At 39.7% G+C, this 123,918-nt stretch overlaps 5 protein-coding genes across 5 annotated transcripts; 3 read left to right on the top strand and 2 right to left on the bottom strand.

Moving 5' to 3' along the window:
- Positions 1-24,567: 24,567 nt before the first annotated feature.
- QDPR (quinoid dihydropteridine reductase) lies at positions 24,568-35,457 on the bottom strand. Its single transcript, XM_059818002.1, has 7 exons — positions 35,371-35,457; positions 35,020-35,112; positions 33,266-33,362; positions 31,430-31,570; positions 28,928-29,036; positions 27,415-27,498; positions 24,568-25,398 (listed from the first exon to the last, which is right to left on the bottom strand). The coding sequence occupies exons 1-7, from the start codon at positions 35,455-35,457 to the stop codon at positions 25,293-25,295; spliced, it is 717 nt and encodes a 238-aa protein (XP_059673985.1). The 3' UTR covers positions 24,568-25,292.
- Positions 35,458-36,791: 1,334 nt separating this feature from the next.
- Positions 36,792-42,378, top strand: CLRN2 (clarin 2). Its single transcript, XM_009819640.2, has 3 exons — positions 36,792-37,044; positions 41,493-41,672; positions 42,113-42,378. The coding sequence occupies exons 1-3, from the start codon at positions 36,792-36,794 to the stop codon at positions 42,376-42,378; spliced, it is 699 nt and encodes a 232-aa protein (XP_009817942.2).
- A 3,418-nt stretch (positions 42,379-45,796) lies between these two features.
- Positions 45,797-62,496, top strand: LAP3 (leucine aminopeptidase 3). The gene is made up of 13 exons (XM_059817917.1): positions 45,797-45,919; positions 46,624-46,739; positions 47,069-47,123; positions 48,960-49,065; positions 50,211-50,370; positions 53,785-53,946; positions 54,988-55,146; positions 55,910-56,034; positions 57,422-57,510; positions 59,161-59,263; positions 61,032-61,111; positions 61,765-61,877; positions 61,987-62,496. The coding sequence occupies exons 1-13, from the start codon at positions 45,797-45,799 to the stop codon at positions 62,180-62,182; spliced, it is 1,587 nt and encodes a 528-aa protein (XP_059673900.1). The 3' UTR covers positions 62,183-62,496.
- Positions 62,497-63,362: 866 nt separating this feature from the next.
- On the top strand, positions 63,363-65,704 carry MED28 (mediator complex subunit 28). The gene is made up of 4 exons (XM_059817984.1): positions 63,363-63,524; positions 63,622-63,688; positions 64,813-64,925; positions 65,387-65,704. The coding sequence occupies exons 1-4, from the start codon at positions 63,363-63,365 to the stop codon at positions 65,582-65,584; spliced, it is 540 nt and encodes a 179-aa protein (XP_059673967.1). The 3' UTR covers positions 65,585-65,704.
- Positions 65,705-67,934: 2,230 nt separating this feature from the next.
- FAM184B (family with sequence similarity 184 member B) lies at positions 67,935-116,914 on the bottom strand. The gene is made up of 11 exons (XM_059818168.1): positions 116,780-116,914; positions 96,542-97,303; positions 88,964-89,074; positions 82,867-83,079; positions 81,456-81,609; positions 79,353-79,465; positions 78,742-78,926; positions 70,768-70,885; positions 70,473-70,577; positions 69,532-69,737; positions 67,935-68,025 (listed from the first exon to the last, which is right to left on the bottom strand). Exons 1-11 carry the CDS (start codon positions 116,912-116,914, stop codon positions 67,935-67,937), a joined length of 2,193 nt encoding a protein of 730 aa, XP_059674151.1.
- Between the last annotated feature and the right edge of the window lie 7,004 nt (positions 116,915-123,918).

A 123,918-nucleotide genomic window follows, 5' to 3' on the forward strand; every position in this document is an offset into this window, starting at 1 on the left:
CTAAGACCCCTGCATTAAAAAGGTTATGATTCAACATTTATAAAACGCAAGTTAGTGATAAAAAATTCGGTGAAACAATTAGATTTGACATTGTCAGGAATACTTTTAGTACATCCTAAACAAAGATCACAAAGTGTAACGTTTGTTACAGATGGACTTCGCCATACATCGTAGGTGCTAGCAGCTGCTATAATCATGGCAAGAATATATACAGAAAAAACTATAACGTAAGAAAAAAGCTACCATTTTAGCATAGCTAAAGCTACATGGGTAACTTTAAGAGAGAAATTAATTGTTCCAGGTGCACTCCTAACACTTTGCACAACTGATTTTCAAATACAAAACAGTACATCACATGGCTGGACAACAAATGAATAAAAAGGAGAGCATCATAATCTACAAACCCTTCATATAAGTAATAATCAAACAAATATAACAGCATCTTGGACTGAAACATATGAGATTTATGCATAAGATTCCCATTAATACTACTGGAAATTTGCTACAGTAAAGCTTTTAAGCAGTAATGGTAGAATAATATTCTGTAATAAACTACATCAGGCGATGTAATTTAATTTTGGAGTCTAAAATAGTTGCATTTCTATTCATTGCCTTCTTATGTTAACAAAAAAAGTTTAAGGAACTGAAAAAAATTAGTCTAAAAATGTAAACTGATGAATTTTACAACTTTCAAGTAATTTGTTACTCTCAGTATGACACACAAAAATAGCATTATCAGATAGTTAAAGAACTTTGTGAAGTTTTAATTAGCTTGACAATTTGCAGCAGCTTCTCAGCTAATACCATAGTATATACCTCACTACTTCCCACTTCCCTGTAAGTTGCCTAGGTTTCACTAACATCAGACAAGAGCCCAAACTGTAGGCTGCCTTTTGCAACCAATTATGAATTGCTGTGGCAGGTTATGTAATCTGAACAAAGGACCTTGGCAGCTTCTTAATTCTCCACTGTTTCTGATAACACACTCAAGGCAAGTGAAAGTCAATTCCCCAGCGCCATGTTACCTATGCTGTGTTACTCCAGTGCACATCTGTAGGAATCCCGTAGGTTGGTGAAGCTATTCGAGGCAGAGCCCACGGGGTCATGGGGCAATTCACAGTTCTCAGACCTACTATTCCAGGCTTTCTTCTGACATTTCTATTTTACTTCAGCTCAATTCATCTTCACGTTTGGAGGTTTTTCCTCCACAGTTACAGCAGCTAACAATTTTAAATGTTAAAAGAGGAAAGGAAAAATTAGGAAAGTCAGTGGTATATCATAAGGTTATTCAGCTGCTGTGGGAATGTGGGAGAAGAGTGGAGGTGATGGCTAGTTTGCAAACAAAGCCCAGTTTCTTCTGTGCATTTGCCACTAACATTTCTGTCACCTTCTGGTTCAAGCAGCCAACTTCAAACACTACCTATTGGAGGTATTTGAAGCAATGTAGCACAAGGTTATTCCAGTCTGAATCTGAACGGCAAAGAAACGTTGAGTTTCAGTGAGTGTATTGATTGTCATGCTCCTTGTTTCCTGAGAAGCAGCTGAACCATACCTCCACCATTGCTACAAAAGAAGCATGTAAAGCTGGAGCCAGTACATAAAATTACTCTGTGGAACTGAGTAAGCATTTACTGAGTAGCCCTCCTCTGTATCGTGGACAGCAGTTCTTGTAACTGTTGTGTTATTCACAAGATAGAGCATCAACAATGATTTAAAATACTCTTGTCCTGCACTCTGGCATATGGACCATCTCAATTTGACCAGCATCACCTTCTGTGGGCCATGTTTGGAACTAGATCAGGAAACTGATGCAGCCTGAATGAAATGGAACAAACAAACGAGATGTTAATGCTAGATCAGACCCAGAAAGTCTCCTTTTGTCATTGCCATATCTATAGCAAAGGTATGTGTTGCATAGAAGCAAGTCATAAGGAAGGGAAATATCTTCTGTTGGAACTGGTGCCAAATTTTTGTAACATGAAATCATGGCCTCTCTGATGTATACAAACAGATCATTTCAGACCTTGTTAAAGCATCACTACACAGAACACAGCCTAAATATAAGCCTGTACTCATTCAAATTCAATAGGGCTTAATTCAGTAGTTTAAGCATCTGCTTGAATATGTATTTTATTTGAAAGCCTGACAAAGCAGCTGTAAATAACTACAGTATGTGAAAATACCTGTAAAAGAAGTTTCACAATATCAGACTTAACTTTCAAAACTCTTCAAAAAAGCATCCTTCTCTCAGTTTTCCCAATTTTCTTTAAATATATATATATTCTATGTATTTTATATGTAAGAAAGGTATTTTGAAACTTTGTTGTTCTTCAATTTTTTTTTCCTTTTTTTCTAAAAACTTTCTTCCAATATAGACAACCCACAGAAATGAGTAAATTCACGTAGTTTCTGAGCTAACTTCTCCCCAGGTTAGACGCCGCTTGAGCTTTGCTGCTGTATATTCACTGCTCATTACAGTAGCCATCTAAACATTGTTTTATAGTCCCTTGAAACATTTGTCTAGTTCTCATGAAAACACGTAAGATTAAGCTTCACCTTGTGTGGATATAAAAAATGAAGCTTATCCTTTTATTATTAATCTTATTATCTCTAAAAATGGCTTTAGAAGCTATTGTGCAAATATCTTAAAATAACTTCATGTAGCACATTTTAATCCTGGTTTAACACACCCTTTTACCAAGGAAAAGAAATCCTATTAATGATTCTGGTAACTTTGTGAGATACAGAAATAGGTGTTGTTGTCAGTCGAATCCTTCTCCTTTTCCACTTAAGACCTAAACCAGAATTAAGATCCTGGGCAAATCTCTGATGCAGTAATCCAGTGACACACCAAGCACTTCTGTGAAACATGTTACCTTACAACATTAATTTTACATTTGCTGTGTTAAGCTATCATAGCCTTTTTGAGCATTGATGCCATGTTTGCACCCCAAGTGTCAGTGCATTACAGGTAACCCATAGTTAAAACAATTTCATTTACTATTTAGTCTGTAAAGCATAAAAGCTTTATGGCTACCAACTGCACAATTCTGTGCACATTTATTCTACAGAATTATAATCTTAAAGTTTAAATACTTTGCCTGATTTTGACCTAATGGTTTCATTTTCAGTCAGGTCTTATTAAAATAACAGGAAAAATATTGGCAAATTTCTGTATTTTAGCACTTTATTTTAATTAAGTTCTATCACTTAGAGAAATTATTATAATTCACCATAAATCTAAAAATATAAAAAATATTCATGATACATTGTGTATTTTTCACAAAATTTGAAAGAAAGTTTTAAGATCACATTTCCATTTCTCAAAATGTTTTCATCACATTCTTCGTTTGTAACATAAATTACCTAGAAATGAAAACATAGTTACTTCTTAGCAGGAATAAAAGAGGTCAAGTCACTCTCTTTTACATGCAAACAAACAAACAAAAAAATGCAGATCAAAATAAAATTCTCTCATCTACAGTTCATATGGACAACAAGTAATTTTGTTGTTGTTTTTCACAAGGTATTTTTCCCTGCCTCCCTCTCATGAAATGGGGAGATCATTACTTCTACAGTCAGCAGCTGAAACCAGTTAGTCTGACTTCAGATGTTACTGATCACATCCCTTCCTGCTCAGTAAACCCCGAAGTACCAAAGATAGATCACTTTTCCTTTCTTACTAGAAATTAACAAAGCAGTCAGACCAAAACATTATTCCTAATACAAACACACAATATTACTAACATATACACCTCTGTGAGTATTTTGATCCAAAGTTCATGGCCCTATAAAGAAGACAAGACAGAGCATAGAAGCAGTAATGAAAGCTACGTACTACTTCGACCTATATGACTTTGCACATTCAAATTACAATACCATGGATTTAAGCAGTCATTTCTCACAGCATCACAGAATTACAAAACAATACCAATCCTCACTGTAGTTTAATTTAAAAGAAGCATGAAAAAGACATTTAGGAAATGTCTGTTCTCCTGACAAGATCAAGACTACATATCGGAAAAAGCAGTCTTGCTTCTCTGAAATGGTTAAACACTAAACAACTGCTAATCTGTAGACTTCATAGCACACTAATTCCACCAGCTCTCAGAGTGCAATGTAAGTCTGATATAAGAACAGCCATCGGAACTGTAGGATCTGGGATCATTCTGGGCTAACTGTGTAAAGAAAGGACAATAAGCAAGAAAGAGAAGAAAGCAAGAATGACTCTAATAAATAATTTTCTGAAGGTATTGACTATTCAGTGCATTGCCATCATGAATCAAACCCATCTATCATATGGTCACTCTGCAGCTTTCTACAAAGCTGAGGAATTGCATCTTTTGCCTTCCAGTTTATTTAAGGCAGAATGCTTCCGTGGATCCAAGCTTGACATTGATTTCTCAGCCGCCTATGTGATATGGAAAGCCACTTCAGCTACAATATTGTAAAATTATTTTTGTCACATGGTATTTTACAAAATTCTCATGGAAGAACATGTGAGAGCTCTTTAAAATGCAAGATTCACCAAGGGGGAAACAGCGGTTAGCTCTGCAAAGGAAAAAATGTCACATGGCTGAACACATTCTCTCATTATTCCCAGAAGCTAAAGAAGTAGCAAGAGGCAGAAAACTGACAATAATTATATTGCCTAGAAACTGACAGCATACATAAATCTACTGTATTAAGCCTTTATTCATTGATTTACTCTCCAAAGCTCATTTCAGCATTAGCCCAGAAGTAACACTGTGCAAGACACTGCTCTTCAGTTTAAGGAAAATTTGGGTAAATTCTTCTTCCATGTACTGTGATAATTAAAGTTTTGTATGGTTGCTCTCTCTATCCTGTGGCAACCTGAATTGCCATGATTTTTGACTGCAATTTTCTTCCTTAGTAGATTGACAGTAATACATGAAACAGAAAGCAGGCGTGCTTAAAGGAAGAGTAATTCAGCCTTTGTTGAAATTGTTGTATGTACAGCATAAGACTGCAGTGATGGCAGCTATTCAGTCCTGAACGTCTGTTTATGTCAAATCACAAGAGCATAGTGCAAGCAATCTAGACCCAGCAGGAATCTTTTACTGAACTAATTTTGGCATTACACTGAAAAATCATCAATCAGAGGTATATCTAAGAGGAAAAAATAAAGATTGGTGATGCTACAGAAAAACTAGTACAGTACTGCTAGCACAGTACTGTCAGACTAGCACACACGTGTTCATGTAATTACCTCAAAGGCCAGCAAATTTAAAAATTAACTTCCCTTTATTTAGGTACCAGACCCAGCTTGCACTATTACTGTTCCTTCAGAGACTTATTGTAGCACATTGCTGTTGGGTCCCCAGACTGAAGTGAAGAGCAGACTGGCCCAAGCAGCAGCCAAAGGAAAAAACAAGTTTAAAACTTCCCATGTTTATTAAATCAGCATTGCTATTCTACTGCCATTTATTGCTTAGAGGTGCCTGGCAGTCTTAGTCGCTTAAGTAAACATTATAACTTTGGTATAAACAGATTACAAATGCAATTAAAAGTCTGGAAATATGTTCTATCAAATTAACTTATTACCTATGATGATCCTTTATTTCTCAGATTTTTGTGCATGTTGGCATGCATTTACTTTGTTTTTAATATGGTACTGTATCACTTAATGACATTTCAAAGCCAGAAGGAGTATTAAGAATTGTAACACTTCCATAGCTACACCTACTGGATATTGTATATTAACAAGTAAAATGTGTCATTTTTGGAGTGACAAGATGAATGTCTATTGATCATTTTTATCCTGTAAGTTTCAGGTATATAGTCTCCTTGAATTGATGATAACAGGTTTGCATATTGCTCATTGAACAGGATTTTAGTGTTATTTGGCCTCACAGTCAAGCTGAAGAAAAAAAAAAAGAGTAGTTTTAGTATCACGTATTTTCATAATTTCTACAATGTAACATAGAATAACATATACTGGAGGTTTTTTATGGAGAATGTAAAAATCAGACCTTGGGAATCACAGAAAAGAATTGTGTCCAGCATCTTTCAGAATCTCTGTTCTCCATGGTTCTTGAACTTCAGGTTCCAGACCCCATATATCTATCTACTCATCCTGCTCAGGGAGACAACTTGCTTTCTTTTGCTTTCAGGGAAATTACCTAAGTATGTACATGGTAAACCTACCAGCCCGGTAAAGCAGGCTTTTTGCTTTCCTAAGGGGCAGAACAGATATAAATCACACATTCATTCAGCAAATCTAGAGTCCCAAAGTAGAGGTGAAAGGAAAGAGACTTGAGGGACTCAAAGACAGCAGCCAAGCAGGGGATATTGCTGATGCCATCTCCAGGTCAATCCATCCATCCCTCCTGCAGCCCGCTCCCAAGCTGTCCCCTAGCAAGAGGGCCAGAAGGCATAGCATGTGCTAGGTATACACTGTCCTAATGGCTTGTGTGGGAGACAAAGCAGTTTGAAAGCAATGCCTTTTATAACCTACTGCCTAGCCAGCCCAAATACTGCAGCACAGGCACCATTACTCTTTCGTGGCTTTGGTGGAATAAAACATGCAGAGTTCTTTTGCCAGGATAGCTACTCCTACGCAAAGAGCTTTGGTCTGTATGTATTAAGGGTGTAATTGTTCTGCTGCTCAAACCTTTCTGGATGACTTTGGGTAACTCCCGTTAAAGGGGTAAAGGATTATTTCTGCAGGATAGAAGAGAGTCTGTAGCAAGGACACAGTCATCAAGTCCCTTACAAGTTCCCATTTGAAGTACTGCATATCCCTGATTTAAGAAATTTTCCAAAATTTGAATAAATAAAGAGCAAGCAAAACTTTGCATTCAGGATGGTCTTCACCTAAAATTAGCATCTGCATTGCCCACACAGCAGCCTAGCTACAGAAAACAGATGTGTAATAGTTCCTTGAGAAATATACTGTATCTACAGCTTACATTTTTATATTTCTAGAGAAAGCTCTGAAAAAGAGAATTTCAACATCAAAGACTTTCTGTCTTTGACTCCATGACAGGAGTACTGCACTCATTTTTCTCCTCCCTATACATACAGCTTGTACTATGCAAGAACAAATAGATATTTCTACAGAGACATGGTTTTTCCTTTTTCCAGGAAGGAAGGAAGCAAAAGAACCAAACACACAACAAACAAACACATGAACAACCTGAGAAAAAATAGAGCAAACCAGCTTTGGTATTCCCTACTCTCTCTATTTGGATTTTTTACTATTATTATTCTAAATTCTCAGAGGAACTAGTATGGCCAACATACCTAAATATCCAAATATGTTAAATCTCAGATTATGACCCAAGAACCTTCTGAGAAGGAAAAGGATTACACCATTTAATAACAAGGAAGAGGGAGTCACAATAGCATAGCCTCTATTAAACTCCAATCTACCCTATGAAACAGTTAAAAAAAATCTTTGCTATGGCACCAATTAAACTAACTTTTATAGCTCTACTGTTTCAATGTTTTCTAATATGCTAGCAATTAAATATTTGGTTGCGCATTAGTTGCACAATGCCCGCAGGTTGTGAGGAATAAGAAAGTATCTTAAATATTTTGCTTTACTTTTATTAAAATGTTATCCTGATTAAATATTTTCAGGAAATTATTGTCTCCTTATCATACATGGAAGACTTTTTAAATTAAATTTTTAGGGGACAAGATTATTTTGGGTTGTGTATGTCCAGCCTACCAGCAAAGCTAGTTAAAACTCCTGCTTTCTAATCCCATAAAAGACAGTGTCTCCACACAGTCCTTAGCAATTTACAGCTCTTGCTCTGTAAGTACAAAAATATTGTTTATGTCTAAATGAAAAGTAAAGAAGAATCATGACTAGGTGAAGAAAGAGAACCCCCTGGTGCCCCTCACTTATTCTGTGACCATGTGATAGACAGGCACAGCCTTGTTCAGATTCTAAACAGCCTCCTTCTATTGTTGGCTGAATGGTGCCTTTTAAGCCTGGCTAAAATCCCTGTCTTCCTATGCCGATGTTTTTTGAAATTTAGTATAAAACAATGCTGTCCATACATAAGCTTCCATGTATCTACCACAAGAAAGGCAAAAAACATTCCTTTCTTAAGCAAATTGAAGGAACATTCATAAGCCTAGGGGGAAAAAATTATTGTGGCATAATGTGGATAAATCCTTTTTGTCTGGGGAGATTCTACAAGAGGTTTTACTCCATTAATCCCTCTTAGTAGAAAAAGCAACCCCCCAATATCCACTCTCATCCATTCTTTCCTCCCTTCTCCTTTCGCAGAGTTCCTTAGTCCTAACTCTTTGCATAGTCAAAAAGAAAACACAAGTCAATGAGAAGACAAATGATTTTGGAATCAGTGAAATAAAAGCCCTGTGTCATGAAGCTCTACAGCAATGATCTGCAATCTTTGCCGGATTATGGCTGAACAGCAAAGCGAAGTATATAAATTCATTGAATATAAGGAACCCGCTACTAACCTTACTGATCTAGCTACCACTTGGACAACATCAGTAATGTTGGTAATGGTGGAAAAGGTTCATATAAACACTGTCAGGAGTATAAAGTAATAAAAAGGAATGCATAGAGTTGGAACACAAGATGATGTATCTTCAAGACAGAGACAGAGATTGTATAGCATTTTGCTGCTGGGTGAATATAAGAAAACTAATACTTTTATCTACTGTGACTAAATGACTTTCTTAAGTTGTCTGTAATTTGGCACAATATATTTATTATGCAAACAAAAATGTTTATTCAGTATTTTTGTTCTCATGTTTTATACTTAGCAGATTGTAAATGCACATTATCTTAATATTTCATGCAATCTTTGGACTGTCAACTTTCAGATAAAGTGTATTTTTTAAAGAAAATGTAGACCGGAAAAGCATTTGGATCCTATGTCAATATATTAATCACTATCACTGTCTTCCTCCTATGCCATGCAGAGGGGAAACCGCATCCTAAAGATGATTAATCTTTTGAAATAAAGAAGAAAAGCAATTTATAATTTTTTTCTCAACTATTTCAGAATCGGTAATTAGCTCAAAAGACAAGTTTCAGCACTTCTTGGTAAAACAGATGGGAATTTTTCCATCTATGTTTCTTATAGAAAAACAAATTCATTTTAGTCACAATTAAATTCCTCATTAACTGTTTGAGGTTTTTACTGCATTTTCCCTATTCTCCTTTTTTTTTAAAAAGGAAGAAAAAGGCATGCAGCAACATTCGTCAGACTTACTTTCTTTTTTTTTTTTCTTTTTTTTTATACACACTTACACACCAAAAGCAGTAGTTAGAAGTAAAGGAAGAGGACAGGTTTTTACCTATCTGAAAGAACAGCTTTTGAAAGCTGTTTGATACAGTTTAATGTAATATACATAAAAATAATTTCTATTTTCTCTAATTTCACAAAATGCACTTCTAATCTATTTACTTCTTTAAGTTAGCTTGAATCTCCTCACTACAGACTTAGTTATAAGAAAAAAAATGAAAATTTCATTACATTAGTGCAAAAATAATCTAGATTGGCTAGTAATTTTGCCTTATATCAAGCCTTTCAGACATTGCAAAGCATTAAATTACTTTTTTTTTAAAATGAGCTTTTAAAAAACATCTGATTCTAGTCATGGCTTTTCTTCCTCTCTTTCTTAAAATAGGCAGTGTTGTAATTCCTCTGAAGAGACAACTTGTTTTGGTAGATCAAGTTAACTACTGAATATAATTGAATAAAGGAGATGTCCAAACCAGAACATCCACTGCTCCTCCATCGTGCATTTGAGATAAACAGTCAAATCTCCACAATAAAACTTGAAACTTTTTATGTCAATTTGTGTGCATGGATTCATCTCCCTTTTGAAATCTTTCAGTGCTCCTGGGACTCTGCCATTATGTTGAAATTATTTAGAGAATGCCTGTTTATATGAATATTGGTGTTTTTATTTTTGTAACGATAGCAGAATCACCCTGACTAAAGGTTCTGTTAAAGTCTTTGTCAAAGACTTCTGTCTCAGGCTTGGACTTCTAAGACACCTTTGAAGAAAGCTTCTTTCTTTGGCTCTGTCTAACTTACAGATAATCAGTGAACCTTCAGTCATGAATTACTGCTTTGAAATACAGTATATTCCTCCTAGGTTGTATAAATAAAGTTCCCACTTAACACTTAACTCAGCATCTCTGATCCTGCTTTGTTTGCTTCCCCACATACTTATACTGCCACATGATATATAAATTAATGTCTTGGGGCTTTTTAACTGATGCCTACAGGGTGACGTTTAGGTGGATCTGATCATTAGCAGGTTAGATCTGTAGTTTCCTTATGCTGCATGGTAGCATACTAGAACACACACAAAATGAAAGCTCATTTGAGTCATCCATAACTGAACAAGTAACAAGGCAATGAAAAGTTTGAGTTTCCCACAAAGTGATAATATCCAAGTAGGATTTAACTTCTCTGAATCATTTCAAGAAGATCTAGAATCAAAACTGTGTCCATGCAAACATTACAAAGTACACCTAGAAGAAAAAATATAGGGTGGATGGAATAGTGAAGCCCTGCAGGTCTCTAAGAAACAAAGTCCAAGATGAACCTCTATCCATCACTAGTCCCATCCTTTCCCACCAAGCAGTTTTAGAAAAGATTAGTCTGGAGCAACGTAGGGAGTTACTGTTATACACTATGAAAAGAAATCGGGGCTGGCTGATCATTAAACTGAAGAGCTATTGGTGGTGCCTTGTGCACTCCTCTAATTCACTGCATCCTCAGACTCACTCATCTTGTCTTCACACTAGCACTCATTCTATTCACCTGCAGAGACAATGAGCAAGATTTTCAGACCTTTAAGTAAATATAAAGGCCATTTGGAACTCTGGTTTTGTCACTTCAGCAATTTCATTTCCATCCATATGCTTTAGGGATCTCAGTTTGAGAGGGAATAAAGGCTTAGAGGGCTGGGCTAGAGGGCAATTTTAGCCTCACAGAACAGGCTATAATTTACATTTATCTGTGTCTGACAAGGCTATGTATGACAGGGGCAAGGAAATGTTGCTGTCTGTCTCTCAGGCTATTGATAATAGGAGTGATGGTTAAAGAATTACTAACGAAGTAACACAGCAGCTCCCAGCCTTAAGGACTAGATGCAGAGAACTTAGACACACTTCACCTGTGATCTAATCATCTGAAGTGAAATGGTTCTCTTCATGACTGTAAGCCATCATTTGTAACACCAGAAACAGCAGATCTATTTTGTGGAGAAATGCAAGAAGATCTGCTAAATAATGGATTTTCTAACTAGTGCAGCTTTTATTTTCTTCTTTTTTTCTGAATCCCATCCCCTGCCCTCAGAAAAACATCCAGTTCAACCAGTAATACAGAGGACAAGACATGCTAGCCAAATACAACACAACTGTTTACTCCACGGGCACAGCAGACACGCTGCTACAATCAGATACTGCATGACCAGCAATAACATACTGCAGCAAGAGAAATAACATCATAGAAATGTCTCACTCAGTCAACCTGATCAGTTTGACTGATTAGTCTACAAGATTCAGTGGTCAACAAGTTCTCCCATGGAGATATTCAATACAACAGCTGTCTGTGCTCCCAACTCTTAAGTGTCTGCCCACACACCAGTGACATAAGGGCACTCCCCACCAGTCTTGGGTGTACAGCAGGTTTTCTTCGAAAAGAGAAAAACAGTACTGATTTCACATCAGATGTGATGTTACATCACATCAGTGTTTCAGTTACATCACATCAGTGTTTCAGTTTCCCTCTCCTCAGCAGACAGAGCCAGAAACACGTTTCTGTGCTGCTGATTCCCCCTCCCTGCACAGCTCTGCCTGCCACCCCACAAGGCAAGAACAGAGCCACGAGAAGGAAGCAATTGAAGGGGACAGCATTGAAGAGGCACACCTGAAAGCCACTGTTCACAGGGTTCATGCCGACGTGCTCGAGGGGAGTCAGCAAGGAGCACCTCAAACAGTTTAAAGACTGAAAAGACTTAAATTAAAAAAATACCTGTTTTTCAAGGACTGGGGCTGGTTCATAGGCTGTGACTCCCGCCTTACCTCAAAGTCAATCTCTGCTTGTTTGAGCTGACCGTTTACAGGCAATGGAGATATTGTGCTCCCCTTTATGTGGCATGTATTTTGAACCTGTGTTTCATATCTGCACTTTTTTTTTTCCTCCAGAGGAAGGGAAAAAAAGAGAGCCATTCCTAACAAACAGTTCGCAATTACAGAAATGGGTGGTGGAGTGGGAATTCCCCATTTTCAAGTTACAATCTGAATAAAAAATTCAGTGCTGCCAATTAATTTTTTTTGCTTCTTTTTACTCTATATGTGTGTCTAACATACTACATATTAATGGAAATACTGGCTTTTTAGTCGTTACTCCAGCCAGCTACAAATCATGTGGCTGACAGTTAAATGGCCAATCTGAAGATCCTGTCTGACGTTGCTGTGGCTTTGGTATGCCCCGGGATGTAGGTCATTGTTAGTGCACAGTCTTTCCCTATACTTTGCTCCCATGATGCATTTAGATGATGGTGCGTTAATGAGACATTCTTTCAAAATAGAAGTCAAGAGATGCAAAATCTGTTTCCCACATAAATGATTTTTAATCTGTAATTTCCATGACTCTTGACATCTGCATCAAATGAATATATCTTCTTGTTTTATCCTCAAGAGAAAGGCAGATTGTCGCTATCTATCTCCACTGCCAGCACTCACCATCTTTAAACAGCCTTATTCCTGGTTTCCAGAGGTGCAAAAGAGACCCCTGAAGAGCAGACCATTGTGGGGTTTTTGTATAAGAAACACTGGAATGAAGAAAGCTCCTAGGATTAGGAGCAAGCCTTGCCCGTCATGTCACACATGGTCACATCATGCAATACTTTTAATGAGCTCCATCTTGAAGATATTTTGCACTTCTCTAATCCCACTGAGAAGGCTGTTGCAAAACCTCGTAGATCTAATGACCAGAGCCTTACTCTAATTTCTAGGTTGAACCTATGTCAGTTTAGTAGCAAGACGTAAAAACACAAAAAATGCAAGAATTAGCATATTACACCAAAACCAAAGTCCATCTGTCTTGGCATCCTGTTTCCAACAGTGGGCAGTATAGGACATTTTGGGGAAGAATTTAAGAATCAAGTACTAGAAGAGCAAGGAAGAGCTATACTAACTGTGACAGAAACAGGCACACTAACTTGAAACACTCATTGCCAACTCTAACTGAAATGAAAATTAACTGAATAAGCGTATTTTCTTTGGTCCTATTCCTTTCTGACCAGTCTAAGCCTCTAAGAGGGATTTTAGGAAAGAAGATTACAGGTGCATTATTAATTTTTGTAACTGTTTCTAAGTAGAGTAAATAGCTCAGGCTGAACCTTGACCTATGATGCCTGTACTCTTGCCATATCAGGGTTAATTTAAAACTAGGCTGTATTCCAGTCTGAAAAATCCAGCTGGATTGGGTGACAGCGAAGGTCACTAAACCATATTCAGGGTTAGGACCTATAGGGACTTCAGGACTTTGTATAGGTAGAAGTATACCTTTTTAAAGATGTTTCAGTTTGTCATGCCTAAAGTTAGTGCCACTGGCTAAAAAGAATCATAGATGTGACACTAACACTGCTAGAATCTGTTTTGAAACTTGTAAGATCAACTTTCTCCATCTTACACTAGTTCATTTGACAAGAAACATCTGGTTGGCCAAAATTTTATAAGTGAAATGTTTAGTTTTCCAACACTGATTTTTCAATGAATGGAAGGCAACTTGGCTTTCGAATAACGATTCCAAACCACTAAACATACAGGGCTCTGGATATGATAAGATCAATTGTGGTGAGTAGCAACAAACCGAACATTTTGTAGTTTCATTTTCACTGCACTTGCTATGAAACATTTCACAACTTCAGGTTATTAAGCTAGCAGCAGTGGAGAACGTTCCTCTGAGGGCACTAACAACTCAAAATGCCAGTTTCATCACCAATGCAAGCACTGAAGCATTGATAGCTACATTCAGAGTCTTTCCCCATGTGATATTTCATACTGATTATGACAAGTTATCTGAGTGTCTTCTGAAAAGTGGCAATAACTGAAGGGAGGCTGAACTTCATCTCTTACACTCCTTAAAATAAAAGAGGGATGCAGAGAAGCAGAGATAACTGGGCAACAGTAGGACACATAATGGGGAGGCTGCTATTATTAAAATAAGACTGGATATAACCAAGAACATAGACGGTGGTAGAAGGCTGTGCTGGAAAATTGTAGAGGTGGATTTGTCTTCCAGCTCCAGAATGATCCTACACTTTATCTTCCATTTTCCACATCCCTCCCCACTAGCCAATTAACTTTTTAGGTCATGGTGCCCCAATCTTGGTCATTATCTTCTCTTTCTCACCCACTCCTTCCACGAGGTCCTCCTTATACCTCTAGTTTCCCCACAGAAATTGTAACTGCTTGGGGTAACAGAAGATGCTGACAGTGAAAAGAACCACATTTTTAATTTCTGCAGTGATGTTACTGGTGTTCCACTTCCTGGTACAAGCAGAAGGATGTAGAGTTCAAACCCATTTGTTTCACCTGGGTTCAATGAGACCACATTATATGTTTTAATCCAAATCGCAACTTATGCCGCCAGTAAGTGCCTGATAGTCTTTTAAAATTCATTTTGTATGGTTGGAGAAGCTTCCCATCAAAATGGTGGACTGTTCTGCTCACATATAAAACACAGATATGTGTGTCTAACATATTACATATTAATGGAAATTTATTACGCAGTGACAGGAGATATCCTTGTTTGTTCAGGAAAAACAAATCAGAGGTTAAAATGTTATCTTTTCTGATTGGAACAGGTACATTGTTTCTATCACCTGGCTGATAATTTCCACTGTATTGGAGATTGACCCAGTTAGGGTTTTTTTTTCATGACTGCATAAATAACACGTGGAGTCTTGGTTCCCTCAACCCGGAAAGATGCAAGCAAGAGAAGAAAATACCTTGTTAATATTCATGCCTGCTTTGGCTAATTCTTAACTCAAAATTCACCTCTCTCAAGCCTTTTTTCCCCTCTTGGTCATAAACCCATGATTTGCATCTTTACCTAGAATGTTGATCTTTCTGTATGGTGTTGATACCCTCACACCAAAACCTGCCACTTAATGATAGTACAACTCTAGGTTTGCTCTGTTACTCAACAAGAAAACAGGGGCATTGCACAGCTCCACTTTTTGCTATATACTGGTGTTCTGCGCTCGTATTTTTAGCTTCAATTTGAAGACTTAGCCCCCTTTTCCTCATGTCCATGTTTGCTCTTCTCATTTCACTCATGCATTTTATCCCAGTCTTCAGTATCACCATCACCTTCCAGTACTGCTCCTATTTGTTCTCCATTAGAATAAAATGCACTCTAAAGCTCTAGCATGAGTTCACCCACACCAGAGACCCTCTCTTGTTAACAGTTCCACTTTGCTCAGCAATCCAAAGCAACCTATAATCACAGTGGCTGGAATCATGCCTCACATAAAGTGTGTTTGACTGAGATCTCAAAAAATTAACAGGACAAAGAATAGTAAGTTTAACAATGAGTAAGTGGAACAAAACCACTTAAGATCAATCCTTCTTTTTTCCTGCTGAGCTTCAAAATTACCCTGTAAATGTCACCTTCAGTGAAAAATCATTATAGGAAAAAAACCCCTAAACATTGAGAATTTTCCTAATCATGACATGTTTAGCTGCATTCAGAGTCTCTGCATGAAATCCACAGAATACAGCCGTGCACAAAGCAATTGCTCTGTTTTTGTCTGTTCTCTGTTGACTATAGTTCAGGTAAAATTAATGCATTAAATGATGGAATGTAACTCAAATTTGCTACAGCTTTTAGAAAGCCTTATTCCTGAAGGTGCTTACCCAAGTAATTTTGTTGTAGCAGCTGTAACTAACAGCAGATGCACCTAGTATCTCTTTCTGAATAGAAAGCATTGACTTAAACCACTTAACAACTGGGAAACCAGAAGTTAGAAAACCAGGAGGTGTATCCCCTTACCTGAATCCAGTGTTTTTGGCAAGTTTATAAGAGTGGGAGGGTTAAGGAGAAGATGTTAATTTGAAAATTCTGCCCACGCTGGAGATGAATAGTGGGTACTTTAAGAGTGGCAATTCCTGTTTTCTTCCAATTTTAAACTATTTCAAAATGTATCAGACCCTCACGAAAGAATTAACTATTACCTTACCTGAAAATTCAACTCTTACTCTCTTAAAGATAATTTTATCCACCCCTGCTTCTTTGAATGTACCTATTTATTTAACCCTGGTGACCAGCTGCTACAGAAGCCGTGTACCTGGGTACGCCGCAGTGCCGCCCGGGAGCCTGCACGCCCTGCCTGCGGCCCTGTGCTGGCTGCACCCAGCGCCCGGTGAGCAGCCTATGGCGAAAGCCGGTACACTGTCCCCATCCCTTCAAACAGCATTTTATACCACCTGATGACTACAAGGGCGAACGCGGCTTTGTTCTTCCTAATGAACACCAAGGAAAAAATGTGTTAAGTGAATACACGACTGCATGCCAGCTAAACGGCTCTTACATCATTAATAACACATCCTTCCCCCACCCCTCCATGTATCTTCCACATGATTGTCACGCTTTTTTCCACAGCATTCAAGATGTTTGTATGCTAAGCATGACTTACGCTCTTTTTCTCTACCAGCACAATGAAGACAAAACCCCTCCACAGCAGGAACATGGTGTGTGCCTGCAGTAACATCAGACAAGTCTTTCAACCCGCCCCATGGCAAGGCAGCAAAAGCCCCACGCAAACTTACCTTTTTTATTCCCTTTTCTTCCCAAGCTGGTCTTTTCTGACCCTTGCCCACGATATTTTTCCCTGCTTACCCTCATAACGGGTGCCAGGGAGCTGTGAGTCGCAGGGGCTGCCCTGTGCCCTGTGACTGAGGAAGTCAGGAACCGCCCGGGACCAGTCAGAACCGGTTCTGTCCAGCTCAGACACCTGTGGGGACGAAGCCGTGGTGCACCAAAACCACAGCAGGTCGGGGAAGCACAGGGTGACGTGGCTGGAACTTATCTAAGAAAGACACCGGTAGCAGCATGGGGAGGCTTTCGGGGAGGGTGCCACGGTCCCCTCAGGGACGTCCCACGCCAGGGCAGGGGCACGGAGGAACAGAGCAATAGGAAAACCAGTAGGCAAAGTGGAGCAGAAACCCATTAGGCACGCAGTACCTCAACCTCCTACACTGCCTGACACCTCTCTGAGGAAATTTGGGCTGAGAGACTGTAATCCACAGGAAAAGAAGGGAAGCTGAGACTGGGGAGGGGAGAGGATACACGTTTTTACACGTCTGTGTAGCCTCGTATTGCTAATAGTGTCATTTCCCTACATGCTAGCTGTACAGATGGTGTCAAGGTTTGCAGGGTAACACTTTGGTGTAAGATAGGCCTAAATTTACAAACAGGAAGTTGGGGGGGGTTTGTAAGGAGAAAGAAAATTTGTTATTCACAAAAATTAGTCGAGTTAAAGCTATCTATCAGGTAATGTGGATAAAGTGGGTCATTAACACCTGCTGGATTACAGACTGCTTTCATTTGATTAGTGCAATACTGGATGCATAAGGCACTTATTTTAGCCATACATAGCCCTGCTGACCGGGATAGTACACACTGATTTTGATAACTAGCAGCTGGCATTTTAAGAGTCTGGTCGTTCTTTACATGGAGGACGGAGAAAAATTTGGGAGTCTGAGCATATGAGAAGGATCTCAATAATTTGGAAAAAATACCTTCTTCGGGGTCAAAACGACTCTTTTATTCTAGGTGATGTTTGTGTATGGGCTTAAATAAAAAAGCTCACCGTCACGCTGACTCGCGTAGATCCAGAATCTAATATGGGTCCTGTTTGTATTATTTCCTCAGCTCTGTGTCACTAAGATGTACGGCTACATTGGTAGAAAGAGTAATTGTTTTGTTCAAAATTAAAAGCTGCATTGTATTTTTGAATTCCAGCTGTGATAGTCATGAAAAATTAATGCCCGCTGTGCTGGATAGAAACTACCACTACCTACTACCAGATACACAGGTATGCGATGTCCAAATTAGCTGGCTGAGGTAATCGTTGGCATAGTACTTCTTTTGCAAATCACCGAATGTGACCAGTAGCCAAGCAATATGATTTTGGCTTGTGGTGTCACAATTTTACATTAATTTCAGTGAGATCAATGACAAAAGAGGTATTTTGAGCTTCTCTTATTGCACTCACAGCGAGATAATTGTATTTCATTCATATGTTCTGATTTTTATCAGTAGATCTCAAAGCACTTTAAAATGGTCTCTCATATATTTGGGATATGAGACATGGATGCAGAGATGTATTCAAAGTCTTCCAGCAGACCAGTAGCCAAAGCAGGAACAGAAACCAGGGGCTCCAGTCTTAAGGTTTTTCTATACTTTTCATTTGTAAGAATGCCCTAATACATACTTAATAACAGTATTTAGGAAGAAGTTCATACAAGAAAAATACTGTGATTAGTGGTGTAGTTTCTATCTACAGGAGGCACTGGATAATGAATATTAAACTATAGAAATGACAGTCACATGGCTTGCTACTTCTTGTTCCCTCCTAAATAACACTTTTTTTTAACATTATCTATTCCTTCATTTCACAGGCAAAGGAGTTAAAACCTCCACATTCAAAACCCCACAGTAATTAATTTTTATGTCTCCAAATTCCATCTCTTTGATAGTACTAGTCTGGTCTGAATAGATGCTGGTTATTTTGGTTGGGATAGGAAATTCTTATAATCCTTATGTGCAGTACAGAGGTTGGATAATCTGTTTCTCTTCCTGTTGTGTCCAAGCCCTTAAAGCTGTGTGATAGAATATTGGTTGACAATCCACTTGCTGATAACATGTCAACAGTAATGCTACACCCTGCTGTGCGGGTCCCTTCACAGCCTTGGCTTCTTTTTTTGTTGGTTTTTTTTTGTGTGTGGTGGTGGTGTTTGTTGTTTTTTGTTTCGTTTGAAAGAGGTGGAACGGTTTCTGGAAGTGGTGTATGTAATAGGCTGCATGTGGTTGGTGTAGGAAAGGCCAGAAAGCTTGGACTGTGGGCAGTAAAGCAAGAAAGGAGAATGAGCCCCTCAGCAGAAGCTGTGGCACAATTAAAATCCTCGCTGCCAAAAAGAACACAGTTACATATTCCTAGCAGCAGGGAAATCTCCCCAATGTATTGGAAGTCTCTGCCCTCTACTGGCATTCCTGAAGATCAGCCTCAACTCCGCTGTGGGAGTCTGTGTTCATATCCCCAAGGAGTCTTCCCAAACAGTGTTGAGACTGGCCGTATTTATCAAGCAAATACTTTAGAACATGGTGTTTCAGGAAGTGCAAGAATGACAGTGTCTGACAGGGATCTAAATCTCAAGTGACATTTGCTATTGACTTCTGCAATGCTTTTCAGATGTCTGCCTACTTCTCACCTTGTTCAACACTACAAGGGTTAGTCTGAAGCATCTCCGCATGCTATTACAGTCCCCATCTGTTTTCTTCCAGTGAGCCAATACAAGAAAGAAGAAACAAGAAAATAAATGTAACTTTTTGTTCTGGTGGTGGTTTTCATTCCACTATAAAAAAAATCACGCTTGTTTAGCATAATGAATTATTTCAACAAAAGGTCTCAAAGTGCAATTTTGGGTTAATGTAGAACTGCAACTGCTGAATGACTCAGCTACCATCGTATTTGGAAACCGTCCCCCATTGTATTTACAGTGCATCTCTTTTCCTTGGGTGCAGAGCATCATTTTAAACCTTCATTTTGTGGCAACTGTTACTAGCTAATTGGTAGAAAACTAATTTTCCCATTGAAATACAACCTTGAAAAACTAATTAAACCTGTTGGTAAAATACGTGAATTTCACTTCACAGTGCAATCAGAAAACATTTCAGACTCAGTTCTGCAGTGAACTAAAGGTTCTGCAAAGCACCAGGACCATGCATGGATCCGGCTTCATAGGATGGTGGCCTCAGCCTCAACAGCAGCTCATGTTCTCACCCACTTACGCCTGTGTACTAGGTTTGTGTGGCCAGGTTTTGGTAGCAGGGGGGCTACAGGTGTGACTTCTGTGAGAAGCTGCTAGAAGCTTCCCCTGTGTCCAACAGAGCCAATGCCAGCCGGCTCCAAGAAGCTCCTGCCGCTGGCCAAGGCCGAGCCCATCAGCAACGGTGGTAGCGCCTCTGGGATAACATATTCAAGAAGGGGGGAAAAAACTGCTGTGCAGCAGCAGCCAGAGGAGAGGATTGAGAATATGTGAGAGAAACAACTCTGCAGACACCAAGGTCAGTGAAGAAGGAGGGGGAGGAGAGGCTCCAGGCGCCAGAGCAGAGATTCCCCTGCAGCCCGTGGTGAAGACCATGGTGAGGCAGGCTGTGCCCCTGCAGCCCATGGAGGTCCACGGTGGAGCAGATATCCACCTGCAGCCCATGGAGGACCCCACGCTGGAGTAGGTGGATGCCTGAAGGAGGCTGTGACCCCATGGGAAGCCCACGCTGGAGCAGGCTCCTGGCAGGACCTGTGGACCTGTGGAGAGAGGAGCCCATGCTGGAGCAGGTTTGCTGGCAGGACTTGTCACCCTGCGAGGGACCCACGCTGGAGCAGTCTGTCCTGAAGGACTGCACCCTGTGGAAGGGACCCATGCTGGAGCAGTTCATGAAGAACTGTAGCCCATGGGAAGGACTCACGTTGGAGAAGTTTGTGGAGGAGTATCTCCCATGGGAGGGATGCCATGCTGGAGCAGGGGAAGAGTGTGAGGAGTCCTCCCCCTGAGGAGGAGGGAGCAGGAGAGACAATGTGTGATGCACTGACCGCAACCCCCACTCCCTGTCCCCTTGCACCGCTGTGGGGGGAGGAGGTAGAGAATTCAGGAGTGAAGTTGAGCCTGGGAAGAAGGGAGGGGTGGGGGGAAGGTGTTTTAAGATTTAGTTTTTATTTTCATTATCCTACTCTGATTTGACTGGCAATAAATTAAACTAATTTCCCCAAGTCGAGTCTGTTCTGCCCATGACGGTAAGGTAATCGGTGAGTGATCTCCCTGTCCTTACCTCGACCCAGGAGCCTTTTGTTACATTTTCTCTCCCCTGTCCAGCTGAGGAGGGGGGAGTGACAGAGTGGCTTTGGTGGGCACCTGGCGTCCAGCCAGAGTCAACCCACAACAGCCTGAAATGTCAAAACCAGCTTCTTGCCCAGTATTGGGAGGTCTTTGGATTTGTAGTGATACTACCAGTATTCTTCTGTACAAGTCTCTTTTATATTTAGTTATGCTTTATTAAAATCTACTTTTTCTAAATCTGTAAGAGAAAAAAATATTAATCCAAAACAGACCTGTCCCTGCTGCCATGGCATTCTGGCAAAGACATACTTTGTCTCTGCACGTTTGTATCTGATGCTATGGGTAACAGCCGCCCCACTCTGGGGTAATTGCGCCTACACGTGTATGGATGTACCACAAAATTGCATCTTTTCAAAGACACGTTGGCTCAGGTCTGGAAACATCCCTTTTCTAAGAACAAGGGGTAGACTGCTACTTCTGTAAAAACGAGAATGCTGAGCACAAATGAGTTAGAGCCTAAGAGCAGGACTGATCTGCGCAGAACGATTTGTGTTTTATTTCTACCCAGACCTCACTGACCTCTTTCTTTAGTAAACAGCAGTACGCATCTTCTAAAGAAGGTTGCATAGAAAACTGCCTTACTAAATTGGATCTATGCATGTGAATTTTTTAATATGACACCAGTTGTACAGTCCTAAATGAAAAAATCGTAAATTCAGCTGCTTATATATATTAAGAAATTAATAAATATTGCATTCCTTAAATTAAAGGAGGATAAACTTTCTTCTGCAGTATTACATTGATGTTGATGGTGCCACATAAATAGTAAAATATGCTGAACAATTTGGGGGTTCTCAACAACACTGGAGTGGAAATTCATCAGGTATTGCATTTCTGCAAGAAGCACTAAGCTGTCCCTGCCCATGGCACAGGGGGTGGACTAGATGATCTTCAAAGGTCCCTTCCAACCCAAACCATCCTGTGATTCTGTGAAAATCTTCACAACAGACCTCGAGCCTCCAGTTGTGTGTGTGTTTAGCATGGATTAACTCCCTGCAGTTCCCACAGACTACATCTCTCCTTCTCATTGCAGCACCAACAGCTCTCTGAGCCTCCTGAAGGAGCCAGGCAACCCAGATGTTTGCAGTGTCAGGGTGGCTTTTTTTCCTAGACAATTACTTAACTGGAATAAAGTTTGTAGAGACCTGGGATGAAACTGGTCATGTAAAGCCTCTTTCCCATTAAATTCCCCAGGTTAAATCCCTCACCTCTAGCAGCAAGCTTGACATACACTTGCCAACACCTTCATTCTCACTCTCAAGCTTCAATAATGCCATTTTCATCTTTCCACTCATACCTGCAACTGATAATAATCCAGTCAACAGTCTCCCATTCGCAATTATGTTTTAGCACTATTCACTGTTTCAGTCAGCATATTTCACCACTCTTACATTGCTGCAGTCAACATATTATTTTTCCCAATAGCTGTATCACTTCTTATCCACTAGGCACCAGTACAAGTTGAAGGAGGTCACACTGGGGTAGACACCTTTTATGGAATGGAGAAATTGCTCATGTTTTCTACCATTCTTCCCCCTTCAAGCAAGAGTGGAAGAAGGAAAGCTCAGGTGAGGACAATGTTCCTGTCACTATGTTTGCATGCCATTCAGCATGGATTTCTTCCATCTCATGCATTTATACAGCTGCTCTGTCTTACAATAACCATAGCCTTTTGTTTAATTAGCTGGGTGAAAGCAGCAGTCAGGATAGGCACAGCAGACCCCTGTGAGGCGTTGAACCGGCACTGGAGCTAGAGCTGGACACGTACAGCAGCACAGAGTGATTGGTGGCACTGCTTCATGTTCAGCACTGTCCTAACACAGCTGTTCTGCTTCTAGACCTGTGCAATACGATGTGAAGGGAGACAACTAGCCAGGTTAGGTCTCCACAAGCTTAGCAACCCTCTCCTTAGCATACTGTAGACACCTCCCCCGTTTTCAAGGCCCTATCTCTAGTTTACAGTGGCAGAGCATACCTGAAGCATCTAGGTCAGAACCACAGATTTGCCTCAGGTTTTCCTAGCAGGACCATCAGGTCTTTCTACTGAAGGAGGAGGAATCAATCTAACTTCCGAAATGCACTTATTGCACCTCATTGTCTTTTTCTGACCTTTCGTTCTCTACCAAAATTTAAATCTAGTTTTTCTCTTTCCTCCTGTATAATCTCAGGGTTGGTTAGTCACAACCTTCAACTTAATTCCACGTGACCAACGACCAGCCATTTGCCTTTTTCACCAGGTTATTAATAACAACATTAAGGTCCAGGTACATGTGCATAATTGATAAAAGATGCCTGAAAAGCCCCTGTAGCCCTTAGCAAGTAAGATTCTCTGCTCGTCTTAGTCCCATTTGCTGTGTTACCATCTTCTGCCAGAGCAAGTTCTGCAAAAATATCCCTGAGCCATACAGCCTGCTAGGCCCTTGGCCCTGTGCTCTTACACAGCTGTAGAAATGCATTTCTGGAAGCCCAGCTGTGCTCCCTTCACCATTCAAGAGTTTGATCTGCTCTCCAGGGACCTTCCAAGATACAATTCAATAGATGTTTGCAAAAAGACACAACACAGCAACTTGAAAGCAACTTGGAAATACAGCTAGTTTGGCAAAGGGAAGCCTTCAAATCATGTAAGCTTGTAGCACGATAGCTCCTCCCTTTTCCAGAATAATCAAGTAATACCTTAGTGTTTCATTCCTTATCACTGCCTTGCAGTTTTTGTCTGTACTCTTAGCCTGTAGAAATTGCTGGTCAAATGGTATGGCTGCGAATCTTCCATTTAAAATCAAAAGCAGCTTCATGAATTAACAGTTCATGACTGGCTTGACAGGACATAAAAATTCTCCTCTACACCTTTGCATCCAGCAGAGCAGAACAAGTAAAGGGACAGTCACACCAAAAAAGGCCAATCATGCAGCCATATGACCATGTTAAGTGACATGGGTACACATGAGCTTTTCCTAGTGGGAAGAGGGGAATGGTTTCCCCAATTCATGGTGGTAAATCCTTCCCCAAACACAATCCTGAAGTTAATAAAAAAGTGGTAGAGAGAATGTACATACAACTTCGCATGTTCAATTGTTCTCAAGGTGTTCCAAAAAAACCTGACAGTACTGGTTCCATGTAAGCCTATGCTCAGAACAGGCAATACTTTCACTCTGCAACCAAACTATATTTCCAGGTAATGTAGCTGGATTAAAGAAAACATTTGCTCCAGCTGAAGGCCTGCCTCTAGGCATCGCAAGTAGCTCTTCTGCATCTCTCCCACAGAAATATATTTTACACAGCATGATCAGAAGGAAATAAGCAAAAAATGAAGCCCTTTGCCGTAACTGAACTGTGAATTCAGTTAAACTGATTAAAACATTATCCAGATACTCTGATTACAGTGATGGAGACAGACCAGTACATAAACCAATATACGTTTATTTAGCACAAAAAGTTCCATATTCAAATAGAAGTGTGCGTATGCTTTTTCTAGTACTTCTTTTCAGCACTTTGCTTTTTCAGAAAGCAAAGAACCATCATGACTAACACAAAGACATACTAATCATTTGGCAGAACAACTGTTTTATCCTACAACTGCAGGCCCGATAGCAGCTTATAAACTGTAAGGCAAATTAGGAACTACTTCTTGAGTGAGTAATCTCTGTACAGTTCCATTAACTCAAACATTGACTGGAACATTCACAAAAAAAACATTACAAGACTAGGACATTATATATGACTGGAACGTTTCCTATAATTACAGCCAACATAATATGCAGGGCAGGGTTACATTCTCAGACAGAAAAAGACAGACAGACTACTGAAAGACTCACAGTAAGTTGCCAGAAACACTTACTGAGAAAAAAATCCAACCATTATGTATGTGATTGTATAACATAATTGAGCACAACTCCCACTTCAGAGAAAACAGGTAAGTCGACATATAATGCTCAGAATTAGGACATCTACAGACTTTAAAGCCCGCAAATGCTGGTAGCTCACAACTGACAGAACAGAAATATTACTTGAAATCTGGTTCCATTAATGGCATAACTACAATCACTGGATAGAGAAGACCATCCAAATTATACTGGCAGACAGATTTTCCATAGCTGCTCCTTTGCTGAAGTTTCACCATCTTAAGTGACCGACATCAAAGGTGTGCTGCAACTAGTTCAGTCTTCCCTCCTGTAGTTATCACCTGGATTAGACTCCCTGAGTTTGGTCGATTCATTCCTGTTACCCAGTCAAAAAAGGTTCTGTTTTAAAATAAATGAATAAAACAGGGTGAGGAGGAGGAAACCTACTATACCTACTATCCACTACCTACTATCAGGTATATTGACAGGAAGCATAAGATAAAGCCTATTACTTTTCCGTCTTTTCCCATTGCCCTCTCCAGTGACTTCTATGTATGTTGTAAACTAGCAATGCAGTCACTGGATTCAGACTCTCAGAGCTGGACAGAGGCCCAGAGAAATCCACAGGGCTTTACAGTGCACACACAGGATTTTCAGAACATCTCAAAGGAAAAGGTCAGGAGCTTAAAATGTCAAAGTGGCAAGCCAAAGCGTCAAGTTTTTTCCCCAAGTTAAAAAAAAAATTTTGAAAATGGGAAGGAAAGGCTACTTAAGTTGCCTTTATAGTATGTATCAGAAACACGATTTATGGCTAAAATAGAGTTGCTAAACCCATTACTCTGCCAACAGGCCATTATAACACTTAGATATTTAACTGTGAAAGTGGTCTCGGCAGAAGCACAGAAAGCCTTAAGACATCCAAAATAGCACTGAGTAAGATGGACTCCTTCTAGGTAGCACACCAGAACACTTCTTATCAAGATGTAATATAAATTCCTTACTCAAAAATATAATCTAGAAAATGCAGCATATTTCTCAGCTCCATCAACCCTTCCAATATTGCAGACATAGCAGGATGCTCCAACATGGCAGTTGCTATCTGACACAACGGCTTCCAGGGCACAAAATTCAAGTGCCATACAGGAAAAGATTTTGTACATCCTTACCAAGATGCAGATGTTACCAACACTTAACAACACTGGATGTTTTTCTTCCACAGCCAGTGAGATTTTCAGTTTTCAAAGCTGGATTTGAAGTTCAGGGAATTAGAACCCAAGAAACAAAACAAGTCAATCAACCTAATTCTCCCATAAGGACAAAAATACTTAGAAGTTAAAATTTAAAAAAATGAATTTGTAAAACCACAACATCTGGATAAGCAGTCTCTGGAGCACAATAAATTAAAGGGGTTTTTTGAACATTTTTAGGCCAACTAAATTCAATTGATGGGGCCCTTTTAAAGAGCCACATCCAACAGCTGCATCAGCTTCTCGCAACAAAAAACATTTCCAACTCTGACATCCAATTTAGAAAAAATAAATCACAAAACAAAGGAAATGTAGTGTCAGAGCTGAACTACTCTCTGAACCATTAGCAATAGGTAAATGCAATTTCAGTGTCAGTTCCAAAAGACTCTAAAAACATGTAAAAGTAAAGCCCTTTACAACGTATGAATACACAGATTCATCTTGTTTTTTTCTCAGAGACAAGACAGTTGTGTCCTTATTTTCTTTCTTTTGACAGCTCACCCTCAGCAGAATCTTTGCTACTCCCCATCATATTGCAGAAAGCAGTACTTATGCTGCACCTTCTCTAACTGAGAGGAATGAGAAACAGTAAGCCTTATAATCTCAGCCTGCTGTTAAATAAGCTACAGTTGAAGTTTCAGCATTTTGCAACATCATTCAGGACAAGCCTTTGTGGATGATGGTAAGCAAAATATTCAACTAAATTTTTCTAAACAAGAGCAGGAATTTTGCCAGCTGAGAGAAGTGAACTAACACACCATAGACTGGGCAGTAAAGAGTGTTTAAAAGAAAAAAAATCCCCACCAAAGTTTACATGCCTATTTGCAGTTTACCTTTAAGCCAGACTACTGACTCCTGCATCTGCTGTTTGCAATTTAATTTGTCTACAGGGTTTAAGAGATTCTCTGGCTTCCAACTGCTTAAGGCTATGTCCCTTGTCGGAATAACTGGTGTAGAGATGCTGAAGTTGATGGAGTTGGGCTAATTTTCTCCAGTTAAGAAGCCTGTGCAATAAACCCAATGTGATTTAGAAACATACACAATGAGGTGATGACAGAGGAAAAAAACCACCCAAATCCAAAGACAGCTATTTAGAAAGAACATGCAATAAGATGCAGCAGCAAGAGGGAACAGTGAGGAATTGCTTAGTTATCACATGGATACTCACTCAGCAATGAATTCTAAGGGTGTCCAGGAGCTGAAATCTGCATCAGGCATTGACTTCCTATTTGCTGGTGTATCTAAGGTAACCCTGTGATTAAAAAAAATAAGCCTTTTATTTATACAACATGTTTCTGATGAGCACCACCTGCTTCTATTCATTGCTGTTAACATATGCTTGAATTTTATACCACGTGGTATGGATTTCCCTTGCATCCTCTACATGCGTTAACAGCACATAGCCATCAGTTTCAACGTATATCAAAGGCTCCAAGCTATAACCCCTCACCTTCCTGGCTCGCTGATGACATCCAGCCCATTAGGGCAATCACTTAGCCCACAGCTCCCTTGCAGTCTCTCTCATGCAGCCAGGGAATGGCAGTAATATGCTTGTTCACATGTACTACACAGCACACATGCACTACATCCATGCTTTCAAATAGCCTCACACCTGCTGCAAATGCAGAGATTAAGTGCACAAGCATAGGAAGTTTTGACTTTGATGCTACTTATTTACACTACACACAATGATATGAAGGGGGTGAACTTGTCACAACTCCCTCACTGAGATGCTGTTGACAATCCAAGGTATAATTACTCTCTCAACAATTCACTGAAGAACAGAGTTTTGCGTGAGAACTATGTCAGTGCAGAATGCCCAGAAGCCCAGTGATCTTGGTGTCTGCCTGTCTGTAAAGCTCTGTAGAAGGTGGTGTCAATTATCCAAACACTTTTAATGCCGTTGCTCTCTGACCTGAAGAAGTGCACGTAAGACTGTGTATATGAGGAAAACAAAGCAGGGAGAATTCAGGTAGCGTTCCAAAGACTAGAGTGCTGTACTGGGATTAAGTTTTGGATCCTGAACTAGATGTGGATGTGGCAAGAAAAATACTTTTAATTTTTGCAGCAGAATTAATAAATTTACACAGTGAAGACCTACTAGGCCATCCACTTTTACTAGCTTTCCTCTTCAAAATGAAAGCTGTGACTGGCAAATACAAGCTAAACCTTTTCGTTTCACAGATCCTCAAAGTGACCTAATTTTACAGATCAAGCATAGATATGCAGCACCTTATGAAGAAGCATCTTTGCATCTTTAACCAAGTCAAAACTCATCAAGTAATGCTTTGCTTTACTATTATCACACAGCTAAATCTAAAACTGAGCTGAATAGCTCACCTCATTTTCGAAGTTGTTTATACTAAAAAAAAATAAAAAAAAGAAATCACATGCTAATGCATGGCTACAGTTAAACTGGTTAAAAGCAAATCAAATTTTAATCCTAACATCCACTACTGTTTTGCAAAGGAAAAGAAAATAATTTAATCATTTTTAGGGTGACTTGCATATCATTTTGTTCATACATTCAAGATGCCTTCTTTCTCTGTGAAACTGCAAGTAGGTCTGAGAAGCTGTTTATGCACTGTAAACAGGACATTGCAAGCATATCCATGTGACTCTAGGTTACAGCAGTAATTAAATAAAACAACACAGGCAGAGGCAACTATGAGGCAACTTACGGTAAAACAGCAACAGCAGCAGAACCAGACGGCAAGCCACTACTGGCACCAGCTAAACTCTGACAAAGCTGATGCACTGCTCCTTTGGCCATGCCATAACCAATCATCCCTAACAATTAAAAACAGGCAAATTAGAGCACAATCAAACCAGCTCTCAATATCATCAGTACTATGACAGAAACTCAGATTGTTTGATGAATATTAAGACCACTTACCACAGCCAGAACAGAATCAGACTTTTAAAACATATCAAAACATACATATTAAAAAAGAAAGAACAAAAAGCTGTTACTAGACATCCAGGAACTATCACAGAAGTCAGTTTACTCAGCACTATAGAAATAAACAGCTTACTGAGTTATGTACATTTAGTTAATGAACCCAAATGTACCCCGAAGGATGGGACCTACAGGGCTAACTTTACAAATCTAATAGAGTAAGGGTGAAGATGCTCATAGCATTTAATAAGGCAATCATCCATTAATTTTAATCATATGACTAAGGTATTTGCAGGTTTGGACCCAAACAGATACAGCTCACTTCTCTCCAGAACTGTAATTCACTTGGTCAGCAACACAAGTCTGACAGGCCCTTTGGAGAAAACTACAAAAAAAAAACCCCTCATGGCAGAAAATTACTAACTGACCCGCAGGTAAAGCAAACCTCTTCCTAAACACTGTTGCTTTCTAGGCAGACAGTACTTAGCAGTGTAAGAGCAACAGGAATGAGAGCATAAGGCACACTGGTCAGGTACAAGATCCGGACAATCAGGGTGCTATAGGTCCGACATGTCTCATGGCATGTATCTGCCAAGCAGTCTAGACACAGATTAAGCACATAGGAAAACAGAGATGTATTTTGTCTACTACAACTGGATGCCTTTCTACCCATCTACATAACTACACAACCCCTTTCCAATGTTCCTGAGGAAGTATTTTGTATCAAAGTTACACTGGTAATTTTGCATTGTAGAAGCATTTCCATTATATTCAATTAGACATAGTATAACATCCACTTTTATTGGGAGGAATCATGGGCAGCAGTAGCTAACTTATTTTACTGTTATGACAAAAATATTTGCATCTCTATCATATTCCCCTCTTGTCTAAACCAAACATTCCAAGTCTTCTTAAACCTTTTCATGCTTCTACATTTCTTAGCCACTGTCAGACTGTTTCTGTAACTTTTTATATAAGTTTTCAGTATTCTTCAATTTGCATTGTGTGAGTCAACATTTTCACATAAGAAAAAAAAAAAATTCACACTAAGAGCAAACAAGAAAAAGATGATTCCTTGCATTACAGCTGGTAGTAACTAGCCTAACAAGTCATATTTGCAAAAGTTGGGTAACCACTCTTTCCCAATTCTTCCTGATGTTAATAAGTTGCATATGTTTGCCCAAAGCACTGCTGTGTTTTTTAGAAAAATCCAGTCTCATTGAAACCAGCTAGTTCAAAACATGAAAGCAAATCACTTTGATTCCTGGGTTGTGGTCCCTTACCTCCCAAAACCACCCAAACAAAAACCGTAACAGTTTGCCAGAGTTCACATTTTTTCATTTGTATATGGTCAGTCAGTAGTACACAGTAAATTATTCATCTGCTTAGTCTCATAAAATAAGCCTTTTATCCTCAGACTATGCCAGATGCAGCTGTAAACATAGAAGATAAATCATTATCTAGAAAATATAGCATATTTTTCCTGAACAGTTTTAGACGCAGCTTGCAGGAATAGTCATAAATTTTATAATATGTTTTAAAACTTCTGTATCTATGTCTCATCAAAATACTGTTGAGGTCACACTAATAAAAGGTTGGGAAATAAGAGTATTTGTCTCAAAGACTTTCCTCTCCCTGCCTGTGGGCTTGTGTGTGAGTGTTTTGTTTTTTTTTTTTTTTTTTACTTTTATATTGCTCCCAGATTTCTTCCTCCATGCAGACCAACTTGGCGAGGAGCAAGACGAAAAAATTAAATAAAGTTTGTATTAAATAGCTAGTGGAAGGCAAAGCTGAAGGTCAACAAGCTTATCTGTCTGAAGCAAAGGTAGACTGGAATCAGAACATGAACAGGATAAGCACATTTAACAGAATCAGCTGAGTCATCACCAACCAAAAAATTGGGTAATTAAGGACTCTGCCTTTCGGAACACAAATAGGAGATTTAACTTTATTTAAGCACTGTACTTACAGCTTGCTGTGTGCTTCTATTCTTCCATATTTTCCAAACATTTTTCACTGTATGATGTATTAGCCAATTACATTTCACCAATGCATGTCAGATACTATGTAAATAGTGATTCTATCTGTTTGCACTGCAGCTTCAAGAGACTCAGTATTGCTACCTGTAAAATTACGCTTTGCTTAAGTGTTTCAGCAGCAATTTTCCATTTGTACTAGACATCAAGAAATTAGGGAGTCAAGCTGTTGCTTCACAAAGAATGCTCAGACTAACAGACAGCTGTAAGTGCCGATGTCCCAGCAGTTATCATGCATTGCATTTTACCTGGGGTTCCACATAAAGCAGCTTGAGCTCCTGTCAAAGTCAAGAGGCCGCCTTCTTTCAGATGTTTTGTGGCTAGGTGGCTGGAAATAGTGGATGTCCAAACGCTCTGCTTCCACATCAGATCACAGTTTTTGTATAAAGCTGATTAGGAAGAGAATTAGTAATGTTAACTAAATGAGAGAAGACTTCTAACTCTAATTTCCTTACTGTCACGCAGAGTGTGACAGCACCATGCAACAGGACTATGAAAACATGCTTTCTACCATTTTCTACTTCCACACTGGGTAAAATATCAGTTTGTGTCTTTTGTATCTCCCTTCTCTTTGGGATCTGAGTCCCAGCTCCACAACATATATTCCAGGCAATTATTTGCTTTCTCACTACCAGAGATAAAAAAAAAATAAACAAACACAAGATAGTTCTATCAGCTCTCCATTAATGGTTCAAAGATTTCCAAGTTCTTAAAACTCCTGTAGGGGTGGCTTCGATCTGTGTCAAGGATCTCAAAACTCTCACATTAGCCTCATCTCACCTTGTAGTAGCATGATCTGTCTCTTTCCGTAACTTCCTCACTGGCTGCAAAGGAGCTACGCTCCATTAGTATGCAGATAGAAGACTCCAAGAGATAAAGGAGTTGAACAAAAAAAAAAAAAAATTTCTTATCACCAGATTACTTCCTAAACCAAGAAACAATCTGTCTGTCTGACAGTAGTATGCTGGTATGGAATACTGAAGATGAATGCATCTGCACTGTATTAAGCGTCCATTCCAGTGCCCCTACATACTGGAGTGCAACCTCTGGCAAGGCAGCCTACCAGGGGAGGTACACCAGTAACTTCAAATGAAAGCAAAATCTGAACTTTCATCATTGGTTTTATTATCAGTATCTGCATGGGAAGAGAAGAAAAACAATAACTAGCCACATCAAAGATTTTAGTATTCAGAAAGAACCATTTCCATAACACAATATGGAATATGCATAAGTAACTGTGACATAAGCCGACCACCTATCCCAAAACATCCTGCTACCCCAACGATAACATCACTATAAATTATTATGATAAATTACCTTATTTAAAATACGGTGTACACCAATAACAATCTAATACAATGCAACTGTGGTGTAAGTGTGTATGCCTTTCTATATTGTCTCTCTTTAAAAATAAATCTTTGCCTGTAATGTCCAAACTGGAAGTGGGGAAGAAAAAGACATGTTTTACCAGATTTACTCCAGACAAAAAACAAGGTTTGGGGTTTTTTTTCCTTGTATCTCTACACTAGTGGGTAAAGTATAAAATTTCATTCTGAATATTACATGGTTAAAAGTTTTTTAAAACTGAAGGCTTTTTTCTGTAGCATGATCTCAGGTCATTAGACAGCTCCTTCCAATACTGTATTGCACCATAATGGCTCAGAGAACTGCAGGAGGCAACGGAGGTTTTATGCATAAAGCAATGAATTAGGCAACAACATCTATGTTTCTACCCAGCCACTGTCTTTTGTAACTTGCCTGACACAGGTAACCTTGGCAAAAGTTAGTTCATAGATAATAATGCTGAGCCCCTTGATAAACTGCATCAAGATTTTTCTGATTAAAATTGATGCATCAAAAAGTATTACTGAGAATACCAAGCACTGTGCAAATTTGACAGACAGCAAAAATTCAGAGAAGCACTGAGAAGCACCGTGACTGAGCTATTTTGTACTTCTACGCTCATGTCCTCTTCTGGACTCAGGAAGAAAGATGATCTCAAATATCTTTATTACCATGATTTTTAAGGATTCCTCTTAGATTTCATTCATGTGTTCACTAGCATTCATGGACCAAAGGCTTACATTTAGCTTTGGCGCTGCCTCCAGCCCATCCTCCTGCTACACACAAGATTGCATCCACCTTTTCTTCACCAAGAAGTTTTCCAACCTCTGTTGTCACCTTCAATACATAGAGCAAAAACATATTGAAACCACTGGACTAATAAGGTAAAGGGTAAGTATCAAGACTGCCTTAAAGTTACTTTTTTCCAGTTATGTAACTGAGTAACACAACACATAGTACTTTAAACAGCTACAGAAAATTAACATGTATGATCTATGAACTCAGAATAAAATAATTGTGTTGAAAGATAGCTATAGATGAAAGTCAGACCGTACAGTGCATGACGTCACTGGAAATAACTGATTCGAGCAGGACCGAAAGGTCTGACCCTTACCTATATCATTAACAAAAACTTTTATTTGCGACTTACTTTTTGACAGGTTCTTCTCTGGGTATGGTGCTGTTTAATACGGGAAATGAAACTCCAGGTCTGACCAGGACTGGTGTCACTTTTGATGATAGTGCAATAAATGAACAACTAAAGATTAGCCTTCTTATTGCTTCTATCTAGACCACAACCATCTGTTTGATACTTGCTGCTAAATTTGAGTTTGTATACTTTTAGATATCCAGTATCTTTTTCAAATATAAGACTTCACAGTTGGTAATGAATTTGTTGGTTATGAATTTTCTCAGCTAAAGCAAAAAGCAAACAATCCATCTCTCAACAAAAGAAGAAAATCCACTGGTTTTCACAAAGGCTCAGGATTGAAAAATACGTTGCAAACATTCTATATTACTCTTGAAAAGCCTTAAGAGTTGTGTAGATATAAAGAAAACATCGGCTAGTGATTCGGTTTGTCAATAAGAGAAATGGGTTCAAAAGTTAAAATTAAAAAAGAAAAAATAAATCTTCTCTCTCGAGAACAAAGCAAAACAGCTTTTAGGCTAGCTTTGATTCTCCCATGCTCACCTTTGTGGAAACCAGCGCATTCTTCAGGGATCCCATCAGGGCTTAGGGTTTGCATGCTTTGAATGTACCATCTACTTACACACAACACATTTAAGAGCTAGGGTATTAGAAAGAAGCGTTGCATTTTAAGATGTCCGAATCCATCTTACTTATACTCATCTGATTCAGTCCACGACTTTTCAAGTCACCAACTGCCTTACGTGCTGAACCTCCAAAATCAAGCTTTTTCTGCGTATTCAGACTCGATATTAGGAAAAATTTCTTAACTAAGAGAGTGGTAACACAATGGAATAGACTGCCCAGGGAGGTGGTGGAGTCACCCTCCCTGGAGATATTCAAGGAGTGTGTGGACGTGGCATTGTGGGATGTGACTTGATGGGCATGGTGCTGTGTGGTGTGGTGGTTTTTCTTTTTTGTAATGGTTGGACTTGATGATCTTACAGGTCTTTTCCAACCTTAGTGATTCTGTGATTTCACGCACGCATGCAGTTAAAAGGAAATTACAAACACGTAAAAAGAAGCGACGAGCCGAAGCTAGGATCTTCGGGTTCACGGTGCGGCAGCAGGACCGCCACCGGCCGGGCTCCTTAGCCCCACAGCGGCGGCTTCTTGCCTGGAGCCCGACCCATCCCCACAGGCGCCTTCCTCGCTGCTGCTACTACAGCAGCGGGCAACGGGCGAATGGAGGGAACCAGGAAGGGAGAGAGGCCGGATGCACCGCTCTCACAGCCTCCCCGGGCAGCGGCCGCCCCGCGGGGACGGGCGGCGAGTGTGCCCGCCCCGCACCCGACGCTGACCCACCTGCTCGGCCTGCTCGGGGAAGGAGTCGGTCGCCCCCACCACCACGTTGGCACTGGCGTCCTCGTTCTCCGCCAGGTCGATGCTGGCCACCCACTGCCGCGGCGAGAGGAACGGCGCGTTAGCGGCCCGCTCTCCCAAACGCCTGACGCTGCCCCGCGGCTCGAGCGCTCGCCCGGCGGCCGGCTGCCCTCGTGGGAGCGCCGTCCCGGCGGGGCAGCGGCGCTCCCCTCGGCGGGGCTCCCCTCGGCGGGGCTCCCCTCGGCGGGGCTCCCCTCGGCGGGGCTCCCCTCGGCGGGGCTCCCCGCCTCCCACCCCCCGGCCCGGCCCGGCCCGGCCCGGCCCGGCGCTTACCCAGTTCCTGGACTTGAAGTACCGCACGCACTGGGACCCCAGCGCCCCTCTGCCCCCGTACACCAGCACCCTGCCCGCCGTAGCCATGCCCGCTGCCCGCCCGTCCCGGTCTAGCTCCTGCTCTGGCTGTGGCCTCGCCGGCCGGCCAGGCAGCCCCACCTGCGCATGCGGGCCACCCCCCGCAAGGGGCGGGCTCGGGGCGGCAGCGGCCGGCCATAGGCGGCGGGGGACGGCCCGTTGTGCTGCTGCCTTTCCCGGGGGCCGTGCTAGAGCCGGGAGGAGGAGAAATCCCGGTGCCTCGGCCGAGCTCCAGCCTGCCCCCGAGGGCTCAGGCGGTGCCGCCGCCAGACTTTTACCTGAGGAAATCCCCCACCCGCAGCTCCCCCGGGCCCGCAGCGCCAGGGCCGGGCTCGGGGCGAAAGCCGGTGGCGGTCTTGGGCGCGCACCCCCCCAGACCCCCCGCCCCCCCGGGCAAAGGCGGCCCTCCGGCGCCCCTCCCCACCCGGCCTGAGCGCCGGGCTGTGTTACCTGCCGCCCCGGGATACTGCCAGGATTAATTCATCAGCGGTTACAAAGGTCCCTGCAGGTCTTGAGTAGCAGTAACCGTAGAAGTGCAGGCAATTACGGCCGGTTTTCTTGACTGCTGCTGGGTCGCACCCGTAGCTTGAATTACGCCGCTTGCTTCACTCCCTGGGCCGCGCCGCGGGCGGGAAGGTGCGGCCGGGCCTCCGCGGGCTGCGAGGAGCTGTGTGCGTCCCGTTTTAATTCGGAAGATTGACACGTGAAGCCTCGGCATCCTGAAGCATCATTTATGTACCTCAGTAAAGAGGCTTAGAGATGGACGGGCACCGCTCCGGGGCGTACGGGCGGTCCGGATAGCTCTGACCGCCCGCAGTGACCTTTAGAGGCAGGGTGGGAGTCGGCGCCGAGAGAAGGCAGCCCAACACGGCTGAGGCGCCAGCAGAATCCTGATGCCAAATTATGTGGTTTAAATGCTTTGTCCCTTGCACACAGCTATTTACACACATTGTTAATAATCTAAAAAAAGGGATTCTACTCCTAATTTTCCTCCCATGCTGTTACAGTAAGGAACTTGATGTCATTTGAGCAGGACAATTAAACCTCTGATGAAACATTAGCCAGGCAATAGATATAGGATTACTTTCTGCAGAAACAAGCATCACCACACTACAGTGTAATGAAGCTGTTACTTGCAACCATTTCAGGATGTTGTCACAGCAAAATATATTTTTAGAATTGATTTTTAACAATACAGATTAATTTCTGGAGCTTCGAAATACAAGGAGATGCATTTTGAAATGCCTGCTATTCATTCGTGGATTTCAGAGCACAAAAAAAACCGGGAAACGTGCCTGACTGCTGCACAGAGGCCTTGGAGATGATTCCTTGAAACTACTACGATGCCTGGCTGTTTTAAAAAGACTTTGTTTGCCTTGGCTTCTCTAATAAGTTTTGTGTCTTTTATCTTGATTGTTGTTGCAATGGGGACCCCGAAGTGGATGACTGGAAAGATCCTTTGCAAAACAGGAGCTGATTTGGTCAATGCCACAGATCCAGAGCTGGTGAAGTTCATTGGAGAAATTTACTATGGACTCTTTCGGGGCGGCAAAATACGCCATTGTGGGTTGGGCGGGCGGCATTCCAAATTCACAAGTAAGTACAATTTTAGTTGACTCTTTAACATCTAGTTCAACTGTAAAAACACTCTATTCTTTTTGTTTACAGAACTTACAGAATGCAAATGATTATTATTAAATTTTTATTTGTGGTTGACTTGTGGTCTTTATGGTTTGGGATCAGAGTGTGAATGTAAAATCTCTATCATTTAAGGCTAGCTTTTATTTTCCAGTTACGTTCTGTAATCCTGGAATCAAGATGGAAAAAAAAATCCCTAGGGCTAGATTGAGGGTATCCTTTTAGTCTTGTGAAGGGAGTGAAAGTCATTTGGAGATGACCCTGTAAATCATACTTTCCCCTTGACTGACTCTTTCCTATGACAAGTGTTGCTCTGCAATCTCTCTGTGCCTCTGTCCTTGCCTTCTCTGTTGAACTCCTCCCTTTTTTTTTTTCCTTTAAGAAGTACAGATTTATTTAGTCGGCCACATTTCTGTATTTCTTCAGCTGTCCTAATGCAGATGTCTGCCACAGCAGATACTCCTAACTTTATTAATATGTTGTAGAAATTTTTACCTTTTTTTCTGGTAACTTTGGAGAGAAAAAATTGCTGACCTCTTAAAAAATGTAGACATTCTTATAAATGTGTTCCTTTTAACTTAAAAGATTTTCTTCAGGTCTCAAAAGCACTTAGATGTTGATCTGTACTTTGGATGATTTCCAGTTTTCACACATCCTGTGCTGTAGTGAAAATGATACTTTGCTTTGAAGATTTTTAGTTCAGTGTGCAGATCCACTGCAACTTAAACCAATACAAGTTGAAGCTGCTGCAGTCTCAGCCTCTCCCTGGCCCACAGTAATGCTGCCCTGCCCCATCCTTTGCAATGGCTCTGGTAGTTGTTGTGGTGAGGCAGTTCAGGAAGTTTTAAGATGGCCAAAAAATTAACCTACAAAAAGAAAAAAATCATTTCCCATAGGATCATGGCTGACTACACAACTGCACAAGCACCAACACAAAACCTTGAAGGAAGGCAGGTTTGTGGGACTTCAGAGGGAATGGAGAAGAGAACCAGAGCAACCTCAACTTAGATCAACATGACCAGTTGTTAAGCTGTGATGAGTTTGGACCAGTTGCTTTTACAATAATGAAGTCTCGCTCAAGTTCTGACTGCGGCTGCAACTTCATGACATGGCCATAGCAGTTGTGCTCAAATGCTTTGTCTAGTGAGTTTGAATGTCTGGCAGACAGGCCATCAGGTCAAAGCTCTTCCAGCTCTGCTCTGCTCCTCTTCAGGGCATTCAGAAATACAGTCCCAGTTCTTTCACCCTATCCTGTCAGAGAGAATGAGGAAAAAAGTGGCCAATCTCCTTTAAATCCCTATACAACTTTTGGGACTTTTTAATAAACTTCCTGATTAATTACTGTGTAACCTGAGAGGAAGGCCCAATGTTCCATTACTCTGGGCTGTGTCGCTATGTATTTGGAGGACATGATCATATACTCCGTAGACAAATTAAGCTCTCACTGAAGCTAGTAAGAATTCTCCCCGTTAGAACTGTAAAATTGGGTCATTAAGTACAGTAAGCACAACCGTGCATTTAGATAAAAAAGTGTCGCAGAGATCTTCCCTTTTAAATATTTTAATAGCTCTGTCGGATTTGATGCTTTCACAATACTGGTTTCAAAATGGTATCATGATAGTACACAAAGCCATTAAATACTTTTGCACAATGGTCAGCAGGACTTCCGGGGGTTCTGGGTCTGACTTGACTTTTTTTGCTTTGAATGTACCCCTTAATCTCCAAGCATTCTGAACTTACTGAGGAACAAGACATGGGAGACTTTCTTGGGGAATGTGTTAGCATAAGTGGATTGCACAGGTAGCACAGAGCAAGACAGAAAACTAGCACCTCATATGCTGCAGTACTGCAGTAGCTCTGACACTTTGGAATTCCAAATCACAGTAATACACGGTTATTAGCACATCGCCTTTCACTGTGTTAACATTCACTAAGGTAGGCTTACAAATGTCACACTCTTTTAACTGGGACAGTGACAGCATGATTCAATTGCCATAATAGGTGTCCAGTGCCATTTTAGAATCCCCAAGGTGTATCAGCTGGCCTCCAGCTGCTGCTTCTGGAGCTGTCCCATACATAGTGTGGTATGTATGTTAGACCCACATGGTTGTTATGGTAGTCCTAAAGCATCTAAATTGGCATCAGATTCTTATGTTTTGACAGCTGCATCAAGCCCTGAGAATGAGCCGGGGAAGACAGGCATTTTGTCTGTGCATAGCAAACACAGCTGAATATGCAGGAACCTCCATGGCAATATCCTTCCTGAGGATTCTTATTTCTGCATACTAAGCCAGGCTCACTGCTCATGTTGATCAGCTAAACTAACAGGCCTATTGTAAAATTAGCTATTTTGTATAAACTTGCATGTTTGACAATCTTTAACGCCCTTGAGAAGGAACTGAGAAAGCTGATGAAGAGGAGCTTCTTGCTCTAGAAGGTCATGAAGGTGAAAAGTTGCCATACAAGTGTGAAGTCAGCAGAAATCAGCAGTAACTGGGGAAAAGACAGTAGGGGGAGATCATGACCACCGACTCAACTGAAGACCGAGCTGACTTACCCCACACACCTTCAAGGGGCATGCGTGCTAATTTAAATGCAACTAGTAGATAAGATAACAAATGTAGTGTTAATCACTAACCAATAAGTGTAAACTTAGGCGGGTTTCTGTTAATCATGTAATGGGATAAATACACTGTAGTTTTTGTATGGAGCAGAGCTAGCTTTGTGAAATATCACCTAGCTCCTGGCTTTGCACAAATCTGTAATAAAGAAATACCTCGACACTGTGTGGATTGGCTTGCACACTGGGTAAAGATCCCTCTTTTTAGGACAACAGTGTCTTTGGGGCTTGGCTGAGAGCCTCAGAAAAAAGGCAAGAGAATCCTTACAAAAACCTAAAAACTCTGCTTGTTTGTCAGAGGGCTAAATTCCGTGTGCCGTGTTGTTACACTGCCAGTTATTTTCCAGTAAGAAAGCACGCTAGTTTCTGGCTTCCCATTTCTCATATGTACTTCTGATTCTCATTTACTGCCCTTCTTTCTTCTTGTTGTCAGAGTCTCTTCTGTAGCTCCCATGTACACCAGGCCCAACTAGAACCCCAGAATGAGCTACTGAAAAGGTAGAACTGTCGAATCATGAGTTTTTGTATGGAATTTGTACAGTGTGAAGTTTTCTACATAACCTACTAGAATTTTGTCATGTCATGATGACCAAATTGTACGTCTGATATTCACTGTGACATCTACCGATTATTGCTGTCTACTTTTTATGTGGCTTGTTTGGATTTTTTTTTTTCAGTTATGCAGCATAGGAAGCAATTTTATAATATAACGTACCTTCTTTTAGCAACTTTTTAGTAATTAGGCAGTTAGTTCTTCAAAACATGTATGAGTGTGCAGTGCTATGATAGCTGAAGGGCTCTTCTTGATCAGCTTGTATTTTAGGTTCTTCTCGATCAGCTTCTCTCTTTCCTGTCAGTCAGCATGTCACCTCCAATTCCCTACTCACATTTCTTCTGATTCTGTTACGAAAGGGCTGTAGGATAAACTGAATACTCAGGTGCCCCACACTTCCCTGCTGCTGGCCAGTCTGGCCCTCCAACGAAGTAACTCCGTCTGTGAAGACAAAATCAAGAAAGTTACTGTTCTTTAGAGACAGGCAAGCGACAGGCTGCTGAGGAAGAGCTCATGCCTACAGCAAAACATGTGAGCACTTTACCTAAAGCCCACCTGACTGCCATACTTTACAAGCTTCCTACAGATGTAACTAAAACACTGCCAGATAAGCAGGAGAGCATATAAGGGGCCATAAACACTAGATGAGAAACCAAGAAGGGAATCTGAAAGTGGAAAGCTGTGGGATTAGGAAGAATGAAATCCAAGTAGCTCTCATTGGAGTCAATATTAAAGAGAGGAAGAGGGAGAAAGACGAATAATATGAGAAAATAAACACGGAAAGGAGTGATACTATTTTAGGCAGCAAGCAGCTCGGCAAGGAAACTGGGACTATCAGACTTCAAAGGGATGAGATAAAAAGCATGGGACAGGAATGGGAAGCTCAAAAAAAGGAGTTTGGGATGGAGAGCAGAGGTGAAGAGAATGCAGCAGACGACACAGCAATAAAGACATTAACACAACTAGATAAATAAAACAGGACTTAAGCCTGAATCCTTATTCACAGACCCTGTGTAAAGGATTATTCCTGTAGTAGAAGATCCCTGGTTTGTGTGGTGTACTGACAAATAAAGCATCATGAACTAAGATTTGTGTAACTACCTGAACTGATCGCCTCTGTAGAAAATAGTCTTGTTTAAGTATAATTTAAGTTTGTAGCACCAGCACAGTGTGATGTTTACTGTTGTCAAGAGAAGATACACACTGAATAGATGATTTTTTTTTTCTTCACAGTTTTCCCACACATGGTGAAAAAGCTGAATACAGGCCTGCACATGATGATTATAATGTTCCTCTGTGTGGCCATTTTCTTTTCTCTGGTCAGTTTTGGATTCTGCATTCTTAATGCAATAAAAGTTCCTTACCGGGCTATTACAGGTCCAGCAGGAGTATGCCTTTGGAATGTCCTTGCAGGTAAAATCATTAACCAGTATTTTCTACCAGTCACATTCATACAAAATGTTAAAAGCAAAAGATCCTTCTCTTGCCTTACTAAATAGCTCCTTGACTTAAATACTTGTGAATACATTGAAGTTAGCAGTGAATTCTCATCTATCAAAACAGAACTGTCAGGTGGCATCTTGGCTTATTGTGTCTAGTCAACTTTTTACAGGAGCTGTGAATGCCAGCCTTTAGGCTCTACATCCCTGATAAAAGGACTTTATTACAAACACTGGTATGATGTTTGGCCATACAATAAAGATTAAGCATTTTGAAGGTGCTTAAGCCATGCCTAAGTCTATCCCTACTCTGTATAATGCTTGCTGTTGTATTCAATAAGCCTTCTGAAGCACAACCAAAATGTCTGTCTTGTTTTGACAACAACGGTGAATACTTCTTTCATTTTGTTGCAGGTGGTTTTATAGTACTTGCAGTTACCAGCTTTATGGCTGCTGTGAAACTTCATCAGCTCACAGAAAGAATTGCCAATTTTCGGGAAAATGTCTTTCAATTCGTTATCTTAGAAGAACAGTTTGAAGACTGTTTTTGGCTTTGTGTGGCAAGTGCCACAGCACATGCAGTAAATTTGCTGCTAATAGCCATTAGTGGGATTAATTTCCCTAAAATTAAGACTAAAACAGAAGAAGCAAATGTTACAGCAGAAGATATCATGTACTAATAAATCTACACAAAATTACTTTGGTCAAGTGAACTGTCATGATAGAAACAGCTTCTTGGCTCTTCAGCTTTTGACTTGGATGGATGATTTTGGTATAAACATGAGCAAAGATGTCAGTCTACAATACCAGCAATTAACATGTGTGGGAAAGCGGGAAAAACAAATGCTACAAATATCATTATTCTCAAAACTGACCAATATCTGCAGTCAATATACGCTGTTCACAGTTTTTAGAAAATTTGCATTTTGAGATATTTTAGAAAACTAAGGTGAAATACGATTTCAGCGAAACCAAGTGTCTTCTTTATTTAGCAAGAAAATTTGTGTATCGCAAATCTTTGATACTATAAGGTTATTTCAAGACAGAAAGAATGGACATTTGCCAGTTACCTTCACAGAATTATCTGGAAAATGTTGAGAGGGCCATGTAAGATATGTTTGATGATGTTATACTGCACTGAAAAAGAAAACTTCATCATCTGTGAGATTAAAGTTAAGGGGAAGCACAGGCTAAGTATGCGTGAAATGTTTTTAAAACAGAAATTATCAAACCCCACAAAGTAAAGAAGTGAGAAAAGTAAGGTTTATGGGATGCTAGTAGACTATGAAAAAAAATTACTAGCTGCAAGATGAAAGTTTCATTGCAGCTTCTGGAAGTAAAGTAAACAGAATGTAAGTAATAGTGCTTTTAGATAACATGGAAAATAATAATCTGACAGATTAATTGTCTTCAGAACCTTGTCAATTCTTATGTCTATCTGAAATCAAATAAATATGATGTATGATGAAACAGTATTAAAATGAATAAAAATGGTTAAATGGATGGAAAAGTTACTTTGTTAGGAAGCACCATAATTTGACAGGCATTCAGCCAGTTCTTGGGTCACGAGTAATGAATATTTCAGAGAAAAGAATATGCCATTAAGCGTGTCATTTTTAGAATTTGACTACTATAGTGAACACATACTAACCTTTTAGCAATGGAACCTATACATAACTGAAGAATGACTTTGGATGAATGAAAGAAGTTACCATGGAAATTAAAGAAATTATTTTGCAGTTGGTTACTCTTCATCAGACCACTAAGTTGTGTAACTCTAGTCTTGTGAACAGCTCTTTGAAAAAAATTGTAACTTTTTTAGAAAAAGAATTAAAAGTGTTTTAAGAACACGTCAGGATATACAAAAATTCCTTACAATCTTGTCCTTAGGTAAGGACAAGATTAAAGATTTGTTGGACTGGATTCCTAGATAGGTCGCAGTAGTTCTGAAAGAACCATTAGAGTACACTGTATAAATAAAGTTAAAGAGGGATAGCTGGGCTGATCAGCTCTTTAATTTCTTGTTTTGAATCTATGCAACAATGAAGCATACTCTGCAGTAACATTCCAAAAGAAGATTTCTCACAGCAGATGTATGAAGTATTATTGTGGGATATTGTAGCTGCATGAGTTGAATGACCAAATAACATTATCACCCAATGACTGTTTTATGACTTGTGAGAAAATAGTATTTTCAGTTCACTTTAGAGTGAACAGAAGTATTACCATGCATGAATTAAACTGAATGGAACAGATACAAGGCTAAACTAACCTTTCAGCTGCACAGGTTGCCTCAGTTTAAGCACTGCTAAGACACACCGATGGCACAATGCATAGAGTATTTGCCCTGGGAAATTTTGTCTGGGAAAAAAAGGTTAAATGCAATCCCACATAGTTAAGATGCACAATTACAAAGCACATCTTAAGGTTAACAATAGGTAAGTCTATCACTTAGACCTTTTCAGCTTTCCCTTGTATATCATAAAATCCTTTCAAAAAACGTGGAACTTGATGTAAGTGTGATCCACTTTATTTACACATTTTCAGTGTAAACATAGCCACATAGTGTATATGATCATATGCATGCTCAACATGTGGAAACGAAGACTTCTTTGGGGGTACGTTTTACTTTGGATGATTTGAAATCCCAAATGAGAACATTTATGAGCAGTATCTGCCCAGAACTTTGAAGCTATTATGGGTCAAATCTTATCTTTCCATGAAATTAAAGACAACTTCATATACCCTGAAAATACCCACTGAATTTGTACATGCAGAATATATAGAAGCTTCATGCAGGATGTAGAGAAGCTATGGAGCCATTCTTCAAAGAACTAAGAAACTATTCATTGTATCTAAGAGCCTCTCCAAAATAAATGAAGCTAGAAACTAATTACCACTTTGATTCTTTAAATAATGTTATAATTTAATGTTAAAAAATGTAATTTTACAATGTAAATCAAAATGGATGCAATTTCCCTCAGTCATTGTCTCTGAGTACTGCTGTCCTTAGTAAGACGTTATTTCTCTCTGTACCACTTAATGGGAAGATTGGTTAGGTGGGAAGTGCAATATACTGTTATAGAATAGGTCCGGCTACCCGCCTTCATCATGTTCTGCTGATGTAACAGTGTAAGTTCAGTTACAGATGTATGGAAAAGCAAACTAGTTCTTATACATAGTGTTGTGTCAGATTCTCACATATAAAAGCTAATTACTTATAATCTATGTTTCACATTTCTGAAAGAAAAAAATAATCCAGATCACTTGACATTAAAATCCAGTGCATGTTCAGTGCCACTGAAACTTTGGCTGTTGATACTGACAATACAGTAAATGTCAGCAAACTCCAAACAGTTCTTTTTCATACAGTGCTTCTGTTAGAGAAGCATATATCTGACATTACACTGATGGCCCAGTATTCTGGTGTGAGTTTTCCTGATAAAATATAACCATAATCATTCTTACTGGTTTTTCATTTTCAATTACCACGTTTTCATTTTTTTTGATTTCACTCTGGGTTTGTTACTGCTGTCTCTTAGATCCTAATCAAGTCTTCCTAGACCGACACGGTGGTATTATACAAGTAAACCACCATCCTACATGGAAAATAATGTGAACTTGCTGTCTTTGCATTTGCAATAAAACTTTTGATTATATTTTCATAAACCATTCACATTTTAATCTTCAATATGCAAATTAAATATATTGTATGCATACCAAGACTGTTTCTTTAAAGTCTATGATAAGCCCACAAGAGAAGTTGTTTTATCCTCAGCTGCACGTGCGAATACTTATCTAGAGCATACCACAAGAGGGCAAAAATCCACCGTGAAACCGCGTGCCCCCCCATTCCTTGCGAGACAAAGCCTCATACACAAGTAAGCAACGAAACACCATCTCACGGTCCTTAAGTCAGTAGCTTGCCTACGGTTCTTGCGCTCCACCCTTCACCTCGTCCCCTCCCCTCGGCTGCGGCGGGCACCGCCCCGCGCGGCGCCGGCTGATGAGGCCGCCAGCGCGCCGGGGTCAGGTGGCGGCACGCCGGCCTGCCTGCCTGCCTGCTTCCCTCCCTGCCTCCCTCCCGGCCTGCCTGCCATGCTGCTGCCGTGGGTGCGGAGGGTGGCTGCGCGCCGCCTCAGCCGGGCTCTCCCCCTGGCCTGCAGCTGCTGGGCGCAGGGGCCCTCGCCGCGGGGCTACAGCCGCGGGGCGGGCGGGAAGGTGAGGGGGCGGCGGGGGGCGCCTACGCCCGCGGCCCCTCTTGCTCGGGGTGAACCGAGGGAGGAGGCGGCGGTGTGGGGCGTCCCGCGGTGGGCGTAGGCTGTGCCATCCTCCTGCTCCGGTCTGCAGCTCATGGCTGAGCCTGCCCGGCGCCCGGCCCCGGGGTTCGGCCTGGGGCTTTAGCTGGCCAACCTGCGGCGTTGGGGTGGGCGCCGTGCCTGTGGCGGGGCTGTGCGGGGGCCGCCGGGAGGCTGCGCCCTGGGGAAGCTCCCTGTCGGCGCAGAGCCGCCCTCCTGCCCCGGCACCTCGCTGCCCTGCCGATGCGCTCGAGTCGCAAGTGGTGCAGCTCCCCGTGTTCCTCCTGGATGCAGCGGGCTGCAGATCTGCATTTGCGGGGAGGGGAAAAAAAACCCCAAACTCATTTGTAGTTAAAATTACAGATTGAAAGAGTTTTTGTCTCTACGTGTTAGGCAAAATGGTTATAACTTTAGTTATGCTGTATCTGGTTTCTTTTTCACACTTAAAAGTAGTTGTAGTAGTTTATCCTGGTTTACCAAAGTGTTGCTTTGTGCATAATGTTAGATAAATACATAAACTGAGATGAATATACACAACAGCAGCAGCGGTTTGAACAGCGTGCTTGTTGTCTTTCAGATGGGTCTCCAAATTTTGTGTTGTTTATGCTAATGTGCATCCTTTTTTAGGGTCTTGTTCTGGGAATCTACTCAAGTGAAAAAGATGAAGGTGCTGCCCAGTTCACTAGTGCAGGAGATGCTTTCGATAGACTTGTGTCTGGAAAGCTGAGAGAACTTCTGTCCATGTAAGTGTGTGATAAGCTTCTGGAATGGATTAAAGTACCTACAAAGAGCAATTTTTTTATCATTATTAGTGTTCGTATGTATACCATTTCTCAGGCTGGTATTTGCTTCCACCAGGCCAAGCAGTTTGGAGGGGAGCTCCTGTGGAAAAACCAAGCACTGAGGAAACAGATGCAAAATGTTCATGGGAACTGTGCTTTTCTGTGAATCGGCACTGAGCCAAGTGTCCCAGTACAGTGTTGAGAACTGTGTGGTTGTGGAGTGAACGTAGTACCGTAAGATTTATCACCAATATGGACTTCTTTATTGAAAGAATCTTTTTGTGTCCTAGATGTGGGCCACCTTTGAAGAAAGGCAAAACACACATATTCCATGGTTTGCATCAGGTATGAACTTCCGATTTTTGTGTGCATGTTGATTAATGTGTGAGGTTTGCCCTTACATTTTATTTCAAGCTGAGTTTGCTGCTGTGCTTGCATAAATGCTCTGCTCTTCTTCCCCCTGCTCAACAAAAGATGTTGTTCTTATTGAAACCTCCTGTTCTGCATGCCTCATGTTCGCATACCCTTTTGCATAGTCCTGTACTCCCTCCACTGTGCTGTAAATGGAGAAGATGTAAACAAGTCTGCTCCAAAGGTGGTGTGCTCTGAATAACTGCTTACTGAATCGGCTGAAGCACAACAATTTTGGATCAGGCTTCTATTGTGCCTCCTGTGTTCAGGAGGAGTGAGTACATGAGTGTCTACTGATACGTGCAAAGACCTTCCAGACGCGACAGCTCTAAGACAAAAGAGTCCCATCGTAGGCTTTAATCGGAGGTTTTAAAGTCACGTGCTTGAAACCTCTGAAAACAAGATGTAGGACTGTTCCTCAAGCAGGACTTGTGTCTGCACAGACATGATCGATCACAAGGGTATGAGACGGGGGTTCATCTGCTTAAAGTTAGGCTTTTGGTGCCATTTGAGAAGGTCTAATACATCTAATGCACCTACACGGAGCTGGCAAATATGGTACGATTTGTGCCTTTTGGGAGTAGTAGCTAGAGGCTAGGCAGACATGTAATGTGCCACTAGGTGTCCCTGTATGAATAACTGAATCTTACATTAGGGCTGTTTAAATAATTTTAAACAAATCAATTTGTAGTGAGCATTGCCTACCATGTATAAATTCCTCTGCGGAGACCCCAGGCAGGTGACATCGGACTCAGTAGAAGGAAAGGCTCTTGGAAATTTCATGGAAGTTGAGTCCACTGAAGGTCCCATTATCCCAGTTCTGCATAAAGAATGAAATGAGTAGCAAACCTCTGCAAGAGAAGGCAGTAGAATTTGGCCTTAGGCACTCTTTTAAGTGTGTAAAATAACATTAACTAAAAAAATGTTAACTTGAATCACTAGTCTCCTGGAAAGTTAACACTAGTTTCGGCATCTTGTGGACTAAAAGACTTAACTATGTTGTAGCAGTCTGAAAGCTGATTGTTAGAATCTGACAGAGCAGCTATTTGTGATGGAAGGGAAAGCCCAAGATTAACTTCATTTTTCTTCAGAGCAATGGGAAATCTGTTCACATATATAACCTTGAGTTTTATACAAATTTGACTTCATTCTTAAAAGGCTCCTTTAATCTTCATTATTTCTTCCTTTTTGCCTTCCACTTGCAGCTTATAAGGCAAGCATTTAGTCTGCTGTGCTACATTGCGTTCCTGAGTTCTGCAGCTGTGTACCTCTGTGCAGCTTTGGTTTGTTAGCTGGCAAATCATGCTAGCGCAGCTCCTGAGCTGAGCTAATAGGCTCAGCCTTTGAAGTGATTTTATTTTCTTGAACATAGTACTGTGCCAAAAAAGGTTACACTTGTCCAGCTCAGTTCTGGCCTTTGCTGCAGCTGGAAAGCTGGATCTGATTTCAAAGGACTTTTAGACTTGCCCTTAGAAGTATCAAGTTTGCTATGTGTTGAGCATAAAGCCCTGTCTGACGCAATACACATAATTAACTGTTAACTGGACAACAGAACACTGGTTGCATACCTGTGGCAAGTGATTGGGAGTGCAAGACAGTGGCACCATACTGGCGCTCTTAATGTAGAAATGTGCATAACGTAGAGAAAGTACTGAATGTATTTTAATACTGTGCTTGGTTTGATTTGGAAAGTAAAGTCTTTTTAACAACTCTCTTCTGTGGCTGTAACAGTGCGGAAAGTGAATTCATTTGTGTGTTGGCTTCATCTAGGACTTTCCAAGTGTGGTTGTAGTTGGCTTGGGCAAGAAGAATGTTGGAGTAAATGACCAAGAAAACTGGAATGAAGGCAAAGAAAATATTCGTGCAGCTGTTGCAGGTTAACTATTTTTTAGATTTTCTTAAGCATTTTGTCTACAAAACTATTGCAGTGGTACAGCGTGTTCTGCTTTTGAAGAGTGAGTCTAGATATGATTCTGTTTTGAAATGCAAAACCTACTGTGTGGTTTGGTAAATGCATTTACTTGTCACTGATATTCATGAAGTTTTTTCTTAGCGAGGAAGGAGTTACAGGGCATGTAAATCAATCTGCAGACAGGTAACTCCAGTTATTTATCGTAGAACAGCCCAGGCTGGAAGGGACCTCCAAAGATCATACCAAATAACTTTCCTAAACAGTGTGATATTGAAAAGGCACTGGTTTAATTATTACTATTTTGAAGCCTGAGAGCATCACTGATTCACTTTATGCTCACGCTGTACTTAAGTATGCATAACTATTTACTTTTGCCACATACTTGTAACTGAGATATTTGTGTTATAAACTGGTACCTTTCACAACATTAGTATGATTCAGTATGTTATCTGTCATAGGCAGAGGAGGCCTATCTTAATCAAGGATGACTGCTGCATCTAAGTGTGTATAAAACAAGAATAAAACCAGTTCTCACTGCAGAGTTTATAATCTGAGACTGGAGGTCAGTCACACATGTATGACAACTGTATGTCCAAAGTGCTAGCCTGTGTTGTCTTAGCAGCTGCCAAAACATTGTTGAATTATTTGGGTACAAAATAGATTTTATGAAATATATGGGGTTTTTTTGTTTATAAAAGTGTGTATAAACTCATTTGGAAGAAAAGGGCAGTCATATACTGAATTACAGCAAATTTCTGATACCTGTAGATAGTCATAATCCCTAGCACTCCAGAACGATAGAGCTTTTCTTTGGTATACTGAGCTTAAAGGAATTAGAACAACTGTGGACTTGCCTTATTATTCTTGTGAAATGTCTTAATCATTACAATTCACCAAGTGATATTTTTAGTCAAAATTTGTCAGTATATGGTCATTAGCATTTTTAATTCTTCTATTGCATGAACTTTTTAACTGATTTACTTATAAACTCAGAATCTATCTTGAGTTAAAATTATTTTTTCCTTGAAATGTCATATTGATCACCTCAGACACCTGTTTAGCTGTTCTGTGCAATACTCAGCCTACTAGTTCTGTACTGTATTTTTCAGTTGGTTGTAGACAGATCCAAGATCTGGAGATCCCTTGTGTTGAAGTAGACCCCTGTGGAGATGCTCAAGCGGCTGCAGAAGGCGCTGTCCTTGGATTGCATGAATACAATGAGCTGAAGCAAAAAAAGAAAACTGTAGTTACTCCTCAGCTTCATGGAAGGTGATGGCAAAAGGAAAGCTTGCCTATTTATTTATCTGTTTATTTATTTATAAAACTGTGTGCATGCTTGTGCATGAGAAAAACACAAAACTGAAAGAATAGGGCTAGTGGCAATATCCCTCTTAACTCCTCCTACTCCTTTGAATTTCCTGAAGTATTTTAAATCGCAAGTATATTTGTAGTGTTTGCTCCATGTGTTTTGTTAGTATGCCGTATTCTGAGGTAAAGGGTAAATAAATGCTACTTCACAGAAAAGAAGGCCCAGGATAAAAATAAAAGTAAAATTACTTGAAGTATAGTTGTGACGTAAAAGGATTTCTGTTGATACTGCGTGCCAAAATTGTGGAGCAGAGGTATTTCAGACTCCTTAAATAATAAATCCTTTTGAGAATCAGGAAATGCTAATTGACACCAGACCATGCCATGATGAATAGGTTTTACATAGTTCATTTGCTATATTTTCTTTCACAGAATATAAGGCAAGAAGAGAAGCTTGGGTGCTTCTGGCCTCTAAATAGACATCACGGTTGCTTGAGAGCAGAAAGTAATATCGGAGCTTTTGGTTCCAAAACAAAGTTTTACTAATCCCCTTTTACTGTATCAGAGTGGACTTTGGAACTCCCATGTAGCATATTCTGTCACCCAGAGAAGAGGTATTTCCCATACGTTCTTTGTACAGGAACAAGTCCTTCCTTATGAGGAAGTTAGTGAAATAAAAGAAAAACCTTTCAATTTAAGCATGTCTTGATAAACTACATGCAACACTCTTTCCATTTTGTAACACAGCACATAGTTTGGGAGCCAATCATAATTATATTAAATATTTCCTGAAAACATAGATGGTCCTATGATCTTTTATAACACCAGAAGTAATTTTTGTATATAATAATTTAGGTTGGAAGGGACCTCTGAAGGTCATCTAGTCCAGCTCCAACTTGATTAGGACTAACCTGGAAGTTACATACAACTGTAAAGCTTGATCAGGCTTTTGTCTACTCCAGTTTTGAATGTCTCCTGAGATGAAAATTCCACAGCCTCACTGGGCCATCTGTTCTAGTGCTTAACCATGCTCATGGTGAATTTTTTTTTTCTTTATGTCCTGTTGCAGTTCCCTTGTTGAATCTTGAGCCCATTGTCTCTTACCCTCTTACTGTGCAGCTCTGATATTTGTCTGTCTTCATCTTCTCTATAAACCCTGTTTAAGGGTTGAGGAAAGACTGCAATTAGATCTTTCCTAAATTTTTCTCCTCTAAGTGAAACAAACCCAATTCTCTTAGCTTCTCCTCATATGCCATGTGCTCCATCTCTGTACCCCTCTTAGGGGCCCTCCTTTGGACTATCTGCAGTTTATCAGTATTTGTTTTGTGTTCAGGAACTCAAAAGTGGGCGTAGCTAGATGCAGCCAAAAGATGTAGCCAGTTGCAGCCTCACAAATGCCAAGGAAGTAAATAATTATTTCCCTTAACACGCTGGCTATGCTGTAATCCAACCCAGTACGTGTCTGGCTTTTGTCACCGCAGCAATGCACTACTTACTCCTGTACAACTTGTCCACCAGGATCCCCAGGTTCTTTTTCTACAACTTTGCTTTCTGTCTAGTCAGTGTCCAGCCTGACTGTTGCATAGAGCTGTTCTGTACCAGGTAGAGGACTTCATGCCAGTCTTTGTTAAAATTCATGGTGTTCCCTTTGGTGCATTCCTCCAGCTTGTCAAGGCCCCTATGAATGGTGGCCCTACTGTCCCCATTTCAGCTGCTCCCTGCAATGTTATGTGGCCCATGAACTTCTGAGGGTACACTTCATTGTCCAAGTTGTTGAAGAAGGTATCAGCCGCAGTATCAACCCTTGAGGAACACCACACATAACTGACAGCCAGATTGTTTAACTGTTGTCTGCTGTCTTCGAAGCCCAGCAGTTCTTCCAGTTTTTTACCCATTTTGTAGTCTAGCCCTCCAGTTCATGTTTTCTCAATTTGTCCGCAAGGATTCTACGTGAAAACCTTGCTAAAGCCAAAATAAATGACATCTGCTATGGTCCTCTGTGCCAACTCTCTCATCATAAAAGTCAGTCAAGATGGTCACTCATGATTTGCCCCAAATAAATCTATAATGACTGTTCCCAGTGACCATCTTGTCCTTCATGTAGCTGGAAGTGGCTTCCAAGGTGACCTTCTCCATAGACTTTTAGGGGATTAGTCTAGGATAAATTGTGTGTAGTTCCCTATATCCTCCTTGCCATTCTTAAATACGAGGATTTGTTCTTTTCCAACAATCAGAGACCACATCCAGTTACCATGACCTTTCAAAGTGCAAGAGACCAGGCTTGCAATGATGTCAGCCAGCTCCCTCAGCGCCCTCAGGTATGCCCTGACTGCTACCAAGGACTTGTGTATATCTATCTTCCTCTGCCATGGGTAGTACCTTTCTTCCCCAAACCCTGTTACTAAGCTCCAAGAACTGGGGAAACTGGAAGCAGACCTTAATAATTATTAAGACTGATGCAAAGCAGGCATTGAGAACTTCAGTCTTCTCTGTGTTCACTAGATTGCCTGCCCCATTTAGCAATTGGACAGCATTATCCCTGACCTTCCTTTTGCTGATGATGTACCTGTTGAAGTCCTCTTGTTGGCTTTCCCACTTCTTGCCAGTTTCAGTGTCAGTGGAGATTTGGCTTCTTAATTCCATCCCTCTGTATCCAGGCAATGTTTCTATATTCCTCCTGGATTCCTTCTTTGCTGTGTTGCTCTCTGAGAGGCAGAATCCAGCTTAACGCCCTGCTTTGTGGTATCTTTTAAAGCAAGTAAGCCTTTCAGTTCTCTCAGGAAAATGAAGTGTTGCAAAATGGTAGTGTTGTAAAGCAACTAGAGAGATATCCCCATTTCCTATGCAGGCAGCTCTTTGAATGTTTGCTCTGTCATTTGTTAGTGAAATGTCTTGAGTGCACTGTGAGATGAGATCCAAATTCCACTCTTATCACATAATCATATTTCAGTGAAGTGAAAAACAGAATTGGAGGCTTTATATGGTAAATAAAAACTTTCAGGGCTGTTATAATTGATGTGATTACAAATTTTGGAAGGGATATTAAACCTTGTGCTTAAGGATTTAAGCCAATCTCTGACTAGTAAGGATTAGGACAAGACCTAATGTATTAGACAGATAATTTTACGTCTGTCTACTCTAGGATTCTTCTAGCTTTCTCTGAAGCATTCAGCACTGACTAGAACCAGAGATGAGCTACTAGACTAGATGCACCTTGGATGTCATCCTAAATTCCTTGTAGTAAGATTACTATGCTGTTCTTAATTGCCCCAAATTAATGATACTGCATTTTCAAACAGGAGAGAACAGATGGATGCTGACAACACCTTTCTTTTGCAAATATTTATGATCTGATTATTGTATGGTGTTGTTTAGTGCTGAAAGTGAAGCCTGGCAAAAAGGTGTTACCTACGCTGAGGGTCAGAACCTTGCTCGGTACCTTATGGAGGCTCCGGCTAATTATGTAACTCCAATCAAATTTGCCGAACATATTGAACAGAAGCTCGGAAGTTTCAGTAATGTGAAGGTCCATGTAAGGTAAATTCCATTTAAATAATTCCTCTATAGGGTAAGATACCTTCCAGGCTATTCAAATCTGCAGTGGGCTCTCATTTTCACTCTGCCACTTCAGATGACAAAAGCAGGGGAAGCGTTTGGCAAGAAGGTATAAGGGGTGCCCAGACTGCAAGCTGCTCTCAGTATTAGAAGGTGAGCTTCTAGTTTGCAGAGTAAGCAAGATACTGTGACACAGTAAAATGATTAACTGTCAATTAGTCATGCAGTCAATTACTGCTTAATTGACACGTGTGCTATGAAAGAATAAGCCTGATGAGGACTCAGTGACTAGAGGGCAAATACTAGGTACCTTTTTTCTAACACCTTCTGTTTTTTTCCCAAGTGGATTTTATACATACCTTTGCTTTTTTGTTTGGATGTGGTAATTAAACATCCTCTGTTTATTGCTGTTATTGTTGGGGCTTTTTTTTTTTAACTTTTAAAAATGTTGAGATGGAGTCGTAAAAGCCCTTGCAATTGAATTTGCACTTGCACAGCTAATGCTTCTTGCCTCGGTGTTTCTAGTTACTGCACCTTGAGCGGAAATGGGCTAACTGGTTATGCAGGTGTTGGAGGCTGTTTTGTTGAAAAGCAAAAGACTGAAGGAAATCAACTTTGCCTGTTGTTAACCATCTTGATGGCAGAAAGCTAAACTGTAACCTCCTGCAATATTGTTGCTCCATATGCCTTCAGAGACTACAGCCTGATGGGCAAATGGAAGTTTAATGTTTCTGATGCAGAAAGTGTAAACTGGTTGTTGTTTGTTTTGTTGTTGGTGATTTCTTGTAAACAGGGCAAACCAAAAACCAAGCAGCCACTTTGAGGCAGTATTGTTCTGTTTCACAAAAAAAAAAGTAATAATGGTTGGATTTAAATGACAGTTTCCAAAATAACTAACTAAAATGGAATTAATAGTTTGTGCACAAGCCTTCAAGAATTGTGATCTTTTTAAAAACAAACAAAATCACCTTAGTCAAAGTGTCCAGTGACAAACAAACAAAAAGTTATATATTTCTATTTCAGACCGGAGTCTTGGATAGCAACACAACAGATGGGAGCATTCCTGAGTGTATCTAGGGGTTCGGCTGAACCTCCCATCTTCTTGGAGATTCACTATTTAGGTGGTGCTAATACAAATGACTCTCCATTGGTATTCGTAGGAAAAGGAGTTACATTTGACAGGTATGTATGCTAGTATTTTAATGACTAAAGGGGGAAAAATGCCTTCCTGCTCTTCATGTTCAATGGGGAGATGCTTTTTCTTTGCTCAGCACATCTTTCAATGCCATTCCGGTGAACTTGCCCTATATAGTAGACTGTGCTGCCTTTTCTGGGGAGTAGACAAGCTTGAGTGATTGGACAAAGTAGGAATTGATATGCCTCTGTCTTGTAAGAGGAAAATGGAAATTCAAGGGAAAAGAAAGCAAAGAACTTGCTATTTTTTCTTTGGCCTGAGCAAACCTCTGGATGAAGAATTCACATGTTTAGAATTGCAGTCTGTCACTGGACATCTAGATCATGCTTAAGGAAAGAGAAAATAGTTCATTCTTTGCAGCAGTTCCTTATCACTGCTTTTCATGTCACACAACTACTGAAGATATTATCCCCGTCCGTATTCTGATTTTACCAAGTGTACTACTTTGTTCTTGTTTTGTGCTTTTTTGCTATTATAAAGATCATTGAGTCAGTCTGCTGCAGATTACTTGGATTTTTATGGCATCTTAATTATGAGGAAATAATTCATGGATGCATTTCATCTGAAATGAAAACCCAGATACCTTGCTTTGAGATACCTTGCTTTGTGTATGCTTGTTAGGGTGTTGCAGGAACATTTGAAAACACATTACTGGTATTGGTGCTAAAACATACTGATGGACAGCATATTATCAATGTATGCAACTTTGAACTCCTACATGTTGGATGAGGTGCGTTCTGTTTATTCCAGTGGTGGCATTTCACTGAAGCCATCTTCGGGTATGGATGCAATGAGAGCAGATATGGGAGGGGCAGCGACTGTCTGTTCAGCCATTGTGACAGCAGCAGCTTTAAATCTACCTCTTAACATCATTGGTGAGCATGTTTGTGTAAGAATCCAAAAATTTTAATTTTAAAAGATTTCTTTTTGACCAAGTAATTTTCTAGTACCAGCAGTGGTAACAGTCTTACAGAAGTGCCATGGACTCTTGCAGACTTACTTGTCTCATTCCCTTGCTCAGCTTCTCTTCCATTTTTACTTGCTTATCAAATATTACTAGCTTTGCTTGAATAAATATTTCAACACTGAATTAAAATTTCAAAGGCATGATCTTTAGATCTTAAGTGAGAAATGATTGTCAATAAGCTTATTTTCAACAATTTTTTCAGAAGTTCTGATCCTTCATTACAAGAAGGAATCTGGATATCTGTAAAAGAAATTAAAATCAAAAAGCAGTTAGCTGAGCTACCTCCATGAGTGTTTGCCACAGATGAACAGGAAGAGGGATTAGCTCTTGTTTTCTTAGGTGAATATCTCAGCAGAAATCTAAAACAAAGAAAACCCCCCAGTCTGCTGATACTATTTTTAAATATGAGCAATGCTTATTTTTTCTGCAGAAATGTTGCACAGCTAAAATGAAATGAGCTGATTCAGGAACCGTGGCAAAACCAGTTGGTAATGACATGTAACCCATTCTAGGATAAGTTTTATGTTTAAGAACCTTGACTTCCAGGGAACTACTATGTTAGTCACTTTTATGCTTCAACCAGTAGAGGGCAGCGAAACACACAGCCTCACGACAGTCCTCTCTTAACAGTATGCGGTGGGAAGGGCGAAATCGGTGGAGCAAAAGTCCCTGTACGTAATTCCACTGAAAAGTGGTGGTCCACAATTCGCTTATTCCTTGTGCCAGGAGAAGGTTTTCCCTAGGAATGGTGGAGTGCCTTTCATCCCATTATCCCACTCATAGTTGGAGTTTTGATGGCTGACCCTCTGTTTTGCTCATGTCTCTTTCCTCTTCTTATGGTTGGAGTTCTATGGTGAGTCCTTGGACCCCTCTTCACATTACATGATGTTTATTTACGATGAGCAGAGCTTGAATAGCTCAGAGTGTTAATTTGAGACGTTTTTAATTTCAGAAAGAAAGAAATCCCTTTACATGTGACTAATTATTCATATATGGAAGACATAAAATGGTATGTGTTGCTCCTCTGATCTCACTTGCCTGGGCATAAAGTAGAAGTAAATCCTAATGGTAAAATGGTGTGAGAGAACGTGGTGGTGCAACATGCAGAGGAATTTTCCTGATTGAAAACTGGACCATGTGTCTTTCAGTAACCAGGAGAATTTGGATTTTGAGCATACATTCAAGATGGGAATAGTATTATTTTCTTAAGAAGGTGTTTGTTTTTTTCCTAAGTGTTTTTTTCTACATCTTTGCTGAGAAAGAAACTAGTAATGCACTTTTCTTTTCTTTCTGAGGTTTGGCACCCCTCTGTGAAAATATGCCCAGTGGTAAGGCAAACAAGCCTGGGGATGTAGTTAGAGCCAAGAATGGAAAAACAATACAGGTATGCATGTGAAACTTTGAATTTTGAATACTTCTAGTGAATTGGTTTAATCAATCAAGTTATATGACTGCAGTCAGAGTACATGTTTAAAAACACCCTTTAAAAAGATAAGCAGTGCAAATGTACTGTTCAAAAATGTAAGAAGCACTGCTCAGAAGCAGCCCCTGGGATTCCTGGGGCTTTGCTGGGAATGGTAACCAGCCTCCTACACCCCACTGGGGCACCTCTCCAGCCTCCAGGCTCTTCTGAGGAGCCAGCAGCACAGAGGCCCAGTTTGCAGAGGATGTTGCAGTCCTGAAAGATGACTTGACCTCAGCTATAGATATGCTTTTGTTTTAGAAACATAACTGTATACCAATACTACCTTATTTCTTTTTTTTTCAGGTTTTTTTCAGTTAGAAATTGCTATCATAGGATTCCTTCAAATATCTAATCTCTTCAATCTGTATTTATATGTTTTATAAATTGCTAGGAAAAACTGAAAAGTATGGCCATTTACCGAACGTAATAGAAAATCTTGTTTTAGCGCAAGAGATTGTTACAATGCTGATAAATATACGTTCTCAGTCAGAATGAATAACGTATTAATTGCTTCCAGCAGGCCCTTCAGGACACTTCCCTGTTATCTGGAGTAAGACATAAGAGTATTAGTTTCCTGCTGACGTAACCAAGGTCTTTACCCTGCCAAGCTGCTCTGTACAATCAGAACTCTGAGTCATAGGGGCTGTTAGTTCAAAGGAGCTTGCCAAATCAGTATCCAAAATACCTCATATTTAATCCAAACTGTTCAATACTCATATAATAGATTAAATGGTACTGAAAGTCATTGTGCTGTAGACCACTGATTTCCTGCAGAAGTCGATAGCTTAATATTTGTCTCTGGATTTCTGTGATTCTGCCACCTTTACCTTGCTGAACCTACCAGTTCCTTGAGGTTCTTCTCCCAAAACTGAGTTCAGTTGCCCTCTGCTTTGAGGGAAAAGACTGGGCACACATTCCCCCGCCAAGGTGAAATTTGCAAGAAAGTGCTAGTAGCTCAGAGCACATAATGCAATTAATCTTGCAGAATTCATCATGAATTTTCCCTGAAAGGGGAAAGGAGCAAAGGGGCTATTTTTTTTTTTGTTTGTTTTGTTTTGTTAGAGGGGAAAAAGTGTCCAGATCCAAAGAGAAAGCAGTATAACAAGGAACTGTTTCCAGGCATGCATCTGTGTTTCTTTGTGGTACCCTCTCCTCCTTTGCGGTTTCCATTGGCCAGAACTCTCTGCTTGCTCAGAAGCAGCCCCTGGGATTCCTGGGGCTTTGCTGGGAATGGTAACCAGCCTCCTACACCCCACTGGGGCACCTCTCCAGCCTCCAGGCTCTTCTGAGGAGCCAGCAGCACAGAGGCCCAGTTTGCAGAGGATGTTGCAGTCCTGAAAGATGACTTGACCTCAGCTATAGATATGCTTTTGTTTTAGAAACATAACTGTATACCAATACTATCTTATTTCTTTTTTTTTCAGTTTGAGTAAATTTTGATTACCTGAAGTTCCTAGGGCCTGTGACAGTACATTTCCAATCTGACAGCTACTTAAGATAATATGTAAGAAGTCAGTGAAAGGGATGTTTTCAGTAGTTAATCTGTTTTTACTAATTTTGCACCTGAAGGTAGACAACACGGATGCAGAAGGAAGACTGCTGTTAGCTGATGCTCTCTGTTATGCCCACAATTTTAATGCAAGGGCTATTGTGAATGCTGCAACATTAACAGGTAAGCAATCTCCCTTCCCTGCTCGTTTTGCAAGTCAGTTCTTTGTTACTGTCATTAATTGGGCTGGTGGGTTAGTTGCACTATGTACATAAAGCCAACCTGTATTCGAAAGCTACTGAGATGATTTTACATGTAGTAGGACAACAGCTAGCACAGTATATGCTCTAACAACTTGTACAGCTGCATCATCTCTAGAACTGGGGAGGGTATTGGCATGCAGGGTAAATGCTTAGCAATGTAGATGAAGTTGGGCTAGCCCAGCTGAGCTGGAACTAGGAAGAGCGGGAAAACCTACACAGACTTCGATGTTTCCGCACAATGTTTCCCAGTGCTTCCATTTCTGACCTAAGCTTTTCCAGTTCCCAGTGCTGTGTGATGTAGAGATACCGGCCTGGTTGTGGAAGAATCCTGCCAGGTCCGTATGGCACTGGCCATGCTGGAGCCGAAATAGCTTCTCTGTGAACGGCTTCTTGAGTGCCTGAGCTCTGATCTACCCAGCACCAGTTCTTCCATTGTGGGACCTCAGGTCTCCATGATTCTAAATAATAGCATAGGAGAGGCATTCAGGTCTTTTCCAACTTTAATGATTCTGTGATTCTGTGTGATTATCATCTTCCCAGAAATTCGTCTGACTGCAGTATCTCTTATTTTATGTTCCGTTTGCATACTTTCAGGCATAATAAAATGTGCTTAATTGTTTCATCTCTGTAATTCTATATGAAGGAGGTTATAATTTTAAATTTAAAACCAGCATTGTGTATGCATCTCATGAACTGCAGTAACAAGCTGTCATGGGTGAAGTGGCTGTAGCTGAAACAAGGGCAAACATGGAAGAGTAGTTCAGACAGGAGCCCACTGTGTTGCTTAATGAATATGCTAAGTAAATAATTATCTTTCTATATATTCTCTACTAGTGCTTTAAATTATGTTCCGTCAGTTTTACCAGTTCAAATGCTGTGGAAAACTTCAATAGACAGAAGAGAAGCTGATTTTAAAATTGTTGACTTGTATAAAATGATTCCCATATAAAAGTGCATGATAGAAGAAGGAGTTTACTCACACTATAAATTATTATGTGTTCGGGATCCTTGAGCACCAAGCCAGAAGGAGGAGAGCTGCTGTAGAAATTTCTTTGACATACCATTTTTTAAACTATTTTTTGCTGCTTTTTCTTTTAATCTCACTGAGGATTGAGTGTTGGCATTAGAGAAGCAGTTCTGTGGCATCAAATAAATAAATATGTACATAATCCCTCTGGTTTAGGCATGGTTTAGTATTTTGGTAAGGATTGTTTTCATTTAAAGTAAATTCACATATGCCTTGCAAAAATCTGTGCAAGTGAAATTCACAAAAGGGAAAGCATCAGCTCAAAATTGTAGAGGTCTATAAATTGGAAAAAGTCCACTCATATTTTCCATATGGAAACAATAAAATTTGGGGTTTTTTTGAGAAGACACTGTTATTGCTGAATACATTATATTAGAAATATTGCTAAGAAACATCAAGCTGAAAACAGAGAATTTAGTTTCATGAGATACAGAATATAATTTTTATGAATTCTTGTCCTATTAGGTTTATATAAATGTTTTAACAATGCTTAAACTTCTAAAAATGCAAGTGTACTAAAATATTTAGGTTTTGCAGACTTTAGAAATTACTGATAATGGGAATTAAAAATGTAAAGTTCTATGAGGAATCAGGATGCAGAGGAATAGCTCAGGTCCACCTTTTGCCTTTGTTGTATAACCTTGAAGGTGTGTTTTGGTAGGTGCCATGGATGTTGCATTGGGGTCTGCTGCGACTGGAGTGTTCACGAACTCATCTTGGCTTTGGACTCACCTTTACGAGGTAGGCCATCTGTATTATTATTAAATCATAACAATAATTCAGTAATAGCTGCTGTTATTGAAAAGTTAGTACATTACTGAAAGTCTTCATGCAAATCTAAAAGGTATGTTACTACAATTTGAAATCTCACAGGAATGGTGTTAGTACTGTATGTAATTGAAAATAATTAATTTTGACTATTAGTTACTAGCTCTTTAGTGAGTTTTAATATACAGCAAACAGCATGCACATCATCTCAAGGATCTGCATCTTCTGATAACTTACTGCATATGCATAAGCTCTGGACTACTGGCAGTAATTAGTTCATGTTAAAAAGATTCTCGATCTTGCTTAACAACACAGACAAATTCAGAGAGGTCTCATGGGTGGCTGAAGTGTGATGGTTAAAGAAGTCTCTGAAGGGAAGGGTTTGTGTTGTCAGGGAAAAAAAAAATGAAAAAAAGAAAAAGCGTTCTTTAGATTTTGCCTTTTGACTAACCCTGAAGTATCTAAAAAGTAGGATTCACTGTTTAGTTTTGCAGTGTATTTCCAAATACCTAGTATTTTATTGGGCTGAATATTTTTAGACTGATCAAAGCTAAACAAAAATAAGCTTATAAATGCAGTTTAAAAAAAAAAAATAATTGCCAAAACTATCACTGCTTCTTTCCCAGGCCAGCATTTTGACAGGAGACAGAGTTTGGAGGATGCCCCTTTTTGAACATTACACAAAACAAGTAACCGACTGTCCTCTTGCAGATCTGAGTAACATTGGAAAGTACAGCAGGTAAGATGTACCAATATCCTTCATGTGCCCCTCTCTTTCAGCGCGTTTGTTTAATGTTTGTGCTGTTGGTGTTGCTTTAGAAACAATACAATTTTTCTGCTTCCCACAGAGCTGGAGGAGCATGTACAGCTGCTGCATTCCTGAAGGAATTTGTGACTGCCTCTCACTGGGCTCATTTAGATATAGCTGGTGTGATGTCGAATAAAGATGAGGTGCCCTATCTTCGAAAAGGCATGGCAGGGCGGCCTACAAGAACGCTAGTAGAGTTTGCAGCTCGATTAAGTCAAGACAGTCACAATACCTAGTAAAATACGTATTCTAAAACCATCTACTCTGCCTTAAGAAAAAGATCTTAAAAAGTATTATTCATATATGAATGCCCCAAGCATATTTTCACTATGGCAATGAACTACAAATGCATTTTATAAATCATTACTTGGGTAAGAATATCTCACCTTTGAGATTTGTTATCCCATATTGTGCAGTATAAAATAAAAAATATTCTGTTTCAACTATTTGAGATACTTAGTACCAAAACATGATGATGGAAAACATCTGAACTCCTATTTTATATGTAAAGGAAGCATAATTATTGCAAACAATAAATCTCTTACTTGGAGGTGTGTGTTTTGATTGAGAGGGAATTAACAATAGGTGGAGATCATAGATGTGCCTCAGTTTTGGCTGAATTGTAGGTGGTGTGAAATGTAATTCTGCAACGTTGTTGATTAAAAATGCCATTCTAACATTTTTCCTTAGAAAAACTAAAACTGCTGTTGGTGTGTATGGAGGTAGAAATGATGCGCCATCAGACTTTTTAGGCTGTTGCAATTAGCGTGATTAGCCTGGCTTCAGCAGTAAATTACGTAGTGAGTCTTACACTCTTGTTGACACTTGTTTATCTTGCAACTGTTTTACAAAAACTAACGGAAGTAAGTGTTTGGTGCATTTTCTGAGGGGAACCTGCCCCCCTCTCACATGACTTCTGTCATCCCCCTGCTTCCCCCCTTTACTGGCATGAGGCTATCAGGCTCCGAGCAGGGACAGTATTCCCAGAATCAGTCCAATGTGAGGCAAGGTTTTCTTGAGAATGTGGGGGATGCAGGCCCAGAGGCTGGGGTTTTTTGCTAAACGCTGGTGTGTAACAAGTGGTGCAGAACTGGTGCTTACCGAGGCTGGGAGTCACGGGGGGGCAGAGGCTGGAGAAGGAGGGTCCGGCTGGGAAGGATGGCTTTGTTGTCCCTGCCTCTCCTCTTTACCATTGAACACGGGGGGCGGTACCCAGCGGCTCGGGCTGCCCCTGCGTGAGGCGGCGGTGCCGGCTCCGGGCTGCCGCGGGCGCAGGTAACGGCCCTCAGGAGGAGGAGGGGCGGCACCGCTGCAGCCGACGCTGAGGCGCCGGGGGGCGGGGCAGCGCCTGGGCCCGCCTTCGGCTCCCCCCGCTCGGTGCATGCGCGGCCGCCGCTCAGCCGACCGCGGCGCGCCATGGCGGGCTCGCTGAGCGGAATGTTCGCTAACCAGCCGCCGGGGCCGCCGCCGCCGCCGGGGCCTCCCGGCGGGCCCGGCCCGGCCGGCCTCATCCCGCCTCCGACGGGGCTGCGCAATCCCAACAACACGCTCGTGGACGAGCTGGAAGCGTCCTTCGAGGTGTGTGGGCCGGGGTGGGGGAGGCCGCGGGTGGGCGCTGCCCTCACGGCGCCGGCCCCCCGCGGCCCTCTTACCTCCGCGCGTCCCTCTCTCGCAGGCCTGCTTCGCCTCGCTGGTGAGCCAGGACTACGTGAACGGCACGGACCAGGAGGAGATCCGCACCGGTGAGGCCCTGGGGGGTGGAGGCGGGGCTCGGCTTCACAAAAGCCCTGGGTACGCCGCGGTTTTATTCTGCAGGCCCGAGAAACTGAGGGGCACGGCTGGGGTTGCAAATCTACGGCCCACTTCCCCTAAAATTTACTGTGAAGTTTGGCAGGTGCATTTGGGCCTCGCCGGGGGTGGATGTGCCTTGTCATCTGAGGCCAAAAGAGGTTTAAAAACTGTTTAAGGATCTTTGAACGGTGACTCTGGTATAACTCAGGGTTGCTCACCCCTTCCCAGGTGGAATGCTGTTCACTGCAGTGGGAGGCTCACACGGAAAGAAACCCGCTCGGGAATGATCGGGGTCTTGTGGAAAGGTCTGAGTGCCAGCTGGCTCCGGGGGTTGTGTGGGATTGTATTGACCTGCAGTGAAAGATGTGGTTCAAAAACTAGGAGGCTAATGCGACACATTATGAAGCAATAATAAAAGGTGGGAAAGGAAAGCCTAGACTGCTTAGTAGCCGTGCTTTAAGACTTGTGTGACAGGCGCCTCTGTGGCAGGCATCATTGATACTGAACTGGTATAAACAGGAAGTTTAAAACTGTACTTTTCCCCAAAAAATTTTCAAAGCCTGACTCTCAAGCTCCATTTCAAAAAAAGGGTAAATGCTTTTGAAAACTCCTTTCTGGATATTGGGTCATATTCATATGCTGGAATGGGACAGCTTTTATTACCAAACAGGAGTGCATAATATATGAAGGCAGAATATTGTCCTAAATATGCCCATATTTTAGAACTTTACATTGAGCTTGTTGCTTGGATATGCAGCAAAATGTTTTCTTTATTCGACCAAGTTCCACAGATTATTTCATCATTCTTTGTCATTGTCAAAAATGTAATAAAACTCGAGAAAAAGGGTTCTTGTCTTGCACCTTTAAAACAAGTTCTGAAAGTTCGCAAAGCAACGTTTTATACAGAGACTTAATGCACATCCTGGTTTTATAAATATGTCATTTTAGTAAACCTGAAGCTTTTCTTTCTAGAAAGTACTATGAAAAGTGTTTTTAATAGCATGCAGACAACTGCCAGTATCAGCCTGATAACTTCTTTTTTGGAGTCTGTTCTATTTTGTTATCTTATGTTTAGGTGTTGATCAGTGCATCCAGAAGTTTCTGGATGTTGCAAGACAAACTGAATGTTTTTTTCTACAAAAAAGACTGCAGCTATCGGTCCAGAAACCAGAGCAAGTAATTAAAGAGGTATGTTTAAATTAATTTACCAGTGTTGTGCTAGATTAGATAAGCCGTGTACCAGCACAGTTAATCACCTCGTTCACATTAATTGTGGGTTTCTCAACATGATGCTGTATCTTAAGTTGGTAGAACTTGACTGTTAACATAGTTCTCACCATGAACCTGGAGAAGCTGGATGCCTGCTGCTCTGTGGAATATTGGAACGCAGATGATAGTTGCATTGGAAGAAACAAACTAGTTAGTCAGATTTTGCTGGAAGTAATGATTTCTGAAATACGTGACCTAGGAGAATGGAGCTAGTGCATTCACAGTGCTTTCCCTCTCTTTCATTACACACTTTTCCGTTATTAGAATCCCTGTAAGATCAGCTTGAAAACTCACGCTAAAAAAATTACATGCTCTTTATGTGAGGTGGTTATTCTTATGAATTACTGTCTATTTACTAATACACATTTTTGCATCCATAGGATGTTTCAGAATTAAGAAATGAACTGCAGAGGAAAGAAGCATTAATTCAGAAACATTTGGGTAAACTGCGACACTGGCAACAGGTCCTGGAAGATATCAGTGTACAGCACAAAAAGCCTGCAGAAATGCCTCAAGGTCCATTAGCTTACCTAGAACAAGCATCTGCTAATATTCCTGCTCCAATGAAGCAAACGTGATCTTTCATTTTACATATCTGAATATTTTCAACAATGCAAAGCAGTGGTGTTAGTTTTACTTTGTATGCTTTTTGTATAATGAAATTTGTACTGCAAATATGAATAGTTAAGACAAGTGAAATAAATTATCTTTTTTTTTTTTTTTCAAAAAATATGGATTGGTTTTCTATTTCAATGGAAAATATGCAGAGTTGCTCTTCAGGTTGCTTTCTCGTAGAAGTGTGTTTTCTGGAATGCATCCTGTTCCTTCTGGAAAGGGTGGCCCTAGCTTTCCCCTAATGGTATCTTTGCTGGTATGATAAAAATACTTGCAAAGATTACTGTTTGGTTTTACTGGAAGATTTAAATGTTTTGTGATCCAGTAATTGTCCTTGAGTACCACTGCAGAAGCACTCTTAGAATTGTCTGTATCTACGTCAGATCAAGAGTACTTTTTTTGAAGTGAATTGTTCATCTCCACTGGACTTCTGCTCACCTCATGAAGGAGGTCTCAGGAAATACACATTTGATTCTTCTTGATTTGAAACTGCAAAATGCAGACTGATGAGGGTATGTAATGCAGGCCTAATGTTACTGGTGGTCTAGCTGTCAGGCTAGTGTAGAGATGGTCCAAAATACCTGCCCCCAAAATAAAGACCACTCATTATGGATGTTGGGTCAGCAGCACTGTCCAGTCTACAGAATTAGCTTCTACGGGGGTGCACTATTTAGTAATCTAAATGTAGCCCAAAAAAGACTTTGGAGGTAGAAATAGCAAAGGAGTCCTATCTCTGTATTACTAGGCAACAAGCTTAATTCATCCATATAGCCAGGAAAGCCACTTCCTAGGGATATCTTTTTGGGGACAGAGTTAACTAATCAGAATATTGTAACTCTGGAAATTAGAATTAGTAATTGTGTGCTGAACTTTCTAGTGTGCTTTAAAAGTTTTTGGGGCAGAGTGGATGAAAACTCCAATGAAAAACTTAGCCTAATACATTTCTGATAGTCTCACAGATAGCAAAGCACTCCAGTGTTACTGTACAGTATTTTATCTCTTTCTTGATTGCGTGTATAAAAAGTGTCTTGTTGCCCAATCTGATGCCAAAGTCTCCTTCCAAACCAAGCAGTTCATCCTGGAAAAAATTCTAGACAGCTGGGATGAAAGTATCGGTCTGTAGAAGCATTCTGCCCCTTCTGCCGCCTTTTTATCACGGGTGAGGTGCAGTGGCTGTTTTGTAGTAAGTGCTGGCATCTGGTGTTACAGTTCTTGCTGGCTGTTTGATATAAGAAGTTAGGCTGGAGGTATGCCTCTTCACACACGTAAAATTTGTTATGTAGCTGGGCCCTGCTGGTTGAAATTAAATGGGGATTCATCATGCAGCAGTTGAAGATGAACTATCCTATCTTAAAAACTAGGCTGCTGGTTGCACAATTCCCTGCCTTTCACATTTGTTGATGAATTACCTGAGGGTTAATTTCTTCATGGGTGTCTTTCCTCCCAGTAACGAGTTAGCTAGCATGATCTGATAAATGACGTCATTTGCTCACTTTGCATTTAGGTGGGCATGAGAACAATATTGAGATAAAATGTACAAGTATGCAGTTCCCATAAATGTGAAACTCTGAGTGTATCAGTCTGACTCACACTTCAGCAAAACACAGCACTATTTTGCAAAACAGAAATGGATGATTTACAAGCCAAGTTTTAATGTTCATACTTACATATTATCCTAATTTATCAATCAGGCTGATCGTTACATGTATCGAAGTGCAACAGGAATATTATATTGCAATGCTGACTACGCAAAACAATTCATTAAGCAAACCAGAAAGTATTTCTAAACCAGCCTGCTGTAAACATGCTATTCTTGGAGGTATACTGCATGCTGTACAGTTTAAAATAAGCTTAACAAAAACCTATTATAAACTTAAAAGATTACATGATTATATGCAGAAATTATTTTAACCAGCTGATGAAGCAAATGTATAAACCTACAGAAATCACCTACAGAAGTAAGATCTTTCAGCTGGAGCCAGATTGATGGGACGTATCAGAGACCAAACTGCATATTTAATGTAATTGTAGAGTGGTACAGTCTCTTGATTAAAAAGTATCTTCGCATAACAGTATCTAGAATTCTGCTTTTTCTTCATTTTTTACAGAGGTTGTTGAAAAAAAAAGCATTTTTCTGAAATCCATGCCTATAACTCCATAGTAATTAGATGTAAGAGAGTGCAGTTGTTCCTAATTATTTACTTGGAAATTACTTTTTTTTTTCCTAAATCATGTATTAGATTATCATTCCCTAAAATAAACAGAAACGAGCTTTTGTAGTAATTCTGAGAAGAAGTATGGAAATAGTTTGCTTTAAAATGAAAAATATTTAGTAAACCATTCTTGATGCTGAGGGTCTTGTTTTTGGTCATCTTTGGTTTGTGGTGGTTCATCACCATGTGTCCTGTGCAAACAAATAAGCATTAGCATCACTTACTTACAATCTTATCAATATTTAATACTTTTTTCCTGGAAAAACTCATGAACCTATGAATGGATCTGTGCTCACACGAACTGGATGAAGCCAAAAGTTGCCAACTACAATTTCTAGTGAGATCTGTGCTAGCCAGGTAACTGGGCTAACAGCACTGTTAGTAACACAAAGGAAAGCATGAAGGAGAACTAAACAGCTATGGAGAAATGTTTGAACATAATTCTTGACTTGACATCTCAAAAAATAAAAAAAAGGGTGTTTCAAGAATATGAAGTCTTGAAAATCAGAAAATGGCAGCTGCAATTCACTCTTAAAAATATGAAATACAATTTATGCATTAAAAATTTTGGGTAAAAGTTTTATTTGGAACTGAAAGATTTATCTGAATATTAACTGGCTTTTATAATCAATCCTATTACATAATCCCTGATTTTTCAGCATTTAGAATGCTTTTTTAACGTTTATATTAATTTTGGTTAGCTTATAGTAGCAAATATGACTTCACTTATGATTGATTGATTTAAAAGAGTAACTAAGTAGCAGCTAAGCTACCCTCAGTCTCCCTGTACATTTCACTTTAAAATACAAATCTGATTTGCCTTGGCAGTCATCTGGCATGACACAGAATGCTTTTATCTTTAAGATGTAGGAATTGCCAATCTGGATCCACGCCCATGTCCTGGGTTATTGTCTTTGGCAGCAGTCAGTACCATCTGCCTTTAAGGAAATAAGTCTGTAGCACACAATTTACAGGATAACTAATCTCCACTAGGAGAGAGGTGAGAAGGCTGGCTTTTGTCCTGAAGTGTAGTGGTAGGGTGGGTTTTTTTAATATTTATCATTATAACTGTATAATGTTAGCTACATAAATTTTTAACCATCTCTTGAAGAGATAGTTCAGTCATGTTTATAAAACACAAAACATTGTTTAAATAACAACTCATAAATTTGAAGAAAAACTCAAGCTTTTCAGAGAAAAAACTTCAAACTAAGTTTTTAGTTAAGTATCTGCTAATCAGTTTTTAAGTCTGTAAACCCTTTGCCAAATGATTAGCCTAGATTCATTCAAATATCTCCTAAAATAAAAAATACACCATCTACATCTACCAAATGCAAAGTGAGGAAACAGAAGTAAGAAGGAAAACACATCCTTAACAGAACCACTGATACGTGCCCAAAGTTTTAAACAGCCATGTTCACTATTAACTACATTCTTAGTTAAATACTTGCAACACCTCTCTTTTTTTTGTAGCAGGAGGGGTTGCAATCATAAGCTCTGCTGGGCAGTGATTATAGTCTACTTCTGCAGTAAAGTTCTGGGTCTGTCTGCAGAGAATTGAACACACGGAGTTCACTGCACGACAGGAACCTTGCATCATTGTTTATTTTCAGATGTCTAATGTGTTTGAATGCCTACAATTTTCTGAATACCAATTCATTTATCATCTTACAAGTCATTGCAAAATGGACAAATACCTTGTGGCAGCACTGTTGTCTGAGGACTGTGCTGATGGAGAGCCCACCCTGAGGCAGCCAGGACTCCGGTCTAAGCTTGTAGATTTTGTCATTTGAGAAGCACTTCTTTTTGATCTCAAGTCACAGCTCAGAAAGCTCTTTGCGTAGGAAGCTAAATTCGGAACACTGACAACACGACTGGGCACCTCAATAATTTTCTTCTGCTGCTTTTTATTGTAATATAAAAAATACACATTACACACGCTTTTTTTTTTACACTTTATAATATAAAACCTCAACAATACCTCAGTCCTAGGTATCTTGTGAGGAGGACCCAAAAATGAAGATTCCTGTCTTTTTCTACAGGCATTTAAAATAAATTCTCAGGGTATGTTTTGAGGATTCATGGATTAGGTAGTCCAACTAAAACAATTTGTGTATTTGACTTTGAGGTTTTAGATACATCAAAGCTGACTGATAGCTTTGCAGAGCTCAGTTAGGTGCTTTCCACCAACTTGACTTCCCTTCTTTCCATGACTACTTATAGACAGTATCATACAGAGGGGCTGGAAGGACAAAAGGCAAATCCTGAGCAGCCCAAACACAGTTCATCATTATTTTCCTCAATGTATACAGTATCCCAAATAGCAACTCCCAAATCTGCAAGCAGTTCCCAAATCTGCAAGCAATGACTGTGCTTATCCCAGTGGAAGACTGACGTCTTTGGAGTTTCTAGTGTTTTATATTTGCTTAAACACCTCTATCTATGTGCATATATACTTCTACTGAATTTATGTTATACTCAGCATCTGACTGTAGGTTGGCTTACTGGAAAGAATTCTACTGAATAACATTACCATAAAAAATTGATTGATAGGACCTTTATTGTCCTAATCATCTGTATGATTCAAATAGCAATAAAAGATCATAATTTACAATTTTAATTGCATTGCCCATCTTACCTTCATGGAAGGAGTCAGGCATCCTGTATTAGGGTTGAAAGAAAATGATCGATTCCTGTAAGATTCAGTGTTGGCTAAAAGTGAATGCTGAAATTTTCTTCCTTCCTGAGGGAGGAAAGAAAAGTTATGTGTATGGAAATATCTATTTGTTGAAAGTTGGTATGGAAACACGTATTTGTTAAAGTATTCCAGAACAGAAAGTAAATATCAGTCTGAAGCAATGATGTGTGAAACACTGAATAGAGCCTTCCAACAGATTCCAAAATATATATGTACATTTAAAAGGAAATCTTACCACCAGCTGCTTGATAATCTCTTCTCTCTCACTTAATTTGTCTTGCAGACAGCTTAAAAGGTGTGTATCTTCTGATCTGGACTCCCACTTTCTTGACTTTTCTTCTAATTCTTTAAGTCTGTACCAAAGAAAATGCAGACCGGAAGAAACTTCCTCAGACCAGGGCTGTAGAGATACTTGGGCTGTACTCTGCCCTAAATTCTAAGCCTAAAATACAGGGACATAGTCAGGCCTTTCTGATAAAACAGCATTTTTTAAAAATGGGCATCTGTACGTGTATTACATATAAGTATAGAATGGAGTTCTAAAATAAATTGCCACCAGGGTTAACGTGTCCAGTGTAAAATCCAGCCCCTGATGTAAAATGCTAACAAGCTTGCACATCACATTGCTAGTCTAGTTTCCTAAAGAAAAAAATCTGTGTCACAGTATCTATGCATGTCTGTATTCATCTATTTGTTCTCTTTTGTGACCCAATAACTTCAGAATCCACAGTCTAATTCCAACCATATTTGATAGAGTCCTCAGAAATACTCAATTCCTGTAAATTTCATGAAAAGAGAAGCTTGGATATACACGCTGCTTTAGTGAACCCTCTAAGTCAAAACCTGTAGTGTGAGCTCAGCTCTTTAAATGCCTTAATCAGCAGAAAAGATGCAAATAAGAACTTACACCTTCTTAGAGATGGTGTGGAAACATACATTTGATTGACCCATGAGAAAACAAGTCAGTATTTCATCAGCCAACTTAATGAATTTTGCTGCTTGAGAAGCTGAGTGCTATGAAGTTCACCTGCCATACTGAGAAACGTATTACAGAATACGAACCACTGTTTCATGGGGTTTTTTTTAGTGAGGGTAAAAATTTTTGAGAAGACACCCCACCCCCACCCCCCCCCCATCTTATACTCTTAATTCAGTCTATCTCAGAGTTTAGATAAAAAGATAAATATTTTTATATATCTGAATGGTCTGAGACCTGCTTACATGCAAGTAGGTCTCTCTTCTGGACCTATGCCACACAGTTGGGATAAGAGAAAAGGATAAGGGATATATATAATCAGAGAGATTATTTCTGAGGGCCCTCTCCTGTACAGTCTGAAGCACCACAGAATTACTAAACTCCACAGGGGGCTGCAAAATGCATTTATTTACATGAGTTAGTGGGGGCTGTCCTGTGAAATTTGCAAGGGAGTGAGAATGAGCAAGAGCTTAACCTCAAAGATGCTGCTCTGCTGAACGAAATTAAGTACAAGATCATGGATCAAGGCCTCTGGTATCATCTGTAACAAAGATGATTTTACACTTCATAAAATTGCAAGATGCTAAGTGCAGGTTTTAATTTAGCATTGTAAAACAGTATGTATAGTGCTTTACATTAAACGATATTCAGAGTTTATTACAATATATCTGGGTCTTTTTGTGTTTGCAAAGGAAATATCTATACACTTCTATTTCAGTGCTTATAATATACTACCTATGAGTAATAAAAATTATACATACTAAACATAAGAATTTCAAACAGAAGTCATTGCTAGTATGAGCCAGAGTTTATTTAAATGACTTACACAGTTTCTAAGGAGAAAATCTTTGCTTGGAGATGTGCCCAAGTGCTGCTGAAATCAGATAATATGTTTTCAATTTCCTTCCGGTGATCTTGTTTCAGTATGTCCAGTTCTTTTTTATGCTTGATATTGAGGTCTTCTACCAGTAGCTTTTCATTGGTCTTAAAATACGTCTGAATTCTCATGTTTCAATACTGTTTTATTATCATTGATCAAAGCATGCAGTTTTGAGGTCTTTTATTGACTACGAAGGTAGATAACTGGGTGCAGCTCTGGGCTTCTGCTTACTGATTTGACTTTCACACTTAAGTTGCAATCTGAAGCAGAACCATACTAACACTGAGGAAGAGGAAAATTATTTGGCGACCTTCAGCCTTCAGGAAATGGAGGGTCTATTCTATACAATGATGCTATTGAAATTCTGTCTATGATTAGTTTGTACATCAATCTTAGTGGTCAAACATGACAATAAAGTACCATAGGAACTCACTTGTATTAAGCAAAGTTATTTTGAAATCTCTGGGGTTTTAACATGAGGCTCTATTTCATGAAATTATAGCACCAGAAACATTTAATACTGCCTACCACCATCCTAAAAATAATTTTTTTAAAAAAGTGAAGGTAAGAAATGTTATAGCAATGCCTTTAACTACAACATTTGTCTTTTTTTAACAGACAAAATATTTTGAAAGATACTGCTATTTGATTGACACCATCAAGTGAAAACTAAAAAATGCCTAACATTTTTTTCAAGCCTAGCCATAACATATCTTTCTGATACAAAACCCAAAACCAACAGACATCTATTGAAGAATCATTGTTAGCTTGTTGCCTTTTGTTTGCTAATGTTTTGTTAAACCTTGGAGAAACTTTTTCATTAACTCAATGCAGGGCCCAAGTTCTGTTGTTTACTCATTAAAATAGAGATGTCAAACTCAGGAGATTAACAATGGTAATTTTCACAAAAGATATTCAGTTTACCTTTTTTTTTTCTTTTTAATATATTTCTAAGCCCCTTTCTCTTGTTTCTGAAATGCTTCAGGAAAGGCCAAAAGGCCCACGAAAGGTTTCTGCCCTTGAAATTAGAGCACAGCCATGGGAGTGATTGATTTAGCACTTGTCACAAAATAAAAAGCAGAAAAACAAGAGTAAAAATATAGCCCAATAAGAGTAAAAAAGTACGGCCCACTGATTACTACCTGCTGTTGGTTATGCAGGTTGGCAGCGACGAGGTTGCACAAAAAAGTCTAAAAGCGATTAAAAGGGACTTCAGAGCGCTGGGGTGACTAGTTGAAGGATCAGGAGCACGGGTAGTGTTTTCCTCAATCCCTTCAGTGGCAGAGAGGAACACTGAAAGGAGCAGGAAAACACACCTCGTTAACACATGGCTCAGAGGCTGGTGCCATCGGCAGAATGTTTTTTTTCACCACGGGGCTGTTTACATGGCACCGTTCCTACTAGCAGCAGATGGAGTTCAACTATCCCCAAGGGGGGAAAAGGATTCTCGCTTATCAGTTGGAGGGCCTCATTGAGAGGGCTTTAAACTAGATTTGAAGGCGGAAGGGGATGAAACCAGGCTCCCTAGAGATGAGCCTAGGGGTGGCATGCCGATGTTGGGGGCAAAATCGATACCCCAGCTCAAGTGCATCTACTCCAATGCACAAGGCATGGGCAGCAAACAGAAGGGTCTGGAAGCCTTTGTGCAGCAGGACAGCTACGACATAGTCACCATCACAGAAACTTGGTGGGACGACTCACATGACTGGAGTGCTGCAATGGATGACTATAAGCTCTTCAGGAGGGATAGGCAAGGAAGGAGAGGCAGTGGGGTGGCTCTGTATGTTAGGGAGTGTTTTGATTGTATAGAGCTCAATGATTGTGATGACAAGGTCGATTGCTTTTGGGTAAGGATGAGGGGGAAAGCAAACAAGGCAGATATCCTGCTGGGTGTCTGTTATAGGCCACACAACCAGGACGAAGAGGCAGATGAAGCATTCTACAAGTGACTGGCAGAAGTCTCACAATCACAAGCCCTTGTTCTTGTGGGGGACTTCAACTTATCGGACATCTGCTGGAAATATAACAGCAGAGAGGAAACAGTCCCGGAGGTTCCTGGAGTGTGTGGAAGATAACTTCCTGACACAACTGGCAAGTGAGCCTACCAGGGGAGGTGCCCTGCTTGACCTGCTGTTTATTAACAGAGAAGGTGGGAGAAGTGATGGTCGGAGGCCATCTTGGGCTTAGTGACCATGAAATGATAGAATTCTCAATTCTTGGCAAAGTAAGGAGGGGAGTCAGCAAAACCACCACCATGGACTTCTGGAGGGCAGACTTTGGCCTGTTCAGGACACTGGTTGAGAGGGTCCCTTGGGAGATGGTCCTGAAGGGCAAAGGGGTCCAGGAAGGCTGGACCTTCTTCAAGAAGGAAATCTTAAAGGCGCAGGAGCAGGCAGTCCCCATGTACTGTAAGAAGAGCCGGTGGGGAAGACGACCAGCCTGGCTGAACAAGGAGCTTTTGCTGGGACTCAGGAAAAAAAGGACAGTTTATCAGCCTTGGAAGAAGGGGCAGGCAACTGAAGAAGAGTACAAGGATCTCATTAGGTCATGCAGGGAGGGAATTAGAAAGGCAAAAGCCCAGCTAGAGCTCAACCTGGCCACGGTCGTAAGGGATAACAAAAAATGTTTTTACAAATATATTAACAACAAAAAGAGAGCCAAGGAGAATCTCCATCCTTTATTGGATGCGGGGGGGGGGAACATTGTCACCAAGGATGAGGAAAAGGCTGAGGTACTTAATGCCTTCTTTGCCTCAGTCTTTAATAGCCAGACCGGGAATCCTCAGGGAATCCAGCTCCCTGAGCTGGAAGACAAGGATGAGAGCAAAATAAACTCCCCATGATCCAGGAGGAAGCAGTTAAAGACCTGCTATGCCACCTGGACACTCACAAGTCTATGGGGCCTGATGGCATCCACCCAAGGGTACTGAGGGAGCTGGTGGAGGAGCTTGCCAAGCTGCTCTCCATCATTTATCAACAGTCCTGGTTAACAGGGGAGGTCCCGGACGACTGGAGGCTTGCGAATGTGACACCCATCTACAAGAAGGGCCGGAAGGAGGATCCGGGGAACTACAGGCCTGTCAGCCTGACCTTGGTGCCAGGGAAGATTATGGAGAGGTTCATCCTGAGGGTGCGCACAGGGCATGTGCAGGACAGCCAAGGTACCAGGCCCAGCCAGCACGGGTTCACGAAAGGCAGGTCCTGCTTGACCAACCTGATCTCCTTCTATGACCAGGTGACCTGCCTGGTGGATGAGGGAAAGGCTGTGGGTGTGTTGTCTACCTGGACTTTAGTAAAGCCTTTGACACTGTCTCCCACAGTATTCTCCTGGAGAAACTGGCGGCTCGTGGCTTAGACAGGTGTACTCTTTGCTGGGTGAAAAACTGGCTGGATGGCTGAGCCCAGAGAGTTGTGGTGAATGGAGCGAAATCCAGTTCGCAGCCGGTCACAAGTGGAGTCCCCCAGGGCTCAGTTTTGGGACCAGTCTTGTTTAATATATTCATCGATGATCTGGATGAGGGGATTGAGTGCTCCCTCAGCAAGTTTGCAGATGACACCAAGTTGGGAGGGAGTGTTGATCTGCTTGAGGGTAGGAAGGCTCTGCAGAGGGATCTGGACAGGCTGGATCGATGGGCCCAGGCCAGTTGTATGAGGTTCAACAAGGCCAAGTGTCGGGTCCTGCACTTGGGTCACAACAACCCCATGCAACACTACAGGCTTGGGGACGAGTGGCTGGAAAGCTCCCCCGCAGAAAAGGACCTGGGGGTGTTGATTGACAGCCGTCTGAATAAGAGCCAGCAGTGTGCCCAGGCGGCCAAGAAGGCCAATGTCATCCTGGCCTGTATCAGAAATAGTGTGGCCAGCAGGAGTAGGGAGGTGATCGTGCCCCTGTACTCAGTGCTGGTGAGGCCGCACCTCGAATTTTGTGTTCAGTTTTGGGCCCCTCACTCCAAGAAGGACATTGAGGTGCTGGAGCGTGTCCAGAGAAGGGCAACGAAGCTGGTGAGGGGTCTGGAGCACAAGTCTTATGAGGAGCGGCTGAGGGAACTGGGGTTGTTCAGTCTGGAGAAGTGGAGGCTGAGGGGAGACTTTATCACTCTCTACAACTACCTGAAAGGGGGTTGTGGTGAAGTGGGTGTTGGTCTCTTCTCCCAAGTGACGAGTGACAGAACAAGAGGAAATGGCCTCAAGTTGCGCCAGGGGAGGTTCAGGTTGGATATTAGGAAAAATTTCTTTACTGAGAGAGTGGTGAAGCATTGGAACAGTCTGCCCAGGGAGGTGGTGGAGTCACCATCACTGAAGGTGTTCAAAAAACACATACATGTGGCATTGCAGGACATGGTTTAGTGGGCATGGTAGTGTTGGGTTGATGGTTGGACTTGATGATCTTACAGGTCTTTTCCAACCTTAATGATTCTGCGATTCTGTGAAAATGGGAGAAGAATCCCTGAAATGGATCTTCAGGGGTAGAATAAAAGCTCTCCTTCAGAATAGCCATTTTGGGACTTGTCCTCTCTTCCCATAAAATACCCCTTTGTCTGCTCTCATCCTAGTCCTTGCAAAAGGTTTCTGTACTGGAGGTGGAATTCACACAATTCAAGAGAATGGAAATGGGAATGATTACTTCAAGCAGATTACTGGTTTCACTTAGTTGGCAACAGTAGGAATAGTAATTTTAAATAATTGGTTATAAAAATTTGGCACATGCAAATAACAAGCCACTATTAGCTTTCAGATCAGGAACAACTATATACACAGGACAAGGTCACTGTTGTTAAAGTAACAGTAAAAAAGCTGTTTTTTGTATGCACTCACCAATTTAACTACTCCCCTACCCAAATCATTGGTCCTGCAAAAGTAAAACAAGAGCTGCAAGTTAATTTTCCAGATCGCCCATGGACTAATTTCAGAGCAGCCTGTATCAGGTGCCTAGGACCATTTGGTTCTACCGCCTGTTATTTGAAGGATTCCTCCTTACATAATTTCCATTAATGCTTCCTTCTCAAATGCTTACTGTAGTAGAGCTACACCACCTATCCCCTGTAAAGATTATCCTCCAGCCCAGCAGCTTTAGCATTTGAGGCCTTTTAGACCTCATCACTGACATGTGAATAATTCTTCTCTTCATGAACAAAGGCTCTGAATTCCTTCAAGGTAGCTGAAGGGCACTGATGAAACTCTCTGGTTTGCAATTCTTTGTGTTCATCTTGCTTCAAAAGCTTGAAATGAAAGTCACTTTCAAGTAACTTTCCAAAGAGTGCAAAGGAAAAAAAAAAAAAAAGAGTTTCTTTCTCATTCTTTAAATATCTACTGACCGGTAGACAGCAATGGAATTACTCTGGCCACCTTGACAGTCTGTTGAGAGACACTATCCCTTGAGTGCTTTTCTCTAGACTATACAGGACATAATTTTAAAGATTCCTTTAAGGGTATACTCTTCAGAAATCCTTTTATACATACAGCTTGAGTAGTTAGGGGTATACATTCTACACCATTGCAGAAATGAATTGAAATGTACCCATGCACCAGATCCCTCAATCTCTCCACAAAGAGAATGTGTTAAGTATGATCATCCAGAAATTTTGAAGGATTCAACAGCCATACAAATGCACTGGACAGTGAACCCCAGTCTTGTCTCCCATGTAAAAGGTTAAGTCTTGCACTTTTTCTGTATGCAAATGGGAAGACTGCTATTACTGCAATGAAACATGTGCTCCGAGCCTGTGGCTACACTAAGAGGACACAGTCCATCTTCTACAAAGACAGCCAAGACTACAAGTCAGCTTGCTCTTCCTGTGCCCTGCCAGCACATTACAGATCCAGGCTTCCATCAAACCAGTGGCACTATCAGTATCTTCCATCACTGCCCTTACTCACCCCGTGAAAAGCTGGCTGTTACAGCCAAAGCAGTCTCACAGAGTACATACAGCATTCTCAAGTGTCCCTTTTAGAGTTAACAACCCATTGGTTTCAGCTACAGAGAGTATGTATAAAATACTGATATTTATTCTCAGAGACTTCCACATTTTTTTAATAGCTCTTGAGTGACTTTGGGATTTGTTTACGTCTTCCAGTGCCTTTCAAAGGCTGACATTATGCAGATTTTCTCAGGTCAATCCTGTGGCACTATGCTGGACATATTTCTCTGTGACATATAATGAACAGTTAGTTCAAATACTTTTATTATGGCTGGAGAGAAATGTGAAATGAACTACTGCTTTTGCAAAACTCCTAACCTCTAAAATCAGTACTTTAGAAAGGAGAGATTCTGACACTCATCACATTTAGAACACCTCGGATGCTAGCATTATTGACTCTCTAGATAGCACTGTGAAGTGTGAACTTAAGGCAAACCTTCTGTGCTGTTTTTCCCTATCCTGAAGCTGTGCAGCTTCTTGCTTCTGCGACTCCAACTCAGCACTGAGTAGTTCCATCGCATCCTTCAAAAGTAAATTCTCTTTCTTGAGTTCGGAAATTTCACTCTGACATTTTTCCAGTTCATCATGAAGAGATCTGATCTGGCTCTGGCTACTTCCTTCCTAAGAAAAAGACCAAATTTAGTCATTCACAGCCTCTAATTATTTAACGTGAAGAGCTCACTGGAATTGTGTGCATTGAATTTATGTGAACTGATTTTTCAATTCTATGTGCAATTCTATGTGCAAGACAAAATCTGTGATCAAAACTTCCTGAACATATTTTGTAGTTCCCATAAAATCTATTTTATTGTAACATTCATTCATTTACTTGTGTTGTAGATTCTGACCTTCAAATGGAAAAAAAGCTTGCCCATAGGGAAAAGATGATAAACAATTCTAACATTTTAAACTGTGACATATGGGAAGGAAACCCATTCAATTTCTGTGAGAGATTCTGTACACTTCTATTATCTCTGGAGAGAGAAATTTGATACTATTGCTTTCTCAAAACATGACATGGCAACGAAGTAGGAACTGGATTCTTGCCTGTTGCTTCTTCAGTGACCTCACACTCCTCAGCTCCATTTGGAGTTCTTCTATTTGTTTCTTGAGATTAGCGCACGATGTCTGTTGCTCAGAGAGTTCCATCCTTAGAGAACCTAGTAACAATGAGACAGACAAACATTAAGGCAGTCAGAGACAGCTGGATGGGGAAGGTAGATATAGACAATGTAGATGAAAACATTAATACATTACATGTTGCTTTGTTCCTCAACTCCTTCACCATTAAGTGTTATGGCCTCCTATTACTAGAAAAGTAAGCAACTCAGTTGAGCAATAGTAAGAAGATATGGAGCTACAATAGCAATGATTCAACATCAGAATCAGAGAGGTAATTTTGTGGCAGTTGTTTTGCAGACTAAATCACTATAATTGCTTCTAACCTTGAACTTCAGTGGAGCACCCCTGAGCTTCCCTGTTAAGTCCGCTGGTGTTTTATAGAGGGCCATAGGCAGACTGAGGAGAGCTCTGGTTGTGTTACAGAAGTACACCACCTATGTAAGCAGATCTGACATATACTGCAACTTTTGTGTATATGAGGTATAAGTTTTGGGATGGATCAAGTACAAGGAGAAAGAAGTTTTTCTCTCTATTGTCTCCCTCCAATTTTTCTTGAGGAAGAACAGAATTTATCTATTGAACATATAAACTTGAGAGAACAAGAAATCTTTCTAGCAAATTTGAATTACGTAATCCAGTTTGTACTTAAAGTACTTTCAAATTATTCTTTCTTTAATTAAAAAAACTTTTACAGATGAGATTTAATAACCTGAGTTCAAGCCAGGACGTATTACAGGCCCTCCTAATGCAGTGTTCTCCTAAATTCCTGTGCTGGTTTTGGCTGGGATAGAGTTAATTTTCTTCATAGTAGCCAGTATGGGGCTGTGTTTTGGATTTGTGCTGAAAATAGTGTTGATAACACAGGGATGTTTTTGTTATTGCTGAGCAGTGCTTACACAGTGTCGAGGCCTTTTCTGCTCCTCACACCGCCCCACCAGCGAGTAGGCTGGGGGTGCACAAAAAGTTGGGAGGGGATACAGCTGGGACAGCTGACCCCAACTGACCAAAGGAACCATGCCATATGACGTTATGCTCAGTATATAAAGCTGGGGGAAGAAGGAAAAAGGGGAGGACATTTGGAGTGATGACGTTTGTCTTCCCAAGTAACCGTTACATATGATGGAGCCCTGCCTTTCCTGGGGATGACTGAACACCTGCCTGCTGATAGGAAGTAGTGAATGAATTCCTTGTTTTGCTTTGCTTGAGCACAAAGCTTCTGCTTTTCCCAGGTGGGATGGGGGAGAGAATCAGAACAGTAAAAGTGAGAAAGCTCGTGGGTTGAGATAAAGACAGTTTAATAGGTAAAGCAAAAGCTGCACACGCAAGCAAAGCAAAACAAGGAATTCGTTCACCACTTCCCATCGGCAGGCAGGTGTTCAGCCATCCCCAGGAAAGCAGGGCTCCATCACGCATAACGGTTACTTGGGAAGACAAACGCCATTACTCCGAATGTCCCCCCCTTCCTTCTTCTTCCCCCAGCTTTATATGCTGAGCATGACATCATATGGTATGGAATATCCCTTTGGTCAGTTGGGGTCAGCTGTCCCGGCTGTGTCCCCTCCCGGCTTCTTGTGCACCCCCAGCCTACTCGCTGGTGGCGAGAAGCAGAAAAGGCCTTGACTCTGCGTAAGCACTGCTCAGCAGTAACTAAAACATCCCTGCTTTATCAACACTGTTTCCAGCACAAATCCAAAACACAGCCCCATACTAGCAGCTATGAAGAAAGTTAACTCTACCCCAGCCAAAACCAGCACAACTAACTACAATATTCCAGTTTAATATACCTGATAATGCATACTTGAATGTTGTACACCAGACTACTCTCAGCAACATTCTGCTGCTAACAGTTGAGAGCTAGGTTAGCAAAGAATATTAAGTCTGTATTGCTGAAATTGCAGGATATGGAAAAAGAGATTCACAAAGACCTGAGTTCCCAGAAGATGGGAAAGAAAATGAATGGGAGGAAAGTCAGTGCTTCTCAGCATATAATCAAGCAGTAGGAGCTGTGCATGACATGAGACATTATACCTAGCAACAGGGTTTGCTGCTTCTGTATCTGCTCGAGTTCATCATGTAATTCTTTCTTTGCTTTCTCTTCCAAGGTTTGTATTTCCAGCCTATGAGACTGATGTTGGATCTTGAAAGTCTCATTAAATTCCTTTTTCAAACGCTCTTCTGCCTCCTGTAAGCAAAAGGTCCCCCCCCCCCGAAAACAAAGCAGTTGGAGCCTATTTATCACCTTGTTGTTTTATTTGTAATGCCAGAATGAATCTGGTCTTTCATTGTAGAACTTTTTTTTTATCACCATTTTACATGACACTTCATCAACACAAGAATAAAAATAAGCTGAAGTTAAAAAATAAAACTTAATAGGGACAAGAGAAATTATCAAGATATCATCTACTAGATTTGTTGTACATCATGAAATAGTAACACTGACATCATTTCACTATTTGGCATTAGAAAGATGTTTTATTATTCAACATACATAGCCCTCGAGATTTGACCTGTATGTCATTATTTATCACAATGTGTCAGACAAAGGCTTCTACCTTTCCTTGTTTCATTCTGGGCTAAAACTTCCACTGTTGTTAGAAGTGTTGCTGATACACTGTAAACAATGGAGCAGTTGCTCTGCAGTGGCTCTGAAAGCAAACTCCTATCCTCAGTTTCATTTTTACCAGCTTACTGCAATCAGCTTGGTTTTGTTAAAGCTGGGATTTTATTCTGAATATATAAACAATATATTAAATTCTACTTAGGGTGGTTTTACCACATATGTTTTATAAGCAGGTTTTCCCTAAGATGTGTGGTATCAGTAGGGACATCCGAATTCCATGCCTCAATCACATGTAGATTTTTTTTCTCAAACAGCAACATTCTTTAGAACGTCAATATATTGCATTAACATTTTGTCACTGCAATAAATCCACCTGAACCTTTAAAAACTTTGGTTATCCACTTACAGAATTAATTTCTTGAAGGTATCTAAGGCAATACACATTATTATACATGTCTATTACACTCCTTTTAAAGTATTTATGTATAAATTAATAATGGATGAAAAAGAATAAAACTGAGTCCTGTTAATAATGCACTTAGGAATTCCATTGTATTTCTGAAGCAAGAGCACAGCTAGAGGAGCTTGTATTCATCGCAGCCTAACTGTAGACAGTAGGCTCTATTATTTTATGAAACTATTTCATTCACACTGTGGTCTAAGTTCAAAAGTTAAAATTAAAAAAAAAACAAACAAAAAAAAACCAACCTGAAGATGATGAGGTTTCAAAATCACAGAATAATTCATTATGTGTAACAATGGTAAACCATCATTCAGATAACTGGAGATAACTAAGTTTTGATAATTGGTTCTAGCTAACATGGTTTATCCCACAAATACAATTTTTTTTTTTTTTAGACTAGCATGTCATAAACTGACCTTGAGTTCCTGATTTTTGCTTTTCTCCAACATTTTTAAGACTTTTTGATGTGATGCCTCCAGCTGCAGTTTAACATTCTGGTTTTCTTTAATGGTGTTTTGAAGATCCTGCAAAAGCTTCTCTTTTTCTTTGTTGGACTGTAGATTATGTTTCTTCAGTGACTCCCTGAAATTATTTGCTTGTTGATCTAATATTTGCTTCAGCTGAGCCACCTTCCAGAAAAGTAAGTCAGCAGGATAGGATTAATGGTTGCATTCACAGTGGAGAGGAATTATGTAAATCTGAGTACATTTTATGAACCTGTGTTGCTCTATGAAAAATAGCAAGATGCTTGTTTCATGCAAGGAGCCCTTTTTTCAGTGAAGAATGACATCCCTTTTGCATATACTGTCTGTTGCCCATCAAGTACTTTTCTTAAATTATTTTTTTGAATCATATCCATTGTATATGTACAATCCATAGTTCAACTTGCACAATAATTATAGCACAAACCAGGAGAGAGGCCTAAGGCTGTCATTGTGGAGACGTAGCACTGCAGAGTCCATTTATACAAAGCAGTAGATTAGAACCAATGGAAACAAGAATTCTGCACATCACACTTCAGATTTGTTTTATTTTCTCCCCTCTGTTAGCTTAATTACTAAATACAGTAGACGTGTCTATAATGGGTGACACAAAAGTAACAAAAAAATACCCATTTGTAAGAATAACTTGGTGTTTTTTTTTTTTTTTTGGTGGGGAAGGAAGAAGGAGTCTGTTCTCTTTCCTATTTGGTAAGTTTTCTAAACTTTCAGAAAAAAATTGTATTTGCCCTTCTTCTTAAATTTGCCATTCCTAATATCATAGCTGTGAAATTCTGAAAAACTGTCTTCTGCATAGAAGGAGCATGCATAATTAGTCAGGCCAATTAACATTTTTGCTGCTGTATCTGACTTCCAAGTCTGCTTTTTTGCTCTGCCATGCCTCCTACAAAACCTTTATGTCTGTTGCCTTTTCTTTTTGGGAGTATGTGAAAGAGGATGGTCTCTGTTTTCCAATTTTTATATACTTGTACTTTCTGGCCTTAGAAAAACAGAATTCAGACTATGAAAGGAAGAAGTTGGCTTCCTTAGAATTTCACGTGAGTTTAAATGATTCAAATGATGTTACATATACCTGCAAATTGGACATGATACCGATTATAAACTGTGACTCCATCCTGTTCTTTCCTCTACACTAACATACATTCTTTTTCTCTTCTTCAGTGCTGCCTTCATTTTTTTCCATGCATACTGCAGTCAGTTTGTTAGTTAAGAAAGCACTGTAGCTTTAGCTAGCTAAATAGTTGCTTGTAACTACAACTGCACACTTGTGGTCCTTCTGATGCAGCACCACAAAAGCTGGATGAAGATTTACTAAGTGGGCCAAGGTGCCTATGTCCTTCCATGTTTCATTCTCATAGGACTTTCTGGTATATTTTCTGTTACAGAAGAGAACACGAGACATGCTGGGCAAAGCCCTTACTTCTCATTAACTTCATGGCCAAAGTCAGCATTGCACTGTCCAAAGGGAGATACTAATGAGCTATGCCAGAGCTCTCCAAAACATAGGAATCCTTTCTGATGATGGCTAAATGTACTCCTGCTACCTCATAGCTCTGTTCTTTCTCATATTGGTTGAGCATGCTGGCTTCTCTCCTCCAAAGGATGTGTTCTCTCCTTTCCCTCTCTTGAGGCCCTTCTCTGTTCCCAGATGGATCACAGAAAGTAAAAACTTGCTCTACTTGGTCTTTTGATAGTTTATCATTTTGAGTAAAAAGTTTGCGTTCACAGAATATCAGATGAAGATGATTTATTTCTATGTAAGCACTATTCATGTGAAACATGAATGTTCATGGACTTCACGTGCTGTGGAGATAACTCAAAACCTGTTACTTGAACACACACTTCTCATAAGAACTACATAACTTCCTTTACTAAATCTGGTTTCTGTACCTCCGTAAGCAGCTACAAGAGAGCAAGAGAGTATGTGCATGTGCATATGAAGGTAACTGTTACACTTACCCAAGTGATGAAGGCCTAGGTTGCCCAACGACAACTTAATATACAAGTGAAGAAGTGTCAACAGGTGACACACTGTAGCTCACCCTGTTTTATCCTATAACCCAGTGACAAGGGAACTCTTTAAATGGTGAGAAAGCTGACAGAAGAAAAACAAAAACAAGCCTAGGTCTCCCACACATCATGGGAATGCTAAGTTGGTAGATAAGAAGAAAACAAACATTCCTTCACCCAGTGTTTTGTGAATCAAGTTTTTTATTTTGTTCTCTTTAAAGTGTCAGAAAATGAAAGATTAGTTTTACCACTTCTTAAACATTTTCAAACCAACATGGTACATTTGAATTTTAATGAAACTATCCAACCAATTTGATTTGAGTTACCAAATTTGAAAGAGCACCTAGCTTCAGCTGCCCAAACTGTGAGTTTAAGTTAACTAATCATCCAGTCGTTTCTTAGGTTTTTCCTTTGTGTCATCCAATTAAACACAAAGAAAACTATCTGTCTGAACAAACTAGTGAAGACTAATTGCTAAATGTTATTCTTAATGAAAAACATTAATTGTCTTTAACGTGTCTGTGTGATGGGATCTATTTGTGGCCTGGATACACTCCAAGAACAGGTAGATGCCAGAGCCACTTGCCAACCATACCTTTCTTTCCAAGGCTGCTGCAAATTTAAAAAAAAAAAAAAAAAAAAAAAAAAAAAAAAAGTGGTAAATCATAAGCACTTTGGCTTCTGGTTACAGGTAAAACATTTACTTTGTCTTAATGCCTACTGAACTCAAGCCACTGTTTTCTTATATAAAGAAAGGAAACACTGAATTTTTTAGGTACTGCTGTTCCTTATAAAACTAACCTTTGATGTAAAACATTTAATGCTGTACAGTCCCCTGTATGACCTGATGTAATATGCATTAGCATTACTACACTCAAGCATGCATTTTTTTTCTGGGCTTCCTGGAAGTAAGCCAGTGAGTAAAAAAGACGTGCCAGAAGAGTAGGCTGTATATTTTCTAATAGAAAAATTGGAAAAAGGAAAAATCTCACTTGGAATATTTTTTTTGCAAATTAAATATTCATCTAGGTGAGGAAGATGAAAAGAGGTGTATATAAACTTCAGCTGTGGTCACAACATTATTAACCTTCCAGATTCTATTCATAGACAATTATTTGTTCAAAGCACTACTAGCATGAAACACAAGATCATACTAGAAATAGGCTAAGCAGTAAATTGGTAGCAACGGAGAACATAATGTAGTAAGAAATCAGATGGAAAAGTATGTCTAAAAACACTATTTTTCAGTGATTTAGGGGAAAAGACCTACACAAATACAGGAGGGATACAAACACACTCTTTCTCATTAATTCTGCTACTTCTAACATATCAGAGGTTAAGAAATAAACATTTCCATCCCATCATGTTTGCTCCTCCTGTCTTGCAGTTAAAAGGGCTTTCAAATCCACCAGTGCAAACCCTTCTCTGGAATATTCTGCAGTGCCCAGGCATTTTATTGTGTTTCATTACTTCAAAACAGATAGCCAGACACTCAATTTGTAAAATTGATAAAGCAACATTTAAGCCAATGAAACTATGCCGACTCACATCAGTCCAGAATCTGTTTGGTTCCTTTTACTATTAACAGACCAGCAACATTTTTTTATAATGTCTTCCTTCTGCAAAACAAAACCTCTGGAAAAACCTCTAATACCATTATTCATTCACTTTTATCCACCAGAATTTCATAAAGTGGTCTTAAAAATGCAACTAATACCTATCCACAGTATAAACTCTAGGCAACAGTATTTTTCCAGGCTCTGCTGAATTCTTTTCAAATTTCAGGGTTATGTTTGCACTTGCCCTTTCTTACGACAGCTGATTTTGCCTTCCACTGTCTTCCAAGTAAAGAAAAAATGAACAACTATTACTAAAAGATGACTGATAAGTTTTGAAATATTTCAAAAGTCTTTCAAGTTTAATTCTTTTCTAACCATAATTACTGTCCTACTCCTGGGAAGGATGGCTTGATTCTTTTGAAGAGGTACCTTTCACACTTTGATAGCCCATGGGCAAAAATACTGGCCAAGTATAAGGCTGTGCACACCATCACAGTTGGCTCCCCTGTTTGACTTCTGCTTTGATTATTTTAATTCACTGTGCTTGCAAGCACTATGAATACTTGAAGTCTATCTTATGTCTGCTCTCCCCTTCTTTTATTTATTGTACGTAAGAAGTGTGAAATCTCAAACGCAAGATCTAAAGCTGGAATCAGAGAGAATATTTTGACTTCCAGTATCTTTTAAGTAGAAAGATCCGAGTTTCTCAATGCATTGCTAGGGGATGAATTTATATAAAAGACTTAAAACTGCCTTTTGATGTGTTACCGAAGAGTCACTGCAATTGAGAATTTGTTCAGAGACCTAAAATAAGGCACCCAAATGCTACAGGGTTTTACTCATACTACGATGCTATTACATCAAAATGGTAACATGGTATAAGAAGTAACAACAAAGTATTAAAATTATATTTTCCTGTTGTCTTTAGGCTTATTTCACAGTTACTTCAGTTAAGTTCATAGTTAACTGCCTTCCTAAACTTATGGCAATTCCTGACTGGAGGGACAGGTGTGAACATACTAGGCACATTTCTACTGCTGCTATTTGGTGGTACCTACAAGATCTCCATCAAGGCTTTGGGCATTGCTGTGCTAGCATTGTTCAAAGATATATCATGACAAGGTGATGCCTGCGCTTCCATTTTACGTACCTTCTAATTCCCGAATAGCCCCTTTAACACATGTTGAAGAGACCCTGTAGTGCAAAAGCAAGGAACTGGATGACTCCTAATGAATTAGCATTCAACTCACACAGAATCTCACATCCTTCCTTCCAAAGGACCAAACAGGTGTGAATCTGGTTTCTTTATCCAGAAAAACATTATTAATACAGAAATATCGTGACTTTGAAGTGCACCCCCAGAGAGGTGAAATTATCATGATTTTGTCTACTCTGCATAGTGTTCTAGCTATGTCAGCCCAACCAAAAATGTGCCTTATGCAGCCAAGGAAGCTATTTTTAGATCTGAAATTGCATCCAGGTTAGAACTGGATTAGTAACAGCACATTGCCTAACCTTTGAGGCGGAAGCTCTGGGCTGAGCCATTGCAAAGGTTCTCACATGGGAATCCTGCCCTCAATGAAACATAATGTTGTATAGTAAATAGTGGTTTCTTGGCTGTGAATATTCACATATTTATAGAAGGAAAGTACTGTAAGCTGAAATTACTTCACTTCCCTGGCAATACTGCCAAGTAATTGGTTCAGAAAGTAACTTATAGAGTACCAAGAAAAATGCAAAATTTCTCTTCAGAGGGAGCATTTCCTCCCTTTTGGGAGCATTGTTAGAGTCTAAGATATTTTTCTGTGATGAATGTGTGAGTTCAAGAAAAGTAACTTGATGACTCACTGCCTCACTTTTTACATCTGCAAAACCTGAACAATAATTGCTTCATGTCATAAGCCTTTTGATTTCTTTGAGAACTTTCAGTGGAATACACCACCTGTATGCATATACACAATACTATGAGATCAGTGTGCCACTACTCCTCCTTACCGTCAAGGAGGAAGAACAGAAACAATGATCTATTTGACCGTTTTTCCATTCAATTCTCTTGCTGAAGGGAGCAAGCAAGCAGGCCCTTTTACGTGTCTACACACACAAAAAAAATAATCAGAAAGTCAACAAGAGCTGTAAGGAAGATTCTAATGTCACTCAGCCCTCTATACAGACGAACAGTCAGAGTCACCATCCAACCCTGATATAGCCAAACTCCTCACCAAAAAGCCTTAGTATATCTCCAAAGAGTGATATATGAAATTTATCAAAATAAATAGGCTTGTCAAAATCATATATGTTCAGGAGCAGTAATTTCTGTTAGTTCTTGCATATTTTCTTGAATGATAATCACAGCAAATACAATTAATATCTAATCAAGAACCTCTCAGATGAGAGGAAAAATGAAGAGCCCTTTTATTACTGGGTTACATTTATGCCCAGTTTACCTCAAGTGAAGAGTTTTGAAGTTTCCCAGTTAGGACTTCTTTCTCTTTCTCTAGTTGCTTTAGTTCACACTCAGATTTTCTTCTAAATTCCTCTAGCTGTGTCTGGAGCTCCTGAAGTTAAAAAAAAAAAAGAAGAGAAAAAAAAGAAAAAAAAAGAAAAAAAAGGAAAAAAAGAAAAAAGAAAAAAAGAAAGAAAAAAGAAAGAAAAGAGCATGCAATAGCTGGGACAAAATATGCAGCATGAAGAAGAAAGAACATTTCTTCTACATTAACCTAGATAATGAAGTAGTTTACACAGTAATACATGCTACTGTTTACACAATAATACATGCTACTGTCTTTTAATGTTCAAACAAAGAAGTATTAACAGCTTGGTTTGGTTCTTTCTAACACTAGTGTTAGACAATACAGCTCACATAATCTTAATCTTATACTGAAAGCTTCCCTGAGGTGGAAAACTGTACAGCATGAAGAGTTAGACTGTTTTGCCTTGAGTGGTGTCAGTGATCAAAAACAATTTATTATGCAAGAGTCACCACAAGATCTGAAAAAACATAAATATACATTGACCATATAAATAACCAGATGACTAACTAATGGGCAATTAGTGGAAAAGGGAATCAAAGGAAGTACTGTCATCTTACAGCATCCATAAAGAAAATCTCAGTGAGGAAGTAAAAATAAAATAACAAAAAAAATTGAAGACTACATAATCAACTTATTGCTGGAAACAGTTTTTGAAAAATCAGTGATAATACCACTGGCAAGACAATGACCAAGAGCTTGTAGCAATCATTGCAGCAAATGTGAGCAATTGTTTATTGTAGAAAGACTGAATGTGCAACTTCTAGAAATGTCCTGAAGTGATACATATTACAAGCTTATTAGTGTGCTTGCTCTTCCTATTTGTGCCAATTTGCTGACTCAAAAAAATATTCCACCATATTTTCAGACACCACAAATGGAGGAAACAGAGAAAAAATAGCAATTTAACACCTTCCGCATCCTGTACAGCCCCTTCTCACAGCCCCCCCATCCCTATTTTTATAGCACAATGAGTTAAGAATTCAAGATAACAGAAATAGTACCTAAGAGCTAAGAAAGTGATAATCGTTGGGAGGATGGCATGATATTAGGAGACAGAAGCACAGGCAGTAGCCATGTATTCCTTGAAACTCATAATTAAATAAAGGAGAATACATTAGCGTTTCACAGTTTAAAAACAGGATAACTGTTAGGTAGCAATTAAAGGATGGAATCAAACATAGAGACATGAATATTGCAAGGAAGAAACTAGCTTTAGTTTTGCCTGTAAGAAAAAGAGATGATATAATGGTCTTTTTGATTAAAACCTGAAGATCAGGTGTTTGCAGCATTCCCACTGCAACTCTGCCAACTGACTTCCTTCTCCATATCTTAATTTTTCTATCTGGAAAATAGATACAGTACTTCTCAAACAGCTGTTACAGGCCTTAATTGCATCAGAGGATATAAACAGCATTAGTAATGAAAAATACTGTAATTTTATTTAAGTTCTACTAACTCAAGATTTTTCTGATTTAATTAAAATGCATCTCTAAGAAGAGATGGTTATAAACAATAATATTTATTGCCTATAAGCAATAAATGCCTACTATTACGCTTTTTTTACTAAAGTGTTTGATACTTAAGTTTGATCTGACTGACATGAAGAGCTACAGCCTGGCATCATTTTAAGTATACCCGTACAAACTTATTCACATACATAAAAGAATACACTATATAAAAGGCAAAGTCCTTTTCATAAAGCTTATATCTGATAGTGTAACTGTGTACCTTGAAGCACTGCATCTTCACATACTGATCAAACGTGAGCACTTTCACAATCAAATAAAATAATTTACTCACACAGGTTCCTTTCTGAGAAATGAGATTGCATAAATGTATAAACTCCAGCAGTTTCATAGGCAGAAATTAATTATTCTGACGAGCACTTAACACAATTCCTAGTCTCCAAAATCTAGAAGGTACTATTAAGCTCAACATTTAGTAATAGGAGCTGCATTCTTTTTATGACTTCACAACTTGTCAGCAAGTGATTTGATTATCCTCAAGCAAATGTTGAGCTTGGAAAGGTATAGCTGAGAAAAATGGGTAGAAGTACATTCTTAGCACCAAAAAGGGTCTAAAGAACACTTGACCTTTGACTGATTGTCCAATTCTACCAACTGCTCTCATAATTTTTTTTTTTGTCTAGAAGATGTCTGACAAACACATAAGCACATTAGGAGACAGAAACTAAATTCCTCCTTAGTTTATGCCCAAATATGGCAAACCACTTGGGCATGCACTGAGTTGTAAGCTTCAGCATTAAAGCATGTGCTTAAAACTAAACACGTTTCAAGGTTTTCTTTCATTTGAATAGATTTCAGCTCACATTTAGATTCCTACTGCACAGAAACATTACACATTGCAAATTTCCTGAAGCCAAAGGATTCATCCACAGACAGCAGTTCTCATGGAAGCGAAATTCTGCGAAGAATCTCTTAAGCCAATCACTGCTAATGCATATTGATAACAAAAATTACAGCTCAGCCACTTAAAACACATTGAGAGAAGGTATTGCTCAGGCAACCTGTCTGGATCCACGAAAAGATAAGCATTCTTTATGACTGAAGTTAAATAAGGACATATATATGCATGTATTTGTTTGTAACTAGTTGTCATTTCATTGATAATACCTGCACTCTGAACCCATTTACCAGCACTTTGCAGAATTAGATCCTCTGCATAAACAATGCAAAATTTTTATTAAATCAACGTATTTGAGTATTTCACAGCAGCAATCCATGGAAATGTAAGTCAGAAATTGGAATACACCTACAATATGTTTTTCTTCAGGAGGGACCTTATATTAATCATTCCAACTGTCACACGCAAAGCATGCAAGAATAAGTGTTGCTAAGAAGGCAGTTTATCACATCAAGGATAAATTCACCTTCCTGCCTGTGGAGCTTTTCACAGAAATCTATCAGTTTGACTTTTTTTTCCCCCTTTTTTTTTTTTCAGTAAGACTGTAGCAAGAAAATCCTTGCATTTTATGTTAATTCAAAGTGCCTCCACTGAGGATAATTCAAATGATGTCACTGTGACCAATAAGATTAAAACCAAATGAATTAGAGCATCTATAAATAGAAGAACATTCCTACCTTCCACATTTTTTTCTTTCATGAAGTTTTAGACTGGCTCGATTTCCTTTGTATGCTTCATTACAAGATCTTCCAGCCCTTTTAACAGCTATTCCTTCAGACAAATCTTTTCCTTATGGGACTGATGCTTGCCTTTACAAAGCAAGTTCTCTGTATCTTTTATTCATACGCTCTTTTTGAATAGCTACAGATTCCATAGTCTATAAAACACATTAGCTATATAATATGACAAAACTAGGGTAGAATTCTGGGGTCGCAGTAGTCTGTTTTGTAGGGAATATGATACTTAGGCGGATATACTCCACTGAAAAATATTGCCTTTATTTTAGTTAACAATGTAGAACTGTACAGGTATTTTCCAATCTTAGTGATCCTGTGACTCAGGGCTGTATGCCTCTTCTCCACTCTAGGAATGGTTTTTTTTGCTGTTCTGGTTTGAGTTTGGGTGTGTGACTCACTTCCAACCACGCTAGCTTCCTCAAGGACAACCTTAGTTCTGTGAAAAAGTGCAAAGGACAATTTGTTTTTTTGTTATGTCTCTGATGCCAGGTCTAATTTTCCAGAATGATAGCATAACAATATTCTAGGAGAACTAAAAAATATAGAAAAGATTTGTGGCTGGACAATTATTTAAGAGGAAACATTGTACAGAGGGAACTCTGAAGATACATACATTCCTCTTTGTACTGAGTTTATTCCTGGAATTATTTCTGCATAGATTTTCAGAAGAACTGTTTTCTATATTTAAAAAAAATAAATCAGTATTCCAACTTGACCTCAAAAAAGCAAGTCTGCCGTGGACCTTGTTCTCTTTAAGGTTTTGGTTACGGAAGAAGTTGAACACTCTGCCCTGGTCTAGCACAAGGATGTCAGTAGTTTCTTTGCTGTCATTGCAGGAACTTGCATACTTCAGATTATGAACACGACTCAGTGTTCCACTGGATGAGGTCAGAGATCTGGGAATCTTACAGGATTTACTGCTGTAGAATAAGCCAAAAAAACATTAATTGTAAAAGAAAAATTACATTGATTTCAGTACTTTTGGCATGCCATGCCTTTGAATATTTGAGAGCAAACCAATTTAAGATCTTGCACACCTGCAGAGCCACTCTTGTTCTGGCTCTGTTTGGTAGAAGTCATTTGCTGCAGCTGTGTTATTTGATGTTTCAGGTCATCTACTTTATTAACAGCTTTGCTTGGGAATTCAATATAGTTTCCATATCTTCTGTGGCATCAAAATTTACATTTCAAATAGCATAAATAACTTGTGGAATTTCCAATGTGAGTGACTACTAACAAGGGAAATACTTCAGAATTACAGGATTTCCTTCTCTTGAAGTGTATTTGTCTCTTTGAGTACACTTAGATCTTCCTCCAATTCTTTCACTACACCTTTTGATCCCAGAATTTCTTTTTGTGTTCCCTTAAGCTACGCTTCCAAATCCTAAAATATGCATGACATTACTTCTATGTTTATTACATACGTTCTTTTTTTGTCATCTGAAATAAATGGTCATTTTCTCTTTTGGTGTAGTTCCATGATATAAATCTTTCACCTACAGAGCTGGTTTAAATGCACTTTTTGCTCTTTCATACCCTTAAACTGTCTCTGATGCCAGAATACTTGTAATGTGGAGCCATTCCCTCAGATGTAGTAGGCATCATTGTAAAGTGAACACTCATCAAGAGTTACCATCTAAAAGTTGTCTGAGATCCTAAACTTGGAACAGGATATACTTCCATTAATGTTACAAGAACTTGTGCTAAAAGTTAATGAATATTAGCTTGGGTTTTTTTCCAGTTGCTGAAATACAATAGTTTGTAACATAATCCATAATACAGATACCTAAAACCAGAAAAATTGGCTCCTACGAACTTTGCTAGGAATTGTCTGTCCATAACTAAAGACAAAAATTTGAACCATATTTCATGTTCTGTTTCTGGAGGTTCTAGTCTCAGTTTCCAGATGCCTAACATAATATTGCAATACTCAGACAAAATTGCCATTTGTTCCTATATGAATATTGAGTAAAACCTCATGGGTTAAAACTGACTTGTATTTAACACACTCTGTAGTTGAAAACTTAAAGGTAAGCTTGTTCCTTTTACCTCTGGCGTATGCCAAAGTTCTTCCAAAACTAGGCTGAACAGATCAGACTTAATGACTTGTCATCCTTTGTATTCTCTCTTCCACAAGAATAATAATAAACGTGCACTGATGTGATGCCTTTCATGGTATTGGGTTGATGGTTGGACTTGATGATCTTAAAGGTCTTTTCCAACCTTAATGTTTCTGTGATTCTGCAAAGGCCTCAAACCTCTTGGCATACACTAAGGAGAAAACATCGAATTCATCTTGCTTAAACATCAGTCCTTTTATCTTTCAAACCTTAGAACAGCTTTTCTTGCTAGTATTTACTAATGATCAGAGTTATTACTGATTAAAGAAATGTTTCTGTTTCCCAGTCTGCCATTGTCTACAGGATTCTGAAAAAAATGTAGTATTTAATGGCGGCATCAGAAATAGCCAATTTAGAAAGGAGAAACTTCTACCTTTTATTTAAACAGGAAAGAAACAGAAAATAACATTGTGTCTAACTGTTTTCCTTCTTCCAGATTTATCCTAGTCTGAGACCATCTCTTTAAAGATTCAAAGCAATATGCTCCGGTGGTATGTAAATCAGCCTCATGCCATAGGCTTAGAGTAACTGAAATGTACAAGTTGAGCCTATGTCCCCCTGAAAATATTTCAGTTTCGTCCAGCTGATACTGAATTTAGAAATTAGATTGCTAATGACACTACCTTCTTATTTCCAGTTCCTATCATGTTTTACATTATTTATTCCTAAAAGACTGCATTTCTTATACGATAGAACAGTAAACCACGTGTATAAATTTTCATGTCTCCATTCTTTGTTTCTCCTTTAAGTACCCACAAGAAATCAGGATCTTACTTTCCCTCTTCCACTCTACCACTTTGAACTTCTACAGAGCCAGGACACTTTTCTTTATTGAAACAGATATTATGGATTTTCCTGACTCCGTTTAAAAAAAAGGCTTATCTGCATCTCTGCCATTCATCATATCCTCTCCACTTTTCTGCAGAAGATGGGGTTGTTCTGCTATAAATCTACACACTGAGAGAACGGCGTCTGAATAATGTTGGGGAAGGCGTATTCAATTCACCCCCTGATCTTGTGAAAAAAAAAGGCAGCGACTGTCTTGAAGGCTGAACTCCCTCAAAGCATCCTCAAAGAAGAGGCACAGAACTCTGCACCACCAGCAGAATGATACTGACAGGCAAGATGTGAGGGCAGATGGTAAAAAGGGTCAGAGTTGTCTTGGAGGAACACAGCTGACTGGGGTGACCCTGCTCTCTACAGGATTCTGGGGTTCTCTGACTCAGAAGGGGATAAATCTTCTTTCCCATCAAGAAACAATTATTGTTATTCCGAAATACTTCAACTCTAGACCTTCAAGGTCTTTTCTTATCTAATATGCAAGATTGCTGTCACAGGGCTGGGGACAGGTCTGGTAGGTGAGTTTATGTGATGGGAAGGACCAATAGTATTAGAAGGAAGTGGAACTGTTGAGCACAGAGCATGGCTGGGTGCTTCAGCTTCAGTGCAGTTCATCAGTGTCTTTCCCACACCCTGGCCTTATGTAGCAAATGCAGCTGGTTGGCAGACTGCCCATGATGTCCCAACCTCTAAAACTGCATCTGACATGATGCAATTAAGCAGAAAGGGGCTGCAGAGCTGTGTTGCAAATGTATGAGATATACACCAGCTAGGGTAGACAGGCAAAGCGTGAGGTGAGAATTAATGGTGAAAGTCTTATGGCTCAGCACATAAAACCTCACAGGTGTAAAGGACACTTCATTAAATGTCACTTGCTACAAGCCACTGTTGCAAGACTCATACAATACAAAGCACTCAATTCCTAACCTGCCAGCTCACGTCTCTTAACTAACCCTGTTCATATCCATACACTGAGCTGTCAGCAACCACAAGGGAAAAGGAGAATGTACTCTGTAAATACTCATTGCTAGCATTAGTGCCTGTTTGCTGTTCTCTTCACATTTCTGGGCAGGAAAGGTAAAGCTCTGTTCAGTCAACAGACAAATTTTACCTCACTCCTCGTTCAGGGAATACAAAGTCTAGTGTTCAAAGAGTTCTCCTAATGAGTCACTAATCATCTTAACTCTTTCTTTAAAACTCTCAGCACTATATCCCTCCTATTTCTCTTCTAAGCCCCTAAAACTGCCTTAGTGCTTACAAAGCATTTGACTCAATATGATATTTAAAGGACCGCTCCTCCCCCAAATTTTGAAGAATAGATAATTTGCACTTTTATAGGCAGAGATAGGGATCACAGTCTCATACTCTACCTGTATTCTCTCCTTCAGCTTCTGGGAATGCTTCTTCCTCTCATTTATCTTCTGGCTTTTCTCCTCTAGGTCTGCCTCCAGTTTCTTTACCTGCTGCAGCAAAAAGCCTTCCTCAGCCTCTGAGCTCTTCCTTTGCTCCATTTCTCTTTGCTGACAATTCTTTATTTCTATCATAGATTGCTGCAGAGCCTTTTTCAAAGTCTGTTTTTCTCTCTCATAAGAGGCTTGCAGTTTGCTTGTTTTCAGAGTATACTCTTCAGTTGCCCTCTGATTCTCACTCTTCAGGTTTTCCATCTCATTTATTAGAGCTTGTGCTTCCACACTGTATTTTTCATCTAAAATTACTTTTTTATCTAAATTTTCTCTCTTAGATTCTTTGCATTCATTTAGCAGTCCATCAGACTCCTGATTTAAATGTAGAAGCTTGTTTTCAAAGTCTGCATTGGTACCTACCATGTCTGTAGAAAGGACCGTCTGTGCTTGTTTCACTTCTGTTCTTGGTTCTCCCTCTTCCACCTGCTTCTTGCACAATGTTAACTCTGCCAAGGCTTCTTCCTTTAGTCTCTTGTGTTGTTCTACTGCAATTTCAAGGGCCTGAATGTGTTTTCTCAGCAATTGTTCTTCTTCAACTTTGCTTTTACACTGGAGAATCGTTTCCCTTGTCTCAGCAAGGATGCGCTGAATTTCTTCTTCATGAGACTCCCTCAGAGCCTGTATACTAGCCTCATGTTCATCATTCCTAGTGTTCAGGGCATATATCACCTATAGAACAAGAAAAATAATAGGAAAGTAAAGTGTCTGGTAAATGAATTCAGTTACTGTATTTATCAAGGTGTTAAATGCTAAAAGAGAATTACTGCTACAGTTTAACTTTTTTATTGTTGTTATTTCTTTGTGTTGTTGTTTTTTTTTCCCCACTAAGAACAGAAAGGACAATTATAAACTGCAAAACCTTATAGGGAAGGAAGACAATACTGTGAGAAACAATATTGTTTTCCACTTCTTGTCAGAAACTTCTTTTTTTATTCTTGGCAAGTTCTTGCTTCATGCCCCTAGTTTGACCTCTAATACAAGGAATAAAATAGGGCCTCTTCTCTAGCTAACTGACTCTGTGTTTGTAGTACAGTACACCTAGCCTTCAGTGCAGGAGGACTACCTGCCACTTTGCCTTTAGCATTATCAAGTGCTGGGGACCAGTAGTGGCAGATCTGTACAGTGAAACCTGAAGTCCTGACATCCAGTTCATGTAGACCAAAATCACTCTGTGATGTAAACGAAAAGAAAGTTTGTAAGGAGGATTAAATTTTGCACTCCTGACTCAAACTAAAACACCACTGAAGATGCACTCCTGCAAGCCATATCCCTGGCAAGTTAGCTTGGTCAGCACTTCAAGTCAGGTACTACTCGACTGTAAGCACCTTTTGGCTTGATTCTGAGAAGTGTTCAGTCAATGTGGTTTTTTTTCCCCTCACTTCCGTAACGGCTATAAATCTCAGAAATCAGGTTTTAGCAGATTTGAGCAAGCCTCTGATGACAATAAGCATTTTTTTCAAATGATTTATTTAAACCTTTTGATGCTTTATTTTCTTCTACAAAATGCAGAATAGTAATTCTCATGACTATAAGACAAATTATTACCCTAAGTAGGCTTCATCTATTACCCATGACATACACCAAAGACCTCTCACAGAAGCTGTTGTACAAGCACACTACTATTGTTTTGAAAAGAAAATGCTGTTAGAAGACCACAGTAGACTGCAATGAAGAGTTCAGAGTCAAAACTGGTAAATTTGCATGTTAAGCTTACAAGAGAGTTATATATAATTGCAAAACATAGTAACTGCCTTGAAAAGACACATGCTTGTCTTTTCAGGCCCCCGTTAGGACACATGGGACCTAATCCAGTTTCTACTGGACATAGTTATCTACCTCGAGGAGAACAACACGTTATGTATTAACATATGCGTGGAGGTTTTCCACTTGTTTGTTTGGTTGGGGATTTTTTTAGAGAGAACTTATTGCTCTACAAAACTAAGTTTGGAATTTGTATACAAGTTATGACAGATACTTTCAGCCTGGCCTGAGCCCATAGAAGTTAATCAAAAGATTCCTAGACAATGTTTGAGAAAATAATGGTCTTAACATAAATAAATACAGAAGCAAGGTCACAACTAATTCTTTAATTATACTAGAATTTCGGACCTATAATCTTCAATCCTTCCTCAGGGAAAGTCTCAACTGAGACACCAATAGGCATCTTGATCACAGTAAGTGTCATAAGTCTGTAGTCTGTGTTGCATAAGCCCTGAGGATGTCTCCAGAATTATTGAATTTGCTTAGCTATGTCTAACCATTTTTTGTGCTATCTGTACATGCGTAACATATTGAATTTCAGTCATCCATACATGAAAGCAAACACACAAATACATCTTGCATGTAGTCAACTTCCTCCCTGGCAGTAATGAATTAAATACAGAAGCCTTAAAAAGTCACAAATGCAAAACATGGTCTGGGTAAATTTCTGGATAAATACGTGACAAAAGAGAATAACAGCATCATATTCCAGAAGAAAAGCAGACAAGAAGTCATTGTCTACATTTAGATATGTATATTTTTGGGCCTTAGATTACATGCTGCTAATTATTCTCTGTTATTTTTAACCATTTTTCCTTTGAAACAGAAAGAGTTGCCAGATACTGAATAGATTCCTTCTCCCCACTAACTAAAATCATTCTATGAACATGTGGTGGGTTGACTCTGGCTGCATGCCAGGTGCCCGCTAAAGCAGCTCTATATTCCCTCTCCTCAGCTGAACAGGGGAGAGAAAATATAACGAAAGGCTCATGGGCTGAGATAAGGCCAGGGAGATCACCCACCAATTACCGTCATGGGCAAAACAGACTCGACTTGGGGAAATTAATTTATTGCCAATCAAATCAGAATAGGGTAATGAGAAATAAAAACTAAATCTTAAAAAACACCTTCCCCCCACCCCTCCCTTCTTCACAGGATCAACTTCACTCCTGAATTCTCTACCTCCTCCCCTCACAGCGGCGCAGGGGGACGGGAAATAGGGGCTGTGGTCAGTTCATCACACATTGTTTCTGCCACTCCTTCCTCCTCAAGGGGAGGACTCCTCACACTCTTCCCCTGCTCCAGCATGGGGTCCCTCCCACAGGAGACACTCCTCCACAAACTTCTCCAACGTGAGTCCTTCCCATGGGCTACAGTTCTTCATGAACTGCTCCAGCATGGGTCCCTTCCACAGGGTGCAGTCCTTCAAGAACAGACTGCTCCAGTGTGAGGCTCCTGTGGGGTCACAAGTCCTGCCAGCAAACCTGTCCAGCATGGGCTCCTCTCTCCACAGGTCCTGCCAGGAGCCTGCTCCAGCGTGGGCTTCCCATGGGGTCACAGCCTCCTTCAGGCATCCGCCTGCTCCAGCGTGGGGTCCTCCATGGGCTGCAGGTGGATATCTGCTCCACTGTGGACCTCCATGGGCTGCAGGGGCACAGCCTGCCTCACCATGGTCTTCACCACGGGCTGCAGGGGAATCTCTGCTCTGGCACCTGGAGCACTTCCTCCCCCTCCTTCTTCACTGACCTTGGTGTCTGCAGAGTTGTTTCTCTCACATATTCTCCCTCCACTCCTCTGGCTGCTGCTGTGCAGCAGTTTTTTCTCCCTTCTTATATATGTTATCCCAGAGGCGCTACCACCATCACTGACGGGCTTGGCCTTGGATCCCTCTTGGAGCTGGCTGGCATTGGCTCTATCAGACACAGGGGAAGCTTCTAGCAGCTTCTCACAGACGCCACCGCTGTAGCCCCCCCACTACCAAAACCTTGCAATGCAAACTCAATACAGAACCTTTCTTAACTGTTCAGGAGACAGACATAAAAACTATAAGGAGAAGATTAATTCTGCCCACAGGTTTAGAATGACCAGTAATTAGTTCAGGTAACTCTTCAATTAACTAGGTCAGATGTTGATGATCACATTTCTGTGTTTCATTCCCCCAGCTAAGCAGGGATTAGTATTCGGCCTTTGTGACTCAAATACTTACACTTGTAATGATTCATTTATCTAGTAAATCAGCACTGCCTGTCTCATATTATGTTGTGTTCAGGCTGACAGTGGAATTTGGGTTCCTCTAAAGTCCAGGTTCATCATAGTGATTTGCCAAATTCCACTGAGCATTAGACCATCACCAACATCTTAAGTGAGTTATCTAAAAGAATGGAAGAAACTGGCCTCCCTGCTTTATCTATTATTCCTACACTTCTGTTCAATAGTGGCTAGAGCCACAATGAGTAATTTTGACTTGAAAATGCATGCCCTTAAATTTAATCTTCAAGCTTGAGTGCTGAAACTGATTTCTCAGTATCTTAACCTTCTTAAGAGATTTAATTTTTAGAGGGCTGCTGCTCTGTACTTTATGAAATTTAAGCCCTTCACACATGCCTTTCACTCCCTACTGAATATAACTACTATATTCCTATTCCACATACCTCATTTAAGAGACTAGAGTTATGTAAGATGAATCTGGGACTTTATATGCTAGAAGGAAAAATACTGAAAAATTATTTCAGCACATGTACTTGTGAGTGTATACACTGCTGGCTAATTTGGTATAAACCTCTTAACAGCTGTGTTGATAAATAGCTTTTTAAAAGCAGCTCTAAAATTGATCAGATTGACAATGCAGACAGAATTGCTTTCAAATGAAAAAGACCACTACATTACTCTTTGAGTTATTAGCATAAGACCAATGGCTACTGCCTCCTTACAGTTCTCCAAAACTGAATGTCTTGGGAAACACTGTACTGATTTTACAGCAACTGAGAGTTATATGACAGGTTGGTAAAAACACTATTACACACATACACTTGAAGATTAACAGTGCAGTGAATATGAATATATCTTATTAGTCCTATTTTATCCTCCAAATGCTATAAATCTAAATGGCATTTCCATTCTCCTTTTCTTTATGGTAATGTAAAATAACAAAAAAGAAAACATTCAACTGCACCTCATCAGTGAAGACAAAGCTAAAGCATTCAAACCAAAAAAGACTGTTCTGTCTTCCTACAGCAGTGTTAAACACTACTTTTGTAAGAACTTGACTATCATAATGAAAAAAAGGTTCTAGCAGGTTGCTTTCCTAGCTGAATAAGAAGTGAGGCAGTTTGGTATGGAAGGCGAGGAGTGGGGATGATAAGAAGAATCAAAGAAAAGCAAAAGATCATCAGTGTTCTTCCTTCAGGCCCAAGCTAGTGGACACAAATCCTTCCTGACGGAAACTCAAGAATGAGAAAAGGCCATGGAGGGGGGTGACAAACAGGGTACTCCTGGCAGTGCCCTAAACAAAGCAGGGAAGGAGACAAGTTTCCATTGCTAGAGGCTCACTGATGCCAGGTGCATCATCTCCTTTTCACTAGTAGCAGTGGTATATCTTCACTAGCAGGTGAATTTGTTTCTATGAATTCTGTTCTGTCTACCCCCCAAGCAGACCACAGCAGAGTGAGGTCTAAACATGTCAGCCTTAAAAGGGTCTCTTTTAAAGCAAAGGACAAAGAAATTATTAAAAGTAGGTTCAGTTATTGAAAGAAATGGTGCTCTATCCCTTAGCCTTCTCTGTCACTGTAACAGGTTAGAAAATAAAACCAACTCCCACAATTTATTAATTAATACTCTAATAAGTATCTCTTGTTTTTTCTAACACTGAAGAAGGAAGGATGTCTTTTAATTAAGGTACAGGCCTAGGCTATGATTAGCTACAGTGTTGATCCAGTTTTACACCTATGCTGATTTCAGCTGAATGATACTGCTGTAACATACTATCAGGGACCTCATGAACTAAGTCTCAAATCTCTCCTTGTGTCCTCTGTGGCTTCCTGAAAGCACAAGAATAATTTTATGCATTCAAATAGTTGCAGCAACTTTTGATAAACACATAAAGGGGTAGTATGAGAGAAGCTTTAAAAAAACTGGCACTCCAAACATCCAGAAGTGTTTCTGAACCTATAATTACAAAAATATCTTTAAAATCACATGGAATTTTGTTTCTGTTTTTAAGGTTTCTTTTTAATTTGCCTTATGATTTTTTAGTCTTCCATGTGTGACTTCAGCACCTTGCAAAAACACAAGCTGAAGTAATTTATTTTCCTCTGAAATCAAAGCTCAGCTCCAGCTGAAATGAGTTTGTTTTCAAAAGCTGGAATTGTGGAGAGACATACCAAAGGTTTCTCCTGTGAGCTTTCAGATTACATAGATTACTACCATCCCATTCTTTAGAAAAATGCTATAGAGTATATTTCTTTTTATAACAAATATCCGCAGTTCATGGTTCATTTATCCATTCACTGTGACAATAGATTAAAATTACCTTGAATCAACACAGACCATAACAGTGTTGACTTTCACTTACAAAACAATAAAAATACCTTTTTTCAAGCCTTTCACTGTCAGCAAGTTATTAAAAAATTTTTCCAAAATTTCCCAAGCCTCAAACTTCTATCTATCCACACGCACTGGGCATGGATAACAAATTAAAAAAGTCAGAGACGCAGAGTTCAGGGCCAACTTATGTTCAATGGAGTTCATGAGCTCAAAGTCAGAGCTGAGAACCCAGCTACAGCTCACAGCCTCTTGCTGAAAACAGTATGTCTGCTTTTAGCTCTGGAAACTATACCCAGAAACTAATGAGCTTTGAGGATACAACTTCTACGAAAAGCCAGATCAGATGTCCCAGCATCATGCTGCAAACACATGCAACTGGCCTGACATAGCCTTAGCTCAAGTTCAGAAGCACCATCAGCTCTCATCTGTGTTTGCCACAACAACCCAAGCTGGTTTCCACAGCTCCTCAGGCTTCAGAAGAGCTGCATCGCTTGTGTCCCGCACCAGAATGAATCCTAATTACTGTACTAAAAAAGGATTTTGCTTCAGGAGATTCTCTTTTAGTGCAGGGTCAATCTAAATCCTTTCATCTGTTGCTCCAACCATGTTAATAAAACCTTTCAGATCCTGGAGGTGTGGGAGGGGGGCACAGCACAGAGGTAGCCAATGGTTCTGTACAGATCCACTTGTGTTTAGATGACCTGATGTCTCTTGGGCAGAAGCTCACTGTGCAAAGTCTCACCCTCCTGAATGTCCCACAGTACCCATAGTATTTGTGGTTTTCCTTATCTCAAGATTCACACTGAAAGAAGGAAAGTTGGTCTTACATTCTTAAAATTTGAACATATTGCCCTTTTTCCTACATGTACCATGTATTACAGTCAGTCCAAAAATACACGGAGATACTAAAATGTATCAAGAAACTATAAGCATAAAATGTCTACAGGTTTCTAATCTCTTTTGCAATGTTTTTTGCCTCTTTATGCCTCTTCCTTGTTTTTTTCCCCTTTTTGCCTCTTCCTTGATTTTTTCCCCTTTTAGTTTCAATTTTGTACAAGAAAATCCCACAGGCACATTTATTTGTTCCCATTTTTTACTTATCTATTTTTCTGCCTAGTGCAGTGCAATATGGAACATAGAAAACCTTAGTTTAGTGGCTGGTGTATTACACTTGATCTCTCAAGGGCTATCAAACATAAAATAAGCCCTGGCCTAAATTTTACTGAAGAGACATCCAGCTGTTGCTCATTTGTATTTTATAGTTTCTAATAAGCTAAGCAGAATAACTGCCAGGCAACTTAAGAATTAGGAAAGTAAAACTATATTGCAAGAATGTTTCCACAAGCAGAGCAGGTGCTAAAAAACGCACCAATACCACATCTCAACAATTTCAGCAAAGCAGAAATATACTGTAGAGTCACAAAAGTTAATTCTAGACAGAGACTCCTCTGCTGGGAAACTCATATGCAGTTTATTACTGAAATTTCTTCTGGAACTGTTCTATAAAATCTATTCAACTTTAATCCCTTCTTTTTACACTGGTCACAAATCCACCTGCTATGACTCTGGGTTATAAGCAGAGCCTCCTCAGCATCTCAAGAAATAGGTCCTTCTAGACAGTCATGGAAATATTAAAGATTCCTCCAGTTCTGACACGGAAATTCTGAGATAAACTGTTTTTTCTGAAACACAGCTACCACAGAAGGAGGTCAGAGAAGGCCACTAGTAATTACTGCAAGGAAACAATGAGAAAGACCCTCTGTATTTCATTCTCAGAAGGATGTTTCCTGCATACAAGAGACAGGATTCATTTCACCTAACATCATCTATTTCATCATTACACATCTAATCTAGCTTAGTCAAAGGAGAAAGACAGGTGCCTCCAAAGGACAATGTTTCCCTTTCCAATACAGGTGTCTGAATCAGGTAATAGAAATGAAGTAAATTGCTTCAGGTGTTTGGTTGTTTTGGTATTGTTTCTTCTGCATACCCAAATTCCCAGCTCTTCCTTCTTCTATAAAGCTGAAACAGTCCCATACAAAGGCAAGAGACAAGTTGCAATTCTCAGAGGCTGAAACTGATTCATTTTCCTCTGTTTCTCTGTTCCCTGGGGTTTCTCTCCATCCTGCACTAATATCTCACTTCATATTGACTTCATTTCTGTATACCCACTTCATGTTGTTTTACCAACACTTTGCAAACCAAAACAGATATTGGGCATACAGATACCATGCACATTTGTTTTGATGCAGGATTTTGGAAAAACAAGCTTTTTTCCAAACTGCAGTTTATTTTGTCTTCCATCTATATTCCTTTTTTCTTTCCATCTTGTTTAGGTGTTTATGAATCCCTTTGAATTAGTATCATCTGTTCATTTTAATAAGTTGTTTATTTTTACTTCCAGGTCATTAATTAATACATGAAATAAGGCAAGCTCTAGCCCAGATCTTTGTAGCATCTGCTTCCCTACAATATGATGTTATAACCCCTTTTTTTTTTTACAGTTCCTGACTCATGTTGTATCTTATCTGTCAAAACCCTTTTCTACATAACTTTGAAATAATTTTGCAAAACTTAAATAGCAAAAGCACTATTATTTTTTTGTAGATTTTGTATGCAATTAAAAACTAGAATAAATAAAATCAGTCAGCATGACATTTACATGAAATACATTTCTATTTCTTTGTTCTCCCTGAGGTGAATCAAATTCATCCTGAGCATATTTATCAGGTTAAGCTGTATTCAAATGCTGTCAGAGAGGATCACATTATTCTTCAGTAAAAGTTATATTAGGTAAAATTTCTGTCTATTAAAACCCACAGAACTAGAAGAAAACACTTTAAAAGATCATGCTTATTCATTGATAAATCAACGTAAATCAACACACACACGTGTAGACAAGCAGAAAGGCCAAATTGTTTGATTTCAGAGTCCTTTCTGTTCATCTTTTGCAATCTCTGTCTTGGTGAAATTCTTGCCTAACTCCTTAAGTTCTCAAATATCCTCATAAATCTTAGGCTTTTACAGTCTTGGATGAGTTCAACTCCATCTTACGAAGCTGTCTCAGATAGATAACATGCAAGAAATAGAAGATTTGTTTGATACAAGCTACATTTATATCTATGCCCTCTGTCTAACCATTTTGAGGTCACTGTAGTCCAGGTGAATTTTTAGTACAGAAGTGATGTCAACAATTCTGTGTCAATAGAAGGAATAAAAAGGCCTTATTTCCACTGATAATTTAGCTGTCTGGTTTTTGTTACGTGTCTAAAGCTTATAGAACAGCTTGATAGGTTTATATCCCAGAAGTTTGACGTCTAGTATGATTCAAAAGTATGAGCTAATGCATCTCATTAACCAGATCTAAATACAGTGGTGGTAGAATTCATTTGCCAAATTAACACTCGATTTTGTGAAAATGTTTCATGACTTCCAAGATTTTTAAACATCTTTAAGGAGGCTAAAATTGCAGACATATGTTCAGTGCTTTCAGGCTTTTTTTGATGATTCTAGATATTTATCTGAAACTTTATCCTTCCAAAATATCTTTTAAAATCTTGTTACAGATTATGATAAAGCAACATTGTCCAATTTTACCATAAATTCACTAAACAAGCAAATTCATCAACTAAATTCTCACTTGATTCCTGTTTTTCAAAGTATTTCCTTACTTTAAATACAGCAGACTTTGGAAATCTTGCAAATATAAACTGTAGAATCGTTGATTTAATTACAGCCCAGGGTGAAACAGATTTTCCCAACCTAATACATCTTTTTGCAGAGACAAATATTATAATTTATTTAAAACACAATGTTTATTACAGGTTTTGCCTTCAATGTAGATCTCTGATAAGCATAGATAAAATGAGCCCTGTTTTTTCCTAATCCAGAATAAAGCACTATACAGATTGGATTAAATTCTTACTCTCCTGTAGTTTGCAGGTGAAATTCTGATAGAGGAATTTTTAAAATTTAAGAACATTTCTTTATATGTTCTACATACTTTGCTAATTAAGAAAAGAAACCATCAATACCCTTAGGTATCCATGAATTAATAATACCAATTTCTACTACTGCAGGCACCAAAATTTAAGTTCTTTGCTGCTGCAAGCAAATTCAACAGTGGGAATACATGTGAAAGTTTCACAGACCTTCTGCCACTACTCTGTTAACAAAAGGGTTGTCTTTTTTTCTTGCCAGTTTATTATGTATACATTTTTATAAAAGAAAAGCACGGTATTGTATGGGCTGTGGAGATTCCGGTTGCTTTGCAGTTTTCTCATCCTAACAGTATGCAGTTCATACTCCTGTTTTGTTATGATTAAATATATTCTCTATTCAGAGAGGGTAGTCAGTTTTCAGAATAGAGATCATGAATAGAGAGTCTCTAGAGCACTGTACTAGCAGCTATCCTACTGAATACATCCATTAAAATTTTGAAAAATAAATGAATATCAAAAGTGATAGTTGACTACAGGAGTTGCAGAAGAACCTCACAAACACAGTGGTAAAAAGACAGATGAAGGTCAGTGCAGCTAAATGTAATATAATGTTCTTTAAAGGAGCAAACCTAAATTTTCCATACACACTGACAGAATCTGAAATTGTTCAGAAAAGAAATCTTGGAGCTATAAAATATACAATGAAGACAGCAGTCAAACAGCTAGATAACGGGACTTCTACGCAAATGTAGAACAAATGAGAAAACCTCCCTATATCACAACCATAAGTTTAGGATTCATCCACATTTTATATAGATCATGCAGTTATGGTTCCTCCACACCTTAAGCAGAGTCTAATTGAACTGAAAAAAGGTGTACTAAAAAGCAACAAGAATAATCAATCATGATAAAAGCACCCATGCAAGAAGTAACACAATAAAGCATGACTTTCCAATTCTGAAAGAGACACAGCTGAGAAGGGAACATGAGATAACTTTGTTAAAGTACTGGGATTTAGGTGTTCACTGGTGTGCTGTTTGTGTAAACTCCCATTATAGTCCAGTAAAGCTGACAGAGTCCAGTAAAGCTGTCAGTAAAGCTGACAGAGACCTGAGAGCAATTCAGCTCACTGAGATAGACACCAAGGTCCCAACTCACTTGCCTAATCTCAGAGATGTGGTGCCGTTTAAGATGCTATAGGCACCTGAAACATCCACACAGGAGTTGACAAATATGCCACAGGCTTTGCAGGATAATTACGCTTTTCCAGAGATTTTGAGATTACACTCAATTCTCAAATGAAACTAGTTTTAGATCGTTCATGAAACTGAGTTCAATCCCTAATGGTTGGTCTACTAAATTACTCTCTAGGCTCTACTACATTGGCAGCTTGGACATAGAGCACAGATGAAGAATGACAAATGAAAGTATCCTAATCTCAAACTGAACATCATCCGTGCCATCTCTGCAGTCAAAATTATAATGGAGAAGGTGAATACCAAATGATCACTCATCACTTTTTTCAATATATGATCTACGAAACAGCTAGGAGGTGGCAGGTTAAAATAAACAGAAGACAGTATATCATGTTATATTCAACTAAGTACAGACATCCTGTCACAGGAGTCTGTTACACTGAAAGGTCACATGGATTCAAGAAGTGATCGGACAAATTTATTGAAGAAAAATTCAGTCAGGGCTATTAAGTACTAAGATACTTTGGCAGTCTCTAGAAAACTTGCACAAATCACCAGAGGCAGGGAGAACACTTCACACAAGTGCACCAGAGGCATGCCATATTCCTGTAACTCTCTGGGCACCATCAGAGACAAGCTACTGGCTCAGATGGACCTCAGCATACAGTGTTTTCTAAAAGGTTGGGGTTTTTTTCAATTTCTCTCCTCCCTTTCAAAGTAGTATCGTAGGAGCCAGAATCAACATATTATTATGTAGTTAAAGGGCTACACAATAATACACATCATAATACTACACTACTACTCATGTACCCATGTAATTTTCACCCAATGGAGCTAGACTGAATACAGCCATTACTCACATTCCCATTTCAGGAAGAATTCTTATTAAGCATATGCATATTAAGCATATGCTGGACACCTCCTGAGATTGCATCAATGATCACAAAACCAAGAAAATCTAACCACCATTTATCGTCAAAAAAAGTGGAAACAAGTCTGGGAAATTTAAATTGGTCTGAATAAACAGAGCAGGTCTCTGAGCAACCTGATCTGGTTGAAGAAGTCCCTGCTCACTGCAAGGCGGTTGGACTAGATGACCTTTAAAGGTCCCTTCCAACCCAAACCATTCTATGATTCTATGATAAGGGTCTAGTCCAAATACTAATGCTTACACTAATTTCTAATTATGCATTAATTTTTAATTTTTAAGCATTGAAATTTAAATCTTTAAGCCCCACAAGCCTCTGACAGCATCATGTTTATATTGTGAACTATGACTGCACTGGATGACGAACAGAGGCTCTAGTCACTACTCTGACTTGACTATACTCCCTGGCCACACCCTGACTACATTCACACATCTGGGTGCACAAGTGGGCAGGGAGCTCTACTGTTCTCCAATACACATTCCGCATCTCAAAAATCAGGAGACAAGGACTGAAAGGTGCATTGCCAAGACTGTAGTGGCAATGCACTGTAGTTGCATTGCAATGTCCTGTAGTTTTGAGACAACTAATTATTTTTATGAAATACTAAGGTATATCAGCATCTTAGTAAAAAAATTTAAACATTGTAAAAACATTTTAAAGTACCAGCTATAGTTCTTAACAGCCCTGTTATCAAATTCTAGTAGTTATCTCCTCGTGAATGAAAAAAGCAAAATATTCAACTGTAAGCTCATATTTGCATCTAAAGGTAGCACTTATATAACCCTCTAAATGTCAGTACATAGTCACAACCAAATGCTGTAGCTTCCAAAGACAATTACAACAGAAGACTTCTCTGGTAGTAACCTGTTTCAAGTTAAAACTGTGTTTAAGTGCCTAAAGGCCAAGTCATACAAAGTTCTGAATGACAACTACATTAAAAAGGTACAATCTTACTTCAGATTAATTTCACTGAGTTCATTAACTTACAAAAAAAATCCCTACTTGAAAACAGTCAGTTTGTAGTTTCCTTATGAAATAAAGGCAGTACTTCCTCAGTTGTAGGATTATGGATGTCCTGCTGCCTCTGAGCCCTTTAGAAGACAAGTGAATATAGATTAACTAAAATGCCAAGTCTAAACCAGCACAGCTGAGCCTGAGCTACGGTGCCCCACTGGGAGGCAGGATAAATTAACTCAGTCTTGGTACTGGACACTTCCTGATGGCTTTAAGCACAAGCAAGAAAAACTTGCATGCCTATCTGTTCCTACTAAAAGCAGGTAAGTGGTCTTCAGCACCACATAGAGACAGTCTGGTTCTGTACAAGCAGGAAAAACAAGTTAATTGTTACAGTGTGTGATCTAATGTATTTAAGATCTGACTGTAGAGATGGCAACAGAGGTAGTTCTACCTCAGTGTAACAGCTGTTTGAATAAAACATAAACATTCTTTTACCTAATGAAGATATGACTTCAGGTAAAAATTAACAGGATACTTTATGGAAAAAATATTTCATATACCATACATGATGCTGAAATGCTCAAAAGCCTAAATACACACCTTTAGAATATTTAAGTGATAATGTCTTAAGCTGAGTTCGCATTGACTTCTAACTTGAGTATCATTTTCTCAGTTGTAAAATATTGGCATCTACATACTGGTTAAAGAAAATGTTAGGAGAGAGGTACAGTTATAGTGTCACTGAAAAGGGTGATTTTATATATTATCCATGAAGAAATGATAGAACATAAAAAAACTATAACCTTGCAATTTTCTTTTGTGCAATTAATGGATCACTAGATATTTTATTACCTATTGCCTGTAATGCATATAGTAATGAAACACAGAATATTTTGTATATAAACATTAACTAGGGTTCCTTGAAAAAGTGACTTGAATTTAGTATATAGTTTTCATTATAAAATAGCTTTGAGTTGTTGATTACTAAGGCTGTCAAGATTTTCTGTAAACTTGGTATAGTCAGGGACAAATTTGCATGGTAAGAAGGTAATTTCAATACATAGATGTTGTTCTTATACCTTGAATTAATTTCAATGTCAATTTCTAGCCGTCAAATAATAAGATTCTGGGTTACTTGCTAATAGAAATAGCAGCTTTAATACTGCTTTTGACTAGTTGATCAACACAATTATATGACATTGCACATGGATTTTATGATCCAGGAGTTCCCTTTAGTTCTGTAAGAAAAATGTAGTGATGGCAAGTTAAGAAATCTTAGTCTGCACGTTTTTATCAGCTGGTAGGCAAAAATAACGCTAGCTTTGAAATCTTGGTAGAAAATTGTACATAAAAATAATTAAAACAAATACATCATCAAAGTACATGGGGATATTGATAGCTGACTTTGTTAGTCTTGTTAGTATATAATGTAAGCAGCTTTATGAAAAGATGATTTCTTTTTGCCTACATGGAAACCAGTTTTTATATTCCTTGCCCAAAGGAAAAATATTGTTGCTCCAAAACCATGATCCTAGTTTTTATGCTGTTCCATTTTGCTTCATTTCTGTAGAATACTGAATACGTCTCTAGAGAACTGAGATCAAAAAGCCTCAAGCACACAGGAGAACTCTGGCAGCATAACAACTAACTGCGCATCAGCTGAGCCACTGTAAGCATTGGTTACGGAGTACTGTTAACATACCACAGTAAATAAGGTAAATAAACTTAGCTTAAACTATGTGAAAAAGGCAACATATTTCAACCAGGAACATGAGTAGACAACAGCAGTGCTCTGTTACAGTTGCTCAGCTGATAGGTGCTTCCAGAATAAGCCATTAGAATTTGATCATATTTCATTCCTAAACATATCAGCCATTTTTTTAATGGCAAATAAATCAGGAAAGGTTAAAAGATCTAATATACAGCCATGCTACAAGACACTGGAGTGGTGTAAACAATCTATGCCCTCACACACATGCCAGGCCACTTGCTAATTCTTCTCTAAATTTCCACCTGCAGAGTGAAGCTAATAGAACCAAATCTGAGCATACACTTCTGTGCAAAAGTCAGACATCTTTCCTTAAATAACTAATGAAAGTGGGTTTTGCTTATCTGGCTGATTTTTCACTGAAGCTTATTAAACAATGTTCATATTTTCTACACTGCTGACTGAGCTGAGGGGCAATAAACCTGGTGCCTGGTGGCAATAAGCAGCCAGAGTGTGTAACATTTTCAGCTGCTCCACAGAGTCATTAAGGAACATCTGCCTATGCTGCTGCTTCTAGAAGAGGAACACACTTGCTCCCTTTTGACATTTCTTTCCCCTGAAGGAAGAAAAGGGTTCATAATTGTATTTTACCAGCAATTAACTTTTCCTTGCATCGGCACTTTTTTCCTCTGTTAAGACTCACAGTATCCAACATACATACACAAAATTCTTGCCAGACTGCTTGATTTTTTGACCAACAATCTACTTGACCAGAAACACTGCAATTTAAAATGTGCTTCTTACAACAAGGGTCCCAAATTCCCAATACAGAGTCAGATGAACCCCTAGGGAAAATGAGTTTTAGGGTAACTATCTACTCTCATTAAAAACATTCCTCTATTGGTATCCAGGAATTTGTCTCTAAGAAGGAAACAGAACCATTTTGTGTCTTAGGTAGCTCTCTGATCACCAAGTAATGTCATCATCCTAGTTATTCATATTAGGCTTGGTTCCAGAAGTGCAGTCCAAAACAGCAGGTTTGGTTTGAGCCCCACTGGCAGAGGTTTGAAAAGAAGCCTGAATAACATGGGTATCTGCAGTGTATCTCGTTCTTGCCTGCCCTGCCCCAACTGCCTTTTCAATGAAAGCTGATACTCTCCTCAGCACCCCTCTGCAGGAGTTCATTTGCCCTTCTCATCCTATCCTAAGTAAAAAATATTGCCCTGAGAATCCGTTAGCACATGAAAATCCTGTAGTAGCCAATGGATGTTAGAAATCCATAGTTTGAGGCAGCAGGGAGTGACACCCAAAGTGTCTTATAAAGTCACCATGCATTTTAAACTCCACGTTATTGCTAAACAAATCAGAAATACAAAGACCTGGCAAGCACAAAACAGCATGCCAAGGGCCCAGTGTCTGAGGGAGAAGTCTATACTTAATTACTGGTACAAAGTCATGCATTCTGCTACAATCATAAGAATACGCTAACTTCAAGTCCCTATTAACTGGAATGCACTAGTGTTGCGGAAAGGTACCTACCAACTAAATGTGTGATTCGTATATGTGAATGACAACTACAGATGGACATTCCCATTTGCAAGCAGAATGTTTCTGCTTTAATTTCTGTAAGTTCATAAATCAAAGCATAGCTCATCTGGAAATAGCTGCAATGTTACCTGATTTTAAGGTCAAAATTCAGAAGGCCTAGACAGCTCCATCCAAACTCAATAACCTTACCAGGGCTTTTAAACATTTTACCTGCATCTATGGGAAAAAAATAAAAATCAGTTTGCACTTTTTAATATACCCTTTTTTTAACATATATGTTTTTCAAACAAAACCCGGTTGTCCCACATATTCATTTAGCACTGGGACATGAGGCTTTAAAAGCAAAACCTAAAATGTACAATTAATAATAAAACCATACCATATTTTCATTAGTGTACTTCAAATGTGGGGAGATAGATGTCTAATGGTAAACAAGAATCTGTGGCCACTTCTGCCTTGAAATGCAAAGGTCACCTTACTTTTGGGGAAAGAGTGGGGCAGAGCAGAACAGGTAGCCTGACTGAGCTTACAAATATGCTCATTGGTTATGCTCATTGATAATAGCTCGATGTGGAGAAACAATGTATGTTCTACATGTCAACAGTAGAAAAAGTAAAACTCTGTCAGAAGGGCCAGGCATCTAAAAATACTGATAAATGGGCTACAAAAAAGCAGTAGTTTGCTGCCCAAAGCAAACAAAACGTTTCCAAAGATTTGTATTTTCGCTGCTACAGCCAAAAAGGTGCAGAACAGAACAATGCACAACTGAATGTATGAAAACTTACTATATTCTACCTCTCCAAAAGCAGAAATAGCAGGGCAGTAGAATGGGAGTAGCTTTCAGGATCTCTGTGTCCTGATTACCTACGGGGATTCCCTATACCAGCCCATGTCTACAATGTAATCAGCACTTCATGCAAGAATGGAAACTCGATCACCTCACCCAGTTTGGTTCTGGTATTGATGCCTTTGCACACCCCCTCCTTTGCCTTTGAGAGTAGGAGGCAGCCACTACTGACTATGTAACAAAGAAACAGAATGTAAGTCAAGCTCTGTATCCTACACCTAATTTAAACATTTTGTATTAATTTCTCCTGGCACAATGCAGAGTGGATGAGTATTTAGATTATTATCTCCCCATCAATGAAAATCTAACATCACTGGGACAGGAAGTTGCAGCTGTATAACAGACAGTAGTATTGCATACTAGGTTAGAAATGGGAAGGGAAAGCACTACAGGCAATTTAAAGTTAGGAGGTATTTTAATTTTAATTATCCCGACTGTAATATAGCCAAGAAAACAGTGATTTGAAAGGGAGCTCTCAAAGATCCTAGGCCAAAACCAATTATAACAAATTTTCCAAATAGCCATTTTTCAGCTTACCTGATCTCAGATTTTGCTTCTCAGATCTTTGCTGTTGGTAGAGTATTAGTCTACCCAGAATTTAGAAGGGAAAGCTTATGATTAGAATTCCAATTCTGCCATGAGTTCCCTATAAGTGTAGTGTTATTGCAGAGAAAATTGGGTCTTAAAGGCCACATTCCAAAACAGAATTATTTGCTTTTCAGAAGTACTTTTTTGAGCTTCAGATATAAATCATCTTTATTTCAGATGACTGAAAAGTATCCGGAGGGGAAATTCTGTTAAAAGTAAAGAAATCATACCCCCCACATTTTAACAGTAGAAATCTAGCAAAAGCATCTGAAAAAAAACCCACTGCAATAAAATTTTGTCATGATCCTTTGCACTGGGGTGATTTTTCCCCCCCTTTTGCTGCTAAAATAGCAGAACTTTCTTCCCCAATCCAAAGACAAGATTTATAAAGTCCTATAAGAGTTTTCAGAAAGGAATGAGATATTTTTTCCTCAAAATGTAGTTGAGATTAGAGAGACTTTAAAAGGAATCACTTTTTATATAAAGAAAGGCACAGAAATCTCTACAGAAAATGAGTTTAGCTTGAGAGTTGAAAATTTTGAACAAGAGTTTCTTTGCACAGATCCCATCAGTATACTCTTAAGTCTGCTGTTGAGAAATGGATCACCCAGAAAGAAGGAGCTGGTGGTTCCTCAATTCTTGTTACTGTGAAGTATAAGCTATCAATTAATAGAGACCCAGCTATTGCTTTTGTATTAGAAAAGGTAATACTCTGATTTTTTTGAGTGATACTTATGGACAAATTTTACTTAGCATGCAAAACTGATCAAAGACAGCAAGTGAATACAAGACAGAAAACAAGGGAACTACTCAGGACATCTTAATCTAATTTACAGTCATCTTTCATGTTCATTTCACTGTGGTTGAGGAATCAGGTATGTTATCAATAAACAGAAAGTGCTTCTCTAAGAATTTTTACAGACTTTGCTCAAACATATCTGTATTCAAAATAATAATTAAAAAAAGATGTTTATTTGCATAGTTTTCTTTCAATTACTACAGAATGAAAATGTACCTTGAAGAGTAATGTATGCATTCACAGGCAAAAAATAAGGATCGGATTGTGTACAAATACTATTATACAAACATACAATCAAAGCACCAGTAAAGTAAGTATTGGTATAATACAGTAAGTATAACATACCAAGTATATGTATAAAAATATGTAGCACTTGTGTATGTATTCATACACAATATACATTATCACATACAGTCATCATTAGATGAGAATAGAAGCACTGTAACTAGTAAGCCATTCTAACTTGAACATCTTAATGATTTCCTATTGTCTGACCTGTATTTTTAGTCAGTGTTTTTTCATTGTCAGTGTTTTTTCATAGCTAAAATGTCTTTACCAATTGCAGTGAAGTTATAGAACATGTAAAAGCTGGACTGGTAAACAAGGGTAGGAAATAGGCTTTTCTCACTGACGAAAGTGCAGCATAAAAATAACTTAAAAGATAACTGCCACCTCCTACAGATTTTCTCTTATTTATTAACATGGTGTGGAAAATGTTCAAAGTATTTTGTAGTGTAACTCGGTATTGACTAAAAGTTTCACTACAATATACTACGTAATTTAGTCCTGCCTCTTTTCCAACTTCTCTTTTTCACAAATGTCATTTAAAGTATCTCTACTTATGCACATCAGGAACAATTAAGTACAAGATCACAAGTAATATTGTACTTTAGTACCACAGTTCGGCTGCAGCTTTGCAACAGTATTACTCCAGAATCTATAAAACGCAAATGAATTGCCATCTTCGTAATTCAGGAAAAAAGTGGATACCGTCAATCCCTCCGAGCACCACACAGACAAACCCTATGTCCTCGCAGAGCTTGAGCTCTGCTCGCTATTGTTGCACGCTAATTAGAGCGGTTAAGTGCGAGACGTCGATCGTCAGCCACAGACAACCCTCTAAGGTTGGTCTGTAGCACCCGCGGGGGAACTGTTTGAAAGGAAGTTTGTGCACACCGATGTTTTCAGCAACCGCCTTATAAGAGAGGACCGGTGTCACTTCCCTCCTCTCAGACAGGGGCCATCAGAGGAGGCAGCTCCGAGCCAGCCCCGCCGCCCCCGCCCAGGGCAGCCTCACCTCCCTGGGAAGGCTGCAACAGCGAGACTTACCTTAGTGAGCTGGGCAATCTTCTTGCACATTTTCATGTGCATTTCCTGATTGCATTCCTCTGCCGAGCTGCTGCGAGCGGCTTTAGACCCATTGCAAGTCCCGGGCTGATGAATCTTGTTTATCCCAGAGGCCATTAGGCTTGAAATATTTTAATCAAGTCTGTCTGTGTACGCTCCGGGCAGTGCGATCCCCTGCTGCTGGCCTCCCCCGGCACCCTGCATGCACTCAAACCCCCATAGCGCTGGAGGAACGTCAGCCCCAACCAGGGCGAGCTCCAGCCACCGCGGCTCTCCCTTCTGTGCAGATGTCCCAGTCCTTCAGCAGAACACCCAGGCAAAGAGGCAGAGAACAGCATGTGCAAACATCCTGATGGGGATTTTCTTTTCCCTCCCCTTCTCTTCAAATGGTTGAGCTTCCGCCAGAAGAAGATGCCAGCGGCTGGATGCTACAAATTCCCCGCAGGAGACGCTGAGCCAGCCATACAGGCAACAGCACAGACATTGCTGGGGATCTGTTATAGAGATCGTCTGCAGATTAAATCATGTTACCTTCTTGGGCTGCTAAAGGATTGCAGAGCTCATCAGAGAGGACGGTGTTGGCACCTTTTGTAAGCTCTGTTATTTTGGCAATCCTCTCCGAGTCTGGATGGACCAATAAAGAGATGAAGAAAACCTTGTTCAATTTTCGCTGCTCAGCTGAAAGCAGAATGGAGCAGTTCTTCCAGCTAAGAGGCACACGAGAGCACAGCTGAGCCCAGGAGCATGTCCAGGATCTGGTCTGCCTGCCTTATCCAAAGAGACCGGTCAGTTCACGTCAGTTACATTAAAGGCATTGGAAAGGTGCCAGAAGAAAACCGACAATGTTACATGTCATTTTTTTTTCATCTGCAAACCGTTCCCTCTCTTCAAAGAGACCAGGCTTGTACACGTAAAAATAAATAAAAGGACAGAAAAGGCAGAAAAAAGGGCACAAAAAAGGCAAGCTATTAAGATAATGGGATTTTTAAAGAAGAATGCTTCAGTAAAGTGTTATGCAAGAAGAAAATGGTTAGTGGACATGTTTAAACAAGTCTAGAAGAGAAAGGGGAGAGGAAAAGGCAAAGTAGGGTGAAGTCAGAGAGATGGAGAAGAGGAAGAGGGAGAAAGAACAGGTAGGAGAAGCTGAGAGCTGCTCAACACCCCTTTGATGTGTCACTGCAGACAGTATAAGGGACCCCATGGAGCAGGCTGAGGGCCCTATCTCAGCTCATGCTGGCTTGCAGCCAGCCAGAGGGGACATGAGGCTGCCTGTTCCCCCCTGCCCCATGCAGGTACAGCAGCTTTACCGTCTCACCTCCTGGCCATACTTTCTGCCCTTCTCAGGCAAGAAGCTTCCACTTTGCTAGTGGTGGATTTGAAAAAGAGCTTCCTCAGGACTATCAGAATTGGGAAGGAGGATTATCTGGTGTCAGCTAAGGGCAGGGCAAAAGGAAAAAGGGAAAATCCTCAGCAAAAAATGGAAATCCTCAGTGAGGGCAAAAGGAGATAAAGCACTGTTAAGAATAAACACCCCAAGAGGCCGAAGAAGAATGCCTGCAGGCAGTAGGGAGAAGGAGGAATAAGAAGATGTAAAAAGAGAAGACCTTGGGACAGAGAAACCAAACCCTCCAATTGCTGGGAGAAAAGGAGGGACTCTACATCTCCAGAGGCAGAAAGAATCTTCACTCCAGGAGTAAGAGGAAACAGAGACCGTCTGAGAAACGCAGCGTAGGAGAAGGGAAAGGCCAGGAACGAAAATGAAGATGGTCTCAGTTGCTGGGAGATGCTAAGCAGGGAAGAGAAGTTTAGCCCAGACAAAACATTAATAAAAAAAGGCAAGAAACAGAGCCTTGTACACAGGAATGACTAAGTATAGTTTCTTCATTCATTGGCATTAGTGTCCAAGATGCTGCTGCCTGTGACTGAAACTTTTTCTATGACTAGGGCATAAGGACATGCCATTGTCAATTGTCTGGTATCTGATAAGACACGTACTCACACTTAAGTTTAACTCAGTTAATATGGTTATAATATCTTCTCTACATGGTCATCAATTTGAGAAAAAAAGTGTAGGAACTTATATGTAAATTTTTCATAAAATTGACAAGCTTATTAGGATAATCAAGAGAACACAAAGGGCTAGAGTAATTTCCTAGCACCTTGTTTCCTCAGAAAAAGAACAAAACTGAGTGAAAAGAGAAAGCAAATTAAGAAAAATGCAAAAGGTTTTAAAAGTATTTACAATATTTACAATTTACCTGTGTTATTGCTCTACTAGACAGATAGTAACATTCATGTTTTTTCTACTGAACAGCAGAGGACATGCTGGACCTGAATGCATGGCTGGACAGAGACTTCACTTACATAGGCATAGACAGAGCAGAGGAGCACGGATCTTCAGGTACACTGGGAAAGGAATAAACCACTGAGATATTTTCAAGTAGGCTCTTTATGTATTTTGGGGGGTTAAAGGGAAAAACTTGAGGCTTTGGTACAAGCTGGTGTTTTAGCAGAACATAATTTGTCACTGGTATAGTATTCTGAGTCCAGACAAGACTTGTCAGTCAGTATTTCAAACACTGTAAAAGCTTCAATCAGCACTCATGCACCAGCAAATGCAACCACAGAACACATATTCATAGGTGACTCAAGTCCATTAGTTCCACCACTCAAAAAACCCACTTGGTTTCAGTAACAGAATTTCAGCAGATAAAGCCAGAGCATTTCAATGAGAATTGGACCTTTTTTTTTTTTTCTTATAATTGATCTAGGGATCCCCTATAGATAAGATGACAAAGCAAGGATGTCACAAAGCATAATGTAAATGTGTACTATACAAATGTGGGTTTTGTGAGAACCACATGAAACACAAGTAGATTACAGAATGTTTGTGAACTTGGGGCAGTACATGGCAAAGACAGATTAAAAGTCTAAACAGAAAACACACATACGCTTCTGCTTGAATTATTATTGCTGCATTAGTTTTAAGTAAATTATGAAAAAAGGTGGTCATGTCACTACAGTCTTTATAAGTCTATGAGTAACTGTACACAGGTTTATAGCTTTACTGCTCAGATGCATTAACTAATTTCCTTTTTATTATAAAAAACAAGTCACATATGAGTAAAAGACTATAAGCCTTCCATTTTTGATACCTCCGGTTTGTTGAGCATGCATACTATATAGCTTCTGAAATCTTCAGACTAGCTACTCTTAAAAGATCCACACACCCCAAATTCCAAGACATAAAGAAGATACTTCTATTGCAAATGCTTAATACTTAAGTTTGTGCCTTTTTTAACATATTAAACAGCTTTCCCAAAACACAATTAATACAGAGCCCAATTCTTCCACTCTGTCTGAATACCAGTACTACTGAAGTCAGTGGGATTTATTTATTTTTTTAATACATGAGGGCAAAGTTAAACTGATGGCCCAGATTACACTCTACTGCTGTTTTGCAGCCCAATAAACTTTGCATTTGAAAATGGTAGAACAATACAGTCAGTCATTAACTGTCACGTCATGTTTCAACTGACAAAGCTGTATCAATAAAACAGATTTAAAACTTCCCAAGTTAGTGTCTCAACACAAGAAGATGCATCCCTAAGTGAGATTCTAATTTAATTCATAAATCACTATCCTCATTATTGATCTCCACTTAAATTCATTTTGGTCCCACGGTAGCTTTTTGACCCCAGAATACAGAAGTCGGGGACTATTTTTTCCTTCTTACAGGGGGGAAAAAAAAAAAAAAGGAAATAAGGATTAAAAAAAGTAGTCAGAAGACTTTTAAGAGCAGCTATCCTGCTCACCTAATTCACTATCCTACGTGCAATAAAGCTTATTTTGGGATTGAATGCAAGAAAAAGGACAAGTATAAACTGTTTTTGGCACTGGTACATCTTGGGTAATTACATATATATAGAATTTTATAAATAAAATATATTTAACTACTTTATAATTTTCATTTCTTCCCACCTCTAAAGCAAACAGGATTTGAGAGTCCAATTCAAAAACCACCAGAAGTGCTACTGATTTCCTCATTGACTGAAAACAGTTACTATTAAAAAATGTATGTACAATTTTATAGCTGACTTACGTATACATAAGTTTTGGAGGAATATGGTGAACAGAACCTCTGATTACTACATAATGATGGCCCGATTATGGATGAAATACTATTGTGCTTATATCTTTAACATGGAAACTGGAACCAACCAGATGCATCAGTTATAAAACTCCTTGAACACATACTAAATCGGATAGCAACAACTTCCCTTTTTTTAACCTGTTTTTTACCCAGTGACCTACATCTAAAATTACCACAAAGTAACTGGCATGCAGCAAGTTTGGCTTACCCTGTGGCACTGTGTATTTGCTCACACAACAGGACTGACAAAGGAAAGAGAGAGGATCTAAAACTATGGGTCAGAAATAGAGAGAGACAACCAGAAGTAGACCAGAGCATAGCAGATACAGTCACTATTTCAAAGGACAAGGAAAAAATCTTGAATTATTAGAGCACACTTCCCTCCAGAGCCTGGAGCACCATTCAAGGTTCTGAGTTTCACCATACCTTTCCTTTTCAGATAGAACTGTGAAACCCACTAGCCACAACCTCTGGGCACGTGCTCCTGGTGAGGTCCTTGCCCTCCCAGTTGGTCATTGTATCCATCCCTCAGGAAGCAGCTGGCCCTCCCTAAACCCTGAGTTAGCTCAGAAAAGCACTGAAGGCCCAGGGGTTCCGGGGCCCATGGGCAAGGGGTGTGGCTGGAGGCCCCAGGTGAGGCTGGTAAGGTGCCATTAAGGCTTATTAGTGCAGTCAAGGCCCTGAAACATAACCTGTAAAAATTATGTCAGCAAAACACCTCCATCACTTGAACATAGTACCTGGTATCACAGGGAGACTGTTACACTTTATGCAGAGCAAAGTCTAAATGGCGAGCACTTGTGATCCTACTTCAGCATTTTATATACCTACACATGAAATACCAATTATGATACTGGGAATCTGGATTCCTGTGGCACGTTTACCCTGAAAGGCAGTATGTCTAACTGTGTTAGACTTCAATTTGTCGTAACAGAAGCATGACCTCTATTTCTATGTAGAAATACAAAGCCTAGCAGAAATATTTAAAGCAGACTGGAAGAAATAAATCTTACATCCTAGATGAAATCCATCACAAGGTACTGCAAGGTATTCACCAGGGAAAATCCTCATCTGTAGATCTGAGATGCAAGCAGGCACATATGGGCTGCCAAACATATGTGAATCAAAAATAATTCAGTTCGCATTATTAGTTTCACTTAAAATAAAAGTCCTGGGTTTTTAAAGCCACAAGAATCACAAAAGTTTTACCTGCTCCTCTTTTCCTGTTTCCATTCTCTTCTCCACATCCTCTTGTCTTCCTGTTTCCATAGTCGTCTTTTCCTATAGCAGAAAAAAAGCTAGATTAGGTTAATTTCCCAGTAAAAATATCTTAATAGAAAGATGGTTACACCTCGTATTTCCCTAGAAAATATAACCTTCCAAAACTCATTGAGGATTTGCTGTTGATTATGGTGTTTTTGTAAAGTGACTATTTCTCCAACATAAAATAAAAACTTCTAGAAAAAAGTTAACATATATGATTCTATATTACTATTGTACTTGTGCATATAGAAACTATTTCCTGCTCTCTAGGAGCAGAAGGGGATTAGGCCAGATCCGTAAGTTTTAAAAGTTAATACACAATACAAATGACTCACCTTTAAAAAGCAGGTATCTGTTTTAAACATACACAAATGTATGGTAACCAATACATCAGGAAAAAACCTCTCTGCCATATGTATAACTGATTTTAAGATTTATTTTTATGTGTAAAATAGAATGGTTTTTTTTTCCTGCTGCTGCCCTCCATTCTCCACATACAGCTCATATACCCTATAATCCTTGACATAATTGTAAAGAGAAAATCATTCCATTATTTTGTCGATAAAAATCTGCTACTTAAATAAAACACCGGGAAGATGCAGGTCTGGAACAAGACTGACCCCTAGTGCTTATCTGTTTTATTTGTTAGGTGTTTTTTTTCTTCGAAAGCCAAAAGCTACCCTTCTTCAGGATAAGTTCTGCCTATTTGACCTGCTGTCATTTGATGGTATGTCATCTGTTCTTACTAGATAACAATCTCCACTTGAGGTAATCAGACACTTTCTTTTTAAAGCCCAAACACGTATAGACATCAAATACCTTAAGTTCCTAGTGTTCACAGTTAACTACTGTTCACATTTTTGAATGCTGTCCATGTAATTAAATATATGCTCAGAATGTTTCCACTCAGCTAATCATCCCCTGCCTTGCTTCTCATTAAATATCAGTCCCTGTCTCGCAGTATGTTCTGAAACCTGCAACATGTCTCTGGAGTTTGAGCTTAGTTATCTTTCCTGTTTTTAATGAGAAACAGAATTTATCACTATTCTCAAGTTTTCTGGGAAAACACTAGGTTCACAACAAATGCTTGAAAATTTGAGGAAAAGTTCCACTAGTAAAAGATTCAGTCTGTAAGGAATACAAATACGCCTTCCAACAAGTCAGTTATCCATACTATGCATCTTTTCAACCCCCCTTAGAGCTGATAGAAAACAGGAGGGTGTTTCAATAAGAAACACACAGTCTGCAAGTTGGATTCAGCCTAGGTAGCTCACCCACAGAACTAAGTAACCAGTTACTTAACCGCTTACCTAGTGAACTTAATCTCCTTTGTAACCTAAATCTTTAAAATAGGCAAAAGTGAACTTTAAAATAGGCAAACATATCTTGCTGTAGATACAGTAGCTGAGCATTTTTTGTCTCATTGGATGTACATTCTCCAAAGGGATTAAGACACTGGCTGGGCTTTCTTGGTTTGCTACCCCAATTGCTCCGGTGTAAGGCTCCCGTTTACAAAATGCAACTATACTCATTTTTCCAGATGATCACGTCCGGAGAGGACTTTGGGAGAGTGGCTGAGGGCAGTACCCGAGTTCGTCGGGCTTATTCAACTACCTTGCACAAACATACATTCTGGAAATCTTCTTGCCCGACGCTTCTCCTCAGCCGCAGCAGGGCCGATCTCGAGTCTGTTTTGAAACAGCCG

The sequence above is a fragment of the Gavia stellata genome, chromosome 5 (genome assembly GCF_030936135.1).
Source record: "Gavia stellata isolate bGavSte3 chromosome 5, bGavSte3.hap2, whole genome shotgun sequence".
Classification (NCBI taxonomy): Eukaryota; Metazoa; Chordata; class Aves; order Gaviiformes; family Gaviidae; genus Gavia; species Gavia stellata.

Excerpts from the sequence above, each read along its gene's own strand:
- QDPR (XM_059818002.1), bottom strand. The coding sequence starts at position 35,457 with ATGGCTACGGCGGGCAGGGTGCTGGTGTACGGGGGCAGAGGGGCGCTG. Across the intron at positions 35,113-35,370 it reads ACTTCAAGTCCAGGAACTGG|TGGGTGGCCAGCATCGACCT; the intron begins GTAAGCGCCGGG and ends TCGCCGCGGCAG. Across the intron at positions 25,399-27,414 it reads CCCTTAGAATTCATTGCTGA|AACCTTTTTTGACTGGGTAA; the intron begins GTGAGTATCCAT and ends ATTTTAAAACAG.
- CLRN2 (XM_009819640.2), top strand. The coding sequence starts at position 36,792 with ATGCCTGGCTGTTTTAAAAAGACTTTGTTTGCCTTGGCTTCTCTAATA. Across the intron at positions 37,045-41,492 it reads GCGGCATTCCAAATTCACAA|TTTTCCCACACATGGTGAAA; the intron begins GTAAGTACAATT and ends TTTTCTTCACAG. Across the intron at positions 41,673-42,112 it reads CCTTTGGAATGTCCTTGCAG|GTGGTTTTATAGTACTTGCA; the intron begins GTAAAATCATTA and ends ATTTTGTTGCAG.
- LAP3 (XM_059817917.1), top strand. The coding sequence starts at position 45,797 with ATGCTGCTGCCGTGGGTGCGGAGGGTGGCTGCGCGCCGCCTCAGCCGG. Across the intron at positions 53,947-54,987 it reads AATGTGAAGGTCCATGTAAG|ACCGGAGTCTTGGATAGCAA; the intron begins GTAAATTCCATT and ends TTTCTATTTCAG. Across the intron at positions 59,264-61,031 it reads GAATGCTGCAACATTAACAG|GTGCCATGGATGTTGCATTG; the intron begins GTAAGCAATCTC and ends GTGTTTTGGTAG.
- MED28 (XM_059817984.1), top strand. The coding sequence starts at position 63,363 with ATGGCGGGCTCGCTGAGCGGAATGTTCGCTAACCAGCCGCCGGGGCCG. Across the intron at positions 63,525-63,621 it reads AGCTGGAAGCGTCCTTCGAG|GCCTGCTTCGCCTCGCTGGT; the intron begins GTGTGTGGGCCG and ends CCTCTCTCGCAG. Across the intron at positions 64,926-65,386 it reads CAGAGCAAGTAATTAAAGAG|GATGTTTCAGAATTAAGAAA; the intron begins GTATGTTTAAAT and ends TTGCATCCATAG.
- FAM184B (XM_059818168.1), bottom strand. The coding sequence starts at position 116,914 with ATGGCCTCTGGGATAAACAAGATTCATCAGCCCGGGACTTGCAATGGG. Across the intron at positions 79,466-81,455 it reads GCAGCAAACCCTGTTGCTAG|GTTCTCTAAGGATGGAACTC; the intron begins GTATAATGTCTC and ends CATTGTTACTAG. Across the intron at positions 68,026-69,531 it reads GACAACAGTGCTGCCACAAG|GACACATGGTGATGAACCAC; the intron begins GTATTTGTCCAT and ends TTGTTTGCACAG.